Source organism: Ascaphus truei, chromosome 19 (genome assembly GCF_040206685.1).
Source record: "Ascaphus truei isolate aAscTru1 chromosome 19, aAscTru1.hap1, whole genome shotgun sequence".
In the NCBI taxonomy this organism is placed as follows: domain Eukaryota; kingdom Metazoa; phylum Chordata; class Amphibia; order Anura; family Ascaphidae; genus Ascaphus; species Ascaphus truei.
Genome location: NC_134501.1, coordinates 30274548 through 30411430, shown reverse-complemented (window position 1 = coordinate 30411430; position 136883 = coordinate 30274548). Strand labels below are relative to the sequence as shown.

Genomic DNA, 136883 nt, shown 5'->3' with positions numbered 1-136883 from the left:
TTAAAGGTCAATGCAATGTTAATATAAAGTTTATACATTCATAAAATTGAATCAAGCATTTAATTGTGCACATGTGATATCACTCCTTTGTATGGAGCTTGATTGTCTCATATATGAGTGTGCCAATTAGTAGAAGTTAATACAGAATGCATGAGAAATACACAGGAAAAAAACATGAGAGAAATTTTAAGAAAAAACCCGAGTGAAAGTATAAGGAGAAATACATACTTTTTTATACATGTTCCTTTAAAATAGGTTTTGTAGATGAATTATATTGTACTGAAACCTTGTACTTGAATCCCCATGTAGGTTCACATACTGTAGCTCTATGCTTTGGTAGAAGATTGATTGATAGTTAGGGGGATAGTTAAAATATATATATATAAAAAAACATTATATAATATCATACAAAATTTTTGGAGAAATTTATCAGAGTACATGCGTGGCAGTTAAGTCACTTCACACATCTCTTCACTAGAGCTTTAAATTTAAAAATGCTTCACAGCGTTCTAAAAAATAAAATAGTGGGATATAAAATATGTATCAAAAAATGTAAGGAGATACGGGTTTAAAACAATAATAATAAATGTGTTTTAATTGGAATGATGTTTTAGTATTTAAGTCATCTTTAGAATTTAAATACCTGGGTGTTCTTTTATGTGATTTGTCGGGGATTCGATTCCAGGGTCATAGTCACTCTATGTATTGTGTGCTTAGTGGGTTAGGCTACATAGATGCTGGTATTTAAAACCATGTTTGCTGGTACATTGCGAGGTAAGTTTTCACAGGTATTGGTGGATCCTCATAGTCGCGCCGGTACTAGTGCAAATGGAGGTAGAGAAAGGGGGGGATGCAGGGTGAAGATAGAAAGAAGAGAGATAAGATATGGAAAAGAGAGGGGAAAAAAAGGGGGAAGGGGAAGGCGGAAAAAGGGAGAGAGAAAGGGAAAAGGGATGGGAAAAGGGGAAACAGGATTAGTACAGTGTGTCTTGAATGGAGCGCAATCTTTACTCTAGGAATGCCCCAATATCTATGTCAATGTTGAGTCCTAGGGGTGCTAGCGTGTTCAATTTATAGATCCATAGGGTTTCCTTCTTGGCTAGTTTGGTTAGTCTATCGCCTCCTCGCCAGAGGGGTGGGATCTGTTCTATGGCTCTATAGGTGAGGCCAAACTAGCCAAGAAGGAAACCCTATGGATCTATAAATTGAAAACGCTAGCACCCCTAGGACTCAACATTGACATAGATATTGGGGCATTCCTAGAGTAAAGATTGCGCTCCATTCAAGACACACTGTACTAATCCTGTTTCCCCTTTTCCCATCCCTTTTCCCTTTCTCTCTCCCTTTTTCCGCCTTCCCCTTCCCCCTTTTTTTCCCCTCTCTTTTCCATATCTTATCTCTCTTCTTTCTATCTTCACCCTGCATCGCCCTTTCTCTACCTCCATTTGCACTAGTACCGGCGCGACTATGAGGATCCACTAATACCTGTGAAAACTTACCTCGCAATGTACCAGCAAACATGGTTTTAAATACCAGCATCTATGTAGCCTAACCCACTAAGCACACAATACATAGAGTGACTATGACCCTGGAATCGAATCCCCGACAAATCACATAAAAGAACACCCAGGTATTTAAATTCTAAAGATGACTTAAATACTAAAACATCATTCCAATTAAAACACATTTATTATTATTGTTTTAAACCCGTATCTCCTTACATTTTTTGATACATATTTTATATCCCACTATTTTATTTTTTAGAACGCTGTGAAGCATTTTTAAATTTAAAGCTCTAGTGAAGAGATGTGTGAAGTGACTTAACTGCCACGCATGTACTCTGATAAATTTCTCCAAAAATTTTGTATGATATTATATAATGTTTTTTTATATATATATATTTTAACTATCCCCCTAACTATCAATCAATCTTCTACCAAAGCATAGAGCTATGTGAACCTACATGGGGATTCAAGTACAAGGTTTCAGTACAATATAATTCATCTACAAAACCTATTTTAAAGGAACATGTATAAAAAAGTATGTATTTCTCCTTATACTTTCACTCAGGTTTTTTCTTAAAATTTCTCTCATGTTTTTTTCCTGTGTATTTCTCATGCATTCTGTATTAACTTCTACTAATTGGCACACTCATATATGAGACAATCAAGCTCCATACAAAGGAGTGATATCACATGTGCACAATTAAATGCTTGATTCAATTTTATGAATGTATAAACTTTATATTAACATTGCATTGACCTTTAATTTCCCCCAATCGCCCATTACAGTCAATGTACATAAAACAAGACCACCATTTGAAGTATAAGCTGTTTTAATACCGAAATTGCATATATCATTTATTGATTGTAATCAATCAATCAAGCAGCTTCTTTAAACCTATAAAAGGGAAGATCTAGGGCATCCGGCAGGAACCTGACGAAGCATCATTGCGAAACGCGTAGTTCCCTGCCGGAGCCCATTACCTGAAGGACCCAGCCAGCCTGCAGACATCCGGTAAGCCCTCCCCTTCCGGTTCCCGCCATCGGACGCGATCACGGGGGATACACCGGTCGGAGGAGAGCCATCGGACGATCGGGCTGAGGCTGGGCTGTTGCCTAAGCTGCACTGTAAGTGTTTTTCCTGTTTGCTGTTTATGCACTTAATAAACTTATTTTTTACCCACTCACCGGCTTTTGGCCCTTTCTTTCTTTGAATCGGGCACCCGGGAGAGAAGTCACTTACATACCACCTCCATTAGGAAGAGTAGGCAGTCACCCCTACACCAGAAACTCTATTTTATCTCGTTATAATATATTATCTCTTACTAAACCAGCCCCATTTACCACCGCAAGTAGAAGGAGGAGGAAGCCACTGCTTCCGGCAACATTAAACACTGCCAAACCAGCATCACTATTTTTAGCCAGACAGCAGGCTGCATAGTACTGCACTAACAACACTACCATCCCTGTTTGGCAGCAGGCTGCGCAAGAGCGCGCTAATCCCCTGCCCCCACCGTTCTTACATCTTTTATTTCACATCCCCCATCCCACCATTAACAACAGAATTCCATTTTAGAAACTTTTTAAATTTATGAAGTGGTTTCTATTTAGACCTTTCCATCCAAGCCCCAATTCAGGCTTTTAACCAAGGTATATACATTTCCCCTTTCCTATTATCTATATATATATATATTTTTCATTTTTTATTTTTATTTTTATTTTTATTTTAACAAGATTCATTTTAGACAACCACATTATATTATTGGTTAAAAGTTTTGTCCAATTAAACACTAATCACGTGTCCCCCATTTTTCTCTTTTCATCCTGTGAGCAAAAAAATCCGTGCGCTGACCAACCCACCGATTCTACTGCCATTTCAAGAAGATTCCGGGCTTTATCTTCTCTACAGGTCCAGCTGCAGAAAACAACAAGGGCAAGTATACACTAACCCTTATTTTGGTTAAACATTAAAAATAGGCCACACCACAAGCCTAATAATAAGGGAGCGCCCCAGCCTCTATTCTTTTCGGCCTCTCCAAAAATACTGGACACAATGGTGAAAGGTGCAATGTGCTCAAGACACACACACCTCGCCTCTCTCCACTCCATGCTGTTTCCTCCTCTCCTTGCCCCAACCCCCAGGCACCTTACACCACCTCCTGATTGGCTGTATTATCCCACAGCAAATTAGGATGGAGGAAGCTGCTCTCTCCCTGTGCAGGGAAATCCCACGGCCCCTCAAGCCTGTCAGGTCACTATGTCCAGAGAGGTAATACTGGACACATACATGTCCAGACAATGAATTCTCCTTCCTTAATGTTTCACATCCCATTGTACCCATTTTTCACCATCTCCCGAAGATCCACAAATCCCTGTTGAATCCTCCAGGTAGACCGATCATCTCTAGTATTGGATCTTTGGGAGATGGTCTATCTAGGTACGTGGATTCTTTTTTACAGCCACTTGTGCACCAACTCCCTTCATATCTTAGGGATTCCATTGATCTTATTAACACTCTTTCAACTTTCACTTGGTGTGCACAATATATTTGGGTTACTTTAGATGTCACGTCACTATACACTAGTATTAATCACGCACAAGGTATTCAGGATACCCAGTTTTTTCTTGATAAATCATCACTTTCACAAGCACAAAATGTCTTTATTATGGAGGCTATTACATTTTTACTACATCACAATTATTTTCTTTTCAACACCACTTACTTTCTTCAAACACGCGGCACAGCGATGGGGACATCCTTTGCCCCATCCTATGCAAATCTTTTTATGGGTTTTTGGGAGACTTTATTTATTTTTGGGGACAACAATCCATATCGTACAAATATAATATTCTACCGTCGTTACATCGACGATTTGATTCTGATTTGGAGAGGTAGCAATGTGGAATTGGTTTTGTTCATTGACTACCTGAATAAAAATATATACAATCTCAAATTCACTTTTGAATCAAACAGACATCGTATTAATTACTTAGATGTCTGTTTTTATGTCGATATGGATGGTAATGTTCAAACTGACCTCTATCGTAAGAGTAACTCTCGTAATTCCTTTCTCCAGGCTAGGAGTGCACATCCAACTGCACTCATTAAAGGCATACCCAAGGCACAATTTTTACGCCTACGAAGGATTTGTTCAACAGAGAAATCCTTCATTGATAGATCTGAGGAACTTCGAACCAGATTTCTATTAAGGGGCTACAGTAGATCTGTTATAGATTCTGCCTATACTAATGCTTTAAATATGGATCGAAATATTCTACTAAAACCGAATGTAAAGCCTAAGGTTGGGTATACCAAGAAGTCCGTACCTCTTTTTATATCTACATTTAGTAAACAGTCCAGCCAAATACGTAAAATCATTAATAGGCATTGGAATGTATTAAAGCTTGATGACCAACTTAAGATGTATGTAGATAGACCACCAAAATTTGTCTTTAGAAGGGCTAAGACCCTAGGACATCACTTGTCACCAAGCCTACTACAGACCAATGCTGAGATTAACGTCAGTTTAAAGATTAAAGGCTTTGTGAAATGTGGTAACTGTAAGATGTGCAGATATGCACTACCAATAAAAAGTCTGAGAAATATCTACACTAGAGAAAATCTGAGGATCCAATCATTGATTACATGTAATACCAACTATGTGATATACATGCTCAAATGTGGCTGTGGCAGTAAATATATAGGGAGGACGATACGTCCTCTCAAACAGAGGATATCTGAACATCTGAGATCCATTAAACAAAAAGACGACAAATATCCTGTATCCAGACATTTCTCTGCGTGTCCCTCTGGCAGTATTGATAAATTTTCTTTTTCTGCCTTAGAGTTTGTTAAGATACCTATCAGAGGTGGTAATAGAGAAAATATTCTTAATCGCAGAGAGATGTTCTGGATACATTCTTTAGGATCTATGGCTCCGCGAGGAATGAACACGGACTGGGAATTGAAGCATTTTTTATCCCAGTGATCAGAGTGTTCATTCCTCGCCGAGTGCATCATTATTATGCAAGTTATTATGCAAGTTATTATATTGTCCTGATTGATTTCATTCACGGTTTGTCTATGACATGATCACTTTATTCTCAGTGTTACCCCCATTTTGCTCTGGGTCATGAAGATTCTATGCATTTAATATGATGGTATCCATTGTGAGCAGTATACGATTACTGATGGCTAATACATATATACATTGTAAGTCTAACATTGTACGTATAAATAATCGGTCTCTTGGTCAGTTATATGGAGAGGTTTTCTATTTAATCAGCAAGATTACTGGCAACATGAAATATTCTAATTATATTGTGAATCTTTATATACCTCTCCGCCAACCACCTTTTTATCCCATGTCGTTATCATTTTTAGAAGTGATAAGGATGTCATGGCATACATGTATTAATTATTTAGCCTTATGTCTATATGTTCATTTTTTCCTTTTTTTTCATCTTTTTTATATTATAGTATGAATTTGTTGTCTTATTATCATTCATAGATGGATTGCCATATCTTTACAATATAGACATTTACTACTATATTGCATTATGAATTCTATGGTAATGAGGTTTTTATTGTGGGGATGTATGCTATAGTTTGTGCCTGTTGATGTGCCTCCCCAGCTAGATGGCGCTGTGTGGACTCTCCGTGCCTCTTGTAGGTACCAGTGAGTCTGGGTGCCTCTTGAGGCTTGGGTCTGTTTTCCGTGACGTCACTTCCTGCTATTGGTACACCGGACACACATTACTTATGTGTGTTCTTGTGTATTCCGGGCGGGGGTGGCGCTGTGGGGGCTCTCCCCGCCTCTTGGAGGCACCATAGAGTCTAGGTTCCTCCTGAGACCCTGGATTGATCTCCGTGACGTCACTTCCGGTTGCGGACGCACGTGAGATACTTTTTATCCTTGCTCCTGTATTGACATATCCTCCGGGGTAGATGGCGCTATATACTCTCGTTGGTTAGTCCCTATGAGTTCTGGCTGGAGAGTGAATCTCGCGAGATGCTCGGCGAGAGTTGCTGACGTCACCGGCACCGGAGGATGCAGTCAATCAGGGTGATTATTGTGTAAGTATATAAATGTTTGTTTTTCACTATTGGGGTACTCTTTGACAAAGGGCTTTGCCCGAAACGCGTCAGAGTGGGTGGTTGGTGTATTTTTATGGTGTCTCCCCCCTTTTTGGATCATTAAAGGAGTTTTTTAACCTCTAGTTTGCTGGTTCCTGCTTTTTTTGTCTTTGGGCTGTGCTCTACTTTCCTCCCTAGAGGGTTCTTTTCATGTCCAGAGAGGTAATACCGGTATACACATACATGTCCAGAGAGGTAATACCGGTATACACATATATGCCCAGAGAGGTAATACCGGACACATACATGTCCATAGACAGTCCAGTATTACCTCTCATTTGTTACTGGACAGAGTGCCCAAATACAGGGCAGTCCGGTTCAATACTGGACACCTGGAAACCATACTCCCTACACATACTGTTCCTTTAGTGCCTAATATACTCCTACAGTGGAATTACACAGCCATACTACCCAATACCCTCTTTTAGAAAATTACTGCCAAATGCCTTACACAACTCAGGGCGCTATCTGCTATACTCCAATCTCTGGGAAATGAGTGGTTATATCCCTATAGGAGTATTCTCCCCACTTCTACTCAAACATTCCTCCCTTTCTTGCTGCGACATGGAACTCAATAAAGTCCAAAAATGAAAGGTTTCCATAATCTGCACATTTGTGCATGGAAAGGGATGAACATATGTTACTCAGTCCCAGGCATAGCAAGGGGTTAACCTCCTATGTGCCATTGTCCTGCCAGGATAAACTCCTTCGCTGCTGCAGGGACCTGCAAATCATTGCTGAGTGAAACATTATACACACTTCCATTTCTTGCCTATAATTATGTTTGCTTGTTATCTGTGATCAGGATGTCTGAAACAATGCACAATACAATGCTAAAGCACCTGAGGAAAAGGTCGCTCATTTCTGCTGCTTTAAATGCATGAAATAAAAAGGTATACACTGTCGTTTGTTATTGTGTTATTTGGACCTTGGTTTCAAAAGGTTTACAGTATTTAACATTCATGCTCTAAAAACGGAAACGGAGGAGCCTTTTTTTTTTTTTTTTTTTAAATAATCCTTTAAAAAAAGAAAAAAAAATGAAACTAAGTGAGTTAATTAAAAACAGTGGTAAGCGTTGTGTAGGGATACGCTGTATTATTTAGTACGATCATATCATCAGATCATCAATCACTGACACACATCATCAGATCATCAATCACTGACATATCAGATCATCAATAACTGACACACATCTTCAGATCATCAATCACTGACACATATCATCAGATCATCAATCACTGACATATCAGATCATCAATAACTGACACACATCTTCAGATCATCAATCACTGACACATATCATCAGATCATCAATCACTGACACACATCTTCAGATCATCAATCACTGGCACATATCATCAGATCATCAATCACTGGCACATATCATCAGATCATCAATCACTGGCACATATCATCAGATCATCAATCACTGGCACATATCATCAGATCATCAATCACTGACACATATCATCAGATCATCAATAACTGACACACATCTTCAGATCATCAATCACTGGCACATATCATCAGATCATCAATAACTGACACACATCTTCAGATCATCAATCACTGACACATATCATCAGATCATCAATCACTGACATATAATCAGATCATCAATCACTGACACATATAATCAGATCATCAATCACTGACACATAATATCAATCACTGACACATATCATCAGATCATCAATCGCTGATACATATCATCAGATCATCAATCACTGACACATATAATCAGATCATCAATCACTGACACATAATATCAATCACTGATACATATCATCAGATCATCAATCACTGACACACATCATCAGATCATCAATCACTGACACATAATATCAATCACTGACACATATCATCAGATCATCTATCACTGACACAATTCATCAGATCATCAATCACTGATACATATCATCAGATCATCTATCACTGACACAATTCATCAAATTATCAATCACTGACACATATCATCAGATCATCAATCACTGACACAATTCATCAAATTATCAATCACTGACACATATCATCAGATCATCAATCACTGACACATATCAATCACTGATACAGATCATCAATCAGAACATCAATCACTCACATATAATCAGGTTGAAAAAAAATCAGATAAAGGCATCAATAAGAAAATAACAATGATGTATTCAAGAAAATTGCATTTCATCGGCCAACCCTATTAGGGGCTCGGAAAAAACTTTTACATGGAAACAAGGGCTAAACAATAAGTAACAAGTCTGGAGAGGGGGAAAGATGGAGGAAACACAAAGGGAACAACAACCGTGGGGGGAAAAAAGAAAGATGGAGGGGAGGGAAAAGAACAACGTATAACAAACGCTCAGGTCAAGGTGATAAAATATAGGGGGGCAACAAACGTTTTGGGGACCAAAATTCCCATTCAGGCCCGTTCCCTTTATAATATACCTCCACCCAAACACACCTCACACAGTCAACATTTAGCTGAAAATCAAATTACATATTAGAGGTCCCTAAGTGCAACCAAACTGACACTAGTCTTATATCAGCTGGCAGGACTATTCTCTTATTAGAGCATAAAACTGCACATCAGGTTAACCATAAATCTCAGGAGAGTGTATCAATCAACAGGTAAAACCTGAAATACACTGACACTAATGTGCTATTAGCTGAGAGATTATTCTCTCTAATTGTAGAGCACAATTCTGCACAAATACAGAAAAACCTGTACTGGAATGAGTCTGGGAGGGAAGGAAAGGCAATACAAATCCTCCAGTTTGTGCTGCTGGTTAGTATAGATTGCTGTGCTCTCCTCAAGGGTTCCCCTGTATTTGTACAGAATTTAAATGCCTCAGGGAAAAGCACCGGGCCTCGGCAACCGCCCGCGCCCCCCAGCATATAAATATTTGCACTTTATCATTGTATTCTACATTGTTTAAGATTTTTTCACTTTAAGAATAGTGATCACTCTTTGTGTTTTGCACCTTATTTGATCACCTTCACTTGTTATATCGTTCTCGCAGAAACATGACTAACCCCTAAAACCCTCAATGCAAATATCGCCATTCAGGGATACTCCATTTCTAGGAAAGATAGTGTGACGGTGAAGGGGTAACCAGGCCATCAATAAAGGTGTTATGCCCGGCTGGTTACCTCTGAACCATATTTGTGGCCCATTAGTTGTACATGAAATGTACGTGATTGTGCAACAATAAAGAATTAATGTGTGTTTTACCTTTCGAAGAGTGCTAACCAGTGGAGATTCACAGGCTATGAGTTTCAAGAGGGGGAGGGAGGGGTTGCGGAAAAAGTGTTGTCCAGAGTTGATGGCCACCCCAAAAATGTATCCGGGAATCAAGTCAGATTCCCGGGGACAAATAGGCACAGACCTCTGGACAAAAGCCTCCCTTGAAAACAGTTACGCGACTCACCGCCAAGTTCCCTGCTTCAGCACAGACCAGAAAGGTAAAGGAGGCATAGGGATATGAGATGTCCCTGACACAGTCAAGAGGTCCCTAGGTTAAGGGGGATACTCATTTACTGCCCAGGTCACCCAGAAGCTGTATAAGGCATGACTCACCACTAAATTCCCTGCTTCAGCACAACCCAGGAAGGTAAACAGGGCATAGGTATGTGAGTTGTCCCTGAAACAGTTAGGAGGTCCCTAGATTAATGGGGATACCCAGTAAATGCCCAGATCACCCAGAACCGGTATAGGGGTTCTGGGGGGTACTCCAATTCACTACAAGATTGTGAGGGGACTTTTAATAGGCCAGTCCTAAGTATTGTATAGAGTGTGGGGAATATGGCTAGTAAGGAATAACATGCTGCTTCTTATTCTATTTCCATGACCCACAGACTTAGGATATTTTTAAAGTGTATATTTTATTAAACTGTGTTTTAAAACAAATGCTTGTGCACAGAAATGAGCTGGAACTTTCAGAACTAATGCGCTGACAGGCCTCTGGGCTACCAAGTGGTGCCAGAAGGTGGCAGGACATCTGGGGATTAAAGCCCAGGGGATGTCCAAGGTGTGAAGACCATTTGGATAGGAGGGTAGGATTCAATTATCCACATCTTCAGATCAATGGACGCCCTTTGAATTTCCATTCCCCCCCCCAAGACTGTTACATAGTTACATATCTACAGTACATAGTAGATGAAGTTGAAAAAGGACATATGTCCATCAAGTTCAACCTATGCTAAATTTAGACAACAGATACTTTATCCTATATCTATATTTCCTTATTGATCCAGAGGAAGGCAAACAACCCCCCCCCCCAGTGTTATATCAGCCAATGATATCTCATAAAGGAAAAAATAAATTCCTTCCTGACTCCAAGAATTTGATTATTCCCTGGAATAATCGGATTATTCCCTGGATCAACATTCTTCCCATGTTTACATATTTGGTATATCCCGTTATACCTTTCCCTTCCAAAAAGATGTGCAACCTTTTTTTAACAAATCCATTGTATCTGCCATCAGTCTCCATGGGTAATGAATTCCACATTTTAACTGCCCTTACTGTAAAGAACCCTTTCCTTTGTTGCTGGTGAAATCTCCTTACCTTCAACCTAAAGGGATGCCCGAGTCCTTTGTACTGCCCTTGGGATGAATAGTTCTTTTGAAAGCTCCCTGTACTGTCCCCGAATATATTTGTATATAGTTATCATATCCCCTCTTAGACACCTCTTTTCTAATGTAAATAAATCTAATTTAGCTAGCCTCTCCTCGTAAGTTAGATTGTCCACCCCCTTTATTAATTTGGTGGCTCTTCTCTGCACTCTCTCCAGTTCCATAATGTCTTTTCTAAGGAGTGGCGCCCACAATTGCACTCCATATTCAAGGTGTGGTCTTACTAATGCTTTGTAAAGGGGCATAATTATGTTTACTTCCCTTCCATCCATTGCCCGTTTAATGCAAGATAAGATCTTGTTTGCCTTTGCAGCTACTGCATGAATATGGGCACTATTGCTAAGCCTGCTGTCTACAAGCACTCCTAAACCCTTCTCCATCAATGATTCCCCCAATTTTTCCCCATTTAATTTGTAAGTCATCTGTTTATTCTTGCAACCCAAATGCATAACCTTACATTTATATGTGTAGCGAGGTACCCACCCTGGCTACCATTCTACCCTTTGGACTGGCAGTAAACCCTGGTTGCCAGTAGTTGGTATGGGGGTTTTCCCCCTCACCACTTGAGTGATGGCAGAGGGTGGTACATCCTGTTGTAGCTGGGACAACAGGGTGCCCACCTTCTGGCTGTACTTAAGGGCAGGACCGCCCAAAAGTTAGAGTTGTTCCTTCTCACTTGAGGAAGGAAGGTCACACAATTGGGAGCCTGAGATTGTGGCCTTCCCATGTGCTCTTCCCTCCGGGGGAGAGTGAGTGTGGACAATACCTCTGCCTTCGCTAGGAAGGTGGGGAAGAGCTAGGATGGCTGCGGGTGCCCTTGGCCTGTAGCGGCGGTCCAGGGACCATCTTCAGTGCGAGCTGAGCTGACAGACTGTATCCGGCAGAAGACTGCTGTGTAACTGTTACTGCAGACTGAAGTAATAAACCCGTTCCTGTTTTACAATATACCTCCTGCCTGGTGCGTGACCTTACTGGGGGGAGAGGTAATAATTCTACCATGGGAGATCACCTTCAGCTCCTGGAGCTCAATGGAGGCACTGCACTGCTAAGTAGCTATGTGGGGTATGAACCCCAGAAGCCTGTTCCTGTGTCCCCACTACCATCGGTGGACGACTCAGCTCTCCTGTTGCAGCAGGTATATGCACCACACACTCTGTAATGGCCCCTATCTGCGATTGGGTGGGGGAATGTAATGCGTAGCACACCACAAATGAGGCACGAACGCAGGGCTCAGGTAGTGTTACGGTAGATCAAGCTTATTAAGACTTTTAATTACTGGGATCATTGATTGAGCAAGCAGAGAGATAAAAATAAATTGCGTTTATTCACCTAACTAACGTACACAACTATGTTACACAAAAATACAGTAAAAAGACACACTTACTTTGGAAACTGGGATAACAAAACTCATCTTTCCTATTTGCAAACACACAGCAAAATATTCCAGACTACTTCTCCTTCCTGTAGCCTCTTGCTGTTGATTTCTGGTCACTTATCCTCTGAGAAATTCAGACGATTTACTCAGAGCTGGAACTTCTCAAATGGGACTGAATCTCAGGTGAGTCACACAAGATGGAACTGATGGACTCCTGAAAAACAGATGGAGCTGATGAATCTGATGAATCTAACTTTCTGACTGACTGCTCCAAACTTTAAAAAATCCAAAAGTCTAGCTTTTCAGTCTGCAGCGAATCGCTGCGTGGGAACTAAAAAAACCCACCTATGGCAAGGGTTGGCAGGCTCTCCAAAAGCTGGCACAATGCCTCAGTATCGTAACTTAGCATGTGCAACAAAAATGTCATCTTCCCCCACCTGTCACCTGTCTTCAGAGTAGTGAGAGAACATGTGCCCGAACCACCATTTTGCCCACTCACTATTCGAACCCCCCCCCCATGGCTCAAATGCCACTACGTCTGGCCTTGACCACATGGACCCTTTGATCTAATGATATTGGGGTTTTATTATTACGGATGGGCTAAGAAATTATTTGGTCTTTCCTGCTAACAAGAGGTTAACACCTTCGAATCCTGCTAAGCATTTCAAAGTCCAGGCTTACACACCCTACGTGTCAACAAAAGGTTTTAACACCTCTTGGACAAATGTCTCTTTGAAGCTTCCTATGCAAATGGTTTGTCTATCTAACTGACTTCCTATGACATTACTTCAAAAGCCTACTTATAAATCTTGGGGCATGGTTAAAACCCATTCTCTTTTCCCTTATTCAAAAACATTGTTACCATGATTCATACATTTAACACATTATATGATTTCCCCCCCTGAATCTTATTTTAATAAAACAAATCTCCGTCTTAGGAAAAAAGAATGGTGTAAATAGCGCTAAAAGGCTGTGTTAATTACATAAACAGTGTACAGTATAAACATGTGGAAAAGTGATAAAAATGTGTCATCCTACACACTATACCCTAATAGATTAAGACAAGGCTGCCAAGTATTACTAACCCAAAACACAGTTAGTGCAAAGCAAAAAACAAACAATACAGACCGGCGCCTAAAGAGTCCAATAGGGGTAGAAATAAAGTCCAATGGTGATGAAGTGTCAAGAAGTAATTAAGTCCAATCTTGCACTTCCTAACTCCACAGCAGGATATTATGTGGTACATGTGAAGTAAAAAGAGAGAAAAGAGAAAACCATCATAGTGCAAAACTGCTACAAATGAAAACACATATAACAAACAAGACAAGACAAATACTAGACAAACACAAGCAAGGCTGACAAATAATACAAAGAGTTAATTTAATACACAAAAATAAAATGAACTTAGGCAGATGACGAATCCGGTTTGGAAAAACCGGAATTCTACTTACAGGACGTTCGCAATATACACGCAAAGATACAGCGTGTGTAGTACAGAAGAAGTAGTTCTGAAGAAGTGCGCATGCGCACGAAACGCGTTGGGCAGTTTGTTAGAGTTGCTCTTAGGACTAAGGCAGAGTACTCACGGGAGCGTTATCGCATATCAGCAGCAGGAGAAGGGGGTTCCGGTGTTTTGACCCACCCCCGGTGACGTAATTCCGGCCACGGAGTGGCAGAGAGCGTTTGGAGAGCCTCAGACCCACCCCCAGTGATGCACATCTGGTTGCGGAGCCAAGGACAGTGTTTGGAGCAGCTCCTGGACGCCACGCATTCACCTGATGCCGTAGCCGTGTACTACTCACCCTGTATCTTTACGTGTATATTGCGAACGTCCTGTAAGTAGGATTCTGGTTTTTCCAAACCGGATTCGTCATCTGCCTAAGTTCATTTTATTTTTGTGTATTAAATTAACTCTTTGTATTATTTGTCAGCCTTGCTTGTGTTTGTCTAGTATTTGTCTTGTCTTGTTTGTTATATGTGTTTTCATTTGTAGCAGTTTTGCACTATGATGGTTTTCTCTTTTCTCTCTTTTTACTTCACATGTACCACATAATATCCTGCTGTGGAGTTTGGAAGTGCAAGATTGGACTTAATTACTTCTTGACACTTCATCACCTTTGGACTTTATTTCTACCCCTCAGTCCCGCTGGGATTGGAGCCCTTTCTCCAGTTTAAAAAGTGTCCAGTCCGCGCTCTTGCTCTTTAGGATGTGGAATGACAGTTCCTCTCTGATCTTTTGCTGCTCCTGTTGTTCAAGGTGTCTTTCCCCACCTCCAAGATGGATCCCAACGGAGAACTCCGACGGCGATGCCAAGTTCCTATGCCCTACCAAAGAAGTTACGATCGAGACCGGGGATTATTAAAGTTTTTATTCATGTAAGTGGTTACTATTGTTTATTGTTTGTAATACACTTCATTTCTCTTATTTTGGTGCGCTGTTGTGTTTTCTTTTTTTCCCTTTCTCCAGTTTATTTGTGTCTCCTCCCGAAGGTGCTTGAGCACTCCTCAGTCGCTCGAGGAGGACTTTTCCCAAGTTAAGTCTTTTTACTGAGTGCGCGGTCATGAGATTTCCCTTGCGTCGGGCGCCCCTCTTTTTGTAGGCAGACTGTATGGCGACAGTTGCAGAGCGTTTGAGAGTAGCCCTTTGAGTTTTCTGCTCTTGAAGCTGTCCTTCTGCACTTTTTCCACTCCATGGAGTTGTCAGTTCAGCTTCTTTGGGATTGAGTTGTAATTCCACCTCCACTTCCAGAGAACGTCCCATCTTTTCAGCTTCATCTGCAAAGGATTCTTCTGGTTTTGATTCTGCACGTATACCATTTTTTGTTGCCTGTTGGGTGGCTGAAGGTTTAGCTAGTGTTTGTTTAGGTGGTTCAGACTTTGCAACCTCGTTTTTTAGATGAGCGGTGTTCAGAGCTCTCACTGTACCCTTTTCTTCAGGGGTTTTGGTTGCTGTGGGATACTGACGCTTGGGCAGGGTCAATACCTTTTCTTGTAGTACTGTAATGTCATCCGCGAGAAATCCCTGTTTCTTGAGTGCATTCTGCAATTCTCCTCTCAGGGTGTTCCTCTCCTCACTGTACTTTCTCTGAGCTTGCTTCCACATTTTCATTATATTGTGAAGCACTGTAAATTTCATTGCTCGGGCCACAGTTACTTGTCTCAGTTTCTGGAACTTCTTGTGCTCCCTCTTGTGCCGAGTCACGTGGGCTCTAAGCTTGGCCTCTAGCGATGCTTTGCTGATGCTCATGGTAGCCTTCAGTTTCTCATGCTGCTTTGTGGGGACATACTAGGTAATCAGACGTTCCTGCACCACTTGTACTTCTTTAGCAGCCTGCAGATTCTCTTCCTTCAGAGTTTGCTGCTTCTCCTCTGCATTCTGGAGGTGCGTACGCAGACCTTGCATTTGGTTCTACAGTCGGTGCTCTGCTTCAAACTTCTCATCTTCCAAAAGTTTCTTTATTTTTTCAAGCTCTTGCAGCTCTACATTCTTTTTATTGACGTGGTTTGTCAAATCAGAATTTTCTTCTTTCAGTCTTAAATTTTCTCTTTTTGCAGTCTCTGTAATATTCAGGGCCACCTTGTAGTCCCCCTTCCATTTACGCACTTCGGCTTTGAGACTCCTGGTCTCCTGGCGTGAGACTTCCATCTCTAGGTTGAGAGTCTGAAGCTCCTTCAGAGAGACTTTAAGATCCACAATAAGACTGAGTGTAGTTTTTTGAGAGATATCCAGTTCCGTAGTGAGACTGTGAAGTTCCTTTTTAAAGATTTCCAGTTCTGTGCGGCAACTACTGATCTCTTGGTGTGAGGCATCCAGTGCAGTGCGGAGAGTGTGAACCTCCTTCTGGGATATGTCCATTTCTGTCCAGACACTGTTGACCTCCTGGTGTGTGGCATTCAGTTCTATGCGGAGAGTGTGAACCTCATTCTGAGAGACTTCCACCTCTCTATGGCACTTGCGAACCTCTTGGTGTGAGGCATTTTGTTCTATGCGGAGAGTGTGAACCTCATTTTGAGAGACTTCCACCTCTTTATGGCACTTGCGAGCCTCTTGCTGAAAGACTGTAATCTCCTTCAGTGCCTCCTCATACTTCTGCTTCAGATTAGCAATCATTCTATCAGTTGACTTTGTGTAAGGGATCGGGGAACACGCACCTCTCAGCGGGTCCCCGTCACCTCGGCTCCCAGTGCGGCTGCTAGCTCCGGTCCCCATCCCCGTCGGCTCGTTACCTCTCCTGCTCAGACACCATGCCGCTCCTCCGTGGTGCACGCCACATCCTCTCACACGCGGCCGGGGCGTGCGCATGGGAATCTTACAGAGTGCGCGTGCACCCGATCCTCTTGGTTGTCCTCCCGAGCCGCTGGCTCTGCCCCCAATCGGCTGCAGGCGATTTCCAATAATCACCTCTCTGACTCCCTCCCTACACACCTGGACCTATCCCTGGGCTCGCTCAGACAGGCCTCCACTCCACCCCTTGCTACCATTGGTTCTCCTGCATTTATAACCCCAGTCTACCCTCTACTTCCTCGCTCTGCATAGTTCTTCTTTGACTCCTGTTGTGCAGTTGTCTATGCCAAGCTCTGTTGTCTGTTACAGCTCACGTTCCTGTCCCTGCCCCTGTTGGATACCTTTGGATTTGATCTTGGCTCTTGTTTGACTTCGTGTACCTCGCTACCCCTGGACTCGGCTTTGGACCTCACACGCTGCTATCTCCTGCCCCTGACCCACGGCTCTTGGATATTGACCCTCGGACTTCTGGCACCCCGGACGCAGCAAGTATCTCATTAACCCTTTATCACCAGGCCCGGCAACGCACCTTACCACACTCCGGGCACGCCCTCACTCCTGTGGGTGCGTGTTATACCCTTACTCACCTCAGTACTGGGGGCTGGCCAGGTCTGCGGGCATACAATCGTTACATTATGCAGAGCCCAACAAATGCAGACCCCCCTGAGGTGGGCCAAGGTGTCACTATGGATCACTGGCAATTTTTAAGCGACCAAGTCACGGCCGTGGCGCAAGAACTTTCCAAACTCTCCCTGTGGGAATCGCCAGCTGCACCATCCCCTCCTGCCCCAGTACCTATGGGCAACTTTGAACCACGTATTCCACCTCCCAAACGGTATACCGGGGATTGCCTTACTTGCCGGGGATTCTTGAACCAATGTGATGTCCAGTTCGAAATGTCCCCATCTTGGTTTCCCCCAGGTCATTCTAAAGTGGCCTATGTCTATGCCCTGCTCACGGGCCACGCTCTCGCTTGGGCTTCTCCCCTCTGGGAGCACAGATCAGATTTAACACAGGACTACCCCAAATTCCGGCGAGAGTTCCAGCAGGTCTTTGACAGCCCAGCGCGTAGGGAGACTGCCGCTTCTTCCTTGTTTCATCTCTCCCAGGGTCGCAGGTCGGCTGCAAGATACGCGGTGGAGTTCCGCACCATCACTGCAGAGACTCAGTGGAATGATGAAGCTCTCGCCGCGGCATACTGGCAGGGGTTGTCCGAATCCCTCAAGGACGATCTCGCAGCTCATGCTCGTCCCTCATCTCTAGAGGATCTCATTGCCCTCAGCATCCGGAAGGACAAGCGCATTCAAGATCGACTGCCCCATCGAATTAATTCCTGGAACCACACTCCCCAAGTCTAAGTCGTATCCCCTATCTGTGCCCGAGACCGAGGCTATGGCGACCTACCTCCAGGAGAATCTTAAGAAAGGGTTTATTCGGAATTCCACCTCCCCCGCCGGGGCAGGTATCTTCTTCGTGAAAAAGAAGGGTGGCTCCCTAAGACCCTGTATCGACTTTCGTGGGTTTAACAAGATTACAGTTAAAAACCGGTACCCTTTTCCTCTAATTTTGGAACTCTTTGACCGGCTCCAAGGAGCCTCTATATTTTCCAATCTCGACCTGAGAGGAGCTTACAATCTAATCCGAATACGAGACGGTGACTAATGGAAAACTGCATTCAACACGTTTTCGGGTCATTATGAATATCTAGTGATGCCGTTCGGCCTCTGCAATGCCCCAGCCGTCTTCCAAGAATTTATGAATGATATCTTCCGGGACATTTTGGGTATTTTCGTCATAGTATACCTAGATGATATCCTCATTTTCTCCAAGAACCAGGAAGAGCACATTCGTCACACCAAGGTGATTCTCTCTCGGCTTCGGGCAAATAGCCTCTACGCGAAGATGGAGAAATGTCTTTTCCACCAATCATCCACAGCCTTCCTTGGCTATATAATCTCCGATAAAGGTTTTACCATGGATCCTGAGAAATTGAAGGCTGTTCTGGATTGGCCGTTGCTGAATTCCCTAAAAGCCGTTCAGTGTTTTCTTGGCTTTTCTAACAAATATCGAAAATTCATCCGTAATTTCTCCACTATCGCTCTACCCATTACTGCTCTTACCAAAAAGGGGGCTGATCTGACAATATGGTCCTCTAAGGCCATCAAAGCCTTCGAGTTTCTCAAAAGTGCTTTAGTCTCTGCCCCCATCCTCCGGCACCCGGATACATCCCTTCCTTTCACCCTTGAGGTTGATGCTTCTGATGTGGGAGCTGGGGCAGTACTCTCATAAAGATCTTCTCCCCAAGACAGACTCTATCCTTGTGGATTATTTTTGAGGATATTCTCTCCGGCCGAGAGAAATTATGATGTCGGGAACCGTGAACTTTTGGCTATCAAGTTAGCCTTGCAAGAATGGAGACATCTCCTCGAGGGTACCAAAGAGCCAGTAGCTATTCTCACCGATCACAAAAACTTATTGTACATTGAGGGGGCTCGTCGTCTGGGATCCCGTCAAGCACGTTGGGCACTTTTTTTCTCTCGTTTCAATTACATGATTTCCTATATTCCAGGTACCAAGAATATCAAGGCCGATGCTCTTTCTTGCCAATTTTCTACGGAGGAAGGATCTAACGAATCTTCGGAGACTATTCTTCCAGCAAAGTATATTATTTCTGCCAATACTTTTGATATCCTGGATGAGATCAATAAAGCCCAGGCTCATATCCCTAGGAGATTTAAGGTGCTAGAAGGATGTCTGTACACTGCTCCACGTTTTCGCCACAAGATCTTAGAGTTGGGGCATTCTTACAGATCTGCTGGTCATCCAGGCTTCAAGAGGACAGTGGATCTTATTAAACGGACCTTTTGGTGGCCTAAAATGAACAAAGACATTTTTGATTTCACCAGAGCTTGTCCAGTCTGTGCTCAGAGCAAGTCCGCACGACACAAACCTTCCGGTCTTCTCCTGCCTCTTCCTATTCCGGAACGGCCTTGGAAACATATTTCCATGGACTTTATTGTGGAACTCCCAACTACTAAGGGGATGAATACGATCCTTGTAGTAGTGGACAGATTTTCCAAGCACACACACTTTATACCCCTCAAGGGTCTCCCCAATTCAGCTACCTTGGCTGACATTTTTTCAAAAGAAATTTTCAGGCTACACGGCATGCCACTCTCCATTGTCTCGGACAGGGGTACTCAATTCATCTCTAAGTTCTGGCGAGCTTTCTCTCGGAGACTTGGCATTTCCCTCCTCTTCTCCTCGGGTTACCACCCGCAGACCAACGGCCAGACGGAGAGAATGAATCAGACTTTGGAGCAGTATCTCAGATGCTTTGTGTCAGAATCTCAAGATAACTGGGTAGACCTATTAGCCTGGGTGGAGTTCGCTATTAATTCGCTGAAGAATGAGTCCACGCAAGAGTCGCCTTTCTTCATTAATTATGGGTTCCACCCCAGCAGCCTTCCCCTCTCCTCCCTCCCCTCTGGTGTACTTGCAGCAGATACTCAGGTGTCTAATATACAAACCTCTTGGAAGAAGATTCAAAAAGCCTTGCAAGGGGCCATCCAAAAACAAAAAACTCAAGCAGATCGGCGACGTCAGGTGGGCCTGGAATACAAATCTGGAGACAGAGTTTGGCTATCTTCAAAAAATATCAAGTTTAAAACTCCTTCCCAGAAGCTGGCTCCTAGATTATTGGGTCCCTTCAAGGTCCTCGAACGGATCAATCCAGTAGCGTATCGACTTTCGCTACCTCCCACCATGAGGATACCCTCTGTGTTCCACGTGTCCCTTCTGAAACCCTTCGTTCAAAATGTACATTTTCCGGACCGTCCTCAGAGGCCCAATCCCGTCGTAATATAAGGGCAACAGGAATTTGAGGTCCATTCCATTCTCGATTCACGTTTTTCCAGGGGCAGAATTCAGTTCCTCATTCATTGGAAGGGATATGGCCCAGAGGAACACTCCTGGGTATCTTGTCATCATATTCATGCTCCAGCTCTTCTTAAACAATTTCGTCAGAAATTTCCTCACAAACCTTGGGAGGATCATCCGGAGTCCAATCCTCAAGGGGGAGGGGGGTACTGTAAAGGATCGGGGAACACGCACCTCTCAGCGGGTCCCCGTCACCTCGTCTCCCAGTGCGGCTGCTAGCTCCGGTTCCCCTCCCCGTCGGCTCGTTACCTCTCCTGCTCGGACGCCATGCCGCTCCTCCGCGGCGCATGCCACATCCTCTCACACGCGGCCGGGGTGCGCACGGGAATCTTACAGAGTGCACGTGCACCCGATCCTCTCGGTCGTCCTCCCGTGCCACTGGCTCCGCCTCCCATCGGCTGCAGGCGATTTCCACTACTCACCTCTTTGACTCCCTCCCTGCACACGTGGACCTATCCCTGGGCTTGCTCAGATAGGCCTCCACTCTACCCCTTGCTACCATTGGTCCTCCTGCATTTATAACCCCAGTCTTCCCTCTCCTTCCTCGCTCTGCATAGTTCTTCTGTGACTCCTGTTGTGCAGTTGTCTATGCCAAGCTCTGTTCTCTGTTAGAGCTCTTGTTCCTGTCCCTGCCCCTGTTTGATACCTTTGGATTTGATCTCGGCTCTTGTTTGACTTCGTGTACCTCGCTACCCCTCGACTCGGCTTTGGACCTCACTATGCTGCTATCTCCTGCCCCTGACCCACGGCTCTTGGATATTGACCCTCAGACTTCTGGCACCCCGGATGCAGCAAGTATCTCGTTAACCCTTTATCACCAGGCCCGGCAACGCACCTTACCACACTCCGGGCACGTCCTCACTGCTGTGGGTGCGTGTTATACCCTTACCCACCTCAGTACCGGGTACTGGCCAGGTCTGCGGGCATACAGGCATTACATTCTGCTTTTTATCCATGGTGGTAATAGTAGCGTTTGCAGTATCTAGCTCAGTCTTGAGATTGTCCAATTCTGTCCTGGCCAAAGAGTAAATTGTGAGCACATTCTTCTGTAGCTCTGTGTAATAATCTTACTTCAGTTTCAATTGTTCTCGGAGCATATCACAGTCAAGCCTGGCAGTTTGCAGGACAGCTTCAGGGCTGGTCAAGTGATCGTCACTTATTGGTTCCGGTTCCGTTTCCCTGATATGGTTGGTTGATGGTTTCTGACTATTAGCACCGGACAGACACTTCTTTGGGGTACACGACTTCTGCCTTGGGCCCTCTGGATATTCGGTCATCCGCGGGAAGAATTCTCCATTCTCTCTAGGTTGCAAGGCATCTCGGACCCCCTTTTCCTCCGCAGGATCCGCGGACATGTCTTTTCCTTCCACGGTAAGTGAAGACCCACTTTTCTTTTTCCGTCTTTTTATTTTGGATGAGTCCGTCCCATCCGGGATATTAGGGTCTCCGTCTTTATTTGAAACTTCCGCAGCTTCACTGTATCCGCCATGTTTTCCTTGCAGTTGCATTAAGTGGCGTAAATATTGAGAGATCTGCTGCTCCTGTCGATCACCTTCATCACCATAGTGTAACGCCTGTATGCCCGCAGACCTGGCCAGTCCCCAGTACTGAGGTGTGTAGGGTTATAAAACGCACCCACAGCAGTGAGGGCGTGCCCGGAGTGTGGTTGTGATGGTTCAGGGGATTCCTTCCCCTCCATGTGTCCCTGCCGTCCCACTCTTGCTTACCTCCTCTGTCCCTTTCCCTGCTATTTCCCCTTCCCCTGCCCACAGCGGTCCCTCTGCGGCAGTCTCTGATGTCACCCCGGCGTCAGCACGCGCTCCCTGCAAGACACGCGCACCCGCGTGGTCTCCCGTTCCCTGCTGCAGTGTCCCCTGCTCATGGCTCTCTTCGATCCCCGCTTCTCTCCCCCTACCTCCGCTGGCTTCTCCCTCTGGTTACCCCTCAGCCTCAGCGGGTGCTCCCGCGGCGTGGCGCTCCGGGCACCTCGCGACGCAGCCTGTGCGCGCGCACTCTAACCTTACAGAGGGCGCGCGCACGCTTCTCTTGTAGGCTCTCTCAGACTCCTGGCTCCTCCTCTCATGCACTGCAGGCTATCTCCCTCACTGGCTCACCTGTCTCCTCCTCTTCTCCTCCTCACCTATCCCTGCTGTCTCCCACTTCTCTCTCTGCTCCTCCTCTCTCTCCTATTGGTGTTCCCTCCTTTATAACCCCTGTCGGTCCCTTCTCTCATTGCTCTGCATAGTTCTTTGTTACCTCTGTGTATGCAGTCCTATGCTTGGCTCTCCTCTGTGTTTCAGCTTGTTCCTGCTCCTGCTTACCCCTGGATTTCCCTGGCTTGACCTCTGCTCGTACTGGATTACTCTGCTCGCTATTGCCCTTGAACCCTGCTTTTGGACACGACCTCTGGCGCACGGACACCACTACTCTTACTCTGAACTCCAAAGGCATTGCAAGTATTACTAACCATCTCTCTACAGGCCCGGCAACGCCATACCACACTCCGGGCACGCCCTCACTGCTGTGGGTGCGTGGTAATACCCTTCCCACCTCAGTACTGGGGACTGGCCAGGTCTGCGGGCATACAGGTGTGACAGTGGTAGTGCGTTGCTGGGCCTGTTGAGAAAGGGTTAATATATACTTGCAACATCTTGGGTTTCAGAGTTTGGATAGTGATGTCCGCGTGCCAGAGTCCAGGGGCAATAGAGAGCAGGGTGGTTATGTCTGTAAGCCAGTGTCTAGGGGTAAGAGAAGACAGCGAAGTCGTATCCGGATGCAGGGTTCAGGGGCAGGAGAAAACAGGGTAGTCCAATACAAAACAGAGTTCAAGCCAGGGAGATCCAAAGGTAAGCAGGGAAAGGAACAAACGCTGAAAAAGACAGGAGAGCCAAGCATAGGACTGCACACAGGGGTCACAAGAAGCTATGCAGAGCAATGAGTAAGAGAACAGACAGGGGTTATAAAGGAGGGAACACCAATGGGAGAGAGAGGAGGAGCAGAGAGAGAAGTGGGTTCAGCAGGGATAGGTGAGGAGCAAATTCTGGCAAGGGGTATAGCTCAGTGGTAGAGCATTTGACTGCAGAACACGAGGTCTCTGATTCAAATCCAGATGCCCCCTTTCATGTACATGACACTCTCTTTAAATAGTGTTGCAATCTATGTTTCTGAAAATTTATTTCTATTTTTTTTTTGTTTCAATTTTTTTATTTTCCTTCGTGTACACAACATATAATAAACTTTGCTGTACATATATTGGGGGAAAATTGATGTTTGTGTGGGATACAATAGGCGTCAATTGTCTGTTTTCTTTATTTAGGTAGATGTGTATCTGAATGCACTTATGGTTAGTTATTCACATGTTCCCACCTTTTGGGTTCTAGTGGGGAATCCGCAGCTTCCTCATGTACCTCTGTTAGTGGTAAGATAGGGGGGAGTAAAGAGGAGAAGAAGAAAAAGAGAGGGGGGGAGACAGGGGGGAGGGGTGGGGGAGTGTAGGGTGCCTCCTAGCTTTTTAAGTGTCTTAGTTCCTTCTTTAGGAGTGTATTACACGCCTGGCCATATTTCCCATGTTTTACGGAACTTGTCCATTTTTTGGGCCAATTTTGCCGTAAGAAGTTCCATTGTTTTAATTTCTCTTAGCCTGCGAAGCACGGTCTGTTTAGCGGGGGCATTTATATTCTTCCACGCAGCTGCCACTGAGCAGCGTGCCGCCGTGAGCACGTGTCCCACCATCCTACGCTCTGCAGTATCTAGATCGTCAATTGGTTTAGCCAGCATCATGGTCAGCGGGTCCACCTCAATCTCTACCCCCAGGTATTCTCGGATCAATGTTTTGATCATGATCCAGAACACCTGAATCTTTGGACAACTCCACCAGATATGAGCCATGTCTCCTCTTTGCCCGCAACCCCTCCAACACAAATCTGGGGTCCCGGGGTAGATTTGGCTCAGCCTATTTGGGGTTAGGTACCAATGAAATATGATTTTATATATATTCTCTTTGATGGTAGTACAAATCGATGTTTTGGAAGCTGCCTCCCAGATATCCTCTCAGTCTTCCCTATCAATCTCTATATTTAGATCTTCTGCCCATTTGGACATATAACTATGTTGGGAACAACCTGCTGATCGCGCCAGGCTCAGATATATCTCCGAAATCAATCCTTTAGAATAGTACCCTTTCCTACACAGTCTTTCAAAATTTGTTAATGGGTGGAAAGCTATTTGTTTGGAGACTGTTTGTAGGTAGTGCCTGATTTGCAGAAAGCCAAATTTCTTTAGGTTTACCATTTGTTATTTTTTTTCCAGCTCCTGGATTGGTAAAAGCTTACCATTCCCGATGAAGTCCTCTGCTACCATCATCTTTAACTATTTAAATTTACTAAGTCTCTGTGGGAACCAGCCGGGGGGGAATTCTGGATTACTAAATATGGGTGTTAATAATGAACGATGAGACGTCAAGCCGTATTTTTCTTTATTTTTGGCCCATATTCTCCGTGTACATTTCATTGCTCCCAGTTTTAATGTATCTGAGAAGGTCTCTCTGCACCGCACAGTCCACATGATGGCCGGGAGTGAGAGAGGTCTCGCATAGGTAGACTCTATCCCTGTCCAGCAGCTATTCGCTGGGTCATTGTTCCACATTATCGCTTGTTTGAATTGGGCCGACAAATAGTATTTAATGATATCAGGGGCTGCCAGGCCTCCGCATTCTTTTGGTGCTAGCATTATAATTCTAGCTACTCTTGGTCTTTTGTTTTGCCAAATAAATTGAAAAATTCTATTTTGCATATTTTTTAATTCCGACCTTGGGATATCGATTGGGAGCGTCTGGAAGTAATACAGAAGTCTCGGTAGGATATTCATTTTGACCGTAGCTATCCTGCCTAGCCAAGATATCTGGTATTCATTCCAGCTCTGTAGATCTTTTTTTAGCCTCTCAAATAAGGGCGGGTAATTGTATTGGTAAAGTAATTTGTACTCCTGTGCTATTTGAATTCTCAAGTATTTGATTTTGGTTGTGCTCCATTTATAATTGAAGTTTGTTTGTAGCAGTTTGGCCTCGGGATTAGGTAGAGATATATTTAGTGCTTCCGACTTATCCATATTGATTTTATACCCCGAGATTTTGCTAAATTTATCTAGCTGTGAGTGTAGATTTGGGAGCGAAGTCAAGGGGTTGGCTAGAGTTAGGATAATGTCGTCAGCAAAAAGGGATATTTTGTAATCCGTATCTCCAATTGTAATACCATTTATATTTTTGTCCTCTCTAATTGTTGTTGCCAAGGGTTCGATGGAGAGGGCAAATAGAAGCGGAGACAAGGGGCATCCCTGCCGAGTACCATTCTTAATGTTTATAGGGTTCGAGTCTCCTCCTTGGAGCTTTACTACGTCCGTGGGAGTTTTATATAGGGCTCTGATCCCCTCCAGGTATGGGCCCTTGAATTCGAATTTGATTAGTGTTTGGTCTAGAAAGTCCCACCTGATCCTGTCAAACGCCTTTTCCGCGTCTAGACTTAACAGGATGGCTTTCGTGGCTGAGAGATGTACATGGTCGATTATGTTAATGATTTTCCTCGTATTGTCTGAGGCTTGTCTGCCGGAAATAAATCCGACTTGATCCATGTGGATTAGGCTTGGAAGAATGGGGGTTAACCTATTAGCTAAAATTTTGCTGAAAAGTTTCAGGTCCGAATTAAGGAGGGCTATGGGGCGGTAGTTACTACACTGTAGTGGGTCTCTCCCTTCCTTTGGTATAACTGCCAGATTGGCTCTAGACATGGATGCTGGGATGGCTGTTCCCTCCAGAAACTCATTAAACATATCCAGTAAGTATGGGGCCAAAATCGATTTGAATTTTTTATAATATTGATTTGAGAACCTATCTTAGGCCTGGCGTTTTGCTAGGTTTTAGTTGGGAGATGGCTTCTATTAACTCTTCCTGCGAAATTTCTTTATTTAGTTCTGATAGGTTATCTTCTGAGAGGTTTGGAAGTTTACATGATTCTAAGTATTTAGTTATAGCTTCCTCATTTGAAAATCTGTTTTTGGGAAAATTTTAATTATATAGTTTGGAGTAGAAGTCTGAGAATTCGGCTGCTATCTGTTTTTCACAATACGTTTTGGTGCCCGCCTTTGTTTGTATAACTGTTATTTGGGATTTGGTTCTCAGACCTCTTAATTTGGATGCTAATAACCGGTCGGCCTTATTTCCTTTGTCATAATATTTTTGCTTGGTCCACCGCAACGCTCTCTCCACTTCGTCTATTTGTATCTGTTTAAAATCAGATCTGGCTTTGTCCAGTACTTTGCGTAGTTGTTTTGAGGGATTAGCTTTATGTTTATGTTCTAGGAGTTTGACTTTCTCCGCTAGTTCGTCGTACAATTTCTGTCTTTGTTTTTTCTTGTGTGATGCTATGGAAATGATATTCCCTCGGATCGTGGCCTTATGGGCCTCCCATAGCATCGCTGATTACTCCACCGAGCCCTTATTCAGCGCAAAGTATTCTCTGAGCTTTTGCTTAATCTCTATCTCTACGTCTATTTGGTTTAACAGAGAATCATTCAGTTTCCAATTATATTGGTTATATATATAGAAGGGGAGGGAGAGTGTCAGTGATACCGGAGCATGGTCCGACCATGATATAGATCCTATGTCTGACAGGGAGTTAGCTTGGAAGATATCTTTGGTGATCAGAAAATAATCAATCCTTGAATAGGTCTGGTGTGGGGGAGAAAAATAAGAATAGTCCCGCTGGCCCTGATGCTGTGCCCGCCAAATATCTATCAATGAAAACTCTTTTAATATATTCCTGAACTCTTTGGCGTTTTTTGCCGTAGAGTGTGGATGTGGAGTTCCCAGTGGGCTCGCCCTATCTTGGTCAGGTTCTACTAGCATGTTGAGATCCCCTGCTAACAATAGTGTAGTTCTTGGTTGGGGGGCCAGCTTGTCGCATAGGTCTTTCAAAAAGCCGGCCCGGCCTTCGTTTGGGGCGTAAATATTAACAAGGGTAATCTCCACATCTGACAGTGTTCCCTGCAAAATGAGGAATCTACCCTCTGGGTCTGAGGTCTGTTTTTTTAGTGTGAACTTAATGTTTTGTCCAAATAGAATAGCTACCCCCTTTTTTTTGGTGGGGCCGGATGCATAATATGCCTGGGGGTAGAATCTCTGAAAGGTGTTAGGGGGTGATACCGTATTAAAGTGTGTTTCCTGTAAGAACAACACATCCCCTTTTGTCTTTTTTAGTTCTTGCAGTGCGAGCTTTCTTTTGATTGCTGAATTGAGTCCTCTAACATTGAGGGACACTAGTTTGAGTGTTGTGTGTGGTGTCATTCTTAAATGTGTAATGTCTCGGGGAGCCTGCCTTTCCCTCCACTTTCCCAAGGTGGTGGGTGTCTCCGCAGTCATACCTTGTCCTGGTGGCTGTGTGGTGTTGTCGTTGGTTCCTGTCATCTGGGGTTCTTGTTTGCCCTCGACCGTGCTTGCCCCTGCTGGTTATGTATGGATAAGGGAACAAGTTTATGCATGGATTTACCTTAGTCTTTCTTGCAATTAATACCTGGTAGGCGTGGGTGCTAATTCTGAGATAGCTTTTGCTTTTCCGTTTACGGGTGGAGGTGATTGGGGGGGTGTGGAGGAGTAGGGGGGGTGGCAAAAGAAAAGAGTGAGAAAGAGGGAGAAGAAGAGAAAAGAGTGAGCTGTCGAAGAGCCCAATTTTGGGGACCCTCATCTCCCTAGAGATAAAGGTGGTGGGCCTAATGCCTCTGGGAGACTTCCCTGAGCACCGCCTTCCGAAAGCCATCTGGAAGGCCGGAGAACCCTCCTGTAAAAGTTAAACATTCTACCCAATCTTATATAGTCATATATAAACTGAATTAACCTCATAACTTCCCGGTTGCACCTATTAAACTTTTTACTCAATTTTAGCTTGTTAGTGTGTCTTATAGTCTTTTTCTTAACAGGTAAGTGATGTGTTTGTCTACCTGGGGGGGGGGGATATGTTGGCGAGAGGGGGGGAAGAGGGAGTGGGGACGGGGTGAGGGAAGGTGGGAGGGGGGTGGTGTGGTTGGAGGGGGGGAGAGGAGGGGGGTGGGAGGGGTGGGTGGCGGGGGGCGGGGGGGAGGGCTCGTCTGATTATAGTCTCCTTGGCTCCCCTCAGAGATTTTTTCATCTCTCTGATACTAACCTGTGCTTCTTTCGGTTTTCCTTAACCATTGGTGTCTGTGTCTCATGGTCTGTTATTACCTTGGTTATTTAAGACTATTAACGCAGTGTTGAGTGCGAAACTAGGTGGCGCTGTTCTGCCATTTACAGGCTATTCTGTACTTGCTGGATATCTATCCATTTGAATAGATCTGACACAACCTTTCCGGGTGCAGAGGCAAACATATAAAAACACTTTAGCTGTACTGTATAGCATTAACCTGTTAAAAATATAACTTGCTTGAACGTTTCACTTATAACTCCCATATGCTGTATGGTGATTTTAACAAAACCTGTGGTATAACCTGAGCCCTCACATGTCCCCTTTGCCGACTGTCATTTGGTATTCCCGACACAGCACCTGAGTCCATCTCAGCTCCGCCCGTCCGCCCCTCTGCGGACTCGCCCGAAAGGAAAGGGGGGGGGGCAGAGGGGCAACACCCCCCCCCCACCCCAAAGACATCTCTCCCCCCTCGCGTCCGGCAACCAGTTCCAAGATTTTCTGGCAGCAGCCAGAGTCTCTTTCTGTGTGTCTTGGTCTCCGCCTGGATTTCCTCTCATCGAGTCGGGGGGGGGCTCTGTTTCTTTGCCGTGTTGGGAGGCTGCAAGCGCTGCGGCTCTAAGGGCGAGTGCCCTTGTCAAGTTCAGGTAGGTGTGGGCTCGTCAACGGGCATGGATGGGTACAGGTTATCCTCCATGCTTCCCGGAGGTTCAAGGGAGGGGGCAGTGGGGGACGCCAACGTGCAGACTCCGCCAGGTAAGACCTTTGCCTTTTGGGTTATGCCTCTCACTCCTCTCCTGCTTGGTTCCTTTGAGTGGAAATTCTCTGTGAGGCTCGCGGTCCTCTCTCTGCTGGTCTTTGGTCTTGATCCCCGTCTGCGTCTTCAGGGGCAGAGCCTCCATTCGTGTGTGGGATACCCAGCCCCCTCAGGAATCGTGGTATCTCTTCCGGGTATGACAATGTGTGGAACTTACCCCCTGCCTGGACAACAATTTTAAATGGGAATCCCCACCGATATTTTATCTTATTGTCTCTCAGTTTCAGTGTGAGGGGTTTGAGCTCTTTCCTGCGTTCCACCGTGAGACTTGAGAGGTCACTGTAGATTTCGATGTGCACATTGCGGAACTGCAGGTTACCTTTCTCCCTACTAGCCGTCAATATTCTCTCCTTTGTGGAGTAGTAATGGAACCTGGCCAATATGTCTCTGGTCCTCTTGGGGTCCGCTGACTTAGGTCCCGGGGCCCTGTGGCTCTGTCCATCTCTAATTTTTCAGGGGTCAAGTCAGGCACCAGGTGCATAAAGAGGTCTGTCAGGTATGGGCGCAGCTTGTCCGTTTCCACTGACCTTAGTCTTAGGTTCTGCCTCCGGTCACGGTTTTCCTGGTCCTCGGCACTCTCCCTGAGCCCCCTGATTTCCCAGTGCAGGCGGTTGATCTTATCCTCCGCGGAGGATTGGGCATGCTCGAGGGTTTCCACTTTATGCGCTAGTGTGTCTGTTTTGGATGTTAGGAGGTTCATGTCCGCCCGCAGGGTGTTAACCGCTTTTGCCAAGTCATCTTGAAATTCCTTCCTCATTTTAAAGAAGAGGTTTTCAAGGTATGTTTTATTTATGTTCATATTTACTGTGCCGTGCTTCTGCGTTCCGTTCGGGTCTTCCCGCGTGTTAGCCGAGCCGCCATCTTGGGAGGTCTCACAGCTCCCCGTGGCCCGCTGACTCGGAGGGAAGTAGCTCGTCACGGGATTCTGAGCTGCTTTTTTGTTCTTGCCGCTCATGCTGGCTGCCTTCCCCTTGCCTTCGGTGTGTTCTCTGGGGGTATGATCACTCGATCGGGGTTATTTGTCTGGGTTATTCAGAGTAGGGCTCCGGAGCTCAGTCCTCAAGCCTCCATCAGCGGTGACGTCACCGGAAGTCATTATTTCTATTTTTAATATCAATTTCTTCAGAGAGCAAAACGAATTTTCCTCAGCTAACACACATACAACCTTCCATGCTTACAGTTTTCTACCGTAAATGCAAACTCTACAAACAGCAACCCCAATATTTCCCAATCGAGAGAGGTTGACACATCTCATCGTGTTATCGCTCCTCCATTGTATGTGTGTAGTGACAATTGAAGTCGTAAATGTGGGGGATTCTAAATTTGAAGTAGTTAGAAAATATTTCTCCATTCAAACATGAGAGTTGCAGTGGAAATGTCAAATGTTCAGAAGTCCTTGAAACACATCCTGTGCTGACTTTTGTGCATTCTATGAAAGCTGGATTCTCAGACTTGGGGAAATCAGACACTAGAATTGTTCAATATTGAAGAGTGTCTTACACACAGTAGGTTAATGGAAAGAGCGACAACTACTAAAATGCAAGTACCTTATTGCTTACTTTACATTTGGTTGGTTAAGGTTTTCACAAAGACAACACGACGTAAGATAGTTATTCTTGATTTCCACACATTTGTTCAGGATATAATGACGTTTCATGTCATCCACTTCTTTGAAAGCCCTGTCTACTCCATTTGTCCCATAGACAAAAAGTTGACAGCAAATTCTGGCAGGGGGTATAGCTCAGTGATAGAGTATTTGACTGCAGATCAAGCGGTCTCTGGTTCAAAATCCAGATGCCCCCTTTCATGTACATGACACTCTCTTTTTTTTTTTTGTTTCAATTTTTTTATTGTTTTTCACAAAATACACACATATCATACATTTTGTTATAGATACGTTGGAGGAGTACTGACCATTATAGACATCACAGTAGATATTCAAAAATCATTGTTCCTGTTTAAGTTAAGTATGTAACTAGCTGTGTTGAATATTACCTATTCACATACTCCCCCATTAGGTACGTTAACATGGAAGCGGCCGCTTCGTTGTGTGCATCTTTTATTGTCAAGAAAGAAAAAAGAGAAGATGGGGGGAGAGAGAGAGAGGTGAAAAGAGAGGGGGGGAGATTAGAGTTGGGGAGGGAAAAAAGGGGGGGGGGGGGAGGGAAAAAAGGGGGGGGGGGGGGGGAGGGAAAAAAGGGGGGGGGGGGGGGGGAGGGAAAAAAGGGGGGGGGGGGAGGGAAAAAAGGGGGGGGGGGGGGAGGAAAAAAAGGGGGGGGGGGGAGGAAAAAAAGGGGGGGGGGGAGGAAAAAAAGGGGGGGGGGGAGGAAAAAAAGGGGGGGGGGGGAGGAAAAAAAGGGGGGGGGGAGGGAAAAAAGTGGGGGGGAGGGAAAAAAAGGGGGGGGAGGGAAAAAAGGGGGGAGGGAAAAGGGGGGGAAGGGGGGAGGGGGGGAAAAAGGGGGGGGAGGAAAAAAAGGGGGGGGAGGAAAAAAAAGGGGGGGAGGAAAAAAAAGGGGGGTGGGGGAGGGAAAAAAAAGGGGGGTGGGGGAGGGAAAAAAAAGGGGGATGGGGGAGGGAAAAAAAGGGGGGTGGGGAAAAGGGGGGGGAAAGGGGGGGGGTGAAAGGGGGGGGGGAAGGGGGGGGGAGGAAAAAGGGGGGGAAAGGGGGGGGGAGGGAAAAAAAGGGGGGGGAGGGAAAAGGGGAGGGGGGGAAAAAGGGGGGAGGGGGGGGGGGATAGGGGGCCTTTTTCCTATTGCTTTCATGGTACTCTGTTACACACCTGGCCATATTTCCCATGTCTTGTGGAACTTGTCCATTTTTTGGGCTAGTTTTGCTGTAAGGAGCTCCATTGACTTTATTTCGCAGAGTCTTCGTAATATTGTCTGTTTGGATGGTGGGTTTATATTTTTTCCAGGCAGCTGCCACACAACAACGGGCTGCCGTGAGTACGTATATTGTCATTCTGCTTTCTGCCGTTTCTAGCTCGTCGATTGGTTTAGCCAGCACCATGGTCAGCGGGTCCATCTCAATCTCCACCCCCAGGTATTCTCGGATTAATGATTTGATCATGACCCAGAACACCTGAATCTTTGGACAATTCCACCAGATGTGAGCCATATCTCCTCTTTGTCCGCATCTCCTCCAACACAAATCTGGGGTCCCGGGGAAGATCTGGCTCAACCTACTCGGGGTTAAGTACCATTGAAATAGAATTTTATAAATATTCTCTTTGGTGGTGGTGCATATTGATGTTTTGGAAGCTGCCTCCCATATGTCCTCCCTGTCTTCCCTATCGATCTCTAGATTCAAATCTTCCGCACATTTGAGCATATAATTGTGTTGGGAACAACCTGCTGTTCTTGCCAGACCCAGATACACCTTCGAGATCAACCCCTTACAGTAATATCCTTTCCTGCATAGGCGCTCAAAATTTGTTAATGGTTGGAATGTTAATTCTTTGGAAAGGGTTTGCAAGTAAAGCCTGATCTGCAGGAAACCAAATATTGGCAGGTTCACTGTTTGGTGTTTTTTCTCTAGTTCCTGAATCGATAGGATCTTTCTGTTTCCTATAAACTGCTCTGCTACCATCATCTTTAACTTTTTAAATTCACTGAGTCTCTGTGGGAACCAGCCTGGGGGGAACTCCGGGTTGTTAAATATGGGCGTTAATTGTGAGGGTGAGAGTCCGTTAGGCCATACTTGTCTTTATTTTTAGTCCATATTCTCCATGTACATTTCATTGCTCCCAGCTTTAATGTTTCTGAGAAGGTCTCCCTACCCCTCTCAGTTCACAGGGTGGCCGGGAGTGAGAGAGGTCTCGCATAGGCAGACTCTATCCCAATCCAACAGCTTGTGGTTGGTTCGTTGTTCCACATTATGACTTGTTTAAGTTGGGCCGCCAAATAATATTTCGTGATATCCGGGACTGCCAAGCCTCCGCTTTCCTTTGGTGCTAGCAAGATAGTTCTAGCTACTCTTGGTCTTTTATTTTGCCAAATAAATTGGAAGATATTGTTTAGCATATTTTTGAGTTCACACAGTGGTATATCGATAGGGAGAGTCTGGAAGTAATACAGAAGTCTTGGTAAGATATTCATTTTTACCGTGGCTATTCTTCCTAGCCAAGATATCTGATATTCATTCCAGCTCTGAAGATCTTTTTTTAGCCTCTCAAATAGGGGTGGGTAATTGTATTGAAATAATGTTTTGTACTCCCGTGTTATTTGTATTCCTAGATATTTGATTTTTGTGGAACTCCACCTATAATTGAAGTTTATTCGGGTAATTTGACCTCGGAGTGGGGTAGGGATATGTTTAATGCTTCCGACTTATCCATATTAGTTTTGTACCCCGAGATTTTGCTGAATTTGTCTAATTGTGAGTGTAAATTCGGGAGTGAGGTCAAGGGGTTGGCTAGAGTCAGGATAATGTCGTCAGCAAAGAGGGATATCTTATAGTTTGTCCCCCCAATTTCAATACCATTTATATTTTTATCCTCTCTAATTGTTGCTGCCAAGGGTTCGATAGAGAGAGCAAATAGAAGCGGAGACAAGGGGCATCCCTGTCGAGTACCATTCTTAATGTTTATAGGGCTTGCGTCTCCTCCTGGGAGCTTCACGACGGCCGTGGGACTTTTGTACAGGGCTCTGATCCCTGCCAGGCAATGGCCCGTAAATCCGAATTTGATTAATGTTTGATCTAAAAGTCCCATCTGATCCTATCGAATGCCTTTTCCGCATCTAGACTCAATAGGATGGCCTTCATTGATGAGAGATGTACATGGTCGATTATGTTAATGATTTTCCTAGTATTATCTGAGGCTTGCCTGCCGGAAATAAACCCGACTTGATCTATGTGTATTAGGCTTGGGAGTATGGGGGTTAATCTGTTGGCTAAAATTTTACTGAAGAGTTTTAGATCCGAATTAAGGAGGGCTATGGGGCGATAACTACCGCACTGTAGTGGGTCTCTCCCTTCCTTTGGTATGACTGCTAGATTGGCCTTAGACATAGATGCTGGGATGGTTGTTCCCTCCAGAAACTCATTGAACATATCAAGAAGGTATGGAGCTAGGATTAGTTTGAATGTCTTATAATATTGATTGGAGAACCCATCTGGGCCTGGCGTTTTGCTAGGTTTTAGTTGGGAGATGGCATCTAAGAGCTCCTCTTGCGAGATTTCTTTGTTTAGTTCTGCGAGATCACCTTCTGAGAGGCTTGGAAGTTTACATGAATCTAAATATTTGGCTATAGCTTCCTCGTTGGAGGATCTATTTTTTGGGAAATTTAGATTGTATAATTTAGAGTAGAAGTCTGAGAATTCGGCTGCTATCTGTTTCTCGCAATATGTTTTGGCGCCTGTCTTTGTTTGTATAACTGTTACTTGGGATTTAGTTCTCAGACCTCTTAACTTGGATGCTAATAACCGGTCGGCCTTATTCCCTTTATCGTAGTATTTTTGCCTGGTCCACCGCAGCGCCCTCTCCACATCATCGATTTGTATCTGTTTGAGTTCAGATCTGGCTTTGTCTAATATTTTGAGTAATTTTTTTGAGGGATTAGTTTTATGCTTTTGTTCCAGCAGTTGGACTTTTTCCGCCAATTCGTTGTACAATTTCTGTCGTACTTTTTTCTTGTATGAGGCTATGGAAATGATATTCCCTCTGATTGTGGCCTTATAGGCCTCCCATAGCATCTCTGATGACTCTACGGAGCCTATTGTTCAGTGCAAAGTATTCTCTGAGTTTTTGCTTAATTTCTATTTCTACGTCTGGTTGGTTTAGCAGAGAATCATTTAGTTTCCAATTGTATTGGCTATTTTTATAGAAGGGGAGGGAGAGCGTCAGTGAGACCGGGGCGTGGTCCGACCAGGATATTGATCCTATATCTGACTGGGAGGTTGCCTGGAAGATATCTTTAGTACCCAGAAAATAATCAATCCTTGAGTAGGTCTGGTGCGGGGGGGAGAAGTAGGAGTAGTCCCTCTGACCCTGGTGCTGTGCTCGCCAGATATCTATCAATGCGAACTCTTTCAGTATGTTTCGGAATTCCCTAGCATTTTTCTCCGTGGCACGGGGGAGGGGGGAATCTAGTGTGCTCATCCTGTCCTGGTCAGGGTCTACAAGCATATTTAGGTCTCCGACCAACAACAGTGTAGTTCTAGGCTGGGGAGCTAGGCTGTCACAAAGGTCTCTCAGGAAGTCAGCTTGGGCCTCGTTTGGGGCATATATATTGACCATGGTAATATCCACACCTGACAAGGTGCCCTGTAGAATAAGAAATCTGCCTTCCGGATCTGCAGTTTCTTTTTTTAATGAAAATTTAACATTTTGTTTGAACAGGATAGCGACTCCTCTCTTTTTGGTGGGGCATGATGCATAGTAGGTCTGAGGGTAGTATCTCTGGAAGGTATTGGGGGGGGTCGTCATGTTAAAGTGAGTTTCCTGTAAAAACAGGATATCTCCCTTCGTCTTTTTGAGCTCCTGAAGAACGAGCTTTCTTTTGAGTACTGAATTTAGTCCTCTGACATTTAGGGATATTAGTTTAAGTGTTGTGTTATGGGCCATTGTTACCTGGATGGTATCTCAGGGCTTCTGTCTGTCCCTCCACTTTCCCAAGGTGGTGGGCGTCTCTACAGTCATACCTTGTCTTGTCTTCAGAGTAGCATTTTTGTGGAATCTTGGTTTCTGGAGACCCTGGTCGTCTGCGTATGTGTTCGTCCCTGCTGGGTGTGTGCGGATAGAAAGACAGGGTTGTGTTCATTTTTATCTTTGACTTTTCTTTTGTATATAGTACCTGGTGCTTACGAGAGCTGGTTCTGCGAGAACGTCCCATGTGTTCTCTGGGCACGTGGATGGCTGGGGAGGCATGGAGGGGATGGGGGAGGAGAGGAGAGAGGGGAGGGTGAGAAAAAGGTGGAAAAAGAAAAGAAAGTGGGCTGTCCGAGAGCCCAGTTTTAGAGACCCTCATCTCTCTAAGGATGAGGGTAGTAGGCATATTGCCTCTGGGAGACTTCCCTGAGCACCGCTCCTTGAAAGCCATCAGGGAGGTCGGAGAGCCCTCCTTCAAAAGGCATTGAACCCAAACATATTAAATCACACAAAACTTGTTTAACCATATAACTTCCGGGTCTAACGTTGTGGGACCCTTAACTAATTTCCTTCATATCATTCTGCTTATATATCATATGAACCTCGGTTTGACAGAGGGGCAGGGGTGTTCCTCAGCTAGGGAGGGGGGGACAGAAGTGAAGGGGGGGAAGGACTTGACCAAGAGGGGGGGTAGGAGGGTGGGAGGGGGGAGGGGGGGGAAGGCGGGTGCGGGGGGAGGGGGAGGTCTATAGAGGTATCACCCCCTTGGGTACTTTTCCTAGGGCGCTTTTTCTTGTTGGCCTCTATGGTAGCAAGCCTAAGACCTCTTCTGGGATCCCCCATTCAGAGGCCTCTCATTTCCTCCTCAGGTGAGCTCTTTAACTGTACCATCCAACATTTGTTTATAATACCACTAGATGGTGCTGTTCCGCTATTTTCATCTAAATCCCTATATATACAGTTCCCATTACTTTGCTTGGGTCAGCTGTAACGTTAAGGGTACAGAGAACACTTCGGGAGAAATCGAACTGTTGTGGGTGAACCCCTGGGCGCATAAATTATTCTAGGAAGGTATTTACAATGCTTAACTAAAACGTGTTACATGCAAGGGAACTTTTTGTGAAACTTGAGTCCCCATGTGTCTGTCTTTTAGTCTTGCCTTCAGCCTCTGCCTATTTCAGCCGGGTCCGTCTCCGCAGAGACCGCCGGTCCAGCCTCCGACCCATCATGGGGGGGGAGGGGGAAAAAAAGGGGGGGGGGAGAGACAGGCAATTCCCCTCTCCCCCAGCCGATCATCCCCCCCCTCTCGCACAGCCAAAGCCCCCCCCCCACCAAACATCACCACCCCCCGTCTACATCGGGTCTTTGGTCCGCTGTTCCCTGCTCTCGTCATGGGGCTCTTACCCTCGGTCTGAGCAGAGGCCAAGAGCGCCGAAACTCCAAGGGAAGGCGACTTCATCTCGCGGAGGGTAAGTGGAGATCCGCCGGGGGGGGGGGGTAGACAGGGGAGCTGTGTCTCTCTGTTATCCAGGGGGAGGGAGTTCTGGGGGCAACGGAGGGCGCAGTCCTGCCGCTTCCGTCGGGTCGTGACAAGTTCTGAGTTGCGGTTCTTATTCTTCCCCCACCTGGTTTCGCTGGGTGGCGATTCTCTGGGAGGTTCGCGGTACCTTCTCAGTTGGTCTTCGGTTCTGAGCGTCGTCAGCTTCTTCATGGGCAGATCCTCCGCTTGCTTGCGGGATGCCCAGGCCTCTCATAAATCTCGGGATCTCTTCCGGGTAGGATAGAGTGTGATATTTCCCCCTTGCCTGCACAACGATTTTGAATGGGAACCCCCAGCGATATTATATAGTGTTTTCTCTCAGTTTCTGCAGGAGGGGTTTTAACTCTCTTCTCCTGTCGACAGTTGTCCTCGGGAGATCACTGTAAATTTCGATACGTGTGTTGCGGAATTGTAAGGCTCCTTTTTCTCTACTGGCTGCTAATAATTTCTCCTTCGTAGAGTAATAATGGAATTTGATCAGGACATCTCTGGTCCTCTTGGGGTCCGTAGATTTTGGCCCCGGGGCTCTGTGGGCCCTATCCATTTCCATTTTATCAGGGGATAAGTCTGGGACTAAGTGGGTAAATAAATCCGTCTCAACGGTTTCTGGGACATACCTTATTCTCAGGTTCTGCCTCCGGTCGCGATTTTCCTGATTTTCGGCACTTTCCTTTAATCCCCTTATTTCCCAGTGTAATCGGTTGATTTCTTCCTCTGCAGAGGATTGGGCCTGCTCTAAGGCTTCTGCCTTATGATTCAGGGTGTCCGTTTTAGCAGCCAGGAGGTTCATATCACTCCTTAAAGTGTTGACCGCTTTGGTCTGATCATCCTGGATTTCTTTCCTCATTCTCGAGAAGAGGTTCTCCAAGTACTCTTTATTAATGTCAATGTTTGCCATTTCTTGCTGCTGTGTTCCGCTCGGGCCTTCCCGCGTGCGAGTCAGGCCGCCATCTTGCGAGTCCTCGCAGCTCCCTGCGGGTCGCTGGTTTGGGATAAAATAGCTCGCGACGGTTTGCTGGGCTGATTTTTTGCCCTTGCCGCTCATGCTATGTATGTTCCCCTGCCTGCTTATGTTGTTCTCGGGTGTGTAGGCATGCGATTTGGGGTTATTTGGTTCGGTTATTCAGTGGAGGGCTCCGCAGTTCTCCTCTCAAGCCTACATTCGAGGTGACGTCACCGGAAGTCTCGACACTCTCTTTTAATAGTGTTGCAATCTATGTTTCTGAAAAATTATTTCTATTTTTAATATCAATTTCTTCAGAGAGCAAAGCGAATTTCCCTCAGCTAACACACATACAACCTTCCATGCTTTACAGTTTTCTACCGTACAAGCAAACTCTACAAACAGCAACCCCAATATTTCACAATTGAGAGAGGTTGACACATCTCAGCGTGTTATCGCTCTTCCATTGTATGTGTGTAGTGACAATTGTAGTCGTAGATGTGGGGGATTCTAAATTTGAAGTAGTTAGAAAATATTTCTCCATTCAAACATGAGAGTTGCAGTGGAAATGTCAAATGTTCAGAAGTCCTTGAAACACATCCTGTGCTGACTTTTGTGCATTCTATGAAAGCTGGATTCTCAGACTTGGGGAAATCAGACACTAGAATTTTTCAATATTGAAGAGTGTCTTACACACAGTAGGTTAATGGAAAGAGCGACAACTACTAAAATGCAAGTACCTTATTGCTTACTTTACATTTGGTTGGTTAAGGTTTTCACACAGATAACACGACATAAGATAGTTATTCTTGATTTCCACACATTTGTTCGGGAGATAATGACGTTTTATGTCATCCTCTTCTTTGGAGGCCCTGTCTACTCCATTTGTCCCATGGACAAATAGTTGACCGCAACTACTAAAATGCAAGTACCTTATTGCTTACTTTACATTTGGTTGATAAAGGGTTTTCACATGGACAAATAGTTCAGACAGCAAATTCTGGCAGGGGTTATAGCTCAGTGGTAGAGCATTTGACTGCAGATCAAGAGGTCTCTGGTTCAAATCCAGATGCCCCCTTTCATGTACATGACTCTCTCTTTTAATAGTGTTGCAATCTATGTTTCTGGAAAAAAAATTCTATTTTTAATATCAATTTCTTCAGAGAGCAAAACGAATTTCCCTCAGCTAACACACATACAACCTTCCATGCTTACAGTTTTCTACCGTAAATGCGAACTCTACAAACAGCAACCCCAATATTTCCCAATCGAGAGATGTTGACAAATCTCAGCGTGTTATCGCTCCTCCATTGTATGTGTGTAGTGAATATTGAAGTCGTAAATGTGGGGGATTCTAAATTTGAAGTAGTTAGAAAATATTTCTCCATTCAAACATGAGAGTTGCAGTGGAAATGTCAAATGTTCAGAAGTCCTTGAAACACATCCTGTGCTGACTTTTGTGCATTCTATGAAAGCTGGATTCTCAGACTTGGAGAAATCAGACACTAAAATTTTTCAATATTGAAGAGTGTCTTACACACAGTAGGTTAATGGAAAGAGCGACAACTACTAAAATGCAAGTACCTTATTGCTTACTTTACATTTGGTTGGTTAAGGTTTTCACACAGATAACACGACATAAGATAGTTATTCTTGATTTCCACACATTTGTTCGGGAGATAATGACGTTTTATGTCATCCTCTTCTTTGGAGGCCCTGTCTACTCCATTTGTCCCATGGACAAATAGTTGACCGCAAATTCTGGCAGGGGGTATAGCTCAGTGGTAGAGCATTTGACTGCTGATCAAGAGGTCTCTGGTTCAAATCCAGATGCCCCCTTTCATGTACATGATATTCTCTTTTAATAGGGTTGCAATCGATGTTTCTGAAAAATTATTTCAATTTTTAATATCAATTTCTTCAGAGAGCAAAACGAATTTCCCTCAGCTAACACACATACAACCTTCCATGCTTACAGTTTTCTACCGTAAATGCGAACTCTACAAACAGCAACCCCAATATTTCCCAATCGAGAGAGGTTGACACATCTCAGCGTGTTATCGCTCCTCCATTGTATGTGTGTAGTGAATATTGAAGTCGTAAATGTGGGGGATTCTAAATTTGAAGTAGTTAGAAAATATTTCTCCATTCAAACATGAGAGTTGCAGTGGAAATGTCAAATGTTCAGAAGTCCTTGAAACACATCCTGTGCTGACTTTTGTGCATTCTATGAAAGCTGGATTCTCAGACTTGGAGAAATCAGACACTAGAATTTTTCAATATTGAAGAGTGTCTTACACACAGTAGGTTAATGGAAAGAGCGACAACTACTAAAATGCAAGTACCTTATTGCTTACTTTACATTTGGTTGGTTAAGATTTTCACACAGATAACACGACATAAGATAGTTATTCTTGATTTCCACACATTTGTTCAGGAGATAATGACGTTTTATGTCATCCTCTACTTTGGAGGCCCTGTCTACTCCATTTGTCCCATGGACAAATAGTTGACTGCAAATTCTGGCAGGGGGTATAGCTCAGTGGTAGAGCATTTGACTGCTGATCAAGAGGTCTCTGGTTCAAATCCAGATGCCCCCTTTCATGTATATGATATTCTCTTTTAATAGGGTTGCAATCGATGTTTCTGAAAAATTATTTCAATTTTTAATATCAATTTCTTCAGAGAGCAAAACGAATTTCCCTCAGCTAACACACATACAACCTTCCATGCTTACAGTTTTCTACCGTAAATGCGAACTCTACAAACAGCAACCCCAATATTTCCCAATCGAGAGAGGTTGACACATCTCAGCGTGTTATCGCTCCTCCATTGTATGTGTGTAGTGAATATTGAAGTCGTAAATGTGGGGGATTCTAAATTTGAAGTAGTTAGAAAATATTTCTCCATTCAAACATGAGAGTTGCAGTGGAAATGTCAAATGTTCAGAAGTCCTTGAAACACATCCTGTGCTGACTTTTGTGCATTCTATGAAAGCTGGATTCTCAGACTTGGAGAAATCAGACACTAGAATTTTTCAATATTGAAGAGTGTCTTACACACAGTAGGTTAATGGAAAGAGCGACAACTACTAAAATGCAAGTACCTTATTGCTTACTTTACATTTGGTTGGTTAAGATTTTCACACAGATAACACGACATAAGATAGTTATTCTTGATTTCCACACATTTGTTCAGGAGATAATGACGTTTTATGTCATCCTCTTCTTTGGAGGCCCTGTCTACTCCATTTGTCCCATGGACAAACAGTTCAGATGGCAAATTCTGGCAGGGGGTATAGCTCAGTGGTAGAGCATTTGACTGCAGATCAAGAGGTCTCTGGTTCAAATCCAGATGCCCCCTTTCATGTACATGACTCTCTCTTTTAATAGTGTTGCAATCTATGTTTCTGGAAAAAAAATTCTATTTTTAATATCAATTTCTTCAGAGAGCAAAACGAATTTCCCTCAGCTAACACACATACAACCTTCCATGCTTACAGTTTTCTACCGTAAATGCGAACTCTACAAACAGCAACCCCAATATTTCCAATCGAGAGAGGTTGACACATCTCAGCGTGTTATCGCTCCTCCATTGTATGTGTGTAGTGAATATTGAAGTAAGTAAATGTGGGGGATTCTAAATTTGAAGTAGTTAGAAAATATTTCTCCATTCAAACATGAGAGTTGCAGTGGAAATGTCAAATGTTCAGAAGTCCTTGAAACACATCCTGTGCTGACTTTTGTGCATTCTATGAAAGCTGGATTCTCAGACTTGGAGAAATCAGACACTAGAATTTTTCAATATTGAAGAGCGTCTTACACACAGTAGGTTAATGGAAAGAGAGACAACTACTAAAATGCAAGTACCTTATTGCTTACTTTACATTTGGTTGGTAAAGGTTTTTCACACCGACAACACGACATAAGATAGTTATTCTTGATTTCCACACATTTGTTCAGGAGATAATGACGTTTTATGTCATCCTCTTCTTGGAACACACATACAACAGCTAACACACATACAACCTACCATGCTTACAGTTTTCTACCATAAATGCGAACTCTACAAACAGCAACCCCAATATTTCCCAATCGAGAGAGGTTGACACATCTCAGCGTGTTATCGCTCCTCCATTGTATGTGTGTAGTGACAATTGAAGTCGTAAATGTGGAGGATTCTAAATTTGAAGTCGTTAGAAAATATTTCTCCATTCAAACATGAGAGTTGCAGTGGAAATGTCAAATGTTCAGAAGTCCTTGAAACACATCCTGTGCTGACTTTTGTGCATTCTATGAAAGCTGGATTCTCAGACTTGGGGAAATCAGACACTAGAATTTTTCAATATTGAAGAGTGTCTTACACACAGTAGGTTAATGGAAAGAGCGACAACTACTAAAATGCAAGTACCTTATTGCTTACTTTACATTTGGTTGGTTAAGGTTTTCACACAGATAACACGACATAAGATAGTTATTCTTGATTTCCACACATTTGTTTGGGAGATAATGACGTTTTATGTCATCCTCTTCTTTGGAGGCCCTGTCTACTCCATTTGTCCCATGGACAAATAGTTGACCACAAATTCTGGCAAGGGGTATAGCTCAGTGGTAGAGCATTTGACTGCTGATCAAGAGGTCTCTGGTTCAGATGCCCCCTTTCATGTATATGATATTCTCTTTTAATAGGGTTGCAATCGATGTTTCTGAAAAATTATTTCAATTTCTTCAGAGAGCAAAACGAATTTCCCTCAGCTAACACACATACAACCTTCCATGCTTACAGTTTTCTACCGTAAATGTATGTGTGTTAGCTGAGGGAAATTCATTTTGCTCTCTGAAGAAATTGATATTAAAAATTGAAATAAATTTTCAGAAACATAGATTGCAATCCTATTAAAAGAGAATATCATATACATGAAAGGGGGCATCTGGATTTGAACCAGAGACCTCTTGATCTGCAGTCAAATGCTCTACCACTGAGCTATACCCCCTGCCAGAATTTGCTGTCAACTATTTGTCCATGGGACAAATGGAGTAGACAGGGCCTCCAAAGAAGAGGATGACATAAAACGTCATTATCTCCCGAACAAATGTGTGGAAATCAAGAATAACTATCTTATGTCGTGTTATCTGTGTGAAAACCTTAACCAACCAAATGTAAAGTAAGCAATAAGGTACTTGCATTTTAGTAGTTGTCGCTCTTTCCATTAACCTACTGTGTGTAAGACACTCTTCAATATTGAAAAATTTTAGTGTCTGATTTCTCCAAGTCTGAGAATCCAGCTTTCATAGAATGCACAAAAGTCAGCACAGGATGTGTTTCAAGGACTTCTGAACATTTGACATTTCCACTGCAACTCTCATGTTTGAATGGAGAAATATTTTCTAACTACTTCAAATTTAGAATCCCCCACATTTACGACTTCAATATTCACTACACACATACAATGGAGGAGCGATAACACGCTGAGATTTGTCAACATCTCTCGATTGGGAAATATTGGGGTTGCTGTTTGTAGAGTTCGCATTTACGGTAGAAAACTGTAAGCATGGAAGGTTGTATGTGTGTTAGCTGAGGGAAATTCGTTTTGCTCTCTGAAGAAATTGATATTAAAAATTGAAATAATTTTCAGAAACATCGATTGCAACCCTATTAAAAGAGAATATCATATACATGAAAGGGGGCAGCTGGATTTGAACCAGAGACCTCTTGATCAGCAGTCAAATGCTCTACCACTCAGCTATACCCCCTGCCAGAATTTGTGGTCAACTATTTGTCCATGGGACAAATGGAGTAGACAGGGCCTCCAAAGAAGAGGATGACATAAAACGTCATTATCTCCCGAACAAATGTGTGGAAATCAAGAATAACTATCTTATGTTGTGTTATCTGTGTGAAAACCTTAACCAACCAAATGTAAAGTAAGCAATAAGGTACTTGCATTTTAGTAGTTTCACTCTTTCCATTAACCTACTGTGTGTAAGACACTCTTCAATATTGAAAAATTCTAGTGTCTGATTTCCCCAAGTCTGAGAATCCAGCTTTCATAGAATGCTCAAAAGTCAGCACAGGATGTGTTTCAAGGACTTCTGAACATTTGACATTTCCACTGCAACTCTCATGTTTGAATGGAGAAATATTTTCTAACGACTTCAAATTTAGAATCCTCCACATTTACGACTTCAATTGTCACTACACACATACAATGGAGGAGCGATAACACGCTGAGATGTGTCAACCTCTCTCGATTGGGAAATATTGGGGTTGCTGTTTGTAGAGTTCGCATTTATGGTAGAAAACTGTAAGCATGGTAGGTTGTATGTGTGTTAGCTGTTGTATGTGTGTTCCAAGAAGAGGATGACATAAAACGTCATTATCTCCTGAACAAATGTGTGGAAATCAAGAATAACTATCTTATGTCGTGTTGTCGGTGTGAAAAACCTTTACCAACCAAATGTAAAGTAAGCAATAAGGTACTTGCATTTTAGTAGTTGTCGCTCTTTCCATTAACCTACTGTGTGTAAGACACTCTTCAATATTGAAAAATTTTAGTGTCTGATTTCTCCAAGTCTGAGAATCCAGCTTTCATAGAATGCACAAAAGTCAGCACAGGATGTGTTTCAAGGACTTCTGAACATTTGACATTTCCACTGCAACTCTCATGTTTGAATGGAGAAATATTTTCTAACTACTTCAAATTTAGAATCCCCCACATTTACGACTTCAATATTCACTACACACATACAATGGAGGAGCGATAACACGCTGAGATTTGTCAACATCTCTCGATTGGGAAATATTGGGGTTGCTGTTTGTAGAGTTCGCATTTACGGTAGAAAACTGTAAGCATGGAAGGTTGTATGTGTGTTAGCTGAGGGAAATTCGTTTTGCTCTCTGAAGAAATTGATATTAAAAATTGAAATAATTTTTCAGAAACATCGATTGCAACCCTATTAAAAGAGAATATCATATACATGTATGGGGGCATCTGGATTTGAACCAGAGACCTCTTGATCAGCAGTCAAATGCTCTACCACTCAGCTATACCCCCTGCCAGAATTTGTGGTCAACTATTTGTCCATGGGACAAATGGAGTAGACAGGGCCTCCAAAGAAGAGGATGACATAAAACGTCATTATCTCCCGAACAAATGTGTGGAAATCAAGAATAACTATCTTATGTCGTGTTATCTGTGTGAAAACCTTAACCAACCAAATGTAAAGTAAGCAATAAGGTACTTGCATTTTAGTAGTTTCACTCTTTCCATTAACCTACTGTGTGTAAGACACTCTTCAATATTGAAAAATTCTAGTGTCTGATTTCCCCAAGTCTGAGAATCCAGCTTTCATAGAATGCTCAAAAGTCAGCACAGGATGTGTTTCAAGGACTTCTGAACATTTGACATTTCCACTGCAACTCTCATGTTTGAATGGAGAAATATTTTCTAACGACTTCAAATTTAGAATCCTCCACATTTACGACTTCAATTGTCACTACACACATACAATGGAGGAGCGATAACACGCTGAGATGTGTCAACCTCTCTCGATTGGGAAATATTGGGGTTGCTGTTTGTAGAGTTCGCATTTATGGTAGAAAACTGTAAGCATGGTAGGTTGTATGTGTGTTAGCTGTTGTATGTGTGTTCCAAGAAGTGGATGACATAAAACGTCATTATCTCCTGAACAAATGTGTGGAAATCAAGAATAACTATCTTATGTCGTGTTGTCGGTGTGAAAAACCTTTACCAACCAAATGTAAAGTAAGCAATAAGGTACTTGCATTTTAGTAGTTGTCTCTCTTTCCATTAACCTACTGTGTGTAAGACGCTCTTCAATATTGAAAAATTCTAGTGTCTGATTTCTCCAAGTCTGAGAATCCAGCTTTCATAGAATGCACAAAAGTCAGCACAGGATGTGTTTCAAGGACTTCTGAACATTTGACATTTCCACTGCAACTCTCATGTTTGAATGGAGAAATATTTTCTAACTACTTCAAATTTAGAATCCCCCACATTTACTTACTTCAATATTCACTACACACATACAATGGAGGAGCGATAACACGCTGAGATGTGTCAACCTCTCTCGATTGGGAAATATTGGGGTTGCTGTTTGTAGAGTTCGCATTTACGGTAGAAAACTGTAAGCATGGAAGGTTGTATGTGTGTTAGCTGAGGGAAATTCGTTTTGCTCTCTGAAGAAATTGATATTAAAAATAGAATTTTTTTTCCAGAAACATAGATTGCAACACTATTAAAAGAGAGAGTCATGTACATGAAAGGGGGCATCTGGATTTGAACCAGAGACCTCTTGATCTGCAGTCAAATGCTCTACCACTGAGCTATAACCCCTGCCAGAATTTGCTGTCTGAACTATTTGTCCATGTGAAAACCCTTTATCAACCAAATGTAAAGTAAGCAATAAGGTACTTGCATTTTAGTAGTTGCGGTCAACTATTTGTCCATGGGACAAATGGAGTAGACAGGGCCTCCAAAGAAGAGGATGACATAAAACGTCATTATCTCCCGAACAAATGTGTGGAAATCAAGAATAACTATCTTATGTCGTGTTATCTGTGTGAAAACCTTAACCAACCAAATGTAAAGTAAGCAATAAGGTACTTGCATTTTAGTAGTTGTCACTCTTTCCATTAACCTACTGTGTGTAAGACACTCTTCAATATTGAAAAATTCTAGTGTCTGATTTCCCCAAGTCTGAGAATCCAGCTTTCATAGAATGCACAAAAGTCAGCACAGGATGTGTTTCAAGGACTTCTGAACATTTGACATTTCCACTGCAACTCTCATGTTTGAATGGAGAAATATTTTCTAACTACTTCAAATTTAGAATCCCCCACATCTACGACTACAATTGTCACTTTAGTAGTTGTCTCTCTTTCCATTAACCTACTGTGTGTAAGACGCTCTTCAATATTGAAAAATTCTAGTGTCTGATTTCTCCAAGTCTGAGAATCCAGCTTTCATAGAATGCACAAAAGTCAGCACAGGATGTGTTTCAAGGACTTCTGAACATTTGAGGCCCTGTCTACTCCATTTGTCCCATGGACAAATAGTTGACCGCAAATTCTGGCAGGGGGTATAGCTCAGTGGTAGAGCATTTGACTGCTGATCAAGAGGTCTCTGGTTCAAATCCAGATGCCCCCTTTCATGTACATGATATTCTCTTTTAATAGGGTTGCAATCGATGTTTCTGAAAAATTATTTCAATTTTTAATATCAATTTCTTCAGAGAGCAAAACGAATTTCCCTCAGCTAACACACATACAACCTTCCATGCTTACAGTTTTCTACCGTAAATGCGAACTCTACAAACAGCAACCCCAATATTTCCCAATCGAGAGAGGTTGACACATCTCAGCGTGTTATCGCTCCTCCATTGTATGTGTGTAGTGAATATTGAAGTCGTAAATGTGGGGGATTCTAAATTTGAAGTAGTTAGAAAATATTTCTCCATTCAAACATGAGAGTTGCAGTGGAAATGTCAAATGTTCAGAAGTCCTTGAAACACATCCTGTGCTGACTTTTGTGCATTCTATGAAAGCTGGATTCTCAGACTTGGAGAAATCAGACACTAGAATTTTTCAATATTGAAGAGTGTCTTACACACAGTAGGTTAATGGAAAGAGCGACAACTACTAAAATGCAAGTACCTTATTGCTTACTTTACATTTGGTTGGTTAAGATTTTCACACAGATAACACGACATAAGATAGTTATTCTTGATTTCCACACATTTGTTCAGGAGATAATGACGTTTTATGTCATCCTCTACTTTGGAGGCCCTGTCTACTCCATTTGTCCCATGGACAAATAGTTGACTGCAAATTCTGGCAGGGGGTATAGCTCAGTGGTAGAGCATTTGACTGCTGATCAAGAGGTCTCTGGTTCAAATCCAGATGCCCCCTTTCATGTATATGATATTCTCTTTTAATAGGGTTGCAATCGATGTTTCTGAAAAATTATTTCAATTTTTAATATCAATTTCTTCAGAGAGCAAAACGAATTTCCCTCAGCTAACACACATACAACCTTCCATGCTTACAGTTTTCTACCGTAAATGCGAACTCTACAAACAGCAACCCCAATATTTCCCAATCGAGAGAGGTTGACACATCTCAGCGTGTTATCGCTCCTCCATTGTATGTGTGTAGTGAATATTGAAGTCGTAAATGTGGGGGATTCTAAATTTGAAGTAGTTAGAAAATATTTCTCCATTCAAACATGAGAGTTGCAGTGGAAATGTCAAATGTTCAGAAGTCCTTGAAACACATCCTGTGCTGACTTTTGTGCATTCTATGAAAGCTGGATTCTCAGACTTGGAGAAATCAGACACTAGAATTTTTCAATATTGAAGAGTGTCTTACACACAGTAGGTTAATGGAAAGAGCGACAACTACTAAAATGCAAGTACCTTATTGCTTACTTTACATTTGGTTGGTTAAGATTTTCACACAGATAACACGACATAAGATAGTTATTCTTGATTTCCACACATTTGTTCAGGAGATAATGACGTTTTATGTCATCCTCTTCTTTGGAGGCCCTGTCTACTCCATTTGTCCCATGGACAAACAGTTCAGATGGCAAATTCTGGTTGGTAAAGGTTTTTCACACCGACAACACGACATAAGATAGTTATTCTTGATTTCCACACATTTGTTCAGGAGATAATGACGTTTTATGTCATCCTCTTCTTGGAACACACATACAACAGCTAACACACATACAACCTACCATGCTTACAGTTTTCTACCATAAATGCGAACTCTACAAACAGCAACCCCAATATTTCCCAATCGAGAGAGGTTGACACATCTCAGCGTGTTATCGCTCCTCCATTGTATGTGTGTAGTGACAATTGAAGTCGTAAATGTGGAGGATTCTAAATTTGAAGTCGTTAGAAAATATTTCTCCATTCAAACATGAGAGTTGCAGTGGAAATGTCAAATGTTCAGAAGTCCTTGAAACACATCCTGTGCTGACTTTTGTGCATTCTATGAAAGCTGGATTCTCAGACTTGGGGAAATCAGACACTAGAATTTTTCAATATTGAAGAGTGTCTTACACACAGTAGGTTAATGGAAAGAGCGACAACTACTAAAATGCAAGTACCTTATTGCTTACTTTACATTTGGTTGGTTAAGGTTTTCACACAGATAACACGACATAAGATAGTTATTCTTGATTTCCACACATTTGTTTGGGAGATAATGACGTTTTATGTCATCCTCTTCTTTGGAGGCCCTGTCTACTCCATTTGTCCCATGGACAAATAGTTGACCACAAATTCTGGCAAGGGGTATAGCTCAGTGGTAGAGCATTTGACTGCTGATCAAGAGGTCTCTGGTTCAGATGCCCCCTTTCATGTATATGATATTCTCTTTTAATAGGGTTGCAATCGATGTTTCTGAAAAATTATTTCAATTTCTTCAGAGAGCAAAACGAATTTCCCTCAGCTAACACACATACAACCTTCCATGCTTACAGTTTTCTACCGTAAATGTGAACTCTACAAACAGCAACCCCAATATTCCCAATCGAGAGAGGTTGACACATCTCAGCGTGTTATCGCTCCTCCATTGTATGTGTGTAGTGAATATTGAAGTCGTAAATGTGGGGGATTCTAAATTTGAAGTAGTTAGAAAATATTTCTCCATTCAAACATGAGAGTTGCAGTGGAAATGTCAAATGTTCAGAAGTCCTTGAAACACATCCTGTGCTGACTTTTGTGCATTCTATGAAAGCTGGATTCTCAGACTTGGAGAAATCAGACACTAGAATTTTTCAATATTGAAGAGTGTCTTACACACAGTAGGTTAATGGAAAGAGCGACAACTACTAAAATGCAAGTACCTTATTGCTTATTTTACATTTGGTTGGTTAAGATTTTCACACAGATAACACGACATAAGATAGTTATTCTTGATTTCCACACATTTGTTCAGGAGATAATGATGTTTTATGTCATCCTCTTCTTTGGAGGCCCTTTCTACTCCATTTGTCCCATGGACAAATAGTTCAGACGGCAAATTCTGGCAGGGGGTATAGCTCAGTGGTAGAGCATTTGACTGCAGATCAAGAGGTCTCTGGTTCAAATCCAGATGCCCCCTTTCATGTACATGACTCTCTCTTTTAATAGTGTTGCAATCTATGTTTCTGGGAAAAAAATTCTATTTTTAATATCAATTTCTTCAGAGAGCAAAACGAATTTCCCTCAGCTAACACACATACAACCTTCCATGCTTACAGTTTTCTACCGTAAATGCGAACTCTACAAACAGCAACCCCAATATTTCCCAATCGAGAGAGGTTGACACATCTCAGCGTGTTATCGCTCCTCCATTGTATGTGTGTAGTGAATATTGAAGTAAGTAAATGTGGGGGATTCTAAATTTGAAGTAGTTAGAAAATATTTCTCCATTCAAACATGAGAGTTGCAGTGGAAATGTCAAATGTTCAGAAGTCCTTGAAACACATCCTGTGCTGACTTTTGTGCATTCTATGAAAGCTGGATTCTCAGACTTGGAGAAATCAGACACTAGAATTTTTCAATATTGAAGAGCGTCTTACACACAGTAGGTTAATGGAAAGAGAGACAACTACTAAAATGCAAGTACCTTATTGCTTACTTTACATTTGGTTGGTAAAGGTTTTTCACACCGACAACACGACATAAGATAGTTATTCTTGATTTCCACACATTTGTTCAGGAGATAATGACGTTTTATGTCATCCTCTTCTTGGAACACACATACAACAGCTAACACACATACAACCTACCATGCTTACAGTTTTCTACCATAAATGCGAACTCTACAAACAGCAACCCCAATATTTCCCAATCGAGAGAGGTTGACACATCTCAGCGTGTTATCGCTCCTCCATTGTATGTGTGTAGTGACAATTGAAGTCGTAAATGTGGAGGATTCTAAATTTGAAGTCGTTAGAAAATATTTCTCCATTCAAACATGAGAGTTGCAGTGGAAATGTCAAATGTTCAGAAGTCCTTGAAACACATCCTGTGCTGACTTTTGAGCATTCTATGAAAGCTGGATTCTCAGACTTGGGGAAATCAGACACTAGAATTTTTCAATATTGAAGAGTGTCTTACACACAGTAGGTTAATGGAAAGAGTGAAACTACTAAAATGCAAGTACCTTATTGCTTACTTTACATTTGGTTGGTTAAGGTTTTCACACAGATAACACGACATAAGATAGTTATTCTTGATTTCCACACATTTGTTCAGGAGATAATGACGTTTTATGTCATCCTCTTCTTTGGAGGCCCTGTCTACTCCATTTGTCCCATGGACAAATAGTTGACCACAAATTCTGGCAGGGGGTATAGCTGAGTGGTAGAGCATTTGACTGCTGATCAAGAGGTCTCTGGTTCAAATCCAGATGCCCCCTTTCATGTATATGATATTCTCTTTTAATAGGGTTGCAATCGATGTTTCTGAAAAATTATTTCAATTTTTAATATCAATTTCTTCAGAGAGCAAAACGAATTTCCCTCAGCTAACACACATACAACCTTCCATGCTTACAGTTTTCTACCGTAAATGCGAACTCTACAAACAGCAACCCCAATATTTCCCAATCGAGAGATGTTGACAAATCTCAGCGTGTTATCGCTCCTCCATTGTATGTGTGTAGTGAATATTGAAGTCGTAAATGTGGGGGATTCTAAATTTGAAGTAGTTAGAAAATATTTCTCCATTCAAACATGAGAGTTGCAGTGGAAATGTCAAATGTTCAGAAGTCCTTGAAACACATCCTGTGCTGACTTTTGTGCATTCTATGAAAGCTGGATTCTCAGACTTGGAGAAATCAGACACTAAAATTTTTCAATATTGAAGAGTGTCTTACACACAGTAGGTTAATGGAAAGAGCGACAACTACTAAAATGCAAGTACCTTATTGCTTACTTTACATTTGGTTGGTAAAGGTTTTTCACACCGACAACACGACATAAGATAGTTATTCTTGATTTCCACACATTTGTTCAGGAGATAATGACGTTTTATGTCATCATCTTCTTGGAACACACATACAACAGCTAACACACATACAACCTACCATGCTTACAGTTTTCTACCATAAATGCGAACTCTACAAACAGCAACCCCAATATTTCCCAATCGAGAGAGGTTGACACATCTCAGCGTGTTATCGCTCCTCCATTGTATGTGTGTAGTGACAATTGAAGTCGTAAATGTGGAGGATTCTAAATTTGAAGTCGTTAGAAAATATTTCTCCATTCAAACATGAGAGTTGCAGTGGAAATGTCAAATGTTCAGAAGTCCTTGAAACACATCCTGTGCTGACTTTTGAGCATTCTATGAAAGCTGGATTCTCAGACTTGGGGAAATCAGACACTAGAATTTTTCAATATTGAAGAGTGTCTTACACACAGTAGGTTAATGGAAAGAGTGAAACTACTAAAATGCAAGTACCTTATTGCTTACTTTACATTTGGTTGGTTAAGGTTTTCACACAGATAACACGACATAAGATAGTTATTCTTGATTTCCACACATTTGTTCGGGAGATAATGACGTTTTATGTCATCCTCTTCTTTGGAGGCCCTGTCTACTCCATTTGTCCCATGGACAAATAGTTGACCACAAATTCTGGCAGGGGGTATAGCTGAGTGGTAGAGCATTTGACTGCTGATCAAGAGGTCTCTGGTTCAAATCCAGCTGCCCCCTTTCATGTATATGATATTCTCTTTTAATAGGGTTGCAATCGATGTTTCTGAAAAATTATTTCAATTTTTAATATCAATTTCTTCAGAGAGCAAAACGAATTTCCCTCAGCTAACACACATACAACCTTCCATGCTTACAGTTTTCTACCGTAAATGCGAACTCTACAAACAGCAACCCCAATATTTCCCAATCGAGAGATGTTGACAAATCTCAGCGTGTTATCGCTCCTCCATTGTATGTGTGTAGTGAATATTGAAGTCGTAAATGTGGGGGATTCTAAATTTGAAGTAGTTAGAAAATATTTCTCCATTCAAACATGAGAGTTGCAGTGGAAATGTCAAATGTTCAGAAGTCCTTGAAACACATCCTGTGCTGACTTTTGTGCATTCTATGAAAGCTGGATTCTCAGACTTGGAGAAATCAGACACTAAAATTTTTCAATATTGAAGAGTGTCTTACACACAGTAGGTTAATGGAAAGAGCGACAACTACTAAAATGCAAGTACCTTATTGCTTACTTTACATTTGGTTGGTTAAGGTTTTCACACAGATAACACGACATAAGATAGTTATTCTTGATTTCCACACATTTGTTCGGGAGATAATGACGTTTTATGTCATCCTCTTCTTTGGAGGCCCTGTCTACTCCATTTGTCCCATGGACAAATAGTTGACAGCAAATTCTGGCAGGGGGTATAGCTCAGTGGTAGAGCATTTGACTGCAGATCAAGAGGTCTCTGGTTCAAATCCAGATGCCCCCTTTCATGTATATGATATTCTCTTTTAATAGGATTGCAATCTATGTTTCTGAAAATTTATTTCAATTTTTAATATCAATTTCTTCAGAGAGCAAAATGAATTTCCCTCAGCTAACACACATACAGCGTTCCATGCTTACAGTTTTCTACCGTAAATGCGAACTCTACAAACAGCAACCCCAATATTTTCCAATCGAGAGAGGTTGACACATCTCAGCGTGTTATCGCTCCTCCATTGTATGTGTGTAGTGGCAATTGAAGTCGTAAATGTGGGGGATTCAAAATTTGAAGTAGTTAGAAAATATTTCTCCATTCAAACACGAGAGTTGCAGTGGAAATGTCAAATGTTCAGAAGTCCTTCAAACACATCCTGTGCAGTCTTTTGTGCATTCTATGAAAGCTGGAATCTCAGACTTGGGGAAATCAGACACTAGAATTGTTCAATATTGAAGAGCGTCTTACACACAGTAGGTTAATGGAAAGCGCGACAACTACTAAAATGCAAGTACCTTATTGCTTACTTTACATTTGCTTGGTTAAGGTTTTCACACAGATAACATGACATAAGATACTTATTCTTGATTTCCACACATTTGTTCAGGAGATAATGACGTTTTATGTCATCCTCTTCTTTGGAGGCCCTGTCTACTCCATTTGTCCCATGGACAAATAGTTGACCGCAAATTCTGGCAGGGGGTATAGCTCAGTGGTAGAGCATTTGACTGCAGATCAAGAGGTCTCTGGTTCAAATCCAGATGCCCCCTTTCATGTATATGATATTCTCTTTTAATAGGGTTGCAATCTATGTTTCTGAAAAATTATTTCAATTTTTAATATCAATTTCTTCAGAGAGCAAAACGAATTTCCCTCAGCTAACACACATACAACCTTCCATGCTTACAGTTTTCTACCGTAAATGCGAACTCTACAAACAGCAACCCCAATATTTTCCAATCGAGAGAGGTTGACACATCTCAGCGTGTTATCGCTCCTCCATTGTATGTGTGTAGTGACAATTGAAGTCGTAAATGTGGGGGATTCTAAATTTGAAGTAGTTAGATAATATTTCTCCATTCAAACATGAGAGTTGCAGTGGAAATGTCAAATGTTCAGAAGTCCTTGAAACACATCCTGTGCTGACTTTTGTGCATTCTATGAAAGCTGGATTCTCAGACTTCGAGAAATAAGACACTAGAATTTTTCAATATTGAAGAGCGTCTTACACACAGTAGGTTAATGGAAAGAGAGACAACTACTAAAATGCAAGTACCTTATTGCTTACTTTACATTTGGTTGGTAAAGGTTTTTCACACCGACAACACGACATAAGATAGTTATTCTTGATTTCCACACATTTGTTCAGGAGATAATGACGTTTTATGTCATCCTCTTCTTTGGAGGCCCTGTCTTCTCCATTTGTCCCATGGACAAATAGTTGACCGCAAATTCTGGCAGGGGGTATAGCTCAGTGGTAGAGCACTTGACTGCAGATCAAGAGGTCTCTGGTTCAAATCCAGATGCCCCCTTTCATGTATATGATACTCTCTTTTAATAGGGTTGCAATCTATGTTTCTGAAAAATTATTTCAATTTTTAATATCAATTTCTTCAGAGAGCAAAACGAATTTCCCTCAGCTAACACACATACAACCTTCCATGCTTACAGTTTTCTACCGTAAATGCGAACTCTACAAACAGCAACCCCAATATTTCCCAATCGAGAGAGGTTGACACATCTCAGCGTGTTATCGCTCCTCCATTGTATGTGTGTAGTGACAATTGAAGTCGTAAATGTGGGGGATTCTAAATTTGAAGTAGTTAGAAAATATTTCTCCATTCAAACATGAGAGTTGCAGTGGAAATGTCAAATGTTCAGAAGTCCTTGAAACACATCCTGTGCTGACTTTTGTGCATTCTATGAAAGCTGGATTTTCAGACTTGGGGAAATCAGACACTAGAATTTTTCAATATTGAAGAGCGTCTTACACACAGTAGGTTAATGGAAAGAGCGAGAACTACTAAAATGCAAGTACCTTATTGCTTACTTTACATTTGGTTGGAAAAGGTTTTTCACACCGATAACACGACATAAGATAGTTATTCTTGATTTCCACACATTTTTTCAGGAGATTATGACGTTTTATGTCATCCTCTTCTTTGGAGGCCCTGTCTACTCCATTTGTCCCATGGACAAATAGTTGACAGCAAATTCTGGCAGGGGGTATAGCTCAGTGGTAGAGCATTTGACTGCAGATCAAGAGGTCTCTGGTTCAAATCCAGATGCCCCCTTTCATGTATATGATATTCTCTTTTAATAGGATTGCAATCTATGTTTCTGAAAAATTATTTCAATTTTTAATATCAATTTCTTCAGAGAGCAAAACGAATTTCCCTCAGCTAACACACATACAACCTTCCATGCTTACAGTTTTCTACCGTAAATGCGAACTCTACAAACAGCAACCCCAATATTTCCCAATCGAGAGAGGTTGACACATCTCAGCGTGTTATCGCTCCTCCATTGTATGTGTGTAGTGACAATTGAAGTCGTAAATGTGGGGGATTCTAAATTTGAAGTAGTTAGAAAATATTTCTCCATTCAAACATGAGAGTTGCAGTGGAAATGTCAAATGTTCAGAAGTCCTTGAAACACATCCTGTGCTGACTTTTGTGCATTCTATGAAAGCTGGATTCTCAGACTTGGAGAAATCAGACACTAGAATTTTTCAATATTGAAGAGCGTCTTACACACAGTAGGTTAATGGAAAGAGAGACAACTACTAAAATGCAAGTACCTTATTGCTTACTTTACATTTGGTTGGTAAAGGTTTTTCACACCGACAACACGACATAAGATAGTTATTCTTGATTTCCACACATTTGTTCAGGAGATAATGACGTTTTATGTCATCCTCTTCTTTGGAGGCCCTGTCTACTCCATTTGTCCCATGGACAAATAGTTGACAGCAAATTCTGGCAGGGGGTATAGCTCAGTGGTAGAGCATTTGACTGCAGATCAAGAGGTCTCTGGTTCAAATCCAGATGCCCCCTTTCATGTATATGATATTCTCTTTTAATAGAGTTGCAATCTATGTTTCTGAAAAATTATTTCAATTTTTAATATCAATTTCTTCAGAGAGCAAAACGAATTTCCCTCAGCTAACACACATACAACCTTCCATGCTTACAGTTTTCTACCGTAAATGCGAACTCTACAAACAGCAACCCCAATATTTCCCAATCGAGAGAGGTTGACACATCTCAGCGTGTTATCGCTCCTCCATTGTATGTGTGTAGTGACAATTGAAGTCGTAAATGTGGGGGATTCTAAATTTAAAGTAGTTAGAAAATATTTCTCCATTCAAACATGAGAGTTGCAGTGGAAATGTCAAATATTCAGAAGTCCTTGAAACACATCCTGTGCTGACTTTTGTGCATTCTATGAAAGCTGGATTCTCAGACTTGGGGAAATCAGACACTAGAATTTTTCAATATTGAAGAGTGTCTTACACACAGTAGGTTAATGGAAAGAGTGAAACTACTAAAATGCAAGTACCTTATTGCTTACTTTACATTTGGTTGGTAAAGGTTTTTCACACCGACAACACGACATAAGATACTTATTCTTGATTTCCACACATTTGTTCAGGAGATAATGACGTTTTATGTCATCCTCTTCTTTGGAGGCCCTGTCTACTCCATTTGTCCCATGGACAAATAGTTGACCGCAAATTCTGGCAGGGGGTATAGCTCAGTGGTAGAGCATTTGACTGCAGATCAAGAGGTTTCTGGTTCAAATCCAGATGCCCCCTTTCATGTATATGATATTCTCTTTTAATAGGGTTGCAATCTATGTTTCTGAAAAATTATTTCAATTTTTAATATCAATTTCTTCAGAGAGCAAAACGAATTTCCCTCAGCTAACACACATACAACCTTCCATGCTTACAGTTTTCTACCGTAAATGCGAACTCTACAAACAGCAACCCCAATATTTCCCAATCGAGAGATGTTGACAAATCTCAGCGTGTTATCGCTCCTCCATTGTATGTGTGTAGTGAATATTGAAGTCGTAAATGTGGGGGATTCTAAATTTGAAGTAGTTAGAAAATATTTCTCCATTCAAACATGAGAGTTGCAGTGGAAATGTCAAATGTTCAGAAGTCCTTGAAACACATCCTGTGCTGACTTTTGTGCATTCTATGAAAGCTGGATTCTCAGACTTGGAGAAATCAGACACTAAAATTTTTCAATATTGAAGAGTGTCTTACACACAGTAGGTTAATGGAAAGAGCGACAACTACTAAAATGCAAGTACCTTATTGCTTACTTTACATTTGGTTGGTTAAGGTTTTCACACAGATAACACGACATAAGATAGTTATTCTTGATTTCCACACATTTGTTCGGGAGATAATGACGTTTTATGTCATCCTCTTCTTTGGAGGCCCTGTCTACTCCATTTGTCCCATGGACAAATAGTTGACAGCAAATTCTGGCAGGGGGTATAGCTCAGTGGTAGAGCATTTGACTGCAGATCAAGAGGTCTCTGGTTCAAATCCAGATGCCCCCTTTCATGTATATGATATTCTCTTTTAATAGGATTGCAATCTATGTTTCTGAAAATTTATTTCAATTTTTAATATCAATTTCTTCAGAGAGCAAAATGAATTTCCCTCAGCTAACACACATACAGCGTTCCATGCTTACAGTTTTCTACCGTAAATGCGAACTCTACAAACAGCAACCCCAATATTTTCCAATCGAGAGAGGTTGACACATCTCAGCGTGTTATCGCTCCTCCATTGTATGTGTGTAGTGGCAATTGAAGTCGTAAATGTGGGGGATTCAAAATTTGAAGTAGTTAGAAAATATTTCTCCATTCAAACACGAGAGTTGCAGTGGAAATGTCAAATGTTCAGAAGTCCTTCAAACACATCCTGTGCAGTCTTTTGTGCATTCTATGAAAGCTGGAATCTCAGACTTGGGGAAATCAGACACTAGAATTGTTCAATATTGAAGAGCGTCTTACACACAGTAGGTTAATGGAAAGCGCGACAACTACTAAAATGCAAGTACCTTATTGCTTACTTTACATTTGCTTGGTTAAGGTTTTCACACAGATAACATGACATAAGATACTTATTCTTGATTTCCACACATTTGTTCAGGAGATAATGACGTTTTATGTCATCCTCTTCTTTGGAGGCCCTGTCTACTCCATTTGTCCCATGGACAAATAGTTGACCGCAAATTCTGGCAGGGGGTATAGCTCAGTGGTAGAGCATTTGACTGCAGATCAAGAGGTCTCTGGTTCAAATCCAGATGCCCCCTTTCATGTATATGATATTCTCTTTTAATAGGGTTGCAATCTATGTTTCTGAAAAATTATTTCAATTTTTAATATCAATTTCTTCAGAGAGCAAAACGAATTTCCCTCAGCTAACACACATACAACCTTCCATGCTTACAGTTTTCTACCGTAAATGCGAACTCTACAAACAGCAACCCCAATATTTCCCAATCGAGAGAGGTTGACACATCTCAGCGTGTTATCGCTCCTCCATTGTATGTGTGTAGTGACAATTGAAGTCGTAAATGTGGGGGATTCTAAATTTGAAGTAGTTAGATAATATTTCTCCATTCAAACATGAGAGTTGCAGTGGAAATGTCAAATGTTCAGAAGTCCTTGAAACACATCCTGTGCTGACTTTTGTGCATTCTATGAAAGCTGGATTCTCAGACTTCGAGAAATAAGACACTAGAATTTTTCAATATTGAAGAGCGTCTTACACACAGTAGGTTAATGGAAAGAGAGACAACTACTAAAATGCAAGTACCTTATTGCTTACTTTACATTTGGTTGGTAAAGGTTTTTCACACCGACAACACGACATAAGATAGTTATTCTTGATTTCCACACATTTGTTCAGGAGATAATGACGTTTTATGTCATCCTCTTCTTTGGAGGCCCTGTCTTCTCCATTTGTCCCATGGACAAATAGTTGACCGCAAATTCTGGCAGGGGTATAGCTCAGTGGTAGAGCACTTGACTGCAGATCAAGAGGTCTCTGGTTCAAATCCAGATGCCCCCTTTCATGTATATGATACTCTCTTTTAATAGGGTTGCAATCTATGTTTCTGAAAAATTATTTCAATTTTTAATATCAATTTCTTCAGAGAGCAAAACGAATTTCCCTCAGCTAACACACATACAACCTTCCATGCTTACAGTTTTCTACCGTAAATGCGAACTCTACAAACAGCAACCCCAATATTTCCCAATCGAGAGAGGTTGACACATCTCAGCGTGTTATCGCTCCTCCATTGTATGTGTGTAGTGACAATTGAAGTCGTAAATGTGGGGGATTCTAAATTTGAAGTAGTTAGAAAATATTTCTCCATTCAAACATGAGAGTTGCAGTGGAAATGTCAAATGTTCAGAAGTCCTTGAAACACATCCTGTGCTGACTTTTGTGCATTCTATGAAAGCTGGATTCTCAGACTTGGGGAAATCAGACACTAGAATTTTTCAATATTGAAGAGCGTCTTACACACAGTAGGTTAATGGAAAGAGCGAGAACTACTAAAATGCAAGTACCTTATTGCTTACTTTACATTTGGTTGGAAAAGGTTTTTCACACCGACAACACGACATAAGATAGTTATTCTTGATTTCCACACATTTTTTCAGGAGATTATGACGTTTTATGTCATCCTCTTCTTTGGAGGCCCTGTCTACTCCATTTGTCCCATGGACAAATAGTTGACAGCAAATTCTGGCAGGGGGTATAGCTCAGTGGTAGAGCATTTGACTGCAGATCAAGAGGTCTCTGGTTCAAATCCAGATGCCCCCTTTCATGTATATGATATTCTCTTTTAATAGGATTGCAATCTATGTTTCTGAAAAATTATTTCAATTTTTAATATCAATTTCTTCAGAGAGCAAAACGAATTTCCCTCAGCTAACACACATACAACCTTCCATGCTTACAGTTTTCTACCGTAAATGCGAACTCTACAAACAGCAACCCCAATATTTCCCAATCGAGAGAGGTTGACACATCTCAGCGTGTTATCGCTCCTCCATTGTATGTGTGTAGTGACAATTGAAGTCGTAAATGTGGGGGATTCTAAATTTGAAGTAGTTAGAAAATATTTCTCCATTCAAACATGAGAGTTGCAGTGGAAATGTCAAATGTTCAGAAGTCCTTGAAACACATCCTGTGCTGACTTTTGTGCATTCTATGAAAGCTGGATTCTCAGACTTGGAGAAATCAGACACTAGAATTTTTCAATATTGAAGAGCGTCTTACACACAGTAGGTTAATGGAAAGAGAGACAACTACTAAAATGCAAGTACCTTATTGCTTACTTTACATTTGGTTGGTAAAGGTTTTTCACACCGACAACACGACATAAGATAGTTATTCTTGATTTCCACACATTTGTTCAGGAGATAATGACGTTTTATGTCATCCTCTTCTTTGGAGGCCCTGTCTACTCCATTTGTCCCATGGACAAATAGTTGACAGCAAATTCTGGCAGGGGGTATAGCTCAGTGGTAGAGCATTTGACTGCAGATCAAGAGGTCTCTGGTTCAAATCCAGATGCCCCCTTTCATGTATATGATATTCTCTTTTAATAGAGTTGCAATCTATGTTTCTGAAAAATTATTTCAATTTTTAATATCAATTTCTTCAGAGAGCAAAACGAATTTCCCTCAGCTAACACACATACAACCTTCCATGCTTACAGTTTTCTACCGTAAATGCGAACTCTACAAACAGCAACCCCAATATTTCCCAATCGAGAGAGGTTGACACATCTCAGCGTGTTATCGCTCCTCCATTGTATGTGTGTAGTGACAATTGAAGTCGTAAATGTGGGGGATTCTAAATTTAAAGTAGTTAGAAAATATTTCTCCATTCAAACATGAGAGTTGCAGTGGAAATGTCAAATATTCAGAAGTCCTTGAAACACATCCTGTGCTGACTTTTGTGCATTCTATGAAAGCTGGATTCTCAGACTTGGGGAAATCAGACACTAGAATTTTTCAATATTGAAGAGTGTCTTACACACAGTAGGTTAATGGAAAGAGTGAAACTACTAAAATGCAAGTACCTTATTGCTTACTTTACATTTGGTTGGTAAAGGTTTTTCACACCGACAACACGACATAAGATACTTATTCTTGATTTCCACACATTTGTTCAGGAGATAATGACGTTTTATGTCATCCTCTTCTTTGGAGGCCCTGTCTACTCCATTTGTCCCATGGACAAATAGTTGACCGCAAATTCTGGCAGGGGGTATAGCTCAGTGGTAGAGCATTTGACTGCAGATCAAGAGGTTTCTGGTTCAAATCCAGATGCCCCCTTTCATGTATATGATATTCTCTTTTAATAGGGTTGCAATCTATGTTTCTGAAAAATTATTTCAATTTTTAATATCAATTTCTTCAGAGAGCAAAACGAATTTCCCTCAGCTAACACACATACAACCTTCCATGCTTACAGTTTTCTACCGTAAATGCGAACTCTACAAACAGCAACCCCAATATTTCCCAATCGAGAGAGGTTGACACATCTCAGCGTGTTATCGCTCCTCCATTGTATGTGTGTAGTGACAATTGAAGTCGTAAATGTGGGGGATTCTAAATTTGAAGTAGTTAGAAAATATTTCTCCATTCAAACATGAGAGTTGCAGTGGAAATGTCAAATGTTCAGAAGTCCTTGAAACACATCCTGTGCTGACTTTTGTGCATTCTATGAAAGCTGGATTCTCAGACTTGGAGAAATCAGACACTAGAATTTTTCAATATTGAAGAGCGTCTTACACACAGTAGGTTAATGGAAAGAGAGACAACTACTAAAATGCAAGTACCTTATTGCTTACTTTACATTTGGTTGGTAAAGGTTTTTCACACCGACAACACGACATAAGATAGTTATTCTTGATTTCCACACATTTGTTCAGGAGATAATGACGTTTTATGTCATCCTCTTCTTTGGAGGCCCTGTCTACTCCATTTGTCCCATGGACAAATAGTTGACAGCAAATTCTGGCAGGGGGTATAGCTCAGTGGTAGAGCATTTGACTGCAGATCAAGAGGTCTCTGGTTCAAATCCAGATGCCCCCTTTCATGTATATGATATTCTCTTTTAATAGAGTTGCAATCTATGTTTCTGAAAAATTATTTCAATTTTTAATATCAATTTCTTCAGAGAGCAAAACGAATTTCCCTCAGCTAACACACATACAACCTTCCATGCTTACAGTTTTCTACCGTAAATGCGAACTCTACAAACAGCAACCCCAATATTTCCCAATCGAGAGAGGTTGACACATCTCAGCGTGTTATCGCTCCTCCATTGTATGTGTGTAGTGACAATTGAAGTCGTAAATGTGGGGGATTCTAAATTTAAAGTAGTTAGAAAATATTTCTCCATTCAAACATGAGAGTTGCAGTGGAAATGTCAAATATTCAGAAGTCCTTGAAACACATCCTGTGCTGACTTTTGTGCATTCTATGAAAGCTGGATTCTCAGACTTGGGGAAATCAGACACTAGAATTTTTCAATATTGAAGAGTGTCTTACACACAGTAGGTTAATGGAAAGAGTGAAACTACTAAAATGCAAGTACCTTATTGCTTACTTTACATTTGGTTGGTAAAGGTTTTTCACACCGACAACACGACATAAGATACTTATTCTTGATTTCCACACATTTGTTCAGGAGATAATGACGTTTTATGTCATCCTCTTCTTTGGAGGCCCTGTCTACTCCATTTGTCCCATGGACAAATAGTTGACCGCAAATTCTGGCAGGGGGTATAGCTCAGTGGTAGAGCATTTGACTGCAGATCAAGAGGTTTCTGGTTCAAATCCAGATGCCCCCTTTCATGTATATGATATTCTCTTTTAATAGGGTTGCAATCTATGTTTCTGAAAAATTATTTCAATTTTTAATATCAATTTCTTCAGAGAGCAAAACGAATTTCCCTCAGCTAACACACATACAACCTTCCATGCTTACAGTTTTCTACCGTAAATGCGAACTCTACAAACAGCAACCCCAATATTTCCCAATCGAGAGAGGTTGACACATCTCAGCGTGTTATCGCTCCTCCATTGTATGTGTGTAGTGACAATTGAAGTCGTAAATGTGGGGGATTCTAAATTTGAAGTAGTTAGAAAATATTTCTCCATTCAAACATGAGAGTTGCAGTGGAAATGTCAAATGTTCAGAAGTCCTTGAAACACATCCTGTGCTGACTTTTGTGCATTCTATGAAAGCTGGATTCTCAGACTTGGAGAAATCAGACACTAGAATTTTTCAATATTGAAGAGCGTCTTACACACAGTAGGTTAATGGAAAGAGAGACAACTACTAAAATGCAAGTACCTTATTGCTTACTTTACATTTGGTTGGTAAAGGTTTTTCACACCGACAACACGACATAAGATAGTTATTCTTGATTTCCACACATTTGTTCAGGAGATAATGACGTTTTATGTCATCCTCTTCTTTGGAGGCCCTGTCTACTCCATTTGTCCCATGGACAAATAGTTGACAGCAAATTCTGGCAGGGGGTATAGCTCAGTGGTAGAGCATTTGACTGCAGATCAAGAGGTCTCTGGTTCAAATCCAGATGCCCCCTTTCATGTATATGATATTCTCTTTTAATAGAGTTGCAATCTATGTTTCTGAAAAATTATTTCAATTTTTAATATCAATTTCTTCAGAGAGCAAAACGAATTTCCCTCAGCTAACACACATACAACCTTCCATGCTTACAGTTTTCTACCGTAAATGCGAACTCTACAAACAGCAACCCCAATATTTCCCAATCGAGAGAGGTTGACACATCTCAGCGTGTTATCGCTCCTCCATTGTATGTGTGTAGTGACAATTGAAGTCGTAAATGTGGGGGATTCTAAATTTAAAGTAGTTAGAAAATATTTCTCCATTCAAACATGAGAGTTGCAGTGGAAATGTCAAATATTCAGAAGTCCTTGAAACACATCCTGTGCTGACTTTTGTGCATTCTATGAAAGCTGGATTCTCAGACTTGGGGAAATCAGACACTAGAATTTTTCAATATTGAAGAGTGTCTTACACACAGTAGGTTAATGGAAAGAGTGAAACTACTAAAATGCAAGTACCTTATTGCTTACTTTACATTTGGTTGGTAAAGGTTTTTCACACCGACAACACGACATAAGATACTTATTCTTGATTTCCACACATTTGTTCAGGAGATAATGACGTTTTATGTCATCCTCTTCTTTGGAGGCCCTGTCTACTCCATTTGTCCCATGGACAAATAGTTGACCGCAAATTCTGGCAGGGGGTATAGCTCAGTGGTAGAGCATTTGACTGCAGATCAAGAGGTTTCTGGTTCAAATCCAGATGCCCCCTTTCATGTATATGATATTCTCTTTTAATAGGGTTGCAATCTATGTTTCTGAAAAATTATTTCAATTTTTAATATCAATTTCTTCAGAGAGCAAAACGAATTTCCCTCAGCTAACACACATACAACCTTCCATGCTTACAGTTTTCTACCGTAAATGCGAACTCTACAAACAGCAACCCCAATATTTCCCAATCGAGAGAGGTTGACACATCTCAGCGTGTTATCGCTCCTCCATTGTATGTGTGTAGTGACAATTGAAGTCGTAAATGTGGGGGATTCTAAATTTGAAGTAGTTAGAAAATATTTCTCCATTCAAACATGAGAGTTGCAGTGGAAATGTCAAATGTTCAGAAGTCCTTGAAACACATCCTGTGCTGACTTTTGTGCATTCTATGAAAGCTGGATTCTCAGACTTGGGGAAATCAGACACTAGAATTTTTCAATATTGAAGAGTGTCTTACACACAGTAGGTTAATGGAAAGAGCGAGAACTACTAAAATGCAAGTACCTTATTGCTTACTTTACATTTGGTTGGTAAAGGTTTTTCACACCGACAACACGACATAAGATAGTTATTCTTGATTTCCACACATTTGTTCAGGAGATTATGACGTTTTATGTCATCCTCTTCTTTGGAGGCCCTGTCTACTCCATTTGTCCCATGGACAAATAGTTGACAGCAAATTCTGGCAGGGGGTATAGCTCAGTGGTAGAGCATTTGACTGCAGATCAAGAGGTCTCTGGTTCAAATCCAGATGCCCCCTTTCATGTATATGATATTCTCTTTTAATAGGGTTGCAATCTATGTTTCTGAAAAATTATTTCAATTTTTAATATCAATTTCTTCAGAGAGCAAAACGAATTTCCCTCAGCTAACACACATACAACCTTCCATGCTTACAGTTTTCTACCGTAAATGCGAACTCTACAAACAGCAACCCCAATATTTCCCAATCGAGAGAGGTTGACACATCTCAGCGTGTTATCGCTCCTCCATTGTATGTGTGTAGTGACAATTGAAGTCGTAAATGTGGGGGATTCTAAATTTGAAGTAGTTAGAAAATATTTCTCCATTCAAACATGAGAGTTGCAGTGGAAATGTCAAATGTTCAGAAGTCCTTGAAACACATCCTGTGCTGACTTTTGTGCATTCTATGAAAGCTGGATTCTCAGACTTGGGGAAATCAGACACTAGAATTTTTCAATATTGAAGAGCGTCTTACACACAGTAGGTTAATGGAAAGCGAGACAACTACTAAAATGCAAGTACCTTATTGCTTACTTTACATTTGGTTGGTAAAGGTTTTTCACACCGACAACACGACATAAGATAGTTATTCTTGATTTCCACACATTTGTTCAGGAGATAATGACGTTTTATGTCATCCTCTTCTTTGGAGGCCCTGTCTACTCCATTTGTCCCATGGACAAATAGTTGACCGCAAATTCTGGCAGGGGGTATAGCTCAGTGGTAGAGCATTTGACTGCAGATCAAGAGGTCTCTGGTTCAAATCCAGATGCCCCCTTTCATGTATATGATACTCTCTTTTAATAGTGTTGCAATCTATGTTTCTGAAAAATTATTTCAATTTTTAATATCAATTTCTTCAGAGAGCAAAACGAATTTCCCTCAGCTAACACACATACAACCTTCCATGCTTACAGTTTTCTACCGTAAATGCGAACTCTACAAACAGCAACCCCAATATTTTCCAATCGAGAGAGGTTGACACATCTCAGCGTGTTATCGCTCCTCCATTGTATGTGTGTAGTGACAATTGAAGTCGTAAATGTGGGGGATTCAAAATTTGAAGTAGTTAGAAAATATTTCTCCATTCAAACACGAGAGTTGCAGTGGAAATGTCAAATGTTCAGAAGTCCTTGAAACACATCCTGTGCTGTCTTTTGTGCATTCTATGAAAGCTGGAATCTCAGACTTGGAGAAATCAGACACTAGAATTGTTCAATATTGAAGAGCGTCTTACACACAGTAGGTTAATGGAAAGCGCGACAACTACTAAAATGCAAGTACCTTATTGCTTACTTTACATTTGGTTGGTTAAGGTTTTCACACAGATAACACGACATAAGATACTTATTCTTGATTTCCACACATTTGTTCAGGAGATAATGACGTTTTATGTCATCCTCTTCTTTGGAGGCCCTGTCTACTCCATTTGTCCCATGGACAAATAGTTGACAGCAAATTCTGGCAGGGGGTATAGCTCAGTGGTAGAGCATTTGACTGCAGATCAAGAGGTCTCTGGTTCAAATCCAGATGCCCCCTTTCATGTATATGATACTCTCTTTTAATAGTGTTGCAATCTATGTTTCTGAAAAATTATTTCAATTTTTAATATCAATTTCTTCAGAGAGCAAAACGAATTTCCCTCAGCTAACACACATACAACCTTCCATGCTTACAGTTTTCTACCGTAAATGCGAACTCTACAAACAGCAACCCCAATATTTTCCAATCGAGAGAGGTTGACACATCTCAGCGTGTTATCGCTCCTCCATTGTATGTGTGTAGTGACAATTGAAGTCGTAAATGTGGGGGATTCTAAATTTGAAGTAGTTAGAAAATATTTCTCCATTCAAACACGAGAGTTGCAGTGGAAATGTCAAATGTTCAGAAGTCCTTGAAACACATCCTGTGCTGTCTTTTGTGCATTCTATGAAAGCTGGAATCTCAGACTTGGAGAAATCAGACACTAGAATTGTTCAATATTGAAGAGCGTCTTACACACAGTAGGTTAATGGAAAGCGCGACAACTACTAAAATGCAAGTACCTTATTGCTTACTTTACATTTGGTTGGTTAAGGTTTTCACACAGATAACACGACATAAGATACTTATTCTTGATTTCCACACATTTGTTCAGGAGATAATGACGTTTTATGTCATCCTCTTCTTTGGAGGCCCTGTCTACTCCATTTGTCCCATGGACAAATAGTTGACCGCAAATTCTGGCAGGGGGTATAGCTCAGTGGTAGAGCATTTGACTGCAGATCAAGAGGGCTCTGGTTCAAATCCAGATGCCCCCTTTCATGTATATGATATTCTCTTTTAATAGGGTTGCAATCTATGTTTCTGAAAAATTATTTCAATTTTTAATATCAATTTCTTCAGAGAGCAAAACGAATTTCCCTCAGCTAACACACATACAACCTTCCATGCTTACAGTTTTCTACCGTAAATGCGAACTCTACAAACAGCAACCCCAATATTTCCCAATCGAGAGAGGTTGACACATCTCAGCGTGTTATCGCTCCTCCATTGTATGTGTGTAGTGACAATTGAAGTCGTAAATGTGGGGGATTCTAAATTTGAAGTAGTTAGAAAATATTTCTCCATTCAAACATGAGAGTTGCAGTGGAAATGTCAAATGTTCAGAAGTCCTTGAAACACATCCTGTGCTGACTTTTGTGCATTCTATGAAAGCTGGATTCTCAGACTTGGAGAAATCAGACACTAGAATTTTTCAATATTGAAGAGCGTCTTACACACAGTAGGTTAATGGAAAGAGAGACAACTACTAAAATGCAAGTACCTTATTGCTTACTTTACATTTGGTTGGTAAAGGTTTTTCACACCGACAACACGACATAAGATAGTTATTCTTGATTTCCACACATTTGTTCAGGAGATAATGACGTTTTATGTCATCCTCTTCTTTGGAGGCCCTGTCTACTCCATTTGTCCCATGGACAAATAGTTGACAGCAAATTCTGGCAGGGGGTATAGCTCAGTGGTAGAGCATTTGACTGCAGATCAAGAGGTCTCTGGTTCAAATCCAGATGCCCCCTTTCATGTATATGATATTCTCTTTTAATAGGGTTGCAATCTATGTTTCTGAAAAATTATTTCAATTTTTAATATCAATTTCTTCAGAGAGCAAAATGAATTTCCCTCAGCTAACACACATACAACCTTCCATGCTTACAGTTTTCTACCGTAAATGCGAACTCTACAAACAGCAACCCCAATATTTTCCAATCGAGAGAGGTTGACACATCTCAGCGTGTTATCGCTCCTCCATTGTATGTGTGTAGTGACAATTGAAGTCGTAAATGTGGGGGATTCAAAATTTGAAGTAGTTAGAAAATATTTCTCCATTCAAACACGAGAGTTGCAGTGGAAATGTCAAATGTTCAGAAGTCCTTCAAACACATCCTGTGCTGTCTTTTGTGCATTCTAAGAAAGCTGGAATCTCAGACTTGGGGAAATCAGACACTAGAATTGTTCAATATTGAAGAGCGTCTTACACACAGTAGGTTAATGGAAAGCGCGACAACTACTAAAATGCAAGTACCTTATTGCTTACTTTACATTTGCTTGGTTAAGGTTTTCACACAGATAACACGACATAAGATACTTATTCTTGATTTCCACACATTTGTTCAGGAGATAATGACGTTTTATGTCATCCTCTTCTTTGGAGGCCCTGTCTACTCCATTTGTCCCATGGACAAATAGTTGACCGTAAATTCTGGCAGGGGGTATAGCTCAGTGGTAGAGCATTTGACTGCAGATCAAGAGGTCTCTGGTTCAAATCCAGATGCCCCCTTTCATGTATATGATATTCTCTTTTAATAGGGTTGCAATCTATGTTTCTGAAAAATTATTTCAATTTTTAATATCAATTTCTTCAGAGAGCAAAACGAATTTCCCTCAGCTAACACACATACAACCTTCCATGCTTACAGTTTTCTACCGTAAATGCGAACTCTACAAACAGCAACCCCAATATTTCCCAATCGAGAGAGGTTGACACATCTCAGCGTGTTATCGCTCCTCCATTGTATGTGTGTAGTGACAATTGAAGTCGTAAATGTGGGGGATTCTAAATTTAAAGTAGTTAGAAAATATTTCTCCATTCAAACATGAGAGTTGCAGTGGAAATGTCAAATGTTCAGAAGTCCTTGAAACACATCCTGTGCTGACTTTTGTGCATTCTATGAAAGCTGGATTCTCAGACTTGGGGAAATCAGACACTAGAATTTTTCAATATTGAAGAGTGTCTTACACACAGTAGGTTAATGGAAAGAGTGAAACTACTAAAATGCAAGTACCTTATTGCTTACTTTACATTTGGTTGGTAAAGGTTTTTCACACCGACAACACGACATAAGATACTTATTCTTGATTTCCACACATTTGTTCAGGAGATAATGACGTTTTATGTCATCCTCTTCTTTGGAGGCCCTGTCTACTCCATTTGTCCCATGGACAAATAGTTGACCGCAAATTCTGGCAGGGGGTATAGCTCAGTGGTAGAGCATTTGACTGCAGATCAAGAGGGCTCTGGTTCAAATCCAGATGCCCCCTTTCATGTATATGATATTCTCTTTTAATAGGGTTGCAATCTATGTTTCTGAAAAATTATTTCAATTTTTAATATCAATTTCTTCAGAGAGCAAAACGAATTTCCCTCAGCTAACACACATACAACCTTCCATGCTTACAGTTTTCTACCGTAAATGCGAACTCTACAAACAGCAACCCCAATATTTCCCAATCGAGAGAGGTTGACACATCTCAGCGTGTTATCGCTCCTCCATTGTATGTGTGTAGTGACAATTGAAGTCGTAAATGTGGGGGATTCTAAATTTGAAGTAGTTAGAAAATATTTCTCCATTCAAACATGAGAGTTGCAGTGGAAATGTCAAATGTTCAGAAGTCCTTGAAACACATCCTGTGCTGACTTTTGTGCATTCTATGAAAGCTGGATTCTCAGACTTGGAGAAATCAGACACTAGAATTTTTCAATATTGAAGAGCGTCTTACACACAGTAGGTTAATGGAAAGCGAGACAACTACTAAAATGCAAGTACCTTATTGCTTACTTTACATTTGGTTGGTAAAGGTTTTTCACACCGACAACACGACATAAGATAGTTATTCTTGATTTCCACACATTTGTTCAGGAGATAATGACGTTTTATGTCATCCTCTTCTTTGGAGGCCCTGTCTACTCCATTTGTCCCATGGACAAATAGTTGACAGCAAATTCTGGCAGGGGGTATAGCTCAGTGGTAGAGCATTTGACTGCAGATCAAGAGGTCTCTGGTTCAAATCCAGATGCCCCCTTTCATGTATATGATATTCTCTTTTAATAGGGTTGCAATCTATGTTTCTGAAAAATTATTTCAATTTTTAATATCAATTTCTTCAGAGAGCAAAATGAATTTCCCTCAGCTAACACACATACAACCTTCCATGCTTACAGTTTTCTACCGTAAATGCGAACTCTACAAACAGCAACCCCAATATTTTCCAATCGAGAGAGGTTGACACATCTCAGCGTGTTATCGCTCCTCCATTGTATGTGTGTAGTGACAATTGAAGTCGTAAATGTGGGGGATTCAAAATTTGAAGTAGTTAGAAAATATTTCTCCATTCAAACACGAGAGTTGCAGTGGAAATGTCAAATGTTCAGAAGTCCTTCAAACACATCCTGTGCTGTCTTTTGTGCATTCTAAGAAAGCTGGAATCTCAGACTTGGGGAAATCAGACACTAGAATTGTTCAATATTGAAGAGCGTCTTACACACAGTAGGTTAATGGAAAGCGCGACAACTACTAAAATGCAAGTACCTTATTGCTTACTTTACATTTGGTTGGTAAAGGTTTTTCACACCGACAACACGACATAAGATACTTATTCTTGATTTCCACACATTTGTTCAGGAGATAATGACGTTTTATGTCATCCTCTTCTTTGGAGGCCCTGTCTACTCCATTTGTCCCATGGACAAATAGTTGACCGCAAATTCTGGCAGGGGGTATAGCTCAGTGGTAGAGCATTTGACTGCAGATCAAGAGGGCTCTGGTTCAAATCCAGATGCCCCCTTTCATGTATATGATATTCTCTTTTAATAGGGTTGCAATCTATGTTTCTGAAAAATTATTTCAATTTTTAATATCAATTTCTTCAGAGAGCAAAACGAATTTCCCTCAGCTAACACACATACAACCTTCCATGCTTACAGTTTTCTACCGTAAATGCGAACTCTACAAACAGCAACCCCAATATTTCCCAATCGAGAGAGGTTGACACATCTCAGCGTGTTATCGCTCCTCCATTGTATGTGTGTAGTGACAATTGAAGTCGTAAATGTGGGGGATTCTAAATTTGAAGTAGTTAGAAAATATTTCTCCATTCAAACATGAGAGTTGCAGTGGAAATGTCAAATGTTCAGAAGTCCTTGAAACACATCCTGTGCTGACTTTTGTGCATTCTATGAAAGCTGGATTCTCAGACTTGGAGAAATCAGACACTAGAATTTTTCAATATTGAAGAGCGTCTTACACACAGTAGGTTAATGGAAAGCGAGACAACTACTAAAATGCAAGTACCTTATTGCTTACTTTACATTTGGTTGGTAAAGGTTTTTCACACCGACAACACGACATAAGATAGTTATTCTTGATTTCCACACATTTGTTCAGGAGATAATGACGTTTTATGTCATCCTCTTCTTTGGAGGCCCTGTCTACTCCATTTGTCCCATGGACAAATAGTTGACAGCAAATTCTGGCAGGGGGTATAGCTCAGTGGTAGAGCATTTGACTGCAGATCAAGAGGTCTCTGGTTCAAATCCAGATGCCCCCTTTCATGTATATGATATTCTCTTTTAATAGAGTTGCAATCTATGTTTCTGAAAAATTATTTCAATTTTTAATATCAATTTCTTCAGAGAGCAAAACGAATTTCCCTCAGCTAACACACATACAACCTTCCATGCTTACAGTTTTCTACCGTAAATGCGAACTCTACAAACAGCAACCCCAATATTTTCCAATCGAGAGAGGTTGACACATCTCAGCGTGTTATCGCTCCTCCATTGTATGTGTGTAGTGACAATTGAAGTCGTAAATGTGGGGGATTCAAAATTTGAAGTAGTTAGAAAATATTTCTCCATTCAAACACGAGAGTTGCAGTGGAAATGTCAAATGTTCAGAAGTCCTTGAAACACATCCTGTGCTGACTTTTGTGCATTCTATGAAAGCTGGATTCTCAGACTTGGGGAAATCAGACACTAGAATTTTTCAATATTGAAGAGTGTCTTACACACAGTAGGTTAATGGAAAGAGTGAAACTACTAAAATGCAAGTACCTTATTGCTTACTTTACATTTGGTTGGTAAAGGTTTTTCACACCGACAACACGACATAAGATACTTATTCTTGATTTCCACACATTTGTTCAGGAGATAATGACGTTTTATGTCATCCTCTTCTTTGGAGGCCCTGTCTACTCCATTTGTCCCATGGACAAATAGTTGACCGCAAATTCTGGCAGGGGGTATAGCTCAGTGGTAGAGCATTTGACTGCAGATCAAGAGGTCTCTGGTTCAAATCCAGATGCCCCCTTTCATGTATATGATACTCTCTTTTAATAGTGTTGCAATCTATGTTTCTGAAAAATTATTTCAATTTTTAATATCAATTTCTTCAGAGAGCAAAACGAATTTCCCTCAGCTAACACACATACAACCTTCCATGCTTACAGTTTTCTACCGTAAATGCGAACTCTACAAACAGCAACCCCAATATTTTCCAATCGAGAGAGGTTGACACATCTCAGCGTGTTATCGCTCCTCCATTGTATGTGTGTAGTGACAATTGAAGTCGTAAATGTGGGGGATTCAAAATTTGAAGTAGTTAGAAAATATTTCTCCATTCAAACACGAGAGTTGCAGTGGAAATGTCAAATGTTCAGAAGTCCTTCAAACACATCCTGTGCTGTCTTTTGTGCATTCTAAGAAAGCTGGAATCTCAGACTTGGGGAAATCAGACACTAGAATTGTTCAATATTGAAGAGCGTCTTACACACAGTAGGTTAATGGAAAGCGCGACAACTACTAAAATGCAAGTACCTTATTGCTTACTTTACATTTGCTTGGTTAAGGTTTTCACACAGATAACACGACATAAGATACTTATTCTTGATTTCCACACATTTGTTCAGGAGATAATGACGTTTTATGTCATCCTCTTCTTTGGAGGCCCTGTCTACTCCATTTGTCCCATGGACAAATAGTTGACCGTAAATTCTGGCAGGGGGTATAGCTCAGTGGTAGAGCATTTGACTGCAGATCAAGAGGTCTCTGGTTCAAATCCAGATGCCCCCTTTCATGTATATGATATTCTCTTTTAATAGGGTTGCAATCTATGTTTCTGAAAAATTATTTCAATTTTTAATATCAATTTCTTCAGAGAGCAAAACGAATTTCCCTCAGCTAACACACATACAACCTTCCATGCTTACAGTTTTCTACCGTAAATGCGAACTCTACAAACAGCAACCCCAATATTTCCCAATCGAGAGAGGTTGACACATCTCAGCGTGTTATCGCTCCTCCATTGTATGTGTGTAGTGACAATTGAAGTCGTAAATGTGGGGGATTCTAAATTTGAAGTAGTTAGAAAATATTTCTCCATTCAAACATGAGAGTTGCAGTGGAAATGTCAAATGTTCAGAAGTCCTTGAAACACATCCTGTGCTGACTTTTGTGCATTCTATGAAAGCTGGATTCTCAGACTTGGAGAAATCAGACACTAGAATTTTTCAATATTGAAGAGCGTCTTACACACAGTAGGTTAATGGAAAGCGAGACAACTACTAAAATGCAAGTACCTTATTGCTTACTTTACATTTGGTTGGTAAAGGTTTTTCACACCGACAACACGACATAAGATAGTTATTCTTGATTTCCACACATTTGTTCAGGAGATAATGACGTTTTATGTCATCCTCTTCTTTGGAGGCCCTGTCTACTCCATTTGTCCCATGGACAAATAGTTGACCGCAAATTCTGGCAGGGGGTATAGCTCAGTGGTAGAGCATTTGACTGCAGATCAAGAGGTCTCTGGTTCAAATCCAGATGCCCCCTTTCATGTATATGATACTCTCTTTTAATAGTGTTGCAATCTATGTTTCTGAAAAATTATTTCAATTTTTAATATCAATTTCTTCAGAGAGCAAAACGAATTTCCCTCAGCTAACACACATACAACCTTCCATGCTTACAGTTTTCTACCGTAAATGCGAACTCTACAAACAGCAACCCCAATATTTTCCAATCGAGAGAGGTTGACACATCTCAGCGTGTTATCGCTCCTCCATTGTATGTGTGTAGTGACAATTGAAGTCGTAAATGTGGGGGATTCAAAATTTGAAGTAGTTAGAAAATATTTCTCCATTCAAACACGAGAGTTGCAGTGGAAATGTCAAATGTTCAGAAGTCCTTGAAACACATCCTGTGCTGTCTTTTGTGCATTCTATGAAAGCTGGAATCTCAGACTTGGAGAAATCAGACACTAGAATTGTTCAATATTGAAGAGCGTCTTACACACAGTAGGTTAATGGAAAGCGCGACAACTACTAAAATGCAAGTACCTTATTGCTTACTTTACATTTGGTTGGTTAAGGTTTTCACACAGATAACACGACATAAGATACTTATTCTTGATTTCCACACATTTGTTCAGGAGATAATGACGTTTTATGTCATCCTCTTCTTTGGAGGCCCTGTCTACTCCATTTGTCCCATGGACAAATAGTTGACCGCAAATTCTGGCAGGGGGTATAGCTCAGTGGTAGAGCATTTGACTGCAGATCAAGAGGGCTCTGGTTCAAATCCAGATGCCCCCTTTCATGTATATGATATTCTCTTTTAATAGGGTTGCAATCTATGTTTCTGAAAAATTATTTCAATTTTTAATATCAATTTCTTCAGAGAGCAAAACGAATTTCCCTCAGCTAACACACATACAACCTTCCATGCTTACAGTTTTCTACCGTAAATGCGAACTCTACAAACAGCAACCCCAATATTTCCCAATCGAGAGAGGTTGACACATCTCAGCGTGTTATCGCTCCTCCATTGTATGTGTGTAGTGACAATTGAAGTCGTAAATGTGGGGGATTCTAAATTTGAAGTAGTTAGAAAATATTTCTCCATTCAAACATGAGAGTTGCAGTGGAAATGTCAAATGTTCAGAAGTCCTTGAAACACATCCTGTGCTGACTTTTGTGCATTCTATGAAAGCTGGATTCTCAGACTTGGAGAAATCAGACACTAGAATTTTTCAATATTGAAGAGTGTCTTACACACAGTAGGTTAATGGAAAGCGAGACAACTACTAAAATGCAAGTACCTTATTGCTTACTTTACATTTGGTTGGTAAAGGTTTTTCACACCGACAACACGACATAAGATAGTTATTCTTGATTTCCACACATTTGTTCAGGAGATAATGACGTTTTATGTCATCCTCTTCTTTGGAGGCCCTGTCTACTCCATTTTTCCCATGGACAAATAGTTGACAGCAAATTCTGGCAGGGGGTATAGCTCAGTGGTAGAGCATTTGACTGCAGATCAAGAGGTCTCTGGTTCAAATCCAGATGCCCCCTTTCATGTATATGATATTCTCTTTTAATAGAGTTGCAATCTATGTTTCTGAAAAATTATTTCAATTTTTAATATCAATTTCTTCAGAGAGCAAAATGAATTTCCCTCAGCTAACACACATACAACCTTCCATGCTTACAGTTTTCTACCGTAAATGCGAACCCTACAAACAGCAACCCCAATATTTCCCAATCGAGAGAGGTTGACACATCTCAGCGTGTTATCGCTCCTCCATTGTATGTGTGTAGTGACAATTGAAGTCGTAAATGTGGGGGATTCTAAATTTAAAGTAGTTAGAAAATATTTCTCCATTCAAACATGAGAGTTGCAGTGGAAATGTCAAATATTCAGAAGTCCTTGAAACACATCCTGTGCTGACTTTTGTGCATTCTATGAAAGCTGGATTCTCAGACTTGGGGAAATCAGACACTAGAATTTTTCAATATTGAAGAGTGTCTTACACACAGTAGGTTAATGGAAAGAGTGAAACTACTAAAATGCAAGTACCTTATTGCTTACTTTACATTTGGTTGGTAAAGGTTTTTCACACCGACAACACGACATAAGATACTTATTCTTGATTTCCACACATTTGTTCAGGAGATAATGACGTTTTATGTCATCCTCTTCTTTGGAGGCCCTGTCTACTCCATTTGTCCCATGGACAAATAGTTGACCGCAAATTCTGGCAGGGGGTATAGCTCAGTGGTAGAGCATTTGACTGCAGATCAAGAGGTCTCTGGTTCAAATCCAGATGCCCCCTTTCATGTATATGATACTCTCTTTTAATAGTGTTGCAATCTATGTTTCTGAAAAATTATTTCAATTTTTAATATCAATTTCTTCAGAGAGCAAAACGAATTTCCCTCAGCTAACACACATACAACCTTCCATGCTTACAGTTTTCTACCGTAAATGCGAACTCTACAAACAGCAACCCCAATATTTTCCAATCGAGAGAGGTTGACACATCTCAGCGTGTTATCGCTCCTCCATTGTATGTGTGTAGTGACAATTGAAGTCGTAAATGTGGGGGATTCAAAATTTGAAGTAGTTAGAAAATATTTCTCCATTCAAACACGAGAGTTGCAGTGGAAATGTCAAATGTTCAGAAGTCCTTGAAACACATCCTGTGCTGTCTTTTGTGCATTCTATGAAAGCTGGAATCTCAGACTTGGAGAAATCAGACACTAGAATTGTTCAATATTGAAGAGCGTCTTACACACAGTAGGTTAATGGAAAGCGCGACAACTACTAAAATGCAAGTACCTTATTGCTTACTTTACATTTGGTTGGTTAAGGTTTTCACACAGATAACACGACATAAGATACTTATTCTTGATTTCCACACATTTGTTCAGGAGATAATGACGTTTTATGTCATCCTCTTCTTTGGAGGCCCTGTCTACTCCATTTGTCCCATGGACAAATAGTTGACAGCAAATTCTGGCAGGGGGTATAGCTCAGTGGTAGAGCATTTGACTGCAGATCAAGAGGTCTCTGGTTCAAATCCAGATGCCCCCTTTCATGTATATGATATTCTCTTTTAATAGGGTTGCAATCTATGTTTCTGAAAAATTATTTCAATTTTTAATATCAATTTCTTCAGAGAGCAAAATGAATTTCCCTCAGCTAACACACATACAACCTTCCATGCTTACAGTTTTCTACCGTAAATGCGAACTCTACAAACAGCAACCCCAATATTTTCCAATCGAGAGAGGTTGACACATCTCAGCGTGTTATCGCTCCTCCATTGTATGTGTGTAGTGACAATTGAAGTCGTAAATGTGGGGGATTCAAAATTTGAAGTAGTTAGAAAATATTTCTCCATTCAAACACGAGAGTTGCAGTGGAAATGTCAAATGTTCAGAAGTCCTTCAAACACATCCTGTGCTGTCTTTTGTGCATTCTAAGAAAGCTGGAATCTCAGACTTGGGGAAATCAGACACTAGAATTGTTCAATATTGAAGAGCGTCTTACACACAGTAGGTTAATGGAAAGCGCGACAACTACTAAAATGCAAGTACCTTATTGCTTACTTTACATTTGCTTGGTTAAGGTTTTCACACAGATAACACGACATAAGATACTTATTCTTGATTTCCACACATTTGTTCAGGAGATAATGACGTTTTATGTCATCCTCTTCTTTGGAGGCCCTGTCTACTCCATTTGTCCCATGGACAAATAGTTGACCGTAAATTCTGGCAGGGGGTATAGCTCAGTGGTAGAGCATTTGACTGCAGATCAAGAGGTCTCTGGTTCAAATCCAGATGCCCCCTTTCATGTATATGATATTCTCTTTTAATAGGGTTGCAATCTATGTTTCTGAAAAATTATTTCATTTTTTAATATCAATTTCTTCAGAGAGCAAAACGAATTTCCCTCAGCTAACACACATACAACCTTCCATGCTTACAGTTTTCTACCGTAAATGCGAACTCTACAAACAGCAACCCCAATATTTCCCAATCGAGAGAGGTTGACACATCTCAGCGTGTTATCGCTCCTCCATTGTATGTGTGTAGTGACAATTGAAGTCGTAAATGTGGGGGATTCTAAATTTGAAGTAGTTAGAAAATATTTCTCCATTCAAACATGAGAGTTGCAGTGGAAATGTCAAATGTTCAGAAGTCCTTGAAACACATCCTGTGCTGACTTTTGTGCATTCTATGAAAGCTGGATTCTCAGACTTGGAGAAATCAGACACTAGAATTTTTCAATATTGAAGAGCGTCTTACACACAGTAGGTTAATGGAAAGTGAGACAACTACTAAAATGCAAGTACCTTATTGCTTACTTTACATTTGGTTGGTAAAGGTTTTTCACACCGACAACACGACATAAGATAGTTATTCTTGATTTCCACACATTTGTTCAGGAGATAATGACGTTTTATGTCATCCTCTTCTTTGGAGGCCCTGTCTACTCCATTTGTCCCATGGACAAATAGTTGACCGCAAATTCTGGCAGGGGGTATAGCTTAGTGGTAGAGCATTTGACTGCAGATCAAGAGGTCTCTGGTTCAAATCCAGATGCCCCCTTTCATGTATATGATACTCTCTTTTAATAGTGTTGCAATCTATGTTTCTGAAAAATTATTTCAATTTTTAATATCAATTTCTTCAGAGAGCAAAACGAATTTCCCTCAGCTAACACACATACAACCTTCCATGCTTACAGTTTTCTACCGTAAATGCGAACTCTACAAACAGCAACCCCAATATTTTCCAATCGAGAGAGGTTGACACATCTCAGCGTGTTATCGCTCCTCCATTGTATGTGTGTAGTGACAATTGAAGTCGTAAATGTGGGGGATTCAAAATTTGAAGTAGTTAGAAAATATTTCTCCATTCAAACACGAGAGTTGCAGTGGAAATGTCAAATGTTCAGAAGTCCTTGAAACACATCCTGTGCTGTCTTTTGTGCATTCTATGAAAGCTGGAATCTCAGACTTTGAGAAATCAGACACTAGAATTGTTCAATATTGAAGAGCGTCTTACACACAGTAGGTTAATGGAAAGCGCGACAACTACTAAAATGCAAGTACCTTATTGCTTACTTTACATTTGGTTGGTTAAGGTTTTCACACAGATAACACGACATAAGATACTTATTCTTGATTTCCACACATTTGTTCAGGAGATAATGACGTTTTATGTCATCCTCTTCTTTGGAGGCCCTGTCTACTCCATTTGTCCCATGGACAAATAGTTGACCGCAAATTCTGGCAGGGGGTATAGCTTAGTGGTAGAGCATTTGACTGCAGATCAAGAGGGCTCTGGTTCAAATCCAGATGCCCCCTTTCATGTATATGATATTCTCTTTTAATAGGGTTGCAATCTATGTTTCTGAAAAATTATTTCAATTTTTAATATCAATTTCTTCAGAGAGCAAAACGAATTTCCCTCAGCTAACACACATACAACCTTCCATGCTTACAGTTTTCTACCGTAAATGCGAACTCTACAAACAGCAACCCCAATATTTCCCAATCGAGAGAGGTTGACACATCTCAGCGTGTTATCGCTCCTCCATTGTATGTGTGTAGTGACAATTGAAGTCGTAAATGTGGGGGATTCTAAATTTGAAGTAGTTAGAAAATATTTCTCCATTCAAACATGAGAGTTGCAGTGGAAATGTCAAATGTTCAGAAGTCCTTGAAACACATCCTGTGCTGACTTTTGTGCATTCTATGAAAGCTGGATTCTCAGACTTGGAGAAATCAGACACTAGAATTTTTCAATATTGAAGAGCGTCTTACACACAGTAGGTTAATGGAAAGAGAGACAACTACTAAAATGCAAGTACCTTATTGCTTACTTTACATTTGGTTGGTAAAGGTTTTTCACACCGACAACACGACATAAGATAGTTATTCTTGATTTCCACACATTTGTTCAGGAGATAATGACGTTTTATGTCATCCTCTTCTTTGGAGGCCCTGTCTACTCCATTTGTCCCATGGACAAATAGTTGACAGCAAATTCTGGCAGGGGGTATAGCTCAGTGGTAGAGCATTTGACTGCAGATCAAGAGGTCTCTGGTTCAAATCCAGATGCCCCCTTTCATGTATATGATACTCTCTTTTAATAGTGTTGCAATCTATGTTTCTGAAAAATTATTTCAATTTTTAATATCAATTTCTTCAGAGAGCAAAACGAATTTCCCTCAGCTAACACACATACAACCTTCCATGCTTACAGTTTTCTACCGTAAATGCGAACTCTACAAACAGCAACCCCAATATTTTCCAATCGAGAGAGGTTGACACATCTCAGCGTGTTATCGCTCCTCCATTGTATGTGTGTAGTGACAATTGAAGTCGTAAATGTGGGGGATTCAAAATTTGAAGTAGTTAGAAAATATTTCTCCATTCAAACACGAGAGTTGCAGTGGAAATGTCAAATGTTCAGAAGTCCTTGAAACACATCCTGTGCTGTCTTTTGTGCATTCTATGAAAGCTGGAATCTCAGACTTGGAGAAATCAGACACTAGAATTGTTCAATATTGAAGAGCGTCTTACACACAGTAGGTTAATGGAAAGCGCGACAACTACTAAAATGCAAGTACCTTATTGCTTACTTTACATTTGGTTGGTTAAGGTTTTCACACAGATAACACGACATAAGATACTTATTCTTGATTTCCACACATTTGTTCAGGAGATAATGACGTTTTATGTCATCCTCTTCTTTGGAGGCCCTGTCTACTCCATTTGTCCCATGGACAAATAGTTGACAGCAAATTCTGGCAGGGGGTATAGCTCAGTGGTAGAGCATTTGACTGCAGATCAAGAGGTCTCTGGTTCAAATCCAGATGCCCCCTTTCATGTATATGATATTCTCTTTTAATAGGGTTGCAATCTATGTTTCTGAAAAATTATTTCAATTTTTAATATCAATTTCTTCAGAGAGCAAAATGAATTTCCCTCAGCTAACACACATACAACCTTCCATGCTTACAGTTTTCTACCGTAAATGCGAACTCTACAAACAGCAACCCCAATATTTTCCAATCGAGAGAGGTTGACACATCTCAGCGTGTTATCGCTCCTCCATTGTATGTGTGTAGTGACAATTGAAGTCGTAAATGTGGGGGATTCAAAATTTGAAGTAGTTAGAAAATATTTCTCCATTCAAACACGAGAGTTGCAGTGGAAATGTCAAATGTTCAGAAGTCCTTCAAACACATCCTGTGCTGTCTTTTGTGCATTCTAAGAAAGCTGGAATCTCAGACTTGGGGAAATCAGACACTAGAATTGTTCAATATTGAAGAGCGTCTTACACACAGTAGGTTAATGGAAAGCGCGACAACTACTAAAATGCAAGTACCTTATTGCTTACTTTACATTTGCTTGGTTAAGGTTTTCACACAGATAACACGACATAAGATACTTATTCTTGATTTCCACACATTTGTTCAGGAGATAATGACGTTTTATGTCATCCTCTTCTTTGGAGGCCCTGTCTACTCCATTTGTCCCATGGACAAATAGTTGACCGTAAATTCTGGCAGGGGGTATAGCTCAGTGGTAGAGCATTTGACTGCAGATCAAGAGGTCTCTGGTTCAAATCCAGATGCCCCCTTTCATGTATATGATATTCTCTTTTAATAGGGTTGCAATCTATGTTTCTGAAAAATTATTTCAATTTTTAATATCAATTTCTTCAGAGAGCAAAATGAATTTCCCTCAGCTAACACACATACAACCTTCCATGCTTACAGTTTTCTACCGTAAATGCGAACTCTACAAACAGCAACCCCAATATTTTCCAATCGAGAGAGGTTGACACATCTCAGCGTGTTATCGCTCCTCCATTGTATGTGTGTAGTGACAATTGAAGTCGTAAATGTGGGGGATTCAAAATTTGAAGTAGTTAGAAAATATTTCTCCATTCAAACACGAGAGTTGCAGTGGAAATGTCAAATGTTCAGAAGTCCTTCAAACACATCCTGTGCTGTCTTTTGTGCATTCTAAGAAAGCTGGAATCTCAGACTTGGGCAAATCAGACACTAGAATTGTTCAATATTGAAGAGCGTCTTACACACAGTAGGTTAATGGAAAGCGCGACAACTACTAAAATGCAAGTACCTTATTGCTTACTTTACATTTGCTTGGTTAAGGTTTTCACACAGATAACACGACATAAGATACTTATTCTTGATTTCCACACATTTGTTCAGGAGATAATGACGTTTTATGTCATCCTCTTCTTTGGAGGCCCTGTCTACTCCATTTGTCCCATGGACAAATAGTTGACCGTAAATTCTGGCAGGGGGTATAGCTCAGTGGTAGAGCATTTGACTGCAGATCAAGAGGTCTCTGGTTCAAATCCAGATGCCCCCTTTCATGTATATGATATTCTCTTTTAATAGGGTTGCAATCTATGTTTCTGAAAAATTATTTCATTTTTTAATATCAATTTCTTCAGAGAGCAAAACGAATTTCCCTCAGCTAACACACATACAACCTTCCATGCTTACAGTTTTCTACCGTAAATGCGAACTCTACAAACAGCAACCCCAATATTTCCCAATCGAGAGAGGTTGACACATCTCAGCGTGTTATCGCTCCTCCATTGTATGTGTGTAGTGACAATTGAAGTCGTAAATGTGGGGGATTCTAAATTTGAAGTAGTTAGAAAATATTTCTCCATTCAAACATGAGAGTTGCAGTGGAAATGTCAAATGTTCAGAAGTCCTTGAAACACATCCTGTGCTGACTTTTGTGCATTCTATGAAAGCTGGATTCTCAGACTTGGAGAAATCAGACACTAGAATTTTTCAATATTGAAGAGCGTCTTACACACAGTAGGTTAATGGAAAGTGAGACAACTACTAAAATGCAAGTACCTTATTGCTTACTTTACATTTGGTTGGTAAAGGTTTTTCACACCGACAACACGACATAAGATAGTTATTCTTGATTTCCACACATTTGTTCAGGAGATAATGACGTTTTATGTCATCCTCTTCTTTGGAGGCCCTGTCTACTCCATTTGTCCCATGGACAAATAGTTGACCGCAAATTCTGGCAGGGGGTATAGCTCAGTGGTAGAGCATTTGACTGCAGATCAAGAGGTCTCTGGTTCAAATCCAGATGCCCCCTTTCATGTATATGATACTCTCTTTTAATAGTGTTGCAATCTATGTTTCTGAAAAATTATTTCAATTTTTAATATCAATTTCTTCAGAGAGCAAAACGAATTTCCCTCAGCTAACACACATACAACCTTCCATGCTTACAGTTTTCTACCGTAAATGCGAACTCTACAAACAGCAACCCCAATATTTTCCAATCGAGAGAGGTTGACACATCTCAGCGTGTTATCGCTCCTCCATTGTATGTGTGTAGTGACAATTGAAGTCGTAAATGTGGGGGATTCAAAATTTGAAGTAGTTAGAAAATATTTCTCCATTCAAACACGAGAGTTGCAGTGGAAATGTCAAATGTTCAGAAGTCCTTGAAACACATCCTGTGCTGTCTTTTGTGCATTCTATGAAAGCTGGAATCTCAGACTTGGAGAAATCAGACACTAGAATTGTTCAATATTGAAGAGCGTCTTACACACAGTAGGTTAATGGAAAGCGCGACAACTACTAAAATGCAAGTACCTTATTGCTTACTTTACATTTGGTTGGTTAAGGTTTTCACACAGATAACACGACATAAGATACTTATTCTTGATTTCCACACATTTGTTCAGGAGATAATGACGTTTTATGTCATCCTCTTCTTTGGAGGCCCTGTCTACTCCATTTGTCCCATGGACAAATAGTTGACCGCAAATTCTGGCAGGGGGTATAGCTCAGTGGTAGAGCATTTGACTGCAGAGCAAGAGGGCTCTGGTTCAAATCCAGATGCCCCCTTTCATGTATATGATATTCTCTTTTAATAGGGTTGCAATCTATGTTTCTGAAAAATTATTTCAATTTTTAATATCAATTTCTTCAGAGAGCAAAACGAATTTCCCTCAGCTAACACACATACAACCTTCCATGCTTACAGTTTTCTACCGTAAATGCGAACTCTACAAACAGCAACCCCAATATTTCCCAATCGAGAGAGGTTGACACATCTCAGCGTGTTATCGCTCCTCCATTGTATGTGTGTAGTGACAATTGAAGTCGTAAATGTGGGGGATTCTAAATTTGAAGTAGTTAGAAAATATTTCTCCATTCAAACATGAGAGTTGCAGTGGAAATGTCAAATGTTCAGAAGTCCTTGAAACACATCCTGTGCTGACTTTTGTGCATTCTATGAAAGCTGGATTCTCAGACTTGGAGAAATCAGACACTAGAATTTTTCAATATTGAAGAGCGTCTTACACACAGTAGGTTAATGGAAAGAGAGACAACTACTAAAATGCAAGTACCTTATTGCTTACTTTACATTTGGTTGGTAAAGGTTTTTCACACCGACAACACGACATAAGATAGTTATTCTTGATTTCCACACATTTGTTCAGGAGATAATGACGTTTTATGTCATCCTCTTCTTTGGAGGCCCTGTCTACTCCATTTGTCCCATGGACAAATAGTTGACAGCAAATTCTGGCAGGGGGTATAGCTCAGTGGTAGAGCATTTGACTGCAGATCAAGAGGTCTCTGGTTCAAATCCAGATGCCCCCTTTCATGTATATGATACTCTCTTTTAATAGTGTTGCAATCTATGTTTCTGAAAAATTATTTCAATTTTTAATATCAATTTCTTCAGAGAGCAAAACGAATTTCCCTCAGCTAACACACATACAACCTTCCATGCTTACAGTTTTCTACCGTAAATGCGAACTCTACAAACAGCAACCCCAATATTTTCCAATCGAGAGAGGTTGACACATCTCAGCGTGTTATCGCTCCTCCATTGTATGTGTGTAGTGACAATTGAAGTCGTAAATGTGGGGGATTCAAAATTTGAAGTAGTTAGAAAATATTTCTCCATTCAAACACGAGAGTTGCAGTGGAAATGTCAAATGTTCAGAAGTCCTTGAAACACATCCTGTGCTGTCTTTTGTGCATTCTATGAAAGCTGGAATCTCAGACTTGGAGAAATCAGACACTAGAATTGTTCAATATTGAAGAGCGTCTTACACACAGTAGGTTAATGGAAAGCGCGACAACTACTAAAATGCAAGTACCTTATTGCTTACTTTACATTTGGTTGGTTAAGGTTTTCACACAGATAACACGACATAAGATACTTATTCTTGATTTCCACACATTTGTTCAGGAGATAATGACGTTTTATGTCATCCTCTTCTTTGGAGGCCCTGTCTACTCCATTTGTCCCATGGACAAATAGTTGACCGCAAATTCTGGCAGGGGGTATAGCTCAGTGGTAGAGCATTTGACTGCAGATCAAGAGGGCTCTGGTTCAAATCCAGATGCCCCCTTTCATGTATATGATATTCTCTTTTAATAGGGTTGCAATCTATGTTTCTGAAAAATTATTTCAATTTTTAATATCAATTTCTTCAGAGAGCAAAACGAATTTCCCTCAGCTAACACACATACAACCTTCCATGCTTACAGTTTTCTACCGTAAATGCGAACTCTACAAACAGCAACCCCAATATTTCCCAATCGAGAGAGGTTGACACATCTCAGCGTGTTATCGCTCCTCCATTGTATGTGTGTAGTGACAATTGAAGTCGTAAATGTGGGGGATTCTAAATTTGAAGTAGTTAGAAAATATTTCTCCATTCAAACATGAGAGTTGCAGTGGAAATGTCAAATGTTCAGAAGTCCTTGAAACACATCCTGTGCTGACTTTTGTGCATTCTATGAAAGCTGGATTCTCAGACTTGGAGAAATCAGACACTAGAATTTTTCAATATTGAAGAGCGTCTTACACACAGTAGGTTAATGGAAAGAGAGACAACTACTAAAATGCAAGTACCTTATTGCTTACTTTACATTTGGTTGGTAAAGGTTTTTCACACCGACAACACGACATAAGATAGTTATTCTTGATTTCCACACATTTGTTCAGGAGATAATGACGTTTTATGTCATCCTCTTCTTTGGAGGCCCTGTCTACTCCATTTGTCCCATGGACAAATAGTTGACAGCAAATTCTGGCAGGGGGTATAGCTCAGTGGTAGAGCATTTGACTGCAGATCAAGAGGTCTCTGGTTCAAATCCAGATGCCCCCTTTCATGTATATGATACTCTCTTTTAATAGTGTTGCAATCTATGTTTCTGAAAAATTATTTCAATTTTTAATATCAATTTCTTCAGAGAGCAAAACGAATTTCCCTCAGCTAACACACATACAACCTTCCATGCTTACAGTTTTCTACCGTAAATGCGAACTCTACAAACAGCAACCCCAATATTTTCCAATCGAGAGAGGTTGACACATCTCAGCGTGTTATCGCTCCTCCATTGTATGTGTGTAGTGACAATTGAAGTCGTAAATGTGGGGGATTCAAAATTTGAAGTAGTTAGAAAATATTTCTCCATTCAAACACGAGAGTTGCAGTGGAAATGTCAAATGTTCAGAAGTCCTTGAAACACATCCTGTGCTGTCTTTTGTGCATTCTATGAAAGCTGGAATCTCAGACTTGGAGAAATCAGACACTAGAATTGTTCAATATTGAAGAGCGTCTTACACACAGTAGGTTAATGGAAAGCGCGACAACTACTAAAATGCAAGTACCTTATTGCTTACTTTACATTTGGTTGGTTAAGGTTTTCACACAGATAACACGACATAAGATACTTATTCTTGATTTCCACACATTTGTTCAGGAGATAATGACGTTTTATGTCATCCTCTTCTTTGGAGGCCCTGTCTACTCCATTTGTCCCATGGACAAATAGTTGACAGCAAATTCTGGCAGGGGGTATAGCTCAGTGGTAGAGCATTTGACTGCAGATCAAGAGGTCTCTGGTTCAAATCCAGATGCCCCCTTTCATGTATATGATATTCTCTTTTAATAGGGTTGCAATCTATGTTTCTGAAAAATTATTTCAATTTTTAATATCAATTTCTTCAGAGAGCAAAATGAATTTCCCTCAGCTAACACACATACAACCTTCCATGCTTACAGTTTTCTACCGTAAATGCGAACTCTACAAACAGCAACCCCAATATTTTCCAATCGAGAGAGGTTGACACATCTCAGCGTGTTATCGCTCCTCCATTGTATGTGTGTAGTGACAATTGAAGTCGTAAATGTGGGGGATTCAAAATTTGAAGTAGTTAGAAAATATTTCTCCATTCAAACACGAGAGTTGCAGTGGAAATGTCAAATGTTCAGAAGTCCTTCAAACACATCCTGTGCTGTCTTTTGTGCATTCTAAGAAAGCTGGAATCTCAGACTTGGGGAAATCAGACACTAGAATTGTTCAATATTGAAGAGCGTCTTACACACAGTAGGTTAATGGAAAGCGCGACAACTACTAAAATGCAAGTACCTTATTGCTTACTTTACATTTGCTTGGTTAAGGTTTTCACACAGATAACACGACATAAGATACTTATTCTTGATTTCCACACATTTGTTCAGGAGATAATGACGTTTTATGTCATCCTCTTCTTTGGAGGCCCTGTCTACTCCATTTGTCCCATGGACAAATAGTTGACCGTAAATTCTGGCAGGGGGTATAGCTCAGTGGTAGAGCATTTGACTGCAGATCAAGAGGTCTCTGGTTCAAATCCAGATGCCCCCTTTCATGTATATGATATTCTCTTTTAATAGGGTTGCAATCTATGTTTCTGAAAAATTATTTCAATTTTTAATATCAATTTCTTCAGAGAGCAAAACGAATTTCCCTCAGCTAACACACATACAACCTTCCATGCTTACAGTTTTCTACCGTAAATGCGAACTCTACAAACAGCAACCCCAATATTTCCCAATCGAGAGAGGTTGACACATCTCAGCGTGTTATCGCTCCTCCATTGTATGTGTGTAGTGACAATTGAAGTCGTAAATGTGGGGGATTCTAAATTTGAAGTAGTTAGAAAATATTTCTCCATTCAAACATGAGAGTTGCAGTGGAAATGTCAAATGTTCAGAAGTCCTTGAAACACATCCTGTGCTGACTTTTGTGCATTCTATGAAAGCTGGATTCTCAGACTTGGAGAAATCAGACACTCGAATTTTTCAATATTGAAGAGCGTCTTACACACAGTAGGTTAATGGAAAGCGAGACAACTACTAAAATGCAAGTACCTTATTGCTTACTTTACATTTGGTTGGTAAAGGTTTTTCACACCGACAACACGACATAAGATAGTTATTCTTGATTTCCACACATTTGTTCAGGAGATAATGACGTTTTATGTCATCCTCTTCTTTGGAGGCCCTGTCTACTCCATTTGTCCCATGGACAAATAGTTGACCGCAAATTCTGGCAGGGGGTATAGCTCAGTGGTAGAGCATTTGACTGCAGATCAAGAGGTCTCTGGTTCAAATCCAGATGCCCCCTTTCATGTATATGATACTCTCTTTTAATAGTGTTGCAATCTATGTTTCTGAAAAATTATTTCAATTTTTAATATCAATTTCTTCAGAGAGCAAAACGAATTTCCCTCAGCTAACACACATACAACCTTCCATGCTTACAGTTTTCTACCGTAAATGCGAACTCTACAAACAGCAACCCCAATATTTTCCAATCGAGAGAGGTTGACACATCTCAGCGTGTTATCGCTCCTCCATTGTATGTGTGTAGTGACAATTGAAGTCGTAAATGTGGGGGATTCAAAATTTGAAGTAGTTAGAAAATATTTCTCCATTCAAACACGAGAGTTGCAGTGGAAATGTCAAATGTTCAGAAGTCCTTGAAACACATCCTGTGCTGTCTTTTGTGCATTCTATGAAAGCTGGAATCTCAGACTTGGAGAAATCAGACACTAGAATTGTTCAATATTGAAGAGCGTCTTACACACAGTAGGTTAATGGAAAGCGCGACAACTACTAAAATGCAAGTACCTTATTGCTTACTTTACATTTGGTTGGTAAAGGTTTTTCACACCGACAACACGACATAAGATAGTTATTCTTGATTTCCACACATTTGTTCAGGAGATAATGACGTTTTATGTCATCCTCTTCTTTGGAGGCCCTGTCTACTCCATTTGTCCCATGGACAAATAGTTGACAGCAAATTCTGGCAGGGGGTATAGCTCAGTGGTAGAGCATTTGACTGCAGATCAAGAGGTCTCTGGTTCAAATCCAGATGCCCCCTTTCATGTATATGATATTCTCTTTTAATAGGGTTGCAATCTATGTTTCTGAAAAATTATTTCAATTTTTTATATCAATTTCTTCAGAGAGCAAAATGAATTTCCCTCAGCTAACAAACATACAACCTTCCATGCTTACAGTTTTCTACCGTAAATGCGAACTCTACAAACAGCAACCCCAATATTTCCCAATCGAGAGAGGTTGACACATCTCAGCGTGTTATCGCTCCTCCATTGTATGTGTGTAGTGACAATTGAAGTCGTAAATGTGGGGGATTCAAAATTTGAAGTAGTTAGAAAATATTTCTCCATTCAAACACGAGAGTTGCAGTGGAAATGTCAAATGTTCAGAAGTCCTTCAAACACATCCTGTGCTGTCTTTTGTGCATTCTAAGAAAGCTGGAATCTCAGACTTGGGGAAATCAGACACTAGAATTGTTCAATATTGAAGAGCGTCTTACACACAGTAGGTTAATGGAAAGCGCGACAACTACTAAAATGCAAGTACCTTATTGCTTACTTTACATTTGCTTGGTTAAGGTTTTCACACAGATAACACGACATAAGATACTTATTCTTGATTTCCACACATTTGTTCAGGAGATAATGACGTTTTATGTCATCCTCTTCTTTGGAGGCCCTGTCTACTCCATTTGTCCCATGGACAAATAGTTGACCGTAAATTCTGGCAGGGGGTATAGCTCAGTGGTAGAGCATTTGACTGCAGATCAAGAGGTCTCTGGTTCAAATCCAGATGCCCCCTTTCATGTATATGATATTCTCTTTTAATAGGGTTGCAATCTATGTTTCTGAAAAATTATTTCAATTTTTAATATCAATTTCTTCAGAGAGCAAAACGAATTTCCCTCAGCTAACACACATACAACCTTCCATGCTTACAGTTTTCTACCGTAAATGCGAACTCTACAAACAGCAACCCCAATATTTCCCAATCGAGAGAGGTTGACACATCTCAGCGTGTTATCGCTCCTCCATTGTATGTGTGTAGTGACAATTGAAGTCGTAAATGTGGGGGATTCTAAATTTAAAGTAGTTAGAAAATATTTCTCCATTCAAACATGAGAGTTGCAGTGGAAATGTCAAATGTTCAGAAGTCCTTGAAACACATCCTGTGCTGACTTTTGTGCATTCTATGAAAGCTGGATTCTCAGACTTGGGGAAATCAGACACTAGAATTTTTCAATATTGAAGAGTGTCTTACACACAGTAGGTTAATGGAAAGAGTGAAACTACTAAAATGCAAGTACCTTATTGCTTACTTTACATTTGGTTGGTAAAGGTTTTTCACACCGACAACACGACATAAGATACTTATTCTTGATTTCCACACATTTGTTCAGGAGATAATGACGTTTTATGTCATCCTATTCTTTGGAGGCCCTGTCTACTCCATTTGTCCCATGGACAAATAGTTGACCGCAAATTCTGGCAGGGGGTATAGCTCAGTGGTAGAGCATTTGACTGCAGATCAAGAGGGCTCTGGTTCAAATCCAGATGCCCCCTTTCATGTATATGATATTCTCTTTTAATAGGGTTGCAATCTATGTTTCTGAAAAATTATTTCAATTTTTAATATCAATTTCTTCAGAGAGCAAAACGAATTTCCCTCAGCTAACACACATACAACCTTCCATGCTTACAGTTTTCTACCGTAAATGCGAACTCTACAAACAGCAACCCCAATATTTCCCAATCGAGAGAGGTTGACACATCTCAGCGTGTTATCGCTCCTCCATTGTATGTGTGTAGTGACAATTGAAGTCGTAAATGTGGGGGATTCTAAATTTGAAGTAGTTAGAAAATATTTCTCCATTCAAACATGAGAGTTGCAGTGGAAATGTCAAATGTTCAGAAGTCCTTGAAACACATCCTGTGCTGACTTTTGTGCATTCTATGAAAGCTGAATTCTCAGACTTGGAGAAATCAGACACTAGAATTTTTCAATATTGAAGAGCGTCTTACACACAGTAGGTTAATGGAAAGCGAGACAACTACTAAAATGCAAGTACCTTATTGCTTACTTTACATTTGGTTGGTAAAGGTTTTTCACACCGACAACACGACATAAGATAGTTATTCTTGATTTCCACACATTTGTTCAGGAGATAATGACGTTTTATGTCATCCTCTTCTTTGGAGGCCCTGTCTACTCCATTTGTCCCATGGACAAATAGTTGACAGCAAATTCTGGCAGGGGGTATAGCTCAGTGGTAGAGCATTTGACTGCAGATCAAGAGGTCTCTGGTTCAAATCCAGATGCCCCCTTTCATGTATATGATATTCTCTTTTAATAGAGTTGCAATCTATGTTTCTGAAAAATTATTTCAATTTTTAATATCAATTTCTTCAGAGAGCAAAACGAATTTCCCTCAGCTAACACACATACAACCTTCCATGCTTACAGTTTTCTACCGTAAATGCGAACCCTACAAACAGCAACCCCAATATTTCCCAATCGAGAGAGGTTGACACATCTCAGCGTGTTATCGCTCCTCCATTGTATGTGTGTAGTGACAATTGAAGTCGTAAATGTGGGGGATTCTAAATTTAAAGTAGTTAGAAAATATTTCTCCATTCAAACATGAGAGTTGCAGTGGAAATGTCAAATATTCAGAAGTCCTTGAAACACATCCTGTGCTGACTTTTGTGCATTCTATGAAAGCTGGATTCTCAGACTTGGGGAAATCAGACACTAGAATTTTTCAATATTGAAGAGTGTCTTACACACAGTAGGTTAATGGAAAGAGTGAAACTACTAAAATGCAAGTACCTTATTGCTTACTTTACATTTGGTTGGTAAAGGTTTTTCACACCGACAACACGACATAAGATACTTATTCTTGATTTCCACACATTTGTTCAGGAGATAATGACGTTTTATGTCATCCTCTTCTTTGGAGGCCCTGTCTACTCCATTTGTCCCATGGACAAATAGTTGACCGCAAATTCTGGCAGGGGGTATAGCTCAGTGGTAGAGCATTTGACTGCAGATCAAGAGGTCTCTGGTTCAAATCCAGATGCCCCCTTTCATGTATATGATACTCTCTTTTAATAGTGTTGCAATCTATGTTTCTGAAAAATTATTTCAATTTTTAATATCAATTTCTTCAGAGAGCAAAACGAATTTCCCTCAGCTAACACACATACAACCTTCCATGCTTACAGTTTTCTACCGTAAATGCGAACTCTACAAACAGCAACCCCAATATTTTCCAATCGAGAGAGGTTGACACATCTCAGCGTGTTATCGCTCCTCCATTGTATGTGTGTAGTGACAATTGAAGTCGTAAATGTGGGGGATTCAAAATTTGAAGTAGTTAGAAAATATTTCTCCATTCAAACACGAGAGTTGCAGTGGAAATGTCAAATGTTCAGAAGTCCTTGAAACACATCCTGTGCTGTCTTTTGTGCATTCTATGAAAGCTGGAATCTCAGACTTGGAGAAATCAGACACTAGAATTGTTCAATATTGAAGAGCGTCTTACACACAGTAGGTTAATGGAAAGCGCGACAACTACTAAAATGCAAGTACCTTATTGCTTACTTTACATTTGGTTGGTAAAGGTTTTTCACACCGACAACACGACATAAGATAGTTATTCTTGATTTCCACACATTTGTTCAGGAGATAATGACGTTTTATGTCATCCTCTTCTTTGGAGGCCCTGTCTACTCCATTTGTCCCATGGACAAATAGTTGACAGCAAATTCTGGCAGGGGGTATAGCTCAGTGGTAGAGCATTTGACTGCAGATCAAGAGGTCTCTGGTTCAAATCCAGATGCCCCCTTTCATGTATATGATATTCTCTTTTAATAGGGTTGCAATCTATGTTTCTGAAAAATTATTTCAATTTTTTATATCAATTTCTTCAGAGAGCAAAATGAATTTCCCTCAGCTAACAAACATACAACCTTCCATGCTTACAGTTTTCTACCGTAAATGCGAACTCTACAAACAGCAACCCCAATATTTCCCAATCGAGAGAGGTTGACACATCTCAGCGTGTTATCGCTCCTCCATTGTATGTGTGTAGTGACAATTGAAGTCGTAAATGTGGGGGATTCAAAATTTGAAGTAGTTAGAAAATATTTCTCCATTCAAACACGAGAGTTGCAGTGGAAATGTCAAATGTTCAGAAGTCCTTCAAACACATCCTGTGCTGTCTTTTGTGCATTCTAAGAAAGCTGGAATCTCAGACTTGGGGAAATCAGACACTAGAATTGTTCAATATTGAAGAGCGTCTTACACACAGTAGGTTAATGGAAAGCGCGACAACTACTAAAATGCAAGTACCTTATTGCTTACTTTACATTTGCTTGGTTAAGGTTTTCACACAGATAACACGACATAAGATACTTATTCTTGATTTCCACACATTTGTTCAGGAGATAATGACGTTTTATGTCATCCTCTTCTTTGGAGGCCCTGTCTACTCCATTTGTCCCATGGACAAATAGTTGACCGTAAATTCTGGCAGGGGGTATAGCTCAGTGGTAGAGCATTTGACTGCAGATCAAGAGGTCTCTGGTTCAAATCCAGATGCCCCCTTTCATGTATATGATATTCTCTTTTAATAGGGTTGCAATCTATGTTTCTGAAAAATTATTTCAATTTTTAATATCAATTTCTTCAGAGAGCAAAACGAATTTCCCTCAGCTAACACACATACAACCTTCCATGCTTACAGTTTTCTACCGTAAATGCGAACTCTACAAACAGCAACCCCAATATTTCCCAATCGAGAGAGGTTGACACATCTCAGCGTGTTATCGCTCCTCCATTGTATGTGTGTAGTGACAATTGAAGTCGTAAATGTGGGGGATTCTAAATTTGAAGTAGTTAGAAAATATTTCTCCATTCAAACATGAGAGTTGCAGTGGAAATGTCAAATGTTCAGAAGTCCTTGAAACACATCCTGTGCTGACTTTTGTGCATTCTATGAAAGCTGGATTCTCAGACTTGGAGAAATCAGACACTCGAATTTTTCAATATTGAAGAGCGTCTTACACACAGTAGGTTAATGGAAAGCGAGACAACTACTAAAATGCAAGTACCTTATTGCTTACTTTACATTTGGTTGGTAAAGGTTTTTCACACCGACAACACGACATAAGATAGTTATTCTTGATTTCCACACATTTGTTCAGGAGATAATGACGTTTTATGTCATCCTCTTCTTTGGAGGCCCTGTCTACTCCATTTGTCCCATGGACAAATAGTTGACCGCAAATTCTGGCAGGGGGTATAGCTCAGTGGTAGAGCATTTGACTGCAGATCAAGAGGTCTCTGGTTCAAATCCAGATGCCCCCTTTCATGTATATGATACTCTCTTTTAATAGTGTTGCAATCTATGTTTCTGAAAAATTATTTCAATTTTTAATATCAATTTCTTCAGAGAGCAAAACGAATTTCCCTCAGCTAACACACATACAACCTTCCATGCTTACAGTTTTCTACCGTAAATGCGAACTCTACAAACAGCAACCCCAATATTTTCCAATCGAGAGAGGTTGACACATCTCAGCGTGTTATCGCTCCTCCATTGTATGTGTGTAGTGACAATTGAAGTCGTAAATGTGGGGGATTCAAAATTTGAAGTAGTTAGAAAATATTTCTCCATTCAAACACGAGAGTTGCAGTGGAAATGTCAAATGTTCAGAAGTCCTTGAAACACATCCTGTGCTGTCTTTTGTGCATTCTATGAAAGCTGGAATCTCAGACTTGGAGAAATCAGACACTAGAATTGTTCAATATTGAAGAGCGTCTTACACACAGTAGGTTAATGGAAAGCGCGACAACTACTAAAATGCAAGTACCTTATTGCTTACTTTACATTTGGTTGGTAAAGGTTTTTCACACCGACAACACGACATAAGATAGTTATTCTTGATTTCCACACATTTGTTCAGGAGATAATGACGTTTTATGTCATCCTCTTCTTTGGAGGCCCTGTCTACTCCATTTGTCCCATGGACAAATAGTTGACAGCAAATTCTGGCAGGGGGTATAGCTCAGTGGTAGAGCATTTGACTGCAGATCAAGAGGTCTCTGGTTCAAATCCAGATGCCCCCTTTCATGTATATGATATTCTCTTTTAATAGGGTTGCAATCTATGTTTCTGAAAAATTATTTCAATTTTTTATATCAATTTCTTCAGAGAGCAAAATGAATTTCCCTCAGCTAACAAACATACAACCTTCCATGCTTACAGTTTTCTACCGTAAATGCGAACTCTACAAACAGCAACCCCAATATTTCCCAATCGAGAGAGGTTGACACATCTCAGCGTGTTATCGCTCCTCCATTGTATGTGTGTAGTGACAATTGAAGTCGTAAATGTGGGGGATTCAAAATTTGAAGTAGTTAGAAAATATTTCTCCATTCAAACACGAGAGTTGCAGTGGAAATGTCAAATGTTCAGAAGTCCTTCAAACACATCCTGTGCTGTCTTTTGTGCATTCTAAGAAAGCTGGAATCTCAGACTTGGGGAAATCAGACACTAGAATTGTTCAATATTGAAGAGCGTCTTACACACAGTAGGTTAATGGAAAGCGCGACAACTACTAAAATGCAAGTACCTTATTGCTTACTTTACATTTGCTTGGTTAAGGTTTTCACACAGATAACACGACATAAGATACTTATTCTTGATTTCCACACATTTGTTCAGGAGATAATGACGTTTTATGTCATCCTCTTCTTTGGAGGCCCTGTCTACTCCATTTGTCCCATGGACAAATAGTTGACCGTAAATTCTGGCAGGGGGTATAGCTCAGTGGTAGAGCATTTGACTGCAGATCAAGAGGTCTCTGGTTCAAATCCAGATGCCCCCTTTCATGTATATGATATTCTCTTTTAATAGGGTTGCAATCTATGTTTCTGAAAAATTATTTCAATTTTTAATATCAATTTCTTCAGAGAGCAAAACGAATTTCCCTCAGCTAACACACATACAACCTTCCATGCTTACAGTTTTCTACCGTAAATGCGAACTCTACAAACAGCAACCCCAATATTTCCCAATCGAGAGAGGTTGACACATCTCAGCGTGTTATCGCTCCTCCATTGTATGTGTGTAGTGACAATTGAAGTCGTAAATGTGGGGGATTCTAAATTTAAAGTAGTTAGAAAATATTTCTCCATTCAAACATGAGAGTTGCAGTGGAAATGTCAAATGTTCAGAAGTCCTTGAAACACATCCTGTGCTGACTTTTGTGCATTCTATGAAAGCTGGATTCTCAGACTTGGGGAAATCAGACACTAGAATTTTTCAATATTGAAGAGTGTCTTACACACAGTAGGTTAATGGAAAGAGTGAAACTACTAAAATGCAAGTACCTTATTGCTTACTTTACATTTGGTTGGTAAAGGTTTTTCACACCGACAACACGACATAAGATACTTATTCTTGATTTCCACACATTTGTTCAGGAGATAATGACGTTTTATGTCATCCTATTCTTTGGAGGCCCTGTCTACTCCATTTGTCCCATGGACAAATAGTTGACCGCAAATTCTGGCAGGGGGTATAGCTCAGTGGTAGAGCATTTGACTGCAGATCAAGAGGGCTCTGGTTCAAATCCAGATGCCCCCTTTCATGTATATGATATTCTCTTTTAATAGGGTTGCAATCTATGTTTCTGAAAAATTATTTCAATTTTTAATATCAATTTCTTCAGAGAGCAAAACGAATTTCCCTCAGCTAACACACATACAACCTTCCATGCTTACAGTTTTCTACCGTAAATGCGAACTCTACAAACAGCAACCCCAATATTTCCCAATCGAGAGAGGTTGACACATCTCAGCGTGTTATCGCTCCTCCATTGTATGTGTGTAGTGACAATTGAAGTCGTAAATGTGGGGGATTCTAAATTTGAAGTAGTTAGAAAATATTTCTCCATTCAAACATGAGAGTTGCAGTGGAAATGTCAAATGTTCAGAAGTCCTTGAAACACATCCTGTGCTGACTTTTGTGCATTCTATGAAAGCTGAATTCTCAGACTTGGAGAAATCAGACACTAGAATTTTTCAATATTGAAGAGCGTCTTACACACAGTAGGTTAATGGAAAGCGAGACAACTACTAAAATGCAAGTACCTTATTGCTTACTTTACATTTGGTTGGTAAAGGTTTTTCACACCGACAACACGACATAAGATAGTTATTCTTGATTTCCACACATTTGTTCAGGAGATAATGACGTTTTATGTCATCCTCTTCTTTGGAGGCCCTGTCTACTCCATTTGTCCCATGGACAAATAGTTGACAGCAAATTCTGGCAGGGGGTATAGCTCAGTGGTAGAGCATTTGACTGCAGATCAAGAGGTCTCTGGTTCAAATCCAGATGCCCCCTTTCATGTATATGATATTCTCTTTTAATAGAGTTGCAATCTATGTTTCTGAAAAATTATTTCAATTTTTAATATCAATTTCTTCAGAGAGCAAAACGAATTTCCCTCAGCTAACACACATACAACCTTCCATGCTTACAGTTTTCTACCGTAAATGCGAACCCTACAAACAGCAACCCCAATATTTCCCAATCGAGAGAGGTTGACACATCTCAGCGTGTTATCGCTCCTCCATTGTATGTGTGTAGTGACAATTGAAGTCGTAAATGTGGGGGATTCTAAATTTAAAGTAGTTAGAAAATATTTCTCCATTCAAACATGAGAGTTGCAGTGGAAATGTCAAATATTCAGAAGTCCTTGAAACACATCCTGTGCTGACTTTTGTGCATTCTATGAAAGCTGGATTCTCAGACTTGGGGAAATCAGACACTAGAATTTTTCAATATTGAAGAGTGTCTTACACACAGTAGGTTAATGGAAAGAGTGAAACTACTAAAATGCAAGTACCTTATTGCTTACTTTACATTTGGTTGGTAAAGGTTTTTCACACCGACAACACGACATAAGATACTTATTCTTGATTTCCACACATTTGTTCAGGAGATAATGACGTTTTATGTCATCCTCTTCTTTGGAGGCCCTGTCTACTCCATTTGTCCCATGGACAAATAGTTGACCGCAAATTCTGGCAGGGGGTATAGCTCAGTGGTAGAGCATTTGACTGCAGATCAAGAGGTCTCTGGTTCAAATCCAGATGCCCCCTTTCATGTATATGATACTCTCTTTTAATAGTGTTGCAATCTATGTTTCTGAAAAATTATTTCAATTTTTAATATCAATTTCTTCAGAGAGCAAAACGAATTTCCCTCAGCTAACACACATACAACCTTCCATGCTTACAGTTTTCTACCGTAAATGCGAACTCTACAAACAGCAACCCCAATATTTTCCAATCGAGAGAGGTTGACACATCTCAGCGTGTTATCGCTCCTCCATTGTATGTGTGTAGTGACAATTGAAGTCGTAAATGTGGGGGATTCAAAATTTGAAGTAGTTAGAAAATATTTCTCCATTCAAACACGAGAGTTGCAGTGGAAATGTCAAATGTTCAGAAGTCCTTGAAACACATCCTGTGCTGTCTTTTGTGCATTCTATGAAAGCTGGAATCTCAGACTTGGAGAAATCAGACACTAGAATTGTTCAATATTGAAGAGCGTCTTACACACAGTAGGTTAATGGAAAGCGCGACAACTACTAAAATGCAAGTACCTTATTGCTTACTTTACATTTGGTTGGTTAAGGTTTTCACACAGATAACACGACATAAGATACTTATTCTTGATTTCCACACATTTGTTCAGGAGATAATGACGTTTTATGTCATCCTCTTCTTTGGAGGCCCTGTCTACTCCATTTGTCCCATGGACAAATAGTTGACAGCAAATTCTGGCAGGGGGTATAGCTCAGTGGTAGAGCATTTGACTGCAGATCAAGAGGTCTCTGGTTCAAATCCAGATGCCCCCTTTCATGTATATGATATTCTCTTTTAATAGGGTTGCAATCTATGTTTCTGAAAAATTATTTCAATTTTTAATATCAATTTCTTCAGAGAGCAAAATGAATTTCCCTCAGCTAACACACATACAACCTTCCATGCTTACAGTTTTCTACCGTAAATGCGAACTCTACAAACAGCAACCCCAATATTTTCCAATCGAGAGAGGTTGACACATCTCAGCGTGTTATCGCTCCTCCATTGTATGTGTGTAGTGACAATTGAAGTCGTAAATGTGGGGGATTCAAAATTTGAAGTAGTTAGAAAATATTTCTCCATTCAAACACGAGAGTTGCAGTGGAAATGTCAAATGTTCAGAAGTCCTTCAAACACATCCTGTGCTGTCTTTTGTGCATTCTAAGAAAGCTGGAATCTCAGACTTGGGGAAATCAGACACTAGAATTGTTCAATATTGAAGAGCGTCTTACACACAGTAGGTTAATGGAAAGCGCGACAACTACTAAAATGCAAGTACCTTATTGCTTACTTTACATTTGCTTGGTTAAGGTTTTCACACAGATAACACGACATAAGATACTTATTCTTGATTTCCACACATTTGTTCAGGAGATAATGACGTTTTATGTCATCCTCTTCTTTGGAGGCCCTGTCTACTCCATTTGTCCCATGGACAAATAGTTGACCGTAAATTCTGGCAGGGGGTATAGCTCAGTGGTAGAGCATTTGACTGCAGATCAAGAGGTCTCTGGTTCAAATCCAGATGCCCCCTTTCATGTATATGATATTCTCTTTTAATAGGGTTGCAATCTATGTTTCTGAAAAATTATTTCAATTTTTAATATCAATTTCTTCAGAGAGCAAAACGAATTTCCCTCAGCTAACACACATACAACCTTCCATGCTTACAGTTTTCTACCGTAAATGCGAACTCTACAAACAGCAACCCCAATATTTCCCAATCGAGAGAGGTTGACACATCTCAGCGTGTTATCGCTCCTCCATTGTATGTGTGTAGTGACAATTGAAGTCGTAAATGTGGGGGATTCTAAATTTGAAGTAGTTAGAAAATATTTCTCCATTCAAACATGAGAGTTGCAGTGGAAATGTCAAATGTTCAGAAGTCCTTGAAACACATCCTGTGCTGACTTTTGTGCATTCTATGAAAGCTGGATTCTCAGACTTGGAGAAATCAGACACTCGAATTTTTCAATATTGAAGAGCGTCTTACACACAGTAGGTTAATGGAAAGCGAGACAACTACTAAAATGCAAGTACCTTATTGCTTACTTTACATTTGGTTGGTAAAGGTTTTTCACACCGACAACACGACATAAGATAGTTATTCTTGATTTCCACACATTTGTTCAGGAGATAATGACGTTTTATGTCATCCTCTTCTTTGGAGGCCCTGTCTACTCCATTTGTCCCATGGACAAATAGTTGACCGCAAATTCTGGCAGGGGGTATAGCTCAGTGGTAGAGCATTTGACTGCAGATCAAGAGGTCTCTGGTTCAAATCCAGATGCCCCCTTTCATGTATATGATACTCTCTTTTAATAGTGTTGCAATCTATGTTTCTGAAAAATTATTTCAATTTTTAATATCAATTTCTTCAGAGAGCAAAACGAATTTCCCTCAGCTAACACACATACAACCTTCCATGCTTACAGTTTTCTACCGTAAATGCGAACTCTACAAACAGCAACCCCAATATTTTCCAATCGAGAGAGGTTGACACATCTCAGCGTGTTATCGCTCCTCCATTGTATGTGTGTAGTGACAATTGAAGTCGTAAATGTGGGGGATTCAAAATTTGAAGTAGTTAGAAAATATTTCTCCATTCAAACACGAGAGTTGCAGTGGAAATGTCAAATGTTCAGAAGTCCTTGAAACACATCCTGTGCTGTCTTTTGTGCATTCTATGAAAGCTGGAATCTCAGACTTGGAGAAATCAGACACTAGAATTGTTCAATATTGAAGAGCGTCTTACACACAGTAGGTTAATGGAAAGCGCGACAACTACTAAAATGCAAGTACCTTATTGCTTACTTTACATTTGGTTGGTTAAGGTTTTCACACAGATAACACAACATAAGATACTTATTCTTGATTTCCACACATTTGTTCAGGAGATAATGACGTTTTATGTCATCCTCTTCTTTGGAGGCCCTGTCTACTCCATTTGTCCCATGGACAAATAGTTGACCGCAAATTCTGGCAGGGGGTATAGCTCAGTGGTAGAGCATTTGACTGCAGATCAAGAGGGCTCTGGTTCAAATCCAGATGCCCCCTTTCATGTATATGATATTCTCTTTTAATAGGGTTGCAATCTATGTTTCTGAAAAATTATTTCAATTTTTAATATCAATTTCTTCAGAGAGCAAAACGAATTTCCCTCAGCTAACACACATACAACCTTCCATGCTTACAGTTTTCTACCGTAAATGCGAACTCTACAAACAGCAACCCCAATATTTCCCAATCGAGAGAGGTTGACACATCTCAGCGTGTTATCGCTCCTCCATTGTATGTGTGTAGTGACAATTGAAGTCGTAAATGTGGGGGATTCTAAATTTGAAGTAGTTAGAAAATATTTCTCCATTCAAACATGAGAGTTGCAGTGGAAATGTCAAATGTTCAGAAGTCCTTGAAACACATCCTGTGCTGACTTTTGTGCATTCTATGAAAGCTGGATTCTCAGACTTGGAGAAATCAGACACTAGAATTTTTCAATATTGAAGAGCGTCTTACACACAGTAGGTTAATGGAAAGAGAGACAACTACTAAAATGCAAGTACCTTATTGCTTACTTTACATTTGGTTGGTAAAGGTTTTTCACACCGACAACACGACATAAGATAGTTATTCTTGATTTCCACACATTTGTTCAGGAGATAATGACGTTTTATGTCATCCTCTTCTTTGGAGGCCCTGTCTACTCCATTTGTCCCATGGACAAATAGTTGACAGCAAATTCTGGCAGGGGGTATAGCTCAGTGGTAGAGCATTTGACTGCAGATCAAGAGGTCTCTGGTTCAAATCCAGATGCCCCCTTTCATGTATATGATATTCTCTTTTAATAGGGTTGCAATCTATGTTTCTGAAAAATTATTTCAATTTTTAATATCAATTTCTTCAGAGAGCAAAATGAATTTCCCTCAGCTAACACACATACAACCTTCCATGCTTACAGTTTTCTACCGTAAATGCGAACTCTACAAACAGCAACCCCAATATTTTCCAATCGAGAGAGGTTGACACATCTCAGCGTGTTATCGCTCCTCCATTGTATGTGTGTAGTGACAATTGAAGTCGTAAATGTGGGGGATTCAAAATTTGAAGTAGTTAGAAAATATTTCTCCATTCAAACACGAGAGTTGCAGTGGAAATGTCAAATGTTCAGAAGTCCTTCAAACACATCCTGTGCTGTCTTTTGTGCATTCTAAGAAAGCTGGAATCTCAGACTTGGGGAAATCAGACACTAGAATTGTTCAATATTGAAGAGCGTCTTACACACAGTAGGTTAATGGAAAGCGCGACAACTACTAAAATGCAAGTACCTTATTGCTTACTTTACATTTGCTTGGTTAAGGTTTTCACACAGATAACACGACATAAGATACTTATTCTTGATTTCCACACATTTGTTCAGGAGATAATGACGTTTTATGTCATCCTCTTCTTTGGAGGCCCTGTCTACTCCATTTGTCCCATGGACAAATAGTTGACCGTAAATTCTGGCAGGGGGTATAGCTCAGTGGTAGAGCATTTGACTGCAGATCAAGAGGTCTCTGGTTCAAATCCAGATGCCCCCTTTCATGTATATGATATTCTCTTTTAATAGGGTTGCAATCTATGTTTCTGAAAAATTATTTCAATTTTTAATATCAATTTCTTCAGAGAGCAAAACGAATTTCCCTCAGCTAACACACATACAACCTTCCATGCTTACAGTTTTCTACCGTAAATGCGAACTCTACAAACAGCAACCCCAATATTTCCCAATCGAGAGAGGTTGACACATCTCAGCGTGTTATTGCTCCTCCATTGTATGTGTGTAGTGACAATTGAAGTCGTAAATGTGGGGGATTCTAAATTTAAAGTAGTTAGAAAATATTTCTCCATTCAAACATGAGAGTTGCAGTGGAAATGTCAAATGTTCAGAAGTCCTTGAAACACATCCTGTGCTGACTTTTGTGCATTCTATGAAAGCTGGATTCTCAGACTTGGGGAAATCAGACACTAGAGTTTTTCAATATTGAAGAGTGTCTTACACACAGTAGGTTAATGGAAAGAGTGAAACTACTAAAATGCAAGTACCTTATTGCTTACTTTACATTTGGTTGGTAAAGGTTTTTCACACCGACAACACGACATAAGATACTTATTCTTGATTTCCACACATTTGTTCAGGAGATAATGACGTTTTATGTCATCCTCTTCTTTGGAGGCCCTGTCTACTCCATTTGTCCCATGGACAAATAGTTGACCGCAAATTCTGGCAGGGGGTATAGCTCAGTGGTAGAGCATTTGACTGCAGATCAAGATGGCTCTGGTTCAAATCCAGATGCCCCCTTTCATGTATATGATATTCTCTTTTAATAGGGTTGCAATCTATGTTTCTGAAAAATTATTTCAATTTTTAATATCAATTTCTTCAGAGAGCAAAACGAATTTCCCTCAGCTAACACACATACAACCTTCCATGCTTACAGTTTTCTACCGTAAATGCGAACTCTACAAACAGCAACCCCAATATTTCCCAATCGAGAGAGGTTGACACATCTCAGCGTGTTATCGCTCCTCCATTGTATGTGTGTAGTGACAATTGAAGTCGTAAATGTGGGGGATTCTAAATTTGAAGTAGTTAGAAAATATTTCTCCATTCAAACACGAGAGTTGCAGTGGAAATGTCAAATGTTCAGAAGTCCTTGAAACACATCCTGTGCTGTCTTTTGTGCATTCTATGAAAGCTGGAATCTCAGACTTGGAGAAATCAGACACTAGAATTGTTCAATATTGAAGAGCGTCTTACACACAGTAGGTTAATGGAAAGCGCGACAACTACTAAAATGCAAGTACCTTATTGCTTACTTTACATTTGGTTGGTTAAGGTTTTCACACAGATAACACGACATAAGATACTTATTCTTGATTTCCACACATTTGTTCAGGAGATAATGACGTTTTATGTCATCCTCTTCTTTGGAGGCCCTGTCTACTCCATTTGTCCCATGGACAAATAGTTGACAGCAAATTCTGGCAGGGGGTATAGCTCAGTGGTAGAGCATTTGACTGCAGATCAAGAGGTCTCTGGTTCAAATCCAGATGCCCCCTTTCATGTATATGATATTCTCTTTTAATAGGGTTGCAATCTATGTTTCTGAAAAATTATTTCAATTTTTAATATCAATTTCTTCAGAGAGCAAAATGAATTTCCCTCAGCTAACACACATACAACCTTCCATGCTTACAGTTTTCTACCGTAAATGCGAACTCTACAAACAGCAACCCCAATATTTTCCAATCGAGAGAGGTTGACACATCTCAGCGTGTTATCGCTCCTCCATTGTATGTGTGTAGTGACAATTGAAGTCGTAAATGTGGGGGATTCAAAATTTGAAGTAGTTAGAAAATATTTCTCCATTCAAACACGAGAGTTGCAGTGGAAATGTCAAATGTTCAGAAGTCCTTCAAACACATCCTGTGCTGTCTTTTGTGCATTCTAAGAAAGCTGGAATCTCAGACTTGGGGAAATCAGACACTAGAATTGTTCAATATTGAAGAGCGTCTTACACACAGTAGGTTAATGGAAAGCGCGACAACTACTAAAATGCAAGTACCTTATTGCTTACTTTACATTTGCTTGGTTAAGGTTTTCACACAGATAACACGACATAAGATACTTATTCTTGATTTCCACACATTTGTTCAGGAGATAATGACGTTTTATGTCATCCTCTTCTTTGGAGGCCCTGTCTACTCCATTTGTCCCATGGACAAATAGTTGACCGTAAATTCTGGCAGGGGGTATAGCTCAGTGGTAGAGCATTTGACTGCAGATCAAGAGGTCTCTGGTTCAAATCCAGATGCCCCCTTTCATGTATATGATATTCTCTTTTAATAGGGTTGCAATCTATGTTTCTGAAAAATTATTTCAATTTTTAATATCAATTTCTTCAGAGAGCAAAACGAATTTCCCTCAGCTAACACACATACAACCTTCCATGCTTACAGTTTTCTACCGTAAATGCGAACTCTACAAACAGCAACCCCAATATTTCCCAATCGAGAGAGGTTGACACATCTCAGCGTGTTATTGCTCCTCCATTGTATGTGTGTAGTGACAATTGAAGTCGTAAATGTGGGGGATTCTAAATTTAAAGTAGTTAGAAAATATTTCTCCATTCAAACATGAGAGTTGCAGTGGAAATGTCAAATGTTCAGAAGTCCTTGAAACACATCCTGTGCTGACTTTTGTGCATTCTATGAAAGCTGGATTCTCAGACTTGGGGAAATCAGACACTAGAGTTTTTCAATATTGAAGAGTGTCTTACACACAGTAGGTTAATGGAAAGAGTGAAACTACTAAAATGCAAGTACCTTATTGCTTACTTTACATTTGGTTGGTAAAGGTTTTTCACACCGACAACACGACATAAGATACTTATTCTTGATTTCCACACATTTGTTCAGGAGATAATGACGTTTTATGTCATCCTCTTCTTTGGAGGCCCTGTCTACTCCATTTGTCCCATGGACAAATAGTTGACCGCAAATTCTGGCAGGGGGTATAGCTCAGTGGTAGAGCATTTGACTGCAGATCAAGATGGCTCTGGTTCAAATCCAGATGCCCCCTTTCATGTATATGATATTCTCTTTTAATAGGGTTGCAATCTATGTTTCTGAAAAATTATTTCAATTTTTAATATCAATTTCTTCAGAGAGCAAAACGAATTTCCCTCAGCTAACACACATACAACCTTCCATGCTTACAGTTTTCTACCGTAAATGCGAACTCTACAAACAGCAACCCCAATATTTCCCAATCGAGAGAGGTTGACACATCTCAGCGTGTTATCGCTCCTCCATTGTATGTGTGTAGTGACAATTGAAGTCGTAAATGTGGGGGATTCTAAATTTGAAGTAGTTAGAAAATATTTCTCCATTCAAACACGAGAGTTGCAGTGGAAATGTCAAATGTTCAGAAGTCCTTGAAACACATCCTGTGCTGTCTTTTGTGCATTCTATGAAAGCTGGAATCTCAGACTTGGAGAAATCAGACACTAGAATTGTTCAATATTGAAGAGCGTCTTACACACAGTAGGTTAATGGAAAGCGCGACAACTACTAAAATGCAAGTACCTTATTGCTTACTTTACATTTGGTTGGTTAAGGTTTTCACACAGATAACACGACATAAGATACTTATTCTTGATTTCCACACATTTGTTCAGGAGATAATGACGTTTTATGTCATCCTCTTCTTTGGAGGCCCTGTCTACTCCATTTGTCCCATGGACAAATAGTTGACAGCAAATTCTGGCAGGGGGTATAGCTCAGTGGTAGAGCATTTGACTGCAGATCAAGAGGTCTCTGGTTCAAATCCAGATGCCCCCTTTCATGTATATGATATTCTCTTTTAATAGGGTTGCAATCTATGTTTCTGAAAAATTATTTCAATTTTTAATATCAATTTCTTCAGAGAGCAAAATGAATTTCCCTCAGCTAACACACATACAACCTTCCATGCTTACAGTTTTCTACCGTAAATGCGAACTCTACAAACAGCAACCCCAATATTTTCCAATCGAGAGAGGTTGACACATCTCAGCGTGTTATCGCTCCTCCATTGTATGTGTGTAGTGACAATTGAAGTCGTAAATGTGGGGGATTCAAAATTTGAAGTAGTTAGAAAATATTTCTCCATTCAAACACGAGAGTTGCAGTGGAAATGTCAAATGTTCAGAAGTCCTTCAAACACATCCTGTGCTGTCTTTTGTGCATTCTAAGAAAGCTGGAATCTCAGACTTGGGGAAATCAGACACTAGAATTGTTCAATATTGAAGAGCGTCTTACACACAGTAGGTTAATGGAAAGCGCGACAACTACTAAAATGCAAGTACCTTATTGCTTACTTTACATTTGCTTGGTTAAGGTTTTCACACAGATAACACGACATAAGATACTTATTCTTGATTTCCACACATTTGTTCAGGAGATAATGACGTTTTATGTCATCCTCTTCTTTGGAGGCCCTGTCTACTCCATTTGTCCCATGGACAAATAGTTGACCGTAAATTCTGGCAGGGGGTATAGCTCAGTGGTAGAGCATTTGACTGCAGATCAAGAGATCTCTGGTTCAAATCCAGATGCCCCCTTTCATGTATATGATATTCTCTTTTAATAGGGTTGCAATCTATGTTTCTGAAAAATTATTTCAATTTTTAATATCAATTTCTTCAGAGAGCAAAACGAATTTCCCTCAGCTAACACACATACAACCTTCCATGCTTACAGTTTTCTACCGTAAATGCGAACTCTACAAACAGCAACCCCAATATTTCCCAATCGAGAGAGGTTGACACATCTCAGCGTGTTATTGCTCCTCCATTGTATGTGTGTAGTGACAATTGAAGTCGTAAATGTGGGGGATTCTAAATTTAAAGTAGTTAGAAAATATTTCTCCATTCAAACATGAGAGTTGCAGTGGAAATGTCAAATGTTCAGAAGTCCTTGAAACACATCCTGTGCTGACTTTTGTGCATTCTATGAAAGCTGGATTCTCAGACTTGGGGAAATCAGACACTAGAGTTTTTCAATATTGAAGAGTGTCTTACACACAGTAGGTTAATGGAAAGAGTGAAACTACTAAAATGCAAGTACCTTATTGCTTACTTTACATTTGGTTGGTAAAGGTTTTTCACACCGACAACACGACATAAGATACTTATTCTTGATTTCCACACATTTGTTCAGGAGATAATGACGTTTTATGTCATCCTCTTCTTTGGAGGCCCTGTCTACTCCATTTGTCCCATGGACAAATAGTTGACCGCAAATTCTGGCAGGGGGTATAGCTCAGTGGTAGAGCATTTGACTGCAGATCAAGATGGCTCTGGTTCAAATCCAGATGCCCCCTTTCATGTATATGATATTCTCTTTTAATAGGGTTGCAATCTATGTTTCTGAAAAATTATTTCAATTTTTAATATCAATTTCTTCAGAGAGCAAAACGAATTTCCCTCAGCTAACACACATACAACCTTCCATGCTTACAGTTTTCTACCGTAAATGCGAACTCTACAAACAGCAACCCCAATATTTCCCAATCGAGAGAGGTTGACACATCTCAGCGTGTTATCGCTCCTCCATTGTATGTGTGTAGTGACAATTGAAGTCGTAAATGTGGGGGATTCTAAATTTGAAGTAGTTAGAAAATATTTCTCCATTCAAACACGAGAGTTGCAGTGGAAATGTCAAATGTTCAGAAGTCCTTGAAACACATCCTGTGCTGTCTTTTGTGCATTCTATGAAAGCTGGAATCTCAGACTTGGAGAAATCAGACACTAGAATTGTTCAATATTGAAGAGCGTCTTACACACAGTAGGTTAATGGAAAGCGCGACAACTACTAAAATGCAAGTACCTTATTGCTTACTTTACATTTGGTTGGTTAAGGTTTTCACACAGATAACACGACATAAGATACTTATTCTTGATTTCCACACATTTGTTCAGGAGATAATGACGTTTTATGTCATCCTCTTCTTTGGAGGCCCTGTCTACTCCATTTGTCCCATGGACAAATAGTTGACAGCAAATTCTGGCAGGGGGTATAGCTCAGTGGTAGAGCATTTGACTGCAGATCAAGAGGTCTCTGGTTCAAATCCAGATGCCCCCTTTCATGTATATGATATTCTCTTTTAATAGGGTTGCAATCTATGTTTCTGAAAAATTATTTCAATTTTTAATATCAATTTCTTCAGAGAGCAAAATGAATTTCCCTCAGCTAACACACATACAACCTTCCATGCTTACAGTTTTCTACCGTAAATGCGAACTCTACAAACAGCAACCCCAATATTTTCCAATCGAGAGAGGTTGACACATCTCAGCGTGTTATCGCTCCTCCATTGTATGTGTGTAGTGACAATTGAAGTCGTAAATGTGGGGGATTCAAAATTTGAAGTAGTTAGAAAATATTTCTCCATTCAAACACGAGAGTTGCAGTGGAAATGTCAAATGTTCAGAAGTCCTTCAAACACATCCTGTGCTGTCTTTTGTGCATTCTAAGAAAGCTGGAATCTCAGACTTGGGGAAATCAGACACTAGAATTGTTCAATATTGAAGAGCGTCTTACACACAGTAGGTTAATGGAAAGCGCGACAACTACTAAAATGCAAGTACCTTATTGCTTACTTTACATTTGCTTGGTTAAGGTTTTCACACAGATAACACGACATAAGATACTTATTCTTGATTTCCACACATTTGTTCAGGAGATAATGACGTTTTATGTCATCCTCTTCTTTGGAGGCCCTGTCTACTCCATTTGTCCCATGGACAAATAGTTGACCGTAAATTCTGGCAGGGGGTATAGCTCAGTGGTAGAGCATTTGACTGCAGATCAAGAGGTCTCTGGTTCAAATCCAGATGCCCCCTTTCATGTATATGATATTCTCTTTTAATAGGGTTGCAATCTATGTTTCTGAAAAATTATTTCAATTTTTAATATCAATTTCTTCAGAGAGCAAAACGAATTTCCCTCAGCTAACACACATACAACCTTCCATGCTTACAGTTTTCTACCGTAAATGCGAACTCTACAAACAGCAACCCCAATATTTCCCAATCGAGAGAGGTTGACACATCTCAGCGTGTTATCGCTCCTCCATTGTATGTGTGTAGTGACAATTGAAGTCGTAAATGTGGGGGATTCTAAATTTGAAGTAGTTAGAAAATATTTCTCCATTCAAACATGAGAGTTGCAGTGGAAATGTCAAATGTTCAGAAGTCCTTGAAACACATCCTGTGCTGACTTTTGTGCATTCTATGAAAGCTGGATTCTCAGACTTGGAGAAATCAGACACTAGAATTTTTCAATATTGAAGAGCGTCTTACACACAGTAGGTTAATGGAAAGCGAGACAACTACTAAAATGCAAGTACCTTATTGCTTACTTTACATTTGGTTGGTAAAGGTTTTTCACACCGACAACACGACATAAGATAGTTATTCTTGATTTCTACACATTTGTTCAGGAGATAATGACGTTTTATGTCATCCTCTTCTTTGGAGGCCCTGTCTACTCCATTTGTCCCATGGACAAATAGTTGACAGCAAATTCTGGCAGGGGGTATAGCTCAGTGGTAGAGCATTTGACTGCAGATCAAGAGGTCTCTGGTTCAAATCCAGATGCCCCCTTTCATGTATATGATATTCTCTTTTAATAGAGTTGCAATCTATGTTTCTGAAAAATTATTTCAATTTTTAATATCAATTTCTTCAGAGAGCAAAACGAATTTCCCTCAGCTAACACACATACAACCTTCCATGCTTACAGTTTTCTACCGTAAATGCGAACTCTACAAACAGCAACCCCAATATTTCCCAATCGAGAGAGGTTGACACATCTCAGCGTGTTATCGCTCCTCCATTGTATGTGTGTAGTGACAATTGAAGTCGTAAATGTGGGGGATTCAAAATTTGAAGTAGTTAGAAAATATTTCTCCATTCAAACACGAGAGTTGCAGTGGAAATGTCAAATGTTCAGAAGTCCTTGAAACACATCCTGTGCTGTCTTTTGTGCATTCTATGAAAGCTGGAATCTCAGACTTGGAGAAATCAGACACTAGAATTGTTCAATATTGAAGAGCGTCTTACACACAGTAGGTTAATGGAAAGCGCGACAACTACTAAAATGCAAGTACCTTATTGCTTACTTTACATTTGGTTGGTTAAGGTTTTCACACAGATAACACGACATAAGATACTTATTCTTGATTTCCACACATTTGTTCAGGAGATAATGACGTTTTATGTCATCCTCTTCTTTGGAGGCCCTGTCTACTCCATTTGTCCCATGGACAAATAGTTGACCGCAAATTCTGGCAGGGGTTATAGCTCAGTGGTAGAGCATTTGACTGCAGATCAAGAGGGCTCTGGTTCAAATCCAGATGCCCCCTTTCATGTATATGATATTCTCTTTTAATAGGGTTGCAATCTATGTTTCTGAAAAATTATTTCAATTTTTAATATCAATTTCTTCAGAGAGCAAAACGAATTTCCCTCAGCTAACACACATACAACCTTCCATGCTTACAGTTTTCTACCGTAAATGCGAACTCTACAAACAGCAACCCCAATATTTCCCAATCGAGAGAGGTTGACACATCTCAGCGTGTTATCGCTCCTCCATTGTATGTGTGTAGTGACAATTGAAGTCGTAAATGTGGGGGATTCTAAATTTGAAGTAGTTCGAAAATATTTCTCCATTCAAACATGAGAGTTGCAGTGGAAATGTCAAATGTTCAGAAGTCCTTGAAACACATCCTGTGCTGACTTTTGTGCATTCTATGAAAGCTGGATTCTCAGACTTGGAGAAATCAGACACTAGAATTTTTCAATATTGAAGAGCGTCTTACACACAGTAGGTTAATGGAAAGAGAGACAACTACTAAAATGCAAGTACCTTATTGCTTACTTTACATTTGGTTGGTAAAGGTTTTTCACACCGACAACACGACATAAGATAGTTATTCTTGATTTCCACACATTTGTTCAGGAGATAATGACGTTTTATGTCATCCTCTTCTTTGGAGGCCCTGTCTACTCCATTTGTCCCATGGACAAATAGTTGACAGCAAATTCTGGCAGGGGGTATAGCTCAGTGGTAGAGCATTTGACTGCAGATCAAGAGGTCTCTGGTTCAAATCCAGATGCCCCCTTTCATGTATATGATATTCTCTTTTAATAGAGTTGCAATCTATGTTTCTGAAAAATTATTTCAATTTTTAATATCAATTTCTTCAGAGAGCAAAACGAATTTCCCTCAGCTAACACACATACAACCTTCCATGCTTACAGTTTTCTACCGTAAATGCGAACTCTACAAACAGCAACTCCAATATTTCCCAATCGAGAGAGGTTGACACATCTCAGCGTGTTATCACTCCTCCATTGTATGTGTGTAGTGACAATTGAAGTCGTAAATGTGGGGGATTCAAAATTTGAAGTAGTTAGAAAATATTTCTCCATTCAAACACGAGAGTTGCAGTGGAAATGTCAAATGTTCAGAAGTCCTTGAAACACATCCTGTGCTGTCTTTTGTGCATTCTATGAAAGCTGGAATCTCAGACTTGGAGAAATCAGACACTAGAATTGTTCAATATTGAAGAGCGTCTTACACACAGTAGGTTAATGGAAAGCGCGACAACTACTAAAATGCAAGTACCTTATTGCTTACTTTACATTTGGTTGGTTAAGGTTTTCACACAGATAACACGACATAAGATACTTATTCTTGATTTCCACACATTTGTTCAGGAGATAATGACGTTTTATGTCATCCTCTTCTTTGGAGGCCCTGTCTACTCCATTTGTCCCATGGACAAATAGTTGACCGCAAATTCTGGCAGGGGTTATAGCTCAGTGGTAGAGCATTTGACTGCAGATCAAGAGGGCTCTGGTTCAAATCCAGATGCCCCCTTTCATGTATATGATATTCTCTTTTAATAGGGTTGCAATCTATGTTTCTGAAAAATTATTTCAATTTTTAATATCAATTTCTTCAGAGAGCAAAACGAATTTCCCTCAGCTAACACACATACAACCTTCCATGCTTACAGTTTTCTACCGTAAATGCGAACTCTACAAACAGCAACCCCAATATTTCCCAATCGAGAGAGGTTGACACATCTCAGCGTGTTATCGCTCCTCCATTGTATGTGTGTAGTGACAATTGAAGTCGTAAATGTGGGGGATTCTAAATTTGAAGTAGTTCGAAAATATTTCTCCATTCAAACATGAGAGTTGCAGTGGAAATGTCAAATGTTCAGAAGTCCTTGAAACACATCCTGTGCTGACTTTTGTGCATTCTATGAAAGCTGGATTCTCAGACTTGGAGAAATCAGACACTAGAATTTTTCAATATTGAAGAGCGTCTTACACACAGTAGGTTAATGGAAAGAGAGACAACTACTAAAATGCAAGTACCTTATTGCTTACTTTACATTTGGTTGGTAAAGGTTTTTCACACCGACAACACGACATAAGATAGTTATTCTTGATTTCCACACATTTGTTCAGGAGATAATGACGTTTTATGTCATCCTCTTCTTTGGAGGCCCTGTCTACTCCATTTGTCCCATGGACAAATAGTTGACAGCAAATTCTGGCAGGGGGTATAGCTCAGTGGTAGAGCATTTGACTGCAGATCAAGAGGTCTCTGGTTCAAATCCAGATGCCCCCTTTCATGTATATGATATTCTCTTTTAATAGGGTTGCAATCTATGTTTCTGAAAAATTATTTCAATTTTTAATATCAATTTCTTCAGAGAGCAAAATGAATTTCCCTCAGCTAACACACATACAACCTTCCATGCTTACAGTTTTCTACCGTAAATGCGATCTCTACAAACAGCAACCCCAATATTTTCCAATCGAGAGAGGTTGACACATCTCAGCGTGTTATCGCTCCTCCATTGTATGTGTGTAGTGACAATTGAAGTCGTAAATGTGGGGGATTCAAAATTTGAAGTAGTTAGAAAATATTTCTCCATTCAAACACGAGAGTTGCAGTGGAAATGTCAAATGTTCAGAAGTCCTTCAAACACATCCTGTGCTGTCTTTTGTGCATTCTAAGAAAGCTGGAATCTCAGACTTGGGGAAATCAGACACTAGAATTGTTCAATATTGAAGAGCGTCTTACACACAGTAGGTTAATGGAAAGCGCGACAACTACTAAAATGCAAGTACCTTATTGCTTACTTTACATTTGCTTGGTTAAGGTTTTCACACAGATAACACGACATAAGATACTTATTCTTGATTTCCACACATTTGTTCAGGAGATAATGACGTTTTATGTCATCCTCTTCTTTGGAGGCCCTGTCTACTCCATTTGTCCCATGGACAAATAGTTGACCGTAAATTCTGGCAGGGGGTATAGCTCAGTGGTAGAGCATTTGACTGCAGATCAAGAGGTCTCTGGTTCAAATCCAGATGCCCCCTTTCATGTATATGATATTCTCTTTTAATAGTGTTGCAATCTATGTTTCTGAAAAATTATTTCAATTTTTAATATCAATTTCTTCAGAGAGCAAAACGAATTTCCCTCAGCTAACACACATACAACCTTCCATGCTTACAGTTTTCTACCGTAAATGCGAACTCTACAAACAGCAACCCCAATATTTCCCAATCGAGAGAGGTTGACACATCTCAGCGTGTTATCGCTCCTCCATTGTATGTGTGTAGTGACAATTGAAGTCGTAAATGTGGGGGATTCTAAATTTGAAGTCGTTAGAAAATATTTCTCCATTCAAACATGAGAGTTGCAGTGGAAATGTCAAATGTTCAGAAGTCCTTGAAACACATCCTGTGCTGACTTTTGTGCATTCTATGAAAGCTGGATTCTCAGACTTGGGGAAATCAGACACTAGAATTTTTCAATATTGAAGAGCGTCTTACACACAGTAGGTTAATGGAAAGAGCGACAACTACTAAAATGCAAGTACCTTATTGCTTACTTTACATTTGGTTGGTAAAGGTTTTTCACACCGACAACACGACATAAGATAGTTATTCTTGATTTCCTCACATTTGTTCAGGAGATAATGACGTTTTATGTCTCCTATGACTCCTATTTTGACTGACTCGACTCAGGGGTGACGGTCTGTGCTGCCTGTCTGGTTTCCTGCCTGGGGAGGACGCTCCCAAACCCCGAAGCTGGCCTTGGCCAGTGAACTCCCTGGGGTGTATGTGAAGTGCACCCTAGTGCACAGAGTAGTGGCTTATGCCACCTGGGGAAATGCCACCCTGCCGAGGTGGGGCTGGCCTCTACAAGACTCAGACTTTACCATCCACCCTAAGAGGAGCAGAGGGCATAGCCCTGTTAATGGCGTTGCGCGGCAAAAGAACCCCTCTGACTGTGAATCCTCATAAGCTGCCATGGCTCAGGCTGAGGTATCTGGCCTAGTGGGCACCGTTTGAGGAGGGGAGGTGTCATGATCGGGGTATGAGGGGTTAATGGGATCTGTGTATATGTTGATCTGCATCCCCCTGCTTCAGCAGAATTGCCCCAGGTCTGAGATGTATTTCCCCAGCAGTCTGTTATATTACTATGTGTGTATAAATCATGTCAGGAGGGAAAGGGTTAACCATATTGTGTATATGTTGATCTGCATACCCCTGCTTCAGCAGAATTAATTGCTATGTTATGTATTAACATGGAGAGAGGGAGAAATGGTATTGTATTGTATTCCTGACACTGGATAAAGTGAAAAAATTATATCTATCATTGTATACATGCTATAACGGTGATATTTGGACACAAGTTACATCCCACCTATAGCAGGCGGCCCAGGGATTGTTAACCCCTTCTTACCAATAGAAAGTATGATTTCCCCATGTAATAGTTGATGCCATATTTTTATTCAGAAAGGCAGTGTGAGTTATATGAGTCCTCTGATGTGTTAATGAGGCCATATGTTGATCAAAGGAGGCTACTTGAAAGGCTTTGTTGTGGAGAAAAAGCATTTTTGCTAGACAGGATGGCAACGAAGGCATCATGTCATAGTTTTTTATAAATGGGCTGGCCAAGTAGCTACAGGGGAGGAGTGTATTAATGAGGGGTGTGGTAAACCCAGCTTCTCGCGTTACCTGGCAACCGGTGATTGGGACAAGATAATTGTTCACCAATAACTGGACTACCTTGTTAGGAATGGGGGGCCTGCATCTATATAGTTGCTTGCACCCCTTATTCCTGTGCTTGTCGTGCTTGTTGTGACCTATAACAACTAAGGAGCTGCTATTCGGCTGAATATCTCCTTGTCCAACCCCAGTAAGTGTAAATATTTCTGTAATGTTATGTGCTTGATGTATTGTCTGTTCTGCTCATAGGAAATAAACTCATTCAGTTTACTATATCCTAGTCTTGTTCAATCTGGCCCGGTTATTAGATATATTGTCTGTTCTCTCGTGACAAGGACGCAGGGAGAGAGAGAGCAGCGAGGGACAACATTGATCGTGAGTAACTGGCTACTCCAACACCGATCCCTACACACTGTACTTCTGCAACCGAGCCTCATTGAGCATTCACGTTGTTAGCAGTGTTTTTTCTCACCAACTCTCTCTCCCCTCTATTCACTCCTACACTCATCCATTCAGCATTTACAAGCTCACAGCAATTGGGCTGTTTACCTTTGAGCTATACAGACGGCTTGTCTGCTATTCCTGCTAACCCTAACCCACCTGGAAACCCAAACCTGCAGCCGGGGGAACTGCAGTGAGAAACGAGTGTGTGACTACTCGCCCACAACTTGCCAAGACACAAGACACCTAGTGATAAACTAGAACAATATCTATCATATAAAATGAACCATGAGGGTGACACACAACAGCTGATCTCCGATGATGTTAAAATTGAAACCCTACTTACAAGAAGCTTACTTACATATTTTAATAGATACTGTTCTAGTTTATCACTAGGTGTATTTTTATGTTGTATTAGTTTGTTATTAGTATAGATTGCCATTACCCAGCAGGTATATGCTATGATTTGTCCCCTTGTCGTGTTTCTCGTTTCATGGTTTGCAAGATCCCCTGTGCAGTCTTATTGAGGATCACAGGACTTTCCATTTGGACATTGATTGATGGTCAATATATTACAGTCAGTGTATGTTTTCGTTTGGCGCCAGGTTTATTTGTTATATGTATTGTGTCTGTCGGTACTAGGCAGTAGTGTACCAAGGCAGCCTTCCTTTTATTTAAAAGGTTATTGTTTATCTTTATTTATGGATAATCATTATTAGTTTAGAAGCTTTAGCGCTGTAGTCACAATATATTTTTCACATGTAGCGAATCCTATTACACCCCCATCACATGCAGCCAAACCTATTACACCCCCCCATCTCATGTCCGAATCCTATTACACCCCCATCACATGCAGCGAATCCTCTATTACATCCCCCATCTCATGTAGTGAATCCTATTACACCCCCATCACATGCAGCGAATCCTATTACACCCCCCATCTCATGCAGCGAATCCTATTACACCCCCCATCTCATGTAGTGTATCCTCTATTACACCCCCTATCTCATGCAGCGAATCCTATTACACCCCCCATCACATGCAGCGTATCCTCTATTACACCCCCATCTCATGCAGCGCATCCTATTACACCCCCCATCTCATGTCCGAATCCTATTACACCCCCCATCTCATGTCCGAATCCTATTACACCCCCCATCTCATGTCCGAATCCTATTACACCCCCATCACATGCAGCGAATCCTCTATTACATCCCCCATCTCATGTAGTGAATCCTATTACACCCCATCTCATGTAGCGAATCCTATTACACCCCCCATCTCATGCAGCGAATCCTATTACATCCCCCATCTCATGTAGTGAATCCTATTACACCCCCATCTCATGTAGCGAATCCTATTACACCCCCCATCTCATGTAGTGAATCCTATTACACCCCCATCTCATGTCCGAATCCTATTACACCCCCCATCTCATGCATCTTAAATACCAGGCATTATCCATTCAGTAATTGCCCGGAATTTTTGGCGCTCTGCTAAGTTTTCTCATCCATACAGAGTGAGGGCAGCTCTCAATCAGGGAAGGTGATTGGACAGAAGGCAGCAGTGATGCACTGACTCCTCCCCCACCATGCCTGCATAGAGCTCCACAAAGGAGGGTGAGGAGAAAGGTGTGTGTGTCTGCTGTGTGTTGTGTGAGTGTAAAGGGGGGCAACAGAGTGTTTTATTGGTACTGTATGTGTGTGTCTGCATTGTGTTTTCTCTCCCCCCATTCCCCTCTCTACCCCCCCCATTCCCCTCTCTCCCCCCTTCACCTCTCTCTCCCCCTTCCCCTCTCCCCCCTCTCCTCCCTACCCCCTCTTCCCCTATCTCCTCCCCCTTCCCCTCTCCCCCCTCCCCCTTCCCCTCTCTCCCCCCTCCCCTCTCTCTCCCCCTTCCCCTCTCTCCACCCCTTCCCCCCCTTCCCCTCTCTCCCATCCCTTCCCCTCTCTCCCCTTCCTTCCCCTCTCTCCCCTCCCTTCCCCTCTCCCCCCTTCCTCTCTCCCCCCTTCCCCTCTCTCCCCTTCCTCTCTCCCCCCCTTCCCCTCTCTCCCCGTCTCCCCTTCCCCTCTCTCCCCCCCTTCCCCTCTCTCCCCTTCCTTCCCCTCTCTCACCCTCCCTTCCCCTCTCCCCCCTTCCTCTCTCCCCCCCTTCCCCTCTCTCCCCCTCTCCCCTTCCCCTCTCTCCCCCCTTCCCCTCTCTCCGCCCCCCCTTCCCCTCTCTCCGCCCCCCCTTCCCCTCTCTCCGCCCCCCCTTCCCCTCTCTCCGCTCCCCTCTTCCCCTCTCTCCGCCCCTCTTCCCCTCTCTCCGCCCCTCTTCCCTTCTCTCCGCCCCCTTCCCCTCTCTCCCCCCCTTCCCCTCTCTCCCCCCCCCTTCCCCTCTCTCCCCCCCCCTTTCCCCTCTCCCCTTGTGTGTCACCTTTTGCCTGGAATATCCATTCACATCAAGGTTGAAACATGTCTGTGAGTGGTTTAAACTTGCTTTGCTAGTCCCATGCTGTGTTTAAAAGCTGTGTGAACAGCGATACATCACCTAAAATGGGCACCATGTGAATGTATATTCCAGGCAAAAGGTGACATATTGTGTGCTCATTTGCATGTCAGTTCCCAGAATCCCTTGCTGCAGTGGGAGCACTGTATGCGAGTTGATAATGGTTGAAGGCAGGGTTACAGACCTGTCTAAGACATGTGAATGTGCTCACAAGTGATATTCTTTATTGGCTATATGCTAACGGTAGAGGTTTTCTGTCGCCTTTTTCACCCACCATAACTTTAAATGTATGGTAAACCTACCCAGCTATATATATATCAAATGGAAATACAACTGTACGCTCATTTGCATGTCTTAGGCAGGTCTGCAACCGCACATTTCACCATTATCACCCAGCACACAGCACTTCCACTGCAGCAAGGGATTCTGGGAAATGACATGCAAATGAGCACACAGTGCCACTTTTTGCTTCAAAACACATTTTTAACATGGTTCCCTATAGGCTTAAGCTTGCTGCATGTTCACAGCTTCAAGCACAGCCAGGGTTAAGATGCATAGCCAGAAAACCCACCCACAGACAGCCGTTTCGACCTTAATGGGTCTCATCAGTGTGGGGTTGGTTAACTGGCTATGCAATGAAGCAATGAGGATGGGGTTTATCATACTTAGTTAAGTAATGGTGAGTAAAAAAAGTGACAATATAGCAAATGGAAATACAACTGTATGCTCATTTGCATGTCTTAGGCAGGTCTGCAACCCCACCTTTCACCATTATCACCCAGCACACAGCACTTCCACTGCAGCAATGGATTCTGGGAAAAGCCTCTCCCCAAGCAAATTAACTCATTCTGTTCCTTTTCTCAAATTGTAAAGATCCTTATTTTTGTTTGTTGAAAGCGGGTAAGCCGCCCCAACCCCAGTCAGGGTGAACCTCAGTTAAGTTATTGCTCAGATGAGCAGGGTTTTATTTTGCTTGTGTTTTCTTTTGTATTCAGTGTGGCAGTCTAAGTGCCTGGGACTGAATACACCAGGAAGTAGCCTGTTTAAAGGAACAGCACGTTACGCCTCGTCATTTAACCTACCCATAAAGACCGTGTTCTAGCAGTCCCGGACAGACGGCGGAGCCCCCGAGTAAGCCGTTTGTCACAATATATATTCATGATGGTGCGAGATTGCAGCATTATGGAAACGCCCCGATATCCCAAGCATCTAATCGCATGTGGTTTATATGCCAGATGGAAAAGTTGATGAGTTTAGTTAACGACACTGGCACCAACTTTCTAAAAGTCTGGACGCCATGGTTAGCACAGACAGATATCTCCGGGGTCGAGAATAACACGGTCTGGCTATAATAGTTATAGGTGCGTTCTCTTTTGGAGGTTACCGCCCATTTTCTATCATGCAAACAGACCCTTAGACAGCAGGGCCTTAAGATCAACCGATTTAGGATGAGATGAGACCGGAGGGGATTGCCCTCTACCGGCCCGCGGGTTACACTGGGGGTGACGCCCCCTTTCTATCTTCTCGCCTCCCCACCCCCATCTTTCCTCCCCCCCCCCCCCCTTTTTTTTTTTTTAATTACATTATTATTTCTACTAATATATACTGGATTGTGTTGTGGACCACTTCGTCCATCCTGAATCGCCCGGCTGAGTAGGGCTCGAAAAGCCGCGAGACCTCATTTTGCCTGTTTCATTTGCGAAAGTTAATATCAATTCACGATAGTTTCTATTCTATGTTGTATCATATGCTTGTAATACTCAATACAAAATTTAAGTTATAAAATATATATATATATATAATCATGATGTGGTGGGTGTAGGAGTTTGAGCTAGCTGGGAATGTGTGTGGTACATAATACTGTAGGTAGGAGTGTGGATGACACTGGGGACAGCAAGCCAAAGAGCAGGGAGAATAAAAGGGCAAATGGGAGAAGGAAAAAAGAGAGGGGAAGGGAAAAAAAAGGGGGGGGAAGCAAAGAGGTGAATGAATGTGCCCCCCCACACACACACACAGCCACACTCAAAAATAGCCTCGATCCACGCCCCCCGCTCGTGCTTTCAAAATTATGCAGGACACCCTGTGCTCATGCTTGGAGAGTTGGTGATGTCACTGCTCTCAGAGGCAGCGTGGACGCAGCCTAAGGCCTCGGACATGGTCAAAAAGACCGTGCTGAGGCGCGCTGAGCCGCGCTGGGGGGGATTATCCCTATCAGCGCGGCTTTATACGGCGCTTCCGCACGCTTCCACAGGCGTGCGGAGGCGTGTGGAAATGCAGGAGACAGGCAAGTTTAAATTTTGCCGCTCATGCAAGCGCAGGGCCGGTCACGTGACTGCCTGAAGCCAATGGCAGTCCGTGACGTCGGCACTGTGACGTGGCGCGCTAGCCCCGGCTCCCGATCCGCCTCCAGGCCCGCCTCCCGAAAAAGCCTCCCACCCGGCACACAAGCGTGCTCGCTGACGCTCATGCAGGGACAAGAAAAATCTCCTGCTTGAGCAGGAGCGTCAGCGCTGCCCAGCGCCGCTCCCCGCATCATGTCCCAGGCCTCATTTTGCAAGCGGGAGCTGTTGAAATATATAAGTATTTAGACATATTTGTAATTACATTGTATACCGTTTAATAAAGTTGTTTTCTTTTCATGTGATTTTGATTACATCAGGCAGGGGGGGCCCGAGAAATTTAATGATGAAAAGGGGGGCTCGGCATAAAAAGTTTGCTCACCCCTGGGGGGGGGGGGGTGTAATAGGATAGGATTCGCTACATGAGATGGGAGACGTGTAGTAGGATTCGCTGCATGAGATGGGAGGGGTGTAATAGGATTCGCTGCATGGGATGGGAGGGGTGTAATAGAGGATATCCTACATAAGATGGGGGTGTAATAGAGGCTACGCTACACAAGATAGATGGGTGTAATTGAGGATACTCTACATGAGATAGGGAGTGTAATAGAGGATTCGCTGCATGAGATGGGGTTGTGTAATAGAGGATTCGCTACATGAGATGGGGGTGTAATAGAGGATTCGCTACATGAGATATATGGGTGTAATTGAGGATACTCTACATGAGATGGGGGGTGTAATAGGATTCGCTACATGAGATGGGCGGGGGGGGTTGTAATAGAGGATAGCAAGATTATCTGTGATATACAGTATGCGCTCTAGTGTCGGATCCATACGGTATATACCCTTATAATCCTCCAATAAATTCACAGCATAGATACAGGGGCTAGAATAGTCCTTAGACAGTTGTCAAGTGGTATAGAGTCCTCAAAGGGGCCAATATTCCCTGAAGGGACAGAGTGAAGGGATAACAATCCACCACACCGAACCTCATTGGGATGTTCCCTGGATCTTCTACTATGCCACCCAGATAGATAGACAATATTGCATGAAGATTCCTACTCACATTTCTGGAGTGTCCCCATCCTGTGCTCGTTGTAAAGGCGTACTGCCACTGGTATAAAGTCAATATCAGTTTTACACTTATAATCCTCCAATAAATTCACAGCACAGATAGTTGGCGGCTGTACGTCATTTTATTGAAGGTTCAGAACATTCACTTTTCAATACCACTTTTATTATGGATGCTATTGATTTCTTATTAACACACAATTATTTTGTATTTGATCACAATTTTTACTTACAGTTAAAGGGCACAGCGATGGGGACAAGTTTTGCCCCCTCATACGCCAATTTATTTATGGGGTGGTGGGAGTCACAGTTTCTTTATAGTAGCACAAATCACTTTAGAGATAATATAATTTTTTATAAGCGTTTTATTGATGATTTAATTATAATTTGGAAGGCACAAAGAAAAAAGAAATGCCGGCGCCAGACGTGACAATATATATTTATAAAAATAAAGTCCAAACCAATAGGTGATAGTCCAAATGGATGTCCTTAGATGGTCAGTGGGTGATCAAACGGACTATGGAAACTCTCCAAGGGATGGTGAGATATGTGAAAATAAAAGAAAATAAATTATGGTGCAGTATATCAGTCAATGCAGATATAAAACCATGAAACATATAACATTAACAACACTGTGCAAACATGACACACTAGACAAACTAACATTAACACAAGCCAGACTATAAAATAATGAAAAGCTATTTATTAACAACTAATTGCAGGGTTCCATGGTATGCAGACATCAATCCTGGGGTGGGGGGTAAAATCGTTGCCCTACTCACACGATTTTAGACGTTTACAAGCGTTGAGGGTGAAGACACAGTCTTCTGCAGTCTGAAGATGGCGACCGGAGTCCTCTTACTGGCGTCCCACGTGACGGGGATGCAGTGTGGAGCCGCACGGGCCGCAGGAGCTGTGCCACCAACCGGACGCGACGTCACGCTTCTTCCTCCTTCCGCCGAAGTACTGTCCTCTTGTTATTCTCGTCCCCCACAAACACAACCTGGATACTGGGCTGCTGCTACCGGGAACCACAACTCCAACTCTAAAATGAATTCTTCCCAACGCGTTTCATGCGCATGCGCGCACTTTCTCAAGGGATGTCACTGCCCCTAAGTCTGGGTGGTTTAAATACCCATAGTCCATGTTTCTTATTGGTCAAAAAATTAATTAAACAATTGAACATGTTAATACTTAACCACATGATTACCAGAATGGGGGTAGCTAACTACAAAGCCTGGCTAACATACATATATACATAAAAATCACAAACCTACACAACATAAAACATTAAAAACATATAAAAGTTACTAAAAGGACTAAAAATATAAATAATGAAAGAAGCTTACAAGAACAAAAAATAAATTATAAAAAGGCCTTCAATTCAAAATCTATATTTAACCCCTTCGGTGAGAGTGTTTTATAATTTGGAAGGGGGATATGAAAACAGTAAAATCCTTTTTTGAATACGTCAATAATAGCACTTCTGATTTGAGATTCACATCTAATTTTAATATACAACACATGCACTTTCTGGACCTTAGTTTATATATAGACCTTGATTTGCAAATACAAACTGATACCTTTCGGAAGGAAAATGCGAGGAATTCCTTCCTGAGAGCAGACAGCTGCCACCCCAGGTCATTGATCTCTGGTATCCCGAAGGGTCAGTTCCTCAGACTGAGGAGAAATTGCTCTACATTACAGGGATTTCTCACTCAGTCTGAGGAGCTAAATGGGCGATTTTTAGATAGGGGGTATCAACCAGAAATCATTACGAAAGCCTTTGAGGAGGTGTTGTATCTTGACAGAGATTCCCTTCAAGATGGGTCTGACAGACGGGGGGATGGGTTCGCTCGACAGAAGAGGAAGTGGGGAAACACTCCCAAAGGGATAATGACTCACCTGTGTTTATATCACAATTTAATAAGAAGAGCAATCAAGTAAGATCAATTCTTAATAAACATTGGGATCTTCTGCATATGGTCACAGATTTAAGGGACTGTATTGGATTGGGTCCAAGATGTATATTCCGGAAGGCTAAGACAATAGCCACCTACTTATCTCCCAGTGAGATTAACACAGGGAGTGGAGGAAAATATACATTTATTACTAAGGGCTCTTTCCGGTGTGGAAACTGTAATATCTGTAGATATATAAAGCCGTCCAGCCTATTCTTTTCACATAACCCACTGAAAAAATACAGAGTTAACAATTTCATTAATTGCAATTCCACACATGTCATTTATCTGATCACACGCGGTTGTGAGAAGAGATATGTTGGAAGAACCAAAAGGAGTCTGAAGAAGAGAATTCAGGAACATGCTAGATTGATCAGGATGGGGGACATTCTACATCCTGTCTCTAAGCTAGGGTGACCAGATTTTGAAAATGAAAAACCGGGACACATTTTTTTTTTTTACATAACAGTTTATTTATTGTAGTACACTTATACTTTACTACCATTAGAGAGTGTGTGTGTGTGTGTGTGTGTGTGTGTGTGTGTGTGTGTGTGTGTGTGTGTGTGTGTGTGTGTGTGTGTGTGTGTGTGTGTGTGTGTGTGTGTGTGTGTGTGTGTGTGTGTGTGTGTGTGTGTGTGTGTGTGTGTCGGATGACCTCACTAATCGAACAAAAAAAAAAGCCAGATGTGAATGATTCTGAGCCCATTAACCAGTGTCAGGATGCCCCCTCTTCACAATTTCTAAAGCAGCAATCCCGCCTGGGATCTTACCTGATCCGCAGACCCTCAAGGTACTATACTGGAGGGGAGATGTTCCCTACCTGTCTTCCGATGTCTCCCGCGTGAAACTTGAGTCAGATCTGGAAGAAAACAGGATAGGTTACTTCGGTGTAGGTATACGGCAGTTAAGATAAGACATAGAGGGCGAGGGAGACGGGGAGGGTGAGGGAGACGGGGAGGGTGAGGGAGACGGGGACGGTGAGGGAGACGGGGAGGGTGAGGGGGACGGGGAGGGTAAGGGAGACGGGGACGGTGAGGGAGACCGAGACGGTGAGGGAGACGGGGACGGTGAGGGAGGCGGGGAGGGTGAGGGAGGCGGAGAGGGTGAGGGAGGCGGGGAGGGTGAGGGTGAGGGAGGCAGGGAGGGTGAGGGTGAGGGAGGCGGGGAGGGTGAGGGAGGCGGGGAGGGTGAGGGAGACAGGGAGCTTGAGGGAGACAGGGAGAGGGAGAAACACCTACTGACACCCACACACCCACTGACACACACACACACCCACTGACACACACGCCCACTGACACACACACGCCCACTGACACACACATGCCCACTGACACACACACGCCCACTGACACACACACGCCCACTGACACCCACACCCACTGACACACACACGCCCACTGACACACACAAACACACACAGATACACATAATGATACACACACACACACACACACACACACACACACACACACACACACACACACACACACACACACACACACACACACACACACACTGATACACACACACACACTGATACACACACACACACACTCACACACTGATACACACAGCCACACACACACACACGCTGATACACACTGATACACACACACCTACACACACACACACACACACGCTGATACACACCTATACACACACACACACCTATACACGCTGATACAAACACACACACATGCTGATACAAACACACACAGATACACACACAGATACACACACTGATACACACACTGATACACACACCGTTACACACACTGATACACACACTGATACACACACACTGATACACACACACTGATACACACACACTGATACACACACTGATACACACACAGCCACACACACCCACTAATACACACACCCACGCACGCACGCACGCACACACACACACACACACACACCAACTGATACACACACACTGATACACACACACACACCTATACAAACACACACACACACCTATACACGCTGATACAAACACACACATATGCTGATTCAAACACACACACACAGATACACACACACACACCCCGCCTCCCCCTGCACCGCCCCCCAGCGACGGAAGTCACTGCTAGCCGAGCCCGTGGACGGGACGGGACGGGGGGAGAACCCGCCCGCCAGACCTGGCTCCGCTCTCTCCCACCTATCGGGGATAAGGCCGCACCTGGACAGAAGCAGGGAGTTCCCCAATAGCAACCACGCACTGTCCCCATGCGCACGCGAGGGAGGGAAAGTTCGCACGCCTCCAGCCATCCACGCTCCCACCAACCCTGCTCCCCCCACGCCTACCTCTCTACCTCGGGCAGCAGCCACAGGGAACGGAGGCAGAGGGGAGAAAAGCGCCAAACAGCCAACAGCTGTCCCCGCTCCCACCTCCCTGTCCGTGCGGGCCGCGGGGATCGTGTGAGGAAGCGGAGAAAGCCCCGCCCCCGGCATCCTCCAGCCAATCACCTGCAGCCCGGCATATTAGAAGCCCAACCCCCTGAAATTCAGAAAAATACTCACCGGCTGGGCTGCCGCATCCTCGCCGTCGCCGCGCACCGCCACCGCATCTACAGTACAACACAAACGGGACCAGGGAGAAAATCCGGGACATTTCCAGTACACACAGAAAACCGGTACAGCTCTCGAAAAACCGGGACTGTACCGGCAAAAGGGGGACGGGTGGTCACCCTACTTATGGAGTGCCGGTATCCCTCTGCATTGAAATGTCCCGCGTCACGTGACCGGGACATTTCAAAGCATAGACCCAGGGACCGGGGCCTGTATCTCGGGAAGCCGGGGGTCCCCAGACATAAAACCAACGCGGTTCTGCTCCGGAGACCCCCTGCACATCTACACTATGAAAGAAATGTACATTTAAATAAATAATTTTATTTTTTAAATGTATATTAAAAAACATAATTTGCGGGCGAGATTTCCGCTGTGAGAGCCGCTCTCTCTGCAGCAGAAATGTATCGCCGGGTTAGGCCTTTTCAGTGGCTCGATTCTATCTGCTGGCAGCAAATCGCTTGTTTTGGGAATTTTGCTATGAACGGTAATGAAGGCTTGCTGAATACCGTGATAGCAACGCCCCAAAAAACGGCGATTTAAATGCCATGGCGATAATTTTTATCAACCTTTAGTGCATGAGGCCCTTAGATGTTTATTTTTTGGTTTGTATGCTTTTAACGTTTGTTTCCCCTACGAACTAGACACTTTTTAAGCAGCCATCCATAATCCTAATTTTCTACATACAAATTTTTCTTTAATTTATTTGAAACAGAGGTTACAGTGACCACCCGAATCCTAACATATTTCATTTTGAAATTCCCTTCCGATACTTTTGTCTCCAGGAGAAACAATATGGCCCCTGGAGTCAGCCTCACTCTGACGGGCCAATAGAAATCTGTGGCATCATCGTGAGATTACATTGTAGCTTCTGATTGGAACACCAAGCAGCCATCTTTGTTTTTTTCATTCAATTACTGGCAAAAGTGAAAAATGTAATATGTAAAATACAGACGAGCCAACGAGAATTCTAAAACTTGCCTTAAACTAGCCAGGTACATGCTGGGTACATTTCAGTGACATTTCTGCAGAGGCTAATGGCCCATCGGATTAACACAGCAGGGGTTCTTGGCAGTCCCATTCAGTTTTATAGGTTTGGCAAATTTGCACAGATTGCATCGCCCGCATATGTGGAACCCAGATGGGATACCAGACATGCGGTCTGATGTGGAGGTAAAGAGGCTGGGGGATAATGAAGAGGCCAGGGGTCTAGCTTTTTTTTAAACACATTTAGGGCCATCTTTGGTAACCGTATCAAGGTCTGAATCTAGTTTTAAAGTATTCCAATGTTTATGGACAATTTTGGGGATTTGATTTGCTTGGCCCATGAATTGGGTTATGAATAAAGGATTCAAAAACTCCTGTTTCATGACTTTCTTATTGAAGGGTGTATCCCTGGAGGGGACGTGCAGACAGTGCACTGCTTGGAGGTGCATATAGAAAAAAGATGCGACGGTGGCTGGATCAGGTGCAATAAAAATAAGCTTCTTTATTGAGGAACAAGACAAACAGGGTTCACATGACGTAGAGGTACTCTAACATGTTTCGGGCTCCCAGCCCTTTTGGCTGGCTCTGTGCGATTACACCTTTAACAACCGACAATAAACAAAACATTGGTTACGAAGTAAGCAAAAAGAATCGTCCGATTACCAGGCACACACAAAAAAAACTATTTACAAATGAAATCTAATGCACAGTATTTGGCACCAAAACACTTTTTCAAAGGCAGATATGTCATAAATATAAAAAGCATTTAGTTTTTATATGTAAATCTTTTCATGATGATCCATTTCTGTCGATTCCGACACAGATGGGGGCATAAAGTCTTTAGTACAGCATAGGCAATATTAGAGACAAGCTCTGTATCTGTGCTCAGAGAAAACGCATGTATCACTTCGTCCAGTAATAAATCCAATAATTGATATCGCTTTCCTCATCAACACAGGCAATAATCCAATAATGACTTGCTAGCAGATGTAGTCAAATAATACTCCTATAATGGGGAGGTATAGGGAAATACAACATAGGTTGGCCACACTGCTCAAAATAAATGAACAGTGGGACCCCAGCTAGTAATCCCAAGCATGATAACACTCCCCTGGAGCTAGACCAGATAACATCCATGGAAAAAAATAATAAAGCGTACTCACACTTGGCAATGTTGCCAGAAGTCCTGTGTTTAGCGTGCAGCTGCAAGATAAATACTGAAGGGTGTATCCCTGGAGGGGACGTGCAGACAGTGCACTGCTTAGAGGTGCATATAGAAAAAAAGATGCGACAGTGGCTGGATCAGGTGCAATAAAAATAAGCTTTATTAAGGAACAAGACAAACAGGGTTCACATGACGCTGTAGAGGTACTCTAGCATGTTTTGGGCTCCCAGCCCTTTGTCAAACCTTTATAGGTTTGGCAAATTTGCACAGATTGCATCGCCCGCATATGTGGAACCCAGATGGGATACCAGACATGCGGTCTGATGTGGAGGTAAAGAGGCTGGGGGATAATGAAGAGGCCAGGGGTCTAGTTTTTTTTAAAACACATTTAGGGCCATCTTTGGTAACCGTATCAAGGTCTGAATCTAGTTTTAAAGTATTCCAATGTTTATGGACATTTTTTGGGATTTGATTTGCTTGGCCATTGAATTAGGTTATGAATAAAGGATTCAAAAACTCCTGTTTCATGACTTTCTTATGACTGATCAATGTACTCCTATCCTGGACACTTGCTTGCTGAAAAGCTAAATCTATATCTTGTTTTTCATATCCCCTTGTCTCAAACCTTGTGCTTAAGTCTCGAGAGTTATTGATAAACGATGTCTCCTCAGAACAAAGTCTCTTGTTCCGAAGAAATTGCCCCTTTGTGATCTGGGATGACTGCTCCTGGTGTGGAGAAAGGAGTTTTTCGAGTTAGGTTTCTTAAAGATATTAGTCTGTATAGTGCTGTTGAGATCCACATGGAACATCACATCCAAAAAATGAATATGGTGAGCATACAGTACGTCTCCGTAGTGAATTTTAAATTAACTTCATTAATATTAAGTGTATTCAAAAAATTGTTGAGTGAATCTAGATCCCCATCCCAAATGAAAATTAAATTGTCTATGTAGCGCTTGTACAGTAGAAGACGATATGGTGACGATGAATGCTAGTGCAACCAAAAATATGAGAGGACTCCCAAAGCCCCATGAACAAATTAGCATAAGAGGGGGCAAAGGAAGTCCCCATTGCCGTGCCTTTGTTTTGAAGAAAAAACTGTGAATCAAACAAAAAATAATTGTGAGTGAGTAAAAATAAAATACTACAGTATCTTGAATGAAAGTGCTTTGTGCAATTGAAAGTGTAGAGGAATGTAAGAAATGTGGAGCGGCCAAAAGGCCGTGATCATGTGCAATAATGGTGTAAAGAGACGTGACGTCCATGGTGACCCAAAGGTAATTCGTACTCCAGACTATTTTCTCCATCGCCAGGAGAAGATCTGTAGTATCACGAAGGTAAGACGGTAACCTACAGTATGTACCAATGGTTGTAGAAATTCATCGACATACCGGGACACTCCATCTCCCAAAGATCTAATGCTGGACACAATAGGCTTCCCAGGTGGGTTGGCCAGTCCTTTATAGATCTTTGGAAGATGGTGAAACACCGGCACGACAGAATGTAAACAATTCAGAAATTGGAATTCCTTGGGGGTAAGAACATACAACGTATTCCCCAACTCCAACAAATTCTGAAATTCCTTTTGAAATGCATTCGTTGGATCTTTAGCAAGTTTAGTATAGAAAGTTTGATCATTTAGTTGCCTCATGGCTTCAATTCTATATTTAGATGTGGATTGGACTACTAAGGCACCCCCCTTGTCCGCATTCTTTATCACTATAGAGTTGTCATCTCTAAGAGTCTTCAATGTCAAGCGCTCATTATGTCAAATTATCAAAAGCGGGGGACGAAAAAGAAAATCCACTCGCTAGACTCCTGAGGTCTCCCTCCACCAATGACTCGAAAGCCGAGATGTAGGGACCTCTAGATTGAATTGGTCTAAACAAAGATTTTCTCTTTAGACCCGAAACTATGTGACCAAAGAATGGGGGGGGGGGGGTCTGGATGGAACTCTTCTTTGCGATTTTCTTTATATAGAGTCTCCATGTCCAAAAGGAACGTGGAGTCTCTAAATGTAATACGACAAAAATCAGTCCTTGTAACACCTGTGCTGGTTAATTCCTGAGTATTAGAATCGATATTCTTATTAGAATATAATTTTTTTAGGGCTAGTTTACGGGTAAATTTCTGTAGGTCAATGACTGTATTGAAAAGATCAAACTTTCTATAGGGAGCAAAATTGAGACCTTTGTTCAGTTTTGGATTTGATTTGCTTGGCTATTGAATTGGGTTATGAATAAAGGATTCAAAAACTCCTGTTTCATGACTTTCTTATGACTGATTGTGGTGTACATGATTCTCTGTGGGTGTAACAAAAAATATACAGTATAGGGAGGACCATTAGGCCCCTTAGGACCAGAATGGCAGAACATACCAGATTGATAAAAAGGAGAGACTTGGAACACCCAGTATCAAGGCACTTTACGGAGTGCCAAAAAGGGGGAATAGATCATTTTAATTTCTCTGCTATCGAACATGTAGCTCCATGGGTTAGAGGGGGTGACAGATTAAATTCCCTCAACAAGAGAGAGATGTATTGGGTTTTCACCATGAATACCCTATAGCCCAAAGTGATAAATGTTGAATGGGAACTCAAACATTTTTTGCGAGATTAACATCACAGTTTTATATCTACTGTGGAGTGCCCTTTCATACGTCTGCCCTAGGGCAATGGGATATCATATACAATTCAAATTGCTATATTAGATGGGGTCATTCTATGTAATTTATATATATAATACTAACCAACATATACTATTTCTTGGTACAGCTCAACCCCGTTATAACGCGATCCGTTACAACGCGAATCTGTATATAACGCGATGCAAGCGTGGCTCCCAATTTTTTATTTATGAATACTTTACAACACGATTATTGGTATCTTAAATACTTTATTGTACAATGCATACAATTGTACATTATTTCTAACGCGATCCGCTTATAGTGCAAAGTGATTCTTTGGACCCCAAGCACCGCGTTATAAGGGGGTTGAGCTGTATTTTGATTATTATGTGATTACAATTTATTTTGGTTCTTCAGACATACTGTAGGGCTGTGTGTTATTTTGTTTTTATGTTTATTCATAAGTTTAGTATTAAAGATAGTTTTTAACTTAGTTTTCTTTGGCATCATTTTGCATTTTAGCCTATTTTTCTTGTTTGCAAGGATTTGTTTCCCAGTTGATTGTGACCATATTTGTCAATCTATATACCTTACAGAGGATTGGCAGATGGAGTTCATTTCTCACACTTTTCCCCTGATTTAATTGGGGGATGTCCTTTATAACAAGTTGATGTTTATCCTAATAGACTACTCTTTGATACAGCGCCCTGTGCGTGAAACATGTCAGAGTGTCTTTAGGACTTCTGCCTTATGTTCTTTTAAATCAATAAACTGCTGAAAGAAACCTTTGTGTCCTACATTGCACTGGTGGGCTGGGGATCTTCAGAAGCAGGGGTTACCTGCAGCTGAAATTAATGGGGTTCAGCTCTGTAGACCCCCTGCTTGAAACCAATGTTTAAAAAAAAACAAAAAAAAACGTTTAATAGGGTATGGGAACCATGGGATGTAAGAGAATAGTTGAGTTGGGCAAGCGGATTGAGTGGAGAGTGATGGGAGATGAGAAACCACCCATACTGTAGTTGGGAGAGGAAAGTTTTGAGTGTACTGTAATATGATAAGGAATGTTTATTCTTGATGTATTAAAAACTATGTATAAGATGGTTGTTCCCCCCCCCCCCGCCACTCTTTTTTGTACCTTCTAATTTTTCTGTTGAAAAATTAATAAAAATACAAGTTGTAAAAAAAAATTGAATTGATATTGTATCTATATATTTCCATAGTGTTAAAAGCATAATAACATCACAAGAGCTACCTAAAGAAAGACATTTTCTGTAAGTGTAGTAAATATTTAGATGTTTATTTTTTGGTTTGTATGCTTTTAACGTTTGTTTCCCCTACGAACTAGACACTTTTAAGCAGCCATCCATAATCCTAATTTTCTACATACAAATTTTTCTTTAACTTATTTGAAACAGAGGTTACAGTGACCACCCGAATCCTAACATATTTCATTTTGAAATTCCCTTCCGATACTTTTGTCTCCAGGAGAAACAATATGGCCCCTGGAGTCAGCCTCACTCTGACGGGCCAATACAAATCTGTGGCATCATCGTGAGATTACATTATAGCTTCCGATTGGAACACCAAGCAGCCCTCTTTGTTTTTTCATTCAATTACTGGCAAAAGTAAAAAATGTAATATGTAAAATACTGTAAGGCCTCAAGTATCCGTGTAACTCACAAATGTACTGTACAGAAACGCATTCGGAACACGTGGATTCCATCGATTCTCAAGGTGGACAGCCCTCCTGCGAGCAGTAGCCCATCTCAGGCATATAGCCTTCTCCTTCCGCCAGACACCAGATGGTAAAACAACCGGCTGCCACGGCTGGCACATCTGCAAAGAGTTGCGCACCATGGAGGAAGTTACAAGGGCAAAGGAAACTGTTCAGAGAGAAACGTATGCGGAAGAAATCAGTTGCATTCGTGGAGGGAAGAGTGTCCCCAAAAACAGCCCACTTTGGAAGTTAAATCCCTTCATTGACGATGACGGTCTCATGAGAGTAGGAGGCCGCCTCAACAAGTCCCAACTGAGCAGGGAGGAAAGCAATCCTCTTATCATTCCTGGTCGGTATCACATCGCTACTTTGGCTCGATTCTATCTGCTGGCAGCAAATCGCTCGTTTTGGGAATTTTGCTATGAACGGTAATGAAGGCTTGCTGAATACCGTGATAGCAACGCCCCAAAAAATGGCGATTTAAATGCCATGGCGATAATTTTTATCAACCTTTAGTGCATGAGGCCCTTAGATGTTTATTTTTTGGTTTGTATGCTTTTAACGTTTGTTTCCCCTACGAACTAGACACTTTTTAAGCAGCCATCCATAATCCTAATTTTCAACATACAAATTTTTCTTTAACTTATTTGAAACAGAGGTTACAGTGACCACCCGAATCCTAACATATTTCATTTTGAAATTCCCTTCCGATACTTTTGTCTCCAGGAGAAACAATATGGCCCCTGGAGTCAGCCTCACTCTGACGGGCCAATAGAAATCTGTGGCATCATCGTGAGATTACATTGTAGCTTCTGATTGGAACACCAAGCAGCCATCTTTGTTTTTTTCATTCAATTACTGGCAAAAGTGAAAAATGTAATATGTAAAATACAGACGAGCCAACGAGAATTCTAAAACTTGCCTTAAACTAGCCAGGTACATGCTGGGTACATTTCAGTGACATTTCTGCAGAGGCTAATGGCCCATCGGATTAACACAGCAGGGGTTCTTGGCAGTCCCATTCAGTTTTATAGGTTTGGCAAATTTGCACAGATTGCATCGCCCGCATATGTGGAACCCAGATGGGATACCAGACATGCGGTCTGATGTGGAGGTAAAGAGGCTGGGGGATAATGAAGAGGCCAGGGGTCTAGCTTTTTTTTAAACACATTTAGGGCCATCTTTGGTAACCGTATCAGGGTCTGAATCTAGTTTTAAAGTATTCCAATGTTTATGGACAATTTTGGGGATTTGATTTGCTTGGCCCATGAATTGGGTTATGAATAAAGGATTCAAAAACTCCTGTTTCATGACTTTCTTATTGAAGGGTGTATCCCTGGAGGGGACGTGCAGACAGTGCACTGCTTGGAGGTGCATATAGAAAAAAGATGTGACGGTGGCTGGATCAGGTGCAATAAAAATAAGCTTCTTTATTGAGGAACAAGACAAACAGGGTTCACATGACGTAGAGGTACTCTAACATGTTTCGGGCTCCCAGGCCTTTTGGCTGGCTCTGTGCGATTACACCTTTAACAACCGACAATAAACAAAACATTGGTTACGAAGTAAGCAAAAAGAATCGTCCGATTACCAGGCACACACAAAAAAAACTATTTACAAATGAAATCTAATGTACAGTATTTGGCACCAAAACACTTTTTCAAAGGCAGATATGTCATAAATATAAAAAGCATTTAGTTTTTATATGTAAATCTTTTCATGATGATCCATTTCTGTCGA

The 136883-nt window shown here is 41.1% G+C and overlaps 88 non-coding genes across 88 annotated transcripts; 86 read left to right on the top strand and 2 right to left on the bottom strand.

Annotated features, from left to right (window-relative positions):
* The first annotated feature begins 31621 nt into the window (after positions 1-31621).
* On the top strand, positions 31622-31694 carry TRNAC-GCA (transfer RNA cysteine (anticodon GCA)). The gene has a single exon. It is a non-coding gene; the product is annotated as a tRNA-Cys (tRNA).
* An 8275-nt stretch (positions 31695-39969) lies between these two features.
* TRNAC-GCA (transfer RNA cysteine (anticodon GCA)) lies at positions 39970-40041 on the top strand. The gene has a single exon. It is a non-coding gene; the product is annotated as a tRNA-Cys (tRNA).
* Positions 40042-42254: 2213 nt separating this feature from the next.
* On the top strand, positions 42255-42326 carry TRNAC-GCA (transfer RNA cysteine (anticodon GCA)). The gene has a single exon. It is a non-coding gene; the product is annotated as a tRNA-Cys (tRNA).
* A 1558-nt stretch (positions 42327-43884) lies between these two features.
* Positions 43885-43956, bottom strand: TRNAC-GCA (transfer RNA cysteine (anticodon GCA)). The gene has a single exon. It is a non-coding gene; the product is annotated as a tRNA-Cys (tRNA).
* Positions 43957-47247: 3291 nt separating this feature from the next.
* TRNAC-GCA (transfer RNA cysteine (anticodon GCA)) lies at positions 47248-47319 on the bottom strand. Its single transcript has one exon. It is a non-coding gene; the product is annotated as a tRNA-Cys (tRNA).
* A 3707-nt stretch (positions 47320-51026) lies between these two features.
* On the top strand, positions 51027-51098 carry TRNAC-GCA (transfer RNA cysteine (anticodon GCA)). The gene has a single exon. It is a non-coding gene; the product is annotated as a tRNA-Cys (tRNA).
* Positions 51099-54390: 3292 nt separating this feature from the next.
* Positions 54391-54462, top strand: TRNAC-GCA (transfer RNA cysteine (anticodon GCA)). The gene has a single exon. It is a non-coding gene; the product is annotated as a tRNA-Cys (tRNA).
* Positions 54463-55151: 689 nt separating this feature from the next.
* Positions 55152-55223, top strand: TRNAC-GCA (transfer RNA cysteine (anticodon GCA)). Its single transcript has one exon. It is a non-coding gene; the product is annotated as a tRNA-Cys (tRNA).
* Positions 55224-55913: 690 nt separating this feature from the next.
* On the top strand, positions 55914-55985 carry TRNAC-GCA (transfer RNA cysteine (anticodon GCA)). Its single transcript has one exon. It is a non-coding gene; the product is annotated as a tRNA-Cys (tRNA).
* A 690-nt stretch (positions 55986-56675) lies between these two features.
* Positions 56676-56747, top strand: TRNAC-GCA (transfer RNA cysteine (anticodon GCA)). Its single transcript has one exon. It is a non-coding gene; the product is annotated as a tRNA-Cys (tRNA).
* A 690-nt stretch (positions 56748-57437) lies between these two features.
* Positions 57438-57509, top strand: TRNAC-GCA (transfer RNA cysteine (anticodon GCA)). The gene has a single exon. It is a non-coding gene; the product is annotated as a tRNA-Cys (tRNA).
* A 689-nt stretch (positions 57510-58198) lies between these two features.
* Positions 58199-58270, top strand: TRNAC-GCA (transfer RNA cysteine (anticodon GCA)). The gene has a single exon. It is a non-coding gene; the product is annotated as a tRNA-Cys (tRNA).
* Positions 58271-58959: 689 nt separating this feature from the next.
* Positions 58960-59031, top strand: TRNAC-GCA (transfer RNA cysteine (anticodon GCA)). The gene has a single exon. It is a non-coding gene; the product is annotated as a tRNA-Cys (tRNA).
* A 689-nt stretch (positions 59032-59720) lies between these two features.
* Positions 59721-59792, top strand: TRNAC-GCA (transfer RNA cysteine (anticodon GCA)). Its single transcript has one exon. It is a non-coding gene; the product is annotated as a tRNA-Cys (tRNA).
* A 689-nt stretch (positions 59793-60481) lies between these two features.
* On the top strand, positions 60482-60553 carry TRNAC-GCA (transfer RNA cysteine (anticodon GCA)). Its single transcript has one exon. It is a non-coding gene; the product is annotated as a tRNA-Cys (tRNA).
* Positions 60554-61243: 690 nt separating this feature from the next.
* On the top strand, positions 61244-61315 carry TRNAC-GCA (transfer RNA cysteine (anticodon GCA)). Its single transcript has one exon. It is a non-coding gene; the product is annotated as a tRNA-Cys (tRNA).
* A 690-nt stretch (positions 61316-62005) lies between these two features.
* Positions 62006-62077, top strand: TRNAC-GCA (transfer RNA cysteine (anticodon GCA)). The gene has a single exon. It is a non-coding gene; the product is annotated as a tRNA-Cys (tRNA).
* Positions 62078-62766: 689 nt separating this feature from the next.
* TRNAC-GCA (transfer RNA cysteine (anticodon GCA)) lies at positions 62767-62838 on the top strand. The gene has a single exon. It is a non-coding gene; the product is annotated as a tRNA-Cys (tRNA).
* A 690-nt stretch (positions 62839-63528) lies between these two features.
* On the top strand, positions 63529-63600 carry TRNAC-GCA (transfer RNA cysteine (anticodon GCA)). The gene has a single exon. It is a non-coding gene; the product is annotated as a tRNA-Cys (tRNA).
* A 689-nt stretch (positions 63601-64289) lies between these two features.
* On the top strand, positions 64290-64361 carry TRNAC-GCA (transfer RNA cysteine (anticodon GCA)). Its single transcript has one exon. It is a non-coding gene; the product is annotated as a tRNA-Cys (tRNA).
* Positions 64362-65051: 690 nt separating this feature from the next.
* TRNAC-GCA (transfer RNA cysteine (anticodon GCA)) lies at positions 65052-65123 on the top strand. The gene has a single exon. It is a non-coding gene; the product is annotated as a tRNA-Cys (tRNA).
* A 689-nt stretch (positions 65124-65812) lies between these two features.
* On the top strand, positions 65813-65884 carry TRNAC-GCA (transfer RNA cysteine (anticodon GCA)). The gene has a single exon. It is a non-coding gene; the product is annotated as a tRNA-Cys (tRNA).
* A 690-nt stretch (positions 65885-66574) lies between these two features.
* On the top strand, positions 66575-66646 carry TRNAC-GCA (transfer RNA cysteine (anticodon GCA)). Its single transcript has one exon. It is a non-coding gene; the product is annotated as a tRNA-Cys (tRNA).
* A 690-nt stretch (positions 66647-67336) lies between these two features.
* Positions 67337-67408, top strand: TRNAC-GCA (transfer RNA cysteine (anticodon GCA)). The gene has a single exon. It is a non-coding gene; the product is annotated as a tRNA-Cys (tRNA).
* A 689-nt stretch (positions 67409-68097) lies between these two features.
* On the top strand, positions 68098-68169 carry TRNAC-GCA (transfer RNA cysteine (anticodon GCA)). The gene has a single exon. It is a non-coding gene; the product is annotated as a tRNA-Cys (tRNA).
* A 689-nt stretch (positions 68170-68858) lies between these two features.
* TRNAC-GCA (transfer RNA cysteine (anticodon GCA)) lies at positions 68859-68930 on the top strand. The gene has a single exon. It is a non-coding gene; the product is annotated as a tRNA-Cys (tRNA).
* A 690-nt stretch (positions 68931-69620) lies between these two features.
* Positions 69621-69692, top strand: TRNAC-GCA (transfer RNA cysteine (anticodon GCA)). Its single transcript has one exon. It is a non-coding gene; the product is annotated as a tRNA-Cys (tRNA).
* A 689-nt stretch (positions 69693-70381) lies between these two features.
* On the top strand, positions 70382-70453 carry TRNAC-GCA (transfer RNA cysteine (anticodon GCA)). The gene has a single exon. It is a non-coding gene; the product is annotated as a tRNA-Cys (tRNA).
* Positions 70454-71142: 689 nt separating this feature from the next.
* Positions 71143-71214, top strand: TRNAC-GCA (transfer RNA cysteine (anticodon GCA)). The gene has a single exon. It is a non-coding gene; the product is annotated as a tRNA-Cys (tRNA).
* A 690-nt stretch (positions 71215-71904) lies between these two features.
* On the top strand, positions 71905-71976 carry TRNAC-GCA (transfer RNA cysteine (anticodon GCA)). The gene has a single exon. It is a non-coding gene; the product is annotated as a tRNA-Cys (tRNA).
* A 690-nt stretch (positions 71977-72666) lies between these two features.
* On the top strand, positions 72667-72738 carry TRNAC-GCA (transfer RNA cysteine (anticodon GCA)). The gene has a single exon. It is a non-coding gene; the product is annotated as a tRNA-Cys (tRNA).
* Positions 72739-73428: 690 nt separating this feature from the next.
* TRNAC-GCA (transfer RNA cysteine (anticodon GCA)) lies at positions 73429-73500 on the top strand. The gene has a single exon. It is a non-coding gene; the product is annotated as a tRNA-Cys (tRNA).
* A 689-nt stretch (positions 73501-74189) lies between these two features.
* Positions 74190-74261, top strand: TRNAC-GCA (transfer RNA cysteine (anticodon GCA)). Its single transcript has one exon. It is a non-coding gene; the product is annotated as a tRNA-Cys (tRNA).
* A 689-nt stretch (positions 74262-74950) lies between these two features.
* Positions 74951-75022, top strand: TRNAC-GCA (transfer RNA cysteine (anticodon GCA)). The gene has a single exon. It is a non-coding gene; the product is annotated as a tRNA-Cys (tRNA).
* Positions 75023-75712: 690 nt separating this feature from the next.
* TRNAC-GCA (transfer RNA cysteine (anticodon GCA)) lies at positions 75713-75784 on the top strand. The gene has a single exon. It is a non-coding gene; the product is annotated as a tRNA-Cys (tRNA).
* Positions 75785-76473: 689 nt separating this feature from the next.
* Positions 76474-76545, top strand: TRNAC-GCA (transfer RNA cysteine (anticodon GCA)). Its single transcript has one exon. It is a non-coding gene; the product is annotated as a tRNA-Cys (tRNA).
* Positions 76546-77235: 690 nt separating this feature from the next.
* On the top strand, positions 77236-77307 carry TRNAC-GCA (transfer RNA cysteine (anticodon GCA)). Its single transcript has one exon. It is a non-coding gene; the product is annotated as a tRNA-Cys (tRNA).
* Positions 77308-77996: 689 nt separating this feature from the next.
* On the top strand, positions 77997-78068 carry TRNAC-GCA (transfer RNA cysteine (anticodon GCA)). The gene has a single exon. It is a non-coding gene; the product is annotated as a tRNA-Cys (tRNA).
* A 689-nt stretch (positions 78069-78757) lies between these two features.
* TRNAC-GCA (transfer RNA cysteine (anticodon GCA)) lies at positions 78758-78829 on the top strand. The gene has a single exon. It is a non-coding gene; the product is annotated as a tRNA-Cys (tRNA).
* Positions 78830-79518: 689 nt separating this feature from the next.
* On the top strand, positions 79519-79590 carry TRNAC-GCA (transfer RNA cysteine (anticodon GCA)). Its single transcript has one exon. It is a non-coding gene; the product is annotated as a tRNA-Cys (tRNA).
* Positions 79591-80280: 690 nt separating this feature from the next.
* Positions 80281-80352, top strand: TRNAC-GCA (transfer RNA cysteine (anticodon GCA)). The gene has a single exon. It is a non-coding gene; the product is annotated as a tRNA-Cys (tRNA).
* A 689-nt stretch (positions 80353-81041) lies between these two features.
* Positions 81042-81113, top strand: TRNAC-GCA (transfer RNA cysteine (anticodon GCA)). Its single transcript has one exon. It is a non-coding gene; the product is annotated as a tRNA-Cys (tRNA).
* A 690-nt stretch (positions 81114-81803) lies between these two features.
* Positions 81804-81875, top strand: TRNAC-GCA (transfer RNA cysteine (anticodon GCA)). The gene has a single exon. It is a non-coding gene; the product is annotated as a tRNA-Cys (tRNA).
* Positions 81876-82564: 689 nt separating this feature from the next.
* TRNAC-GCA (transfer RNA cysteine (anticodon GCA)) lies at positions 82565-82636 on the top strand. The gene has a single exon. It is a non-coding gene; the product is annotated as a tRNA-Cys (tRNA).
* Positions 82637-83325: 689 nt separating this feature from the next.
* Positions 83326-83397, top strand: TRNAC-GCA (transfer RNA cysteine (anticodon GCA)). Its single transcript has one exon. It is a non-coding gene; the product is annotated as a tRNA-Cys (tRNA).
* A 689-nt stretch (positions 83398-84086) lies between these two features.
* On the top strand, positions 84087-84158 carry TRNAC-GCA (transfer RNA cysteine (anticodon GCA)). Its single transcript has one exon. It is a non-coding gene; the product is annotated as a tRNA-Cys (tRNA).
* A 690-nt stretch (positions 84159-84848) lies between these two features.
* On the top strand, positions 84849-84920 carry TRNAC-GCA (transfer RNA cysteine (anticodon GCA)). The gene has a single exon. It is a non-coding gene; the product is annotated as a tRNA-Cys (tRNA).
* A 689-nt stretch (positions 84921-85609) lies between these two features.
* On the top strand, positions 85610-85681 carry TRNAC-GCA (transfer RNA cysteine (anticodon GCA)). The gene has a single exon. It is a non-coding gene; the product is annotated as a tRNA-Cys (tRNA).
* A 690-nt stretch (positions 85682-86371) lies between these two features.
* TRNAC-GCA (transfer RNA cysteine (anticodon GCA)) lies at positions 86372-86443 on the top strand. Its single transcript has one exon. It is a non-coding gene; the product is annotated as a tRNA-Cys (tRNA).
* A 689-nt stretch (positions 86444-87132) lies between these two features.
* TRNAC-GCA (transfer RNA cysteine (anticodon GCA)) lies at positions 87133-87204 on the top strand. Its single transcript has one exon. It is a non-coding gene; the product is annotated as a tRNA-Cys (tRNA).
* Positions 87205-87894: 690 nt separating this feature from the next.
* On the top strand, positions 87895-87966 carry TRNAC-GCA (transfer RNA cysteine (anticodon GCA)). Its single transcript has one exon. It is a non-coding gene; the product is annotated as a tRNA-Cys (tRNA).
* Positions 87967-88655: 689 nt separating this feature from the next.
* Positions 88656-88727, top strand: TRNAC-GCA (transfer RNA cysteine (anticodon GCA)). Its single transcript has one exon. It is a non-coding gene; the product is annotated as a tRNA-Cys (tRNA).
* A 689-nt stretch (positions 88728-89416) lies between these two features.
* TRNAC-GCA (transfer RNA cysteine (anticodon GCA)) lies at positions 89417-89488 on the top strand. The gene has a single exon. It is a non-coding gene; the product is annotated as a tRNA-Cys (tRNA).
* A 690-nt stretch (positions 89489-90178) lies between these two features.
* TRNAC-GCA (transfer RNA cysteine (anticodon GCA)) lies at positions 90179-90250 on the top strand. The gene has a single exon. It is a non-coding gene; the product is annotated as a tRNA-Cys (tRNA).
* Positions 90251-90940: 690 nt separating this feature from the next.
* TRNAC-GCA (transfer RNA cysteine (anticodon GCA)) lies at positions 90941-91012 on the top strand. Its single transcript has one exon. It is a non-coding gene; the product is annotated as a tRNA-Cys (tRNA).
* Positions 91013-91701: 689 nt separating this feature from the next.
* Positions 91702-91773, top strand: TRNAC-GCA (transfer RNA cysteine (anticodon GCA)). Its single transcript has one exon. It is a non-coding gene; the product is annotated as a tRNA-Cys (tRNA).
* A 689-nt stretch (positions 91774-92462) lies between these two features.
* On the top strand, positions 92463-92534 carry TRNAC-GCA (transfer RNA cysteine (anticodon GCA)). The gene has a single exon. It is a non-coding gene; the product is annotated as a tRNA-Cys (tRNA).
* Positions 92535-93224: 690 nt separating this feature from the next.
* Positions 93225-93296, top strand: TRNAC-GCA (transfer RNA cysteine (anticodon GCA)). Its single transcript has one exon. It is a non-coding gene; the product is annotated as a tRNA-Cys (tRNA).
* Positions 93297-93985: 689 nt separating this feature from the next.
* Positions 93986-94057, top strand: TRNAC-GCA (transfer RNA cysteine (anticodon GCA)). The gene has a single exon. It is a non-coding gene; the product is annotated as a tRNA-Cys (tRNA).
* A 690-nt stretch (positions 94058-94747) lies between these two features.
* On the top strand, positions 94748-94819 carry TRNAC-GCA (transfer RNA cysteine (anticodon GCA)). The gene has a single exon. It is a non-coding gene; the product is annotated as a tRNA-Cys (tRNA).
* Positions 94820-95508: 689 nt separating this feature from the next.
* Positions 95509-95580, top strand: TRNAC-GCA (transfer RNA cysteine (anticodon GCA)). Its single transcript has one exon. It is a non-coding gene; the product is annotated as a tRNA-Cys (tRNA).
* A 690-nt stretch (positions 95581-96270) lies between these two features.
* On the top strand, positions 96271-96342 carry TRNAC-GCA (transfer RNA cysteine (anticodon GCA)). The gene has a single exon. It is a non-coding gene; the product is annotated as a tRNA-Cys (tRNA).
* Positions 96343-97032: 690 nt separating this feature from the next.
* On the top strand, positions 97033-97104 carry TRNAC-GCA (transfer RNA cysteine (anticodon GCA)). The gene has a single exon. It is a non-coding gene; the product is annotated as a tRNA-Cys (tRNA).
* Positions 97105-97793: 689 nt separating this feature from the next.
* On the top strand, positions 97794-97865 carry TRNAC-GCA (transfer RNA cysteine (anticodon GCA)). The gene has a single exon. It is a non-coding gene; the product is annotated as a tRNA-Cys (tRNA).
* A 689-nt stretch (positions 97866-98554) lies between these two features.
* Positions 98555-98626, top strand: TRNAC-GCA (transfer RNA cysteine (anticodon GCA)). Its single transcript has one exon. It is a non-coding gene; the product is annotated as a tRNA-Cys (tRNA).
* A 690-nt stretch (positions 98627-99316) lies between these two features.
* Positions 99317-99388, top strand: TRNAC-GCA (transfer RNA cysteine (anticodon GCA)). Its single transcript has one exon. It is a non-coding gene; the product is annotated as a tRNA-Cys (tRNA).
* Positions 99389-100077: 689 nt separating this feature from the next.
* Positions 100078-100149, top strand: TRNAC-GCA (transfer RNA cysteine (anticodon GCA)). The gene has a single exon. It is a non-coding gene; the product is annotated as a tRNA-Cys (tRNA).
* A 689-nt stretch (positions 100150-100838) lies between these two features.
* Positions 100839-100910, top strand: TRNAC-GCA (transfer RNA cysteine (anticodon GCA)). The gene has a single exon. It is a non-coding gene; the product is annotated as a tRNA-Cys (tRNA).
* Positions 100911-101599: 689 nt separating this feature from the next.
* TRNAC-GCA (transfer RNA cysteine (anticodon GCA)) lies at positions 101600-101671 on the top strand. Its single transcript has one exon. It is a non-coding gene; the product is annotated as a tRNA-Cys (tRNA).
* A 690-nt stretch (positions 101672-102361) lies between these two features.
* TRNAC-GCA (transfer RNA cysteine (anticodon GCA)) lies at positions 102362-102433 on the top strand. Its single transcript has one exon. It is a non-coding gene; the product is annotated as a tRNA-Cys (tRNA).
* A 689-nt stretch (positions 102434-103122) lies between these two features.
* TRNAC-GCA (transfer RNA cysteine (anticodon GCA)) lies at positions 103123-103194 on the top strand. Its single transcript has one exon. It is a non-coding gene; the product is annotated as a tRNA-Cys (tRNA).
* A 690-nt stretch (positions 103195-103884) lies between these two features.
* Positions 103885-103956, top strand: TRNAC-GCA (transfer RNA cysteine (anticodon GCA)). Its single transcript has one exon. It is a non-coding gene; the product is annotated as a tRNA-Cys (tRNA).
* A 689-nt stretch (positions 103957-104645) lies between these two features.
* Positions 104646-104717, top strand: TRNAC-GCA (transfer RNA cysteine (anticodon GCA)). Its single transcript has one exon. It is a non-coding gene; the product is annotated as a tRNA-Cys (tRNA).
* A 689-nt stretch (positions 104718-105406) lies between these two features.
* On the top strand, positions 105407-105478 carry TRNAC-GCA (transfer RNA cysteine (anticodon GCA)). The gene has a single exon. It is a non-coding gene; the product is annotated as a tRNA-Cys (tRNA).
* A 689-nt stretch (positions 105479-106167) lies between these two features.
* On the top strand, positions 106168-106239 carry TRNAC-GCA (transfer RNA cysteine (anticodon GCA)). Its single transcript has one exon. It is a non-coding gene; the product is annotated as a tRNA-Cys (tRNA).
* Positions 106240-106928: 689 nt separating this feature from the next.
* On the top strand, positions 106929-107000 carry TRNAC-GCA (transfer RNA cysteine (anticodon GCA)). The gene has a single exon. It is a non-coding gene; the product is annotated as a tRNA-Cys (tRNA).
* Positions 107001-107689: 689 nt separating this feature from the next.
* TRNAC-GCA (transfer RNA cysteine (anticodon GCA)) lies at positions 107690-107761 on the top strand. Its single transcript has one exon. It is a non-coding gene; the product is annotated as a tRNA-Cys (tRNA).
* Positions 107762-108450: 689 nt separating this feature from the next.
* TRNAC-GCA (transfer RNA cysteine (anticodon GCA)) lies at positions 108451-108522 on the top strand. The gene has a single exon. It is a non-coding gene; the product is annotated as a tRNA-Cys (tRNA).
* Positions 108523-109211: 689 nt separating this feature from the next.
* Positions 109212-109283, top strand: TRNAC-GCA (transfer RNA cysteine (anticodon GCA)). The gene has a single exon. It is a non-coding gene; the product is annotated as a tRNA-Cys (tRNA).
* Positions 109284-109972: 689 nt separating this feature from the next.
* Positions 109973-110044, top strand: TRNAC-GCA (transfer RNA cysteine (anticodon GCA)). The gene has a single exon. It is a non-coding gene; the product is annotated as a tRNA-Cys (tRNA).
* A 689-nt stretch (positions 110045-110733) lies between these two features.
* Positions 110734-110805, top strand: TRNAC-GCA (transfer RNA cysteine (anticodon GCA)). The gene has a single exon. It is a non-coding gene; the product is annotated as a tRNA-Cys (tRNA).
* Positions 110806-111494: 689 nt separating this feature from the next.
* Positions 111495-111566, top strand: TRNAC-GCA (transfer RNA cysteine (anticodon GCA)). Its single transcript has one exon. It is a non-coding gene; the product is annotated as a tRNA-Cys (tRNA).
* A 690-nt stretch (positions 111567-112256) lies between these two features.
* On the top strand, positions 112257-112328 carry TRNAC-GCA (transfer RNA cysteine (anticodon GCA)). The gene has a single exon. It is a non-coding gene; the product is annotated as a tRNA-Cys (tRNA).
* A 689-nt stretch (positions 112329-113017) lies between these two features.
* TRNAC-GCA (transfer RNA cysteine (anticodon GCA)) lies at positions 113018-113089 on the top strand. The gene has a single exon. It is a non-coding gene; the product is annotated as a tRNA-Cys (tRNA).
* Positions 113090-113779: 690 nt separating this feature from the next.
* TRNAC-GCA (transfer RNA cysteine (anticodon GCA)) lies at positions 113780-113851 on the top strand. Its single transcript has one exon. It is a non-coding gene; the product is annotated as a tRNA-Cys (tRNA).
* A 689-nt stretch (positions 113852-114540) lies between these two features.
* TRNAC-GCA (transfer RNA cysteine (anticodon GCA)) lies at positions 114541-114612 on the top strand. The gene has a single exon. It is a non-coding gene; the product is annotated as a tRNA-Cys (tRNA).
* Positions 114613-115302: 690 nt separating this feature from the next.
* Positions 115303-115374, top strand: TRNAC-GCA (transfer RNA cysteine (anticodon GCA)). Its single transcript has one exon. It is a non-coding gene; the product is annotated as a tRNA-Cys (tRNA).
* A 689-nt stretch (positions 115375-116063) lies between these two features.
* On the top strand, positions 116064-116135 carry TRNAC-GCA (transfer RNA cysteine (anticodon GCA)). The gene has a single exon. It is a non-coding gene; the product is annotated as a tRNA-Cys (tRNA).
* Positions 116136-136883: the final 20748 nt, after the last annotated feature.